Source organism: Ips typographus, linkage group LG9 (assembly GCF_016097725.1).
Source record: "Ips typographus isolate SLU linkage group LG9, UJ_Ityp_2.0, whole genome shotgun sequence".
NCBI lineage: Eukaryota > Metazoa > Arthropoda > Insecta > Coleoptera > Curculionidae > Ips > Ips typographus.
The window spans coordinates 191,806-335,984 of NC_138430.1; the positions used below are offsets into that span (position 1 = coordinate 191,806).

General features: G+C 35.2%; 4 protein-coding genes and 4 long non-coding RNA genes across 11 annotated transcripts; 3 read left to right on the forward strand and 5 right to left on the reverse strand.

The window, feature by feature from the left end:
- Positions 1 to 31,059: 31,059 nt before the first annotated feature.
- Positions 31,060 to 31,779, reverse strand: LOC145733902 (uncharacterized). The gene is given in 2 exon segments (XM_081986932.1): positions 31,060 to 31,224; positions 31,227 to 31,779. Coding segments are annotated over 2 exon segments (624 nt in total). The 5' UTR covers positions 31,686 to 31,779.
- A 13,748-nt stretch (positions 31,780 to 45,527) lies between these two features.
- Positions 45,528 to 50,758, reverse strand: LOC145733901 (uncharacterized). Its single transcript, XR_014179305.1, has 3 exons — positions 50,628 to 50,758; positions 50,035 to 50,516; positions 45,528 to 46,634 (listed from the first exon to the last, which is right to left on the reverse strand). It is a non-coding gene; the product is annotated as an uncharacterized LOC145733901 (long non-coding RNA).
- A 672-nt stretch (positions 50,759 to 51,430) lies between these two features.
- Positions 51,431 to 66,881, forward strand: LOC145733900 (uncharacterized). Its single transcript, XR_014179304.1, has 3 exons — positions 51,431 to 51,754; positions 54,599 to 54,794; positions 66,788 to 66,881. It is a non-coding gene; the product is annotated as an uncharacterized LOC145733900 (long non-coding RNA).
- LOC145733894 (52 kDa repressor of the inhibitor of the protein kinase-like) lies at positions 51,921 to 54,348 on the reverse strand. Of its 2 annotated transcripts, XM_081986929.1 has the most exons (6): positions 54,225 to 54,348; positions 53,855 to 54,111; positions 53,689 to 53,796; positions 53,506 to 53,620; positions 53,100 to 53,337; positions 51,921 to 53,041 (listed from the first exon to the last, which is right to left on the reverse strand). In XM_081986929.1, exons 1-6 carry the CDS (start codon positions 54,293 to 54,295, stop codon positions 53,000 to 53,002), a joined length of 831 nt encoding a protein of 276 aa, XP_081843055.1. In that variant the 5' UTR covers positions 54,296 to 54,348; the 3' UTR covers positions 51,921 to 52,999. The 2 variants fall into 2 exon arrangements, with proteins under 2 accessions (XP_081843055.1, XP_081843056.1); XM_081986930.1 differs by lacking the exon at positions 51,921 to 53,041 and having other exon boundaries at positions 53,313 to 53,452.
- A 22,947-nt stretch (positions 66,882 to 89,828) lies between the features above and the next one.
- On the reverse strand, positions 89,829 to 92,844 carry LOC145733643 (uncharacterized). The gene is made up of 3 exons (XM_081986562.1): positions 91,064 to 92,844; positions 90,392 to 90,643; positions 89,829 to 90,278 (listed from the first exon to the last, which is right to left on the reverse strand). The coding sequence occupies exons 1-3, from the start codon at positions 91,262 to 91,264 to the stop codon at positions 89,829 to 89,831; spliced, it is 903 nt and encodes a 300-aa protein (XP_081842688.1). The 5' UTR covers positions 91,265 to 92,844.
- A 7,474-nt stretch (positions 92,845 to 100,318) lies between these two features.
- LOC145733597 (uncharacterized) lies at positions 100,319 to 103,562 on the forward strand. Its single transcript, XR_014179235.1, has 2 exons — positions 100,319 to 101,195; positions 101,259 to 103,562. It is a non-coding gene; the product is annotated as an uncharacterized LOC145733597 (long non-coding RNA).
- A 5,523-nt stretch (positions 103,563 to 109,085) lies between these two features.
- On the reverse strand, positions 109,086 to 110,966 carry LOC145733898 (uncharacterized). Of its 3 annotated transcripts, none has more exons than XR_014179302.1 (2): positions 110,523 to 110,966; positions 109,086 to 110,437 (listed from the first exon to the last, which is right to left on the reverse strand). It is a non-coding gene; the product is annotated as an uncharacterized LOC145733898 (long non-coding RNA). The 3 variants fall into 3 exon arrangements; XR_014179303.1 differs by having other exon boundaries at positions 109,086 to 110,411; positions 110,494 to 110,966; XR_014179301.1 differs by having other exon boundaries at positions 110,494 to 110,966.
- A 20,245-nt stretch (positions 110,967 to 131,211) lies between these two features.
- Positions 131,212 to 133,898, forward strand: LOC145733895 (uncharacterized). Its single transcript, XM_081986931.1, has 2 exons — positions 131,212 to 131,351; positions 131,469 to 133,898. The coding sequence occupies exon 2, from the start codon at positions 131,469 to 131,471 to the stop codon at positions 131,892 to 131,894; it is 426 nt and encodes a 141-aa protein (XP_081843057.1). The 5' UTR covers positions 131,212 to 131,351; the 3' UTR covers positions 131,895 to 133,898.
- Positions 133,899 to 144,179: the final 10,281 nt, after the last annotated feature.

Below are 144,179 nucleotides of genomic sequence, written 5' to 3' on the forward strand. Positions count from 1 at the left end.
CGGTGCACCTAAGGAATTGTTGAGTGATAGAGGAAAGGTTTTTCAATAAGAGTTAGTTACGGAATTACTGAAAAAGATGGGGACGACAAGTCAGTTTACTACGGCGTATCATCCCGCAACTAATGGCTTAACAGAAAGATTTAATAAAACTTTAGCCAATATGTTATCTATGTATACTAGTACAAATCAATCAAATTGGGATGAATATCTACCATATGTGATATTTGCGTACAATTCTGCAACACAGGATAGTACTCAATTTTCCTTATTTATTTTGGTATACGGTCGTGAGCCAATTTTACCAACAGAGGCAAACCTGTTGCCGCCCTTAGAAAGCAGTAATAGCAACCAAATTAAAACCAAATTCGAGGATGGAAAACACTAAAATGCAAGTAGTGCATCATCGCTATTTTTGGTGGTGACAAATCCCCGCTATTGTTGCGATGCAGGCGACGAGGAATAACAAACTACGTCAGCCGGTCAAACGGGTATAAAATACCGTGAATGAAAGCGTCCACAGCCGCACTTTCAGTGTCTTTATGCCATCAAACAAACATTTTACACTTTTTGTTCGTTCGGGAGGCGAATAAATCAATATCTGGCATACCAAACTTTTGCATAATATCCAAAAAATATTCATCATTTAGTTCAAATTCATTGTCATCTTTAATTTTTCGCGACTCTTCGTCTGCTTCCTTATTCTCTGAGGACTTCACATAAGAAGCCATGACAACTAACTGTTTATTTTCGCACCATTGCCACAGTTTCCTTGTTATGTAATTTAATTTTGCAGATTGAACCCTGCCCATGCGATTTATACAAGCAATGGCAGTTATATTGTCTATTCTGCAGAGAATTGTACAGTTACTGAGGTCAGAGACAAAACATTTAAGACCGAAAAACGCAGCTTTGATTTCGAGGTAATTTATATGAAAAGAGGCTTCTGTGTGAGACCAGTGCCCATGGGTCCTTTGACCTTTGCAGAAAACACCCCACCCAGTAAGTGAAGCATCTGAAAAAATTTCTAAAACAAAGCTTCGAGCTACTAAGGGTTTTCCCAATGACAAGTGGGTTTCCCACCATTGAAAATCCTCGTCTAACCAAGAGGTCAGACTTAGATTAGCATTATAATTCCCCTTATTTAGGTGAATTGCTTTCGTTTTTAAGCTCTCGAAGTTTTTTCACGTACATCCAGCTATAAGGTAAAGCTTGTAAAGGTAGTAAATGATACTCCGGCAAGTTCCTTGTATTCAATATCTCTTTGCTGAATAAATCGCTTATATTTATCGTACTCTATTATGCCTACTCAGACAATATAATATAGGTTGCTGTGTATACATAAAATACTTATAATAGCGAACCGATTGATGCAATACGATTAATAATAATACTTAGCTATGCATGTCAATGAACTGTTACAACTTCAACTAACTATGTTACACCTCCTTTTCCTAGAGAATGACCTTTGCTATGGCCACTTGCAAAGGGCACTTTACTAAAAAAAAAGGTTACTGATGCCAAGTTAATTAAAACTGTTTTAAGTTAATTTAATTACAAATTTGCAATCTTTAGTACTTAAAGCTATACACTCTCAAAATATAGTTACTTTTACGATAAAATTTTCTCTGTACCTACTACTTTTCTGACTATAGCAATAACATAAAGTATAGTCAGTGGTACTTTAACTTAACCTAACCTAAATATATTTCTATCCCAATTTGCGTATAATTCATGTGTTTTAAACAGTAAAAACCAACAATAATACCAACGACCCATTAAGATTCTGCCCACAATAAAAAAACAGTAGGAACACTAATAACTGAACACTTCGCACGTTGAACACTACCGGCACGATGAATGCTAAGAATAGTATAATATACCTATAAATTAAATGTACGTACAGTATTTAGGGTATTTACACTGTGTACTTTCGATATTTGTAATAGTTACAATATTTACAGACAGGCCTGTTTATCTAACTTAGAACTAAACTTAATTATCAAGAGACATTATATTTCTTAATTCTATTTTTATGAACCTTAATCTGCTTGTTGTTATTGTCTTTAACAATGCAATTTGGACCTTCAATTAATATGACTTCAAACGGACCATCAAACCAAGAATCTAGTTTTTGACGATCTTCGTTGGTTATAAGCACAAAATCTCCCGGGCTTATTTGTAGTCGACTAGTTTGCTGATCATAATACAACTTACGCTTTTGTTTGGTTTTTTCAAGAAAGTCTCGAGCTTTATTTTGCGCTAACTGCAACCGAAATCGAAATTCTTGATCATACGATTCTAAATTGTATAAAGGATCTACACGAGAACCATTAAATATTTCAGGTAGGTCTGCTCTTTTACCAAATACTAGCTCGAAAGGTGTGTAGTTATGATAAGTACTAGGAGTCGTATTATAACAAAAAGTGTAATAATTTGTCCATATATCCCAATCTGTATGAGCTTGATCAATGTACATTCGCATAAATTCATTAAGAACTCTATGGTTTCTCTCGCATCCACCTATGGACTGACTGTGATACGCTGTGCTAGTTTTATGCGGCGTATTTAACATTTTTGCTAAACTTTCAAAAATTTTATTCTTGTATTCTGTTCCTAAATCAGTTCTTACTTCTTTTATAGGTCCATATACTAAGATAAATTTTTCAAAGATAGCTCGTGCTACTGTGGAAGCTTCTTTATTGGGTATTGGAAGTATTACGATGTATTTAGTTAGTTCACATTGAAGCGTCACTGCATAACAGTTATTGTGATTTGATTTTTGAAGTGGTCCTATTGTATCTATACAGACAATGTCAAAAGCTTTTTGAGGAGTTGGAGTCAAAGTTAAAGGTTCTATGTGTTTAACGGCGGCTTTATTTACCTGACACTTATGACACTGCCTAACATATTTAGCGATGTCACGTGACATATTTTTCCAGAGATAAAATGACCTTAATTTTTTCAATAATCTTTTCTGGCCACAATGTCCACCTAACATAGGATCATCATGAAATTGTTTGATTAAGTTAAATTTCTCGTCATTGTCTTTGATTAATTTTCTTTCTTTACATAAAACAATTTTAACTTTTGAAAGTATTTTATGCCCTACTTCCTTTAATTCATTTACGGTGCACCGTGTGAAAATCTTGTCATTTAAATTCAATCGCAAATGTGTAAACTTACTATCACCAGCCATGTTATTCAGCTTAGACAATAGTTTCGGTAATGAAAAATTGCCATAGTAATTGAAAGCCAACAACGAGCGCTCTTTTTGCGATAATTAATAATAATGTGAATGCATTCTTTATCAATTTCAAATCTTAAGGAAGGAAATTTCAATACATTATAATTATTAAGGGCTTCATAAGTCTGAGGTTCTTCAGTACGTGATAATTGTTTATCCCCAGTAGTAGTGTGTTTATTAAAATTTTGGTTTGTCTTAGTCATTGATCTGGTAATTGCTAATATTTGAGCCGTGTTTCTGATTTCCTGCAAATCCGAAATATTTATTCGAGATAAGGCGTCTGCGCGTACATTATCTGTTCCTTTTATATATTCTATATCAAAGTCAAAGTCTTCTAAATCCAATCGTATTCTGGTTAATTTGGACGACGGGTCTTTCATAGAGAATAAGTAAACAAGAGGTCTATGGTCTGTTTTTACTAAAAATTTTTGTCCATATAAATAACAACGAAAGTACTTTATTGCCCAGTGAATAGCTGTGAGTTCTTTAAGAATAGTTGGTTTGTGAGACTCGCCTTTTGTAAACATACGAGATGCATAAGCTATAGGTAGTTCCTGACCATTAAAATTTTGTGAAAGAACTGCACCACAAGCAAGTTGGGATGCGTCAGTAACTAAAATAAACTGTTTTGAGAAATCCGGATATTGCAAAATGCGAGGACTAATTAGTGCTTGCTTTAAACGGTTAAATGAACTTTCGCATTCGCTTGACCATACAAACTCAGCATTTTTCTTAGTTAGCGAATTTAAAGGTAATGTGATAGTTGCAAAATTTGGTATAAACCTTCGATAATAGTTACAAAAGGCAACGAACCTTTTTACCTCATCAGCAGCTCGCGGCGTCGGATATTTGTTTATAATATCGTACTTAGTTTCATTGGGCAAAATACCTTTGTCTGTTATTTTATGACCTAGAAAAGTGACCTCTTTTCTAAAAAAAATTGCATTTCTTGGGATTTAATTTCAAATTGTACTTTCTGCAAGTTTCAAAAACGCTTTTTAAATTATTCAAGTGATGTTTTTCTGAACAGCCTATTACTATTGAATCGTCCATATATAAAAAAGCTTTTTCTGGAGTTATTCCGGCAAAAGCAATAGACATCATTCTTTGAAAACTGTTGGGACTGACTGAAAGTCCAAAAGGCAATCTGGTAAATCGATATGAACCCTTATCGCTGCTAAATGAAGTCAAATCTCGCGATTCTTCATCTAAAGGTATCTGATGGAATCCTGATAACAAATCGACTACTGAGAACCACTTTGCTCTACCAAGTTGATCTAAAATATCGTCTATGCGATTAATCGGAAACTTGTCTCCTATAAGTACCTTATTTACAGCTCTAAAGTCAATACATAATCTCCACGCTTTCTGATCAGTTTGCGATTTTTTAGGAACCAATAGAACCGGACTATTGTATGCTGAGCAAGATGGTTCGATTATATTATTATGTAACAATTTTTCGACTTGTCGATTTGTTTCATCTTTAAGTGCTCTGGGAGCTCTATAATTTTTAATATAAATAGGTTTTTTGTCAATAACTTTTAATTTTTGTGTGTAAAAGTTGTTAAATGTTAATTTATCTGTTTCTAATCCAAAAACGTCTGAATAATCTTCGCAAAGTTGTAGCAGATCTTTTTTAACAAAGTCTGGGACATCTTGATTAAGTTCTTTTAAGAGTTGAACATGTCTATCTTGATTTTCTGTTTCTATGTTGTAAATGTTAAATTTATCGAGACTGATAGTTTCAAGATTAGACATGTCTACAATTACATTTTCAAATGTTGTGTTTAAGATTTTTACAAGCGGATGTTTTTGAGATACTATACTACGAGCTAAGTATACACCAGGCTTTAATTCTTTATTTAACACCACAACGTCGTGTGTCAAATGTTTCAAAACGTCAATCTCTCTAATAACTTCACATCTAGAAGGAATATGGAACACATTCTTTTCAGGACTGCTTAAAATTGGAATTGTTAACTTTTTGTGTTTTAAGTGTACCGTCATATTCCAGTTAGAATAATCTATTATTGATTGGTAAGCAACTAAAAAATCTCTACCCAATATTCCGTCACATGGTATTGGAACATTAAAATCAACTATATGAAATTTGTGAGGTAACGTACACCCTTGGATAAAAATATTTGTGTTTGCAACACCTAATGAATTAGTTAGGTCTTCTGTGATACCTTTGATGCTAGTGGCTCCAGAAAAATCAACTATTTGATCAGGATTTACTGATAAACGTTTAAAAATTGATATGTCAGCTCCGGTGTCTACTAGTAGCGTACTAACTGAACCAGTCATTTCTAACTCAACTTTCACAAAATTTGAAAATGTCAGACTAAAACTATATATGGTTACATATCGCCCAACCGAGTCGCTTCTTGGCTCGATTGGTGCTCCAATCCGTTTCCCGACTCCGAAAAGCCAACAAAATTAGGACTAGAGCCTCTATAGTACCTAGCAGATGTGTTACCACGATTAAAACCTCTATTAAATGCGCCTCTGCTTCTATTACTGCCTCTAAATTGTTCTCTATTGTTTCCAAAATTATTAGAATTTCTATTGTAACTGTTAGAATATCTATTGAAACTCCTATCGAAATGCTGGTTATAACTATTATTACGTGGACCTGTGCCCCTAAAGTGACGTCGCGCATTATGAAAATTGTTTTGCCTAAACTGAAAAATATTTGCCGAAGACGGTGCCAACGAACTAACATTAAAACGAAACGAGTAATAAGATACAGTATCACTTTGACGTCTTTAGTGATGTTGTACTCAGCTTCTTGTACTATAAAATTGGAGTTAACTACGCCATTTTCCGTTACTTCTTGCTTGGTATCTTTTGACTTGGTTTGCCCCATCTTAGCTCACATTTATACCACGCTCAGCTCCTAAGCAGATTTGTCGGCATCGGATACATTACGAAACACAACCAATGGCACTACACTTTTCTTTTAACTTTTACTTTTTACTATTTAATTAGAAGTCCACGAAAAATTAGCAGGATCGCCATGTAAAGGTAGTAAATGATACTCTGGCAAGTTCCCTGTATTCAATATCTCTTTGCTGAATAAATCGCTTATATTTATCGTACTCTATTATGCCTACTCATACAATATAATATAGGTTGCTGTGTATACATAAAATACTTATAATAGCGAACCGATTGATGCAATACGATTATTAATAATACTTAGCTATGCATGTCAATGAACTGTTACAACTTCAACTAACTATGTTACAAGGTGTATCACTTATCATTTACTACCTTTACAAGCTGGACAACAAGAAATTAGAGAACCAATGAACCTGGCAAACTCTCTGATTTTGCAACTCTTCTTTCTTCCCATAGATTTCAGTACCTGCAATATCTTGTACTGTTTCATTACCGGGAGGGAAATGGTTAATTCTCTTGAATCACAATAGAATCCCAAATAAGTAATAGTTTGTGAAGCATTAAGGCAACTCTTCTGATAATTGATTATAAATCCCAACTTTTGTAAGAGATTTACTGTTTTTATAACGTTAAACTGACAATCTTGAGCTGTATTTCCTATCAGCAACAAATCATCTAAATATATGTTTGACACAAAACCTTTCCCTCTTAATAATGCTAAAACTGGCTTCAAAATTTTTGTAAAAGTTCTAGGTGCACAGCTTAACCCAAAAGGAAGACATGTGAATTCGTAGATAGTACCTTGAAATTTGAATCTAAGTTATTTCCTATGATTTTTACGTATCGATACTAAAAAGTAAGCGTCTTTTAGATCGAGTGAAGCTAAATAACAGTCCCGATTTATCAATTTCGAGACTATTTTATAATTTTCTAGTTTGAAGTGGATGGTAAAAACAAATTCATTTAATTGTTTTAGGTTCCTTTTGGATCCATCCGGTTTGTCACGGAGAAAAATGTTAGAAATAAACTGACAACTACAAGGTAAAACCTTATTAATAGCACCCATTTTTAACAAATTTCCAAGCACTTCCCTGATATTGCAAATTTCCAGTTCTGACTCGCCTCTTTACGCCGCTGACTTGTTTTTGGATGATTTTATCCTCCCTTCCCGGTTATCTCCAAACAGCCACGCTGAGATTGACGACTGTTCTAGAGTTTCCTTTAGATCTTTATTGATTGACGTCAAAATAAGATCCCGTCTACATATTGATTGAGTATGAAATAGGTCTGTTAACAACCGTCCCGCGTCGCTGAGTTGCTTAGTACAAGTTCGATTTTCATCAGTTAGTTCACGCAATAATGCGAAGATGGATGCTCCGATGGTTGCTATTGCACCGCCCAATTGAGACTGAGAGGAAACCAATTTTGCATCCCTCTTTACTTGTAATTCATTCAAAGCTACCTTAACCAGATCGTTTAATTTTGGTGGATTTAAGTCCAGACAATTTCACGGAGTAGCTGCTTGTAACAGAAGGTTGTAACCGCCTTTACGTACCGGTCCTGGTACGGTTTTTGCCACACCTAGGGGTAGGTGCTTCGAAACTCGGGCGCCACCTTAGTTTTATTTGGAGAAGCGTAACTAAGGAACTCGCTTCGTATACCTGGGGAGCTTTTACACAGTCGAAGACAGAGTTCACGTTTATCTGTTAATGGATGAAGGGAGTGGGACAAAAATAAGGAAACACAGGGTTGTTAGCAAAACTAAACAAGTCGTGTTAACCAGGAAAAATAACAGTTAACAATCATTCATATCCTTACTTAAAAACGCTAGCACAAATGAACAAACAGAGAACAACACAGCCTCGTGTTCAAATTAATAAACGGTACAGTCGGACCTGGAGATCCCAACTAAATCAATACGGTAACTTTGAAACGGAAAACAAACGGACAACACAACCTAGTGTTCAGAACGCGGAACGGTACGGAGAACTAAGACGGTTTCGAAACGGTTTTCCCAGCCAGGGTAAACAGACGGTTACGGTATGCATGACGGTTTCGGACGGTACGAAAACTGTGCTCTGGGGGTACAGACGGGGTCAGAGAATCGGTATCAGCTTTCAAACGGTCGGCTCTCGGAGTTGACCAGTTGGGGGTTAAAACGGCCGGAGCTGACAGTCCGAAGAAATCAGTTCGGAAAGACCTGAGTGAATTCAGGTTTGGTTACAGGATTTCGGAGCCGTGGCCTTCGAAGTTAACCGGCAGTGTTATAACATCCAGTACCGGCGGTCCGAAGGAAACGATTCCGAAATACCTTCCCCTTCAAAGCTTGCCCCCAGGAACAATAAAATTTACCGTTCAGCTGGCTGAAGCGTCGGTCGGTTTCGGTGGTCCGGGAAGAACTAAACAATGTAGCGCGCGGCGCATTACCTGTTTACCAGCTCGCGAGTCGCGACGGCGCGATGTTGTTTCGTTTACGCTACCGCGGCTGCGCGCTGAACTTTTATCGATCGCGGCGGTGCGTTCACCATTCTGTCGCGAAGACGCATTGTAACTTAAGCGTGTGAGGCTGCGCATTGTTTTCTTTAATCTAATACTACATATTAACAAAAAAATTAGTAACTTCGTTACATTTCCCCCTTTCTTACCAAAAAAAAAATAAAACTTAACTTTGTTTTATTTTTTTTTAAAACCTTAAACCTACACTACTTATCCTAACACAAACACTAAACTACGATTTGTCTCTAACCTCTTCTTAGTCTTCATATCCTCCATATCCCATTGTCAGGAAACTACATCGGCATGTTTCAGATCTCTAATGTGGATTCGTCGAAGTACTTTTCCAGAAACGTCTTTCAAATTATATACAACGGGAGAAACAACTTTAGTAACGGTGTACGGTCCGGAATATTTTGGTGACAACTTGGCAGCGAAACCTTTTTCAGCAGACGATAAGACTACTTCACGACGGAAAACTTTATCTCCCACGTGACATTTCCATGGGCGACGACGCAGGTTATAGTATTTACTTTGCACGGAAAAAGCTTTATGCTAAGTGAAACCGGACAAGCTCGTGAATATCATACAGAGCTTTAGTGCGCTCATTATGAGTGGAAAAATCAGTCGGTTGTGGATCACTATGTGTCGGGGAAGAAGAAGTTGCAACGGATGACGGTTTTAAACGGTACAGAGCTTTTGGAGACTCTAACTCCCTACCAAAATTTAAGAAAGCCGGGGAAAAGCCTGTGGAATCATGTTTGGCGGTATTAATCGCAAAAAGCAAATCGGGTAAACGGACATCCCATTTTCGGTGGTCGGTTTCACAAAATTGAGCAATCATGGTTTTTAAAGTTTTATTTGTTCTTTCGACAGGATTAGCCTGGGGTGTATACGGAGGTGTAAAACGATGTGTTACCCCTAGATCTGAGAGCAAATCTTTGAAAACATGACTAGTGAACTGGGTACCATTATCAGAAATGACTATGTTTGGACAGCCAAAACGAGTGACGATTTCCTCGTAGAAAGATTGACTTACTGCTCGCGCGGTTGCTTTCCTAATGGCCCTACATTGCACCCACTTGGTAAAACGATCCTGAAAGACTACCAGGTAATTATTACCTTTGGCGGACCGCGGTAACGGACCAACTAAATCAGTACTGACAGTTTCCCAAGGGCGGTTGTTTCGGAACGGTTGCATAAATCCAGGAGCGGCTTGTTGCGAACTCTTGAAACGTTGACATGACGAACAGTTTCGTATATACTTGGCAATCTCCCTAAACATGCCGGGCCAATAATATCGCTTGGCTACTCTAACGGTTGTTTTCGCTATTCCTAAATGTCCAGCAGTCGGTGCATCATGATTCTCTTCTAAAACGGTACGGCGTGCGGCTTTCGGAACACATAACTTCCAAGAATCAGTAGAGTCGGTATCGGACATATTATTCAGGTCCCAGAAATGTCGGTATAAACGTCCTTCTTTCACGCAATAATCAGGAAAAGCAGAAGGATTTGCTTCAACGGCAGCTTTCTTAGCTTTGTACCAAGAGCATTCTTCAAAATCTTCCAGAAGGGTTACTTCTGCGCAAGATTGTTGCTCTAAATTTACTATTACCTCCGTTTTTTGTTAACTAAACTAAAACCTGAAAAATGTCGTTGACAATTCAATTGAACAAGAATAGACATTTTAAATCTTGTTCTAATTTTGTACGTTACTTACAGCAAAACATAAACTTATTAATTTGACATAATATATTTGGAAAATCCAATGTTTGACAACACCTGCATATTTGGTTTGTTGTAAGCTAGGAAAGCTTAGGAAAAGAACACAAAAATCGAAAGTAAAAATTAAAAAACATAAATCGTAAACTACAAAAGGGTATGTTATATACCCTTTTATATTAATAAATATTATTAATAAAAGTTGAAGTGTATCGTAAAACCTATCAGAAAAACGAATTATGCACAGGCTGTATAGATAAAAGTTGAAATTTTTTAAACTGAAATAATCAAAATAAATTTTAAACAATGAACGCACTGTCGGGCATCTATTGCATGTTGATTTGCACAACTAATTTTTGTCGTTCCTGTAAAGCGTTCGTACCAAACATGAGTAATCTGCTTTTAGAAACAATGGCAATGCAGTCAATAATTATATGATCCATTAGTTTTAGATATGACATTATTAACAAAAAAGAATTTTAGAATTTTATGAAGAATCAAAAAATGTTTTAAAAACGAGGTTTTGTTTTAAAAAAATCTAAAGTTTTATCTGTCACCGTCACGCCTTTATGAACCTGTATACCCGAAAGTAATTTGAAACTATAAAAAATATAAATATTCTGTAAAACTTGTATTTATCATTTTTTTGTATTTCTCAAAATAAATGAGACAATGAACTCTACTCTCTCATTGCTCCACCTATACAAAGTGATTAGTTTTATTTTGCACTCAACCTTAAATTGTTTCTACTTGATTTTACAACAACAAATAGTAAATACGAACATTGTAGGGATTTATCTAAGGGAACCACATTTAAATCAAAGTAAACTATGTGGGTAGTTAGAGGGTATCTCATAACATTGTGACAGACCAAACTTTGCTTTTTTATTAATTGGAAAACCCTGTATATTATTGAATTTTTGGGTAATCCTATTGGCTATAAGAATGATTTTGTTAGATGAATAACAGCGTTTTCGTGCACCATTTTTGAGTTTTGTTTTTTATAAGTTATGTGATATCAGTTGTTTTAATTTAAACTCGGCACTCGGCATTTTTTTGGTTTTGTTTTAAAATGATCAATTTTATTAAAAATGTTTTGTCCAAAGAAAATTGCAAGTGGCATCTTTAAATGGTTAACAGAAAAAGTACGATCAGAATGTGCACTCTATCTTTCCTTAAGTGCAATGCTGTGGGTTTCCTTAATTTTTGCAAGTAGAAACGATTTTACTTGAAAGTTGAATCGTTCCACTAACATTTTTGTTATAATCAGTAAGATTCTCCAAAAATGCAATAAATTTGCTGTGCTGTTTTTAACTGATGGGGTTTCCCAAGCGCTGCCAAATACGTGTTTTTCATAAAATCAAATTTTTTAAGAGTCGCTAATTTTCTGACATTATACGTTAATTTACGTATATGAATATTTTGGTACCGATGTGTAGGGTAAATAAATTCTTCGCAACTTTGCGTATAATTTTCATACGTTTGTAAAGTTTGGTGCTAGATTACCATTCAATATAAAATGAATTATTATACTGATTTTATGCTACAATATAAGATCAAGCTTCAGCTAACATCGGTTGAAACGCATTGACATTTCTTATATTCTTGTCGTAATATTATTTTCTTTGTTTCAGGTATTCTCCCGGGGAAGCGAGATGCATAAAAAGTCGTACAGGGGAACGCTGAAATTCTTATTTATTTTACTAATAAACTAAAGATTGGGGCGCGGGTTGTGTGTAGTTTTATTTGCTATTTCGATTTGGTGTTATATCATATGCAGCATTGTTCTATCCACAATATCTGGCCCAATTATTTTCATTTAATGTCCGACTAAATGGTGAACTATTAGAAAAATTATCATTCCTTTAAATGTCAATCTACGCATGGCGAACTGAGTAACTGTGCAGAAGTTGACATTGGGAGTGAACAAGGACCAGCAATCAGTCATTCATATCTATCAAACGTACAATTTATTTTCCAACTTGTTATTAGAACTTCAGTAAATAAAAACAATCAAGTTTTTGTTTTCACATGACTTGAGGCATGATCCGATATTGGTTGGGACTTTGAAACTCAAATGTGATGTATGTCAATTTAGGTCTGTGAGCACTCAGTCATGTCTGTCCAGTGTGAAATATTGACCCAGTAACCGGTAATAATTACATTTGTTACCTTTAACATTTCATCTGTAAATTATGTGTTTTAATAATTAGAAGCTTTTTTCAAAAGAGATATAAAGTAAATAAAATAAAGATAAACGGATATAAAGTCTTTGATATATTATAGTTAATTTTGATCGTGAAATATTATTCAGTCATTTATACTGACAGTTGGCATCAAACATTGCATTGCATCTTATCAATGACATGTTTCATTGTAAACATAGACATGATCCAAATACATCGATTTGCTCTATTATAAAAAATTGGTATAATTTCAATTAGTCGTAGAAAAAATAGGCTACAGAATTTGCATGAATTATATAAACTGCTTGTCAAAAAGATTGGGACGGCAACATTTTGAGCGGCTGTTTCTTCAAATTGATTCACTCGATTTTATTAATTATTTGTCTGTGTATTACGAGGTATTTTCTTGCTCTTTCTGATGACCTAAATAATCTTTTTAAAAGTTGTCACGGATCCGAGTATACAGGGTGTGACTGAGGTGTAATCAAAAAATGAAAAATTCGGTCTAACGCCAATTCTCACAAACATACATTTATGTTTCAAAGTAACCTTAATCGAGTTTCGTTCGTTCGAATATTTTCATTTTATTAGGATTGTTGCGCAATGGGCAGTGATTGAATTGAATAACACAACACAACTTTATAATAATACTTTAATGAAAAGAGAACGTTAAAACTTATAAAAAAAACTTACATACTTTTATTTTCCGACTACTGACATCTTCACTGTCATCTGTCCACTGGCAAAACGACTTATCATATACTAAACAATAATTTCATTGTCCACTTTAACATCGGTGTTTACCCAATGATGCGGCATTAATGGGGCTGTTCCTAGATTTGGGAACGCCATCTGTACTTTCTAACTTAGAGAGTTGAGTACAGATGTTGCACAACACTCTCATTTCTGGCATCCAGTTGACTATACTGGATTGAAGGTTTTGTTCTTTGGTAATCAAGCCCTATAGTCTCTCTGATGAGCCGTAATACGGCGAAACCGGTCAGAGGATTGGGATTGATGAACAAAAAACAAAACCTCACCATTTTCACTACTTTAGGGTGTTTCGCAAATCTCTCTATTAATTGTTGAATTGTGTGCTCTAGAAATGGGGTGAATAAATTTATTCTGTAGTACGTGCATATATCCGAAGAATATATTTTATATTTTATATTATTATTTGTCTTCCAACGATACGTGGCATTTGCAGTATACCACCTTTGCGTCTTCATACAGATGAAGGGAAAGTACTCTTCGTCAACTTTATTTCTCAAAAGTGGCAAAGCATTAATAACATCATCCACGTGGCTGAATGCTGTTATGAGGTCGATGTTAACTGCTTGTAGTTGTTTTGATAGCGACAATGTATAGTTCATGACTTTTTGGAGAAACACTAGGCACATAACAAGATTCGAAGATCGAAGTGTGTTGAGCATTTGGAGAGCTTTTGCGATGTTTCTTTATTGTGGCTAGATTGGAGTTCTTCGAGAGCATTCACAATCGCTAAACTTCCTTAAATCTCATAACAGCTTCATACTTTTGAACCCACCGTGTTTCACACATTGCAAGCAGGCTTTTTTGATGATTAGTCGGTAATAGCTCCCGAATTTTACCTTACTGTACGATCCCAACGCAATTTCTCACATCTGCCTGTGAACAAGAGTCAGCAATAGCAAGATTTAGAGAGTATGCACTACAATGTACAGGGTGATTGATTGAATTTTGACCATCCCCTTAACTTCCTTAATTTTGACTTTAGAAAAAAACGTTACATACCAAACTATAAATATTTAGGTCTACTTTACTCTTAAACTGTTTTTATACAGGGTGTTCCAAATTTGAGTAACAAACCAAACTTGTGTTTTTTTAAATACATTCACCAACTTTTTATCCGATATTTGAATTCTACGTCAAACTCTAGACCTAATTGATGTAAAATGTCTGTATCAATATTCAACTTTTTCCGCCGCAGCATCTGTTATACTGTTATGATAAAACCTCACGTTAATGAGATTCCAACATATTTCAATTAGATTGCTCAAGGTCGTGGATTAATTGCATGAGATAATCACTAGCTCTTTATAAATGAACACTCTTGGATCTACTGTAGGAAATCAAACGAACCGTTAGTTGTATATGTACACGCGTATATTACAAAAAAAACAACCACAATATTTACAATTTGCAAAAATTACAAGGTTGCCGAGAACCAAATTACTGACAAATTCATAGAAAAAATAAAAAAAAACAAAATTGAAGCTAAATTTTAAAATTAAAAAACAGGAAAAGTTTTCCCAGTGCCAAACTGTCCTTACCAGTTTTTAACTGGTGGCTCAACTCTGACGGAGGCTCTGACCTTTTAAAACTCTGTGGCTGCTGGTCGGATTTTCCAACACGTGGGTTGGTCCGGTAAACTCTGGACGGAGCAGTCCAGGTTAGGTTTATTCAATCCCCGATTGGAAAGTTCTTTGGTCGGGAAAACCCTTAGATCTCTGGTCAGAAAACCCTCAGATCTCTGGTCGGAAAGCCCTTAGATCTCTGGTCGGAAAGCCCTTAGATCTCTGGTCGAAAAGCCCTTAGATCTCTGGTCGGGAAGCCCTTAGATCCCTGGTAGGGCCGAACACAATACTGTGTTGAAAAATTGGGCCGATACAAAATAATTTAAAAGAACCAACAGTAAAACCAATTTGCCTGTGATTCGGCCAGATGATCAAGGATTTAAAAATTTTAAGTCACACACGTGCCACCACGCTCAGAACCTAGGTCAGATGTCGGCAGTTCGGGTGCTGTAGTGGTAAAAGGACCGATGTCACAAAGTGGGGTGATTAAATAGGCCACCTGACACCTGACACAAAGAAACACGACCACAAACCGACGCTTCCCCAACAAAAATCGAAAACTAATCACGTGAATACGGCACCTGATAACTTATCAGGTCACGCACCCACATTTACAACAAAATTTGCACAAAGTGCAAATGGAGCTATTAAGCGATCGGAATCGGTCTACTAGTGCAACTAGGCCCACGGACATTAAAAATACAAACTAAACGAGTTACGGACGAAAACTCTATTTCGTACGTAACACACTCCCCTAAATAACCAAAAAAAATTAAACTTGTTTAATTTTTAAGTGAAAGTGCCCCTCGAAACTGACCTGATGAAAAGCAAACCAAAGGACGGTAAACCACCAAAATCAAGAAAACAAATGTGATGGGCGTCAGCATACCATTTGAAGGTATTCTGGGTAATACGGTATCCACAGAATCTTTCAATTAAACAATTGAGTATATAAGTACCCGCCACTGTCCCTTAATAATGACTTATTGAAAAAGGTGTTAGGTAACAAATGTCATTATCACCAAAACAAGAAAACACAAACTTGTTCATTATGGATTCAATCAATTAGAAAAACATACGACCGACTCAAATCGTGTACACCTATTAAACCAACGGAATTGCATCCAAAGTTAGAGTCAATCCTAACAAAAAAAAAAACAAAAACTAAATCTCAATAATCAGGAGTCAGATGAATGAGCCTCAGAATGCTCGTCACTTAAAGTCACATCCGGTTTAATGTCAGATACATGCCAATCTCCCAAATTATTTCCATCCCTGTCAACCAAACGGTATACCAAATTAGAGAGGACATTAGAAATAGTACAAGGAATGTACCTAGGTGCCAACTTGGCAGCAAAACCGTCTACTGCTTTAGATAAAACATAATTTTTCTTCCAGACCTGATTTCCAACATGATACTTAACATCTCTCTTTCGAAAATCATAACGTTGTTTACTTTGAATGTAAGATTTATGAAGTCGTTTCCGAACTTCTTCATAGATGTTAGGTAATTCCTGAACTGTATTGGGGTTATGCACTTTATCAGAAATTTCCACTTTATTGTCAGTATTATCACTGATTAAACCATAAAATGAACCATCAACAAGTATATTCCTGCCAAAGTTTAAAAATGCAGGAGAGAAACCAGTAATTTCATGTTTAGCCAGTCTAATAGCCTGGGCAACTTGGAAAATAGATTTATCCCAATCCCTGTGATTTTCATGAATGTACGATCCTATTGCGGTGATTATCACTTGGTTGACTTTTTCAGTATGGTTCACTTGTGCATGATATTTAGCGTTATACTAAATTTTCTGGACATTATACTTAGTCATGAGATCTTTAAACTCCTTCCTAGTAAACTGACTACCATTGTCACAAGAGAGAATCTGGCAAACCCCAAACAAAATGTTGGATTTATACTTCTCGTTTGTAGTGGACTGTATGATTCGATTATTTTAATGAAACGAACTTTTTTAGCTAATTAAACGATTATATTCGGGAATTAAAATGGTAACGTGTCGGCACGGCGACGGCTTCGTACGAGAGAGAGAGATGCAGCGTTGCCAGTTATTAAAGTCCAACTTTAGGCATCTCTTGGTGGGGGTAAAATTCTAGGGCGCTACTCTCCTTAAGGGTTTGAATATTTACAATGTTTACAACATGCCGCCGGCCTTGAAATACAAAGATATTTCAACAGTTCGAACAACATGTCCTTATTTAAAATTAAGAGAACAAATTCTTAAGAAAACATTAATAGTCACTGCCATTGTCCGTTATCGGCAACGGACATATTTTCGTAATCGCGCGTGACAGAACACCTTTCTTCGTGCGCACTGACACTACACGCACTAATTTATCAGCTCCGGGGTGAACAGCCACTATGCGACCCATAGGCCAATGCAAGGGAGGTTCATTTTCTTCCTTGAGTAGTACGAGAGTTCCGATCTTGATGTTCTCTTGTCGAGTCTTCCACTTGGCTCTCTGCTGTAATGTGTTGAGGTAGTCTTTACTCCAAAGACTCCAAAATCGTTGCGCTAACTTTTGCAGTTGTTTGTACTGACGTAATCGGTTGGTTGGAATGTCACTGTCGTGGGATTGGGGTACAGCGACTAGACTCTCGCCGATTAAGAAGTGCCCAGGAGTGAGTGCATCAATATCAGTAGGGTCATTGGATAGGGGTAGGATAGGTCGAGAGTTTAGGATGGCTTCAACTTGTGTAAGAAGCGTATAAAATTGTTCAAAATTTAAATGATTATCCCCAATGACACGTTTCAAGTGATATTTAAACGAACGCACCGCAGACTCCCAAATACCTCCATGGTGAGGTGATCGCGCCGGTATAAAATGCCAATTAATTCGATGATCAGAAAAGTAGTTAGAGTATTTATTAGAGACGCAATCTCGCACAACCTGGCAAAGTCTAAGTAATTCACGGTTAGCACCCACAAAATTGGTTGCATTGTCACTAAAAATATGCTGACATAAACCGCGTCTCGAGACAAATCGTTTGAAGGCATTAAGAAATGCTTCAGAGCTTAAGTCCGTTACAAGTTCGGCATGAACAGCGCGGGTACTGAAGCAAATAAAAACGCAAATATATGCCTTAATAGTTACCCGATTCCGTGTTTTACCATCTTTCAGACAATAAGGGCCAGCATAATCAATGCCGCAATAAGAAAAGGGTCGAGATGGTACGACTCGAGGTTTTGGTAATGCTCCCATTAGTTGATTGGGGCTTGACGGTTTTATTCGGAAACAAATAACGCATTTCCTTAACACCTTTCGAACTTCGTTTCTTCCGGTAATAATCCAAAATTTGTCCCGAATTTGATTTAGAATGAATGACGGACCTGCATGTAGGAATTTCCGATGATAGTGATTGATTAACAACTGAACAAATGCATGTTTAGATGGTAAAATAATAGCATGTTTCCTTTCAAAATTAAGATTAGAATTTATTAATCGTCCGCCTACTCGTAGTAATCCTTGTTCATCAATGAACGGATTAAGAGAAAGAATTCGGCTATTTTTAGGCACAACTTGAGAATTCTGTAAGCAACGAATTTCTTCCGAAAACCTTTCAATCTGCACTAGCTTACATATTTTGTAAATAGTGCTGTCTAACTCACGGGTAGATAACGGCCCTGAAAGTTTTTCCTTATTTCGAGCATTATGAGACCATCTATAAACACGTGCAATAACTCGAATTAATGTGTTATAAGAAGACCATCTAAAAAATATCTCATTAGGATTACCGATGATTTGTTTTACGGTAGAAAAAGATAAGTTCATATTTTGTTTTCGCGCTTCGTGCAATGCTATTTTAACGTTTGGACATTTAGGCCACTGCTCACAATCTGTCAATAAAAAAGGAGGACCATGCCACCAAAGAGGTTGAGTTTGAATGGCTACAGGATCAGAACCTCTGGAGACTATGTCAGCGGGGTTGATATCAGACTCTATATTGTCACGTTTAGGGGTGCGTAGTGAGGGATGGTAGAGAAACAACTCTGGTTACAGGTAAGCCTTATTTATTATAAATAATGTAAAATAAATACTTAAAAAGGGTTATTCTTACCCCCAGAAAAGAAGGGCCAACACGGCCGTGAATGTCGTTAAGCGCATGGGGGTTCGGGAGAGACGAGTGGGGTTTTAGCCCTTCGGCTACACCGTAAAGGGGCACGCAAAGGTGTTCTTGTACGGTGTGACCAAAAGACCAAGTGAACAACTGACAGGGTTAAGGGTTCTAACGGTCACTTCAAGTTGCGAGAGAACCCTTCTCTTATCAGCCTGGGATCCTAAGAAGGTAGCGAGCCGACCCACCACTTCAAGTTAGGGAATGTTGCTCGCCGACCAACCCGGAGACCAGTAATTTTAGATGGCCAGCCTTGCTGAATAAATACTCGTCGATTGACCCAGATTCCTACTAGACTTGCTGACATATGCGATTATTCGGTGTATAGTACGTTTGTAAATGTTGGGAATCTGTGACATCTCCCTCCCCCAAAAAGTGTTCGCCCCGAACACTACTTATCCTAGTTTTATGTTGTACTGCCTTATTCTATCAGGAGGTGTGGCCACTGCCTTTATTTGTAAAATAATATAACCTAAATTGTACGCTCACTGATTCTTATATATGACGCTGCATCGTTCCTGGACAAGCGGCTTGGTGTTGAGGTTGGCCCAAGTTGGACTTTGTCTGACTGGTACCGGAGCACCTGTTACTCAGTTCGCAGGTGGTGGTACCCTGCCATCTTACGGTTCGCCTGCTCATTTGCATGAAATCACCAGCTATGCTCGGGTAGGTTGCTGTGTTGTCTCCCGGAGAGTCCTCGTTTGCCGCTATAGGCGCTGTGGTTGGTATGGTTTTTTGCTTGCCTGCTGGATGAATGTTTGTCAAAGCGTATTTCGTTAAGTTTAAACAATAATATATACAACCAAAATATGATTTCCCTTTATACTTTCTCTTTATACCATATTTGTAATAGGGGCCCTGGCTGACCTGGGCCAGTTATTGTTCTTCCACCACGTTTTCCTCATCTGAGCTATCTTCTGACGCGTCCCCCAGCGTCCATTCGTCGTAAAATGGCAAGATTCTTCCTATATGCACCACGTCTGTTTTCTTCCCTTTCTCTTGCTTCACCTCGTAATTCACCTCACTAAGTTTTTTCGTGATCTTATAGGGCCCAAACCAACGTAGTAGCAATTTCTCACTTTTACCCACTTTTCTAATTGGGATAAAAATTTTGACCCTGTCACCTACTTCAAATTCCCCTTCTCTGTGTTTGCCGTCATAAATGCCCTTGTCTTTGTCCTGTTTCTTGTGGATATTATCTACTGCTGTTGCCCTTAGAAGTAGTGCCTTTTCTCTCAGTTTATGGGAGTTCAAGTCATCATTACTGTCCAGTAAAGATGCGTCCAGCGGCAGTGTGGGATCTCTAGCAAACACCAGTTGAAATGGACTGAACTGCGTTGTTTCTTGTTTTGCTGTGTTGTAAGCAAAGGTGACGAAAGGCAAGTATGAGCACCAGTCTGTTTGATCAGAGCTGCAGTAGAGTGACAACATGTCAGCCAGTGTTTTGTTCAGCCGTTCTGTAAGGCCGTTACAGGATGGATGGTAGGCAGTTGTAAAGGTACTCCTCATCCCCATGATTTGCTGCAACTCCTGTACTACTTCCGACTGAAAAACTTTTCCCCTATCGCTGAGGATGCTCCGTGGGACCCCGTGAATCAGTATTACTTTTTCTAGCAGGAATTTTGCCACGGGACCTGCTTTTCCATTGGGTAGGGCAGCTGTAATGGCATATCTGCTTGCATAATCCGTTACTACTATAATGGTGGTTTTTCCCTGGCTGCTTTTCCTGAATGGCCCCAGTAAGTCTATGCCTATTTGATCAAAAACCCGACCAACTTTTATGGGTTGAAGAAACCCTAGTGGTTTTCTGTTTGTGGGCCCCTTTCTAGCCTGACAATCCCTGCAACCTCTAATGTATCCGCGGACATCTTTAATCATAGAGTCCCAGTAGTATTTAGGGATTAATCTGCTTAGTGTCTTCGTGACGCCCATGTGTCCACTGGTGGGTGCATTATGAGCTTCCCATAGGATTTCTTCTCTTAAAGCCCTTGGAATTACGAGTGCGTATTCCAATCCATCTTTCGTAGGGGTAGTTTTGAACAAAATGTCGTTTTCAAGTCTATAATTTTTTGCTTTTCTGCGTGTCAGTGCGTTAATACTGATTTCTTGAGGGTTGCGTATTGCAAGTTTCAAGTCCTGTAAATTCTTGTCTTGATCCTGCAAGTACCCCATATTAACTGTTGAGATGGTGAACGTTGGTACCTCGTCTAAGTCTTCTATGACGTACTCATCTGCACTACTCACTGGGTTCCGCGACAGGCAGTCTGCATCCTGGTGTTTACTCCCTTTCTTGTACACTACAGTGTAATCGAATTCTGCTAGTTTAAGAGCCCAGCGTGCCAACCTCCTTGAGTGATCCTTAATATTATGAATCCAGCATAAAGCGTGGTGATCGGTTACTATTTTTACTGGGTGTCCATAAATTAAATGCCTTAAGTAAGTCATTCCCCAAACTGCTGCTAATAACTCCAATTCGCTGATTGAATAATTTTTTTCTGCTTTTGACAGTGACCTGCTTATATAGGCTATAGGGTGTTCTTGTCCGTCGTCGCTCTCCTGTAGTAGAATTGCCCCTATTCCTTCTGTGCAGGCGTCTGTATGCATTGTGCAGCCAATGTTAGGGTTGTAATGTTTCAGGACTGGTGCTGAAGTGAGTTTTTCTTTTAGCACTTGGAATGCTTCTTCTTGTTCCTTACCCCAGCAGAATTTGTTCTTTCTTGTTGCCTCATGCAAGGGCCGAGCTAATACTGCGTAATTTTTAATAAACTTTCTATAAAAATTACATAATCCCAAAAAGCTTTGTAATTCCTTTGTTTTCTTAGGGGTGGGAAATTGCTTAATTCCCGCTAACTTATCCTCTTCGGGGCTTATTCCTTCACTGCTTACAGAGAATCCTAGAATTCTTATCTTTTGCTGTAAATATTCGCACTTGCTTGGCTTAAGGGTTAAATGTGCTTCTCTCATTTTTTGAAATACTTTTCTTAATTTTGTGATGTGGTCATCTAGGTTTTCTGAGTAGATTATAATGTCATCTAGGTATATTAGGATGTCTTTCCATTTCATGTCTTTGAATATCCTATCTGCTAATTGTTGGAAAGTTGCCGGTGCGTTGCACAGTCCGAAACTCAACACATTAAACTCGTATGACCCGTGTCCTTGTGCCGTAAATGCCGTGTATTGTTTTGACGACTCTTCAATTGGTATTTGCCAATACCCTGAAAACATATCCAAGGTGGTAAAGTACTTGGCATTTCCCAGATATGTAAGAATGTCGTCGATCTGCGGTATTGGGTAACAAGATTTTTTGGTCACTGGGTTTATCGTTCTTTTGTAGTCTACGCAGAATCTAGTGGAGCCATCTTTTTTCTTCACCAGTACAACTGGGCTTGCCCAAGGTGAATGGCACGGTCTTATTACGCCACACTCTAACATTTCTTGTATCTGTGCGTCAATGATTTCTCGCTCAGTTTGAGACACTCTGTAAGGGCGACATTTGACTGGTTTATTTTCCGTGACCTCTATTTTATGTTCTATGAGTTGTGTTTTTCCCATGTACTTAGGTGATTTACAAAAAATGTCTTCATATTCGGTTAGTAAATTTTCCAGCTTCTTTTTGAATTCTTTTTCCGTGATGTGATCTAATTTATGGTCGTCTAGTGTTACTACGTCCTCTTCAGTTTTGTACGTTGTATAGAGGTGGCTTATGTCTTCATTTGTAGATTCTAATCGTGCTATCGTTGTGCCTTTGAAAATTACTCTATTTGTGGGTCCTATGTTTGTCAGATTTACCGTGATTTCCTCTCCGGCCTGATCTAAGCTGCACAAGAGGTTGTTGCGGACCAACCACCCTTCGTTTGGCACCATGAGTTTTTTGTCGTTTCCTGGGGGCTGAGGTTCAACTTTTACTGCTTTCTTTTCCCCTGGATTAAGGACGCAATCTTCAGACATTCTTATTTTTTCAGCCATGTTTTCTTCGTCCTTTACGAAGTACGGCAGGGCGTCCCATGAGCTGCCTTTGCTCAGTTTATGGGGTTTTGGTCGCGGGTTCTTATCTTTAGAGACCCATAATGTTAGGTTTGTGTCTTTGAACTCTTCGTAGAGTGCATTTTTAATTTCTGTCCAGTCGGTTCTGTTATTTGCGGCAATCGATCTCGGGATGGCTATGTTAGAGATACCGTTCCGTACTGTCCATTCTTTTAATTTAGTGCAGCAGTTTTTGAGTGTCTGAGCGGACGTGCATTCACCATTATTTTCTATTATCGCCATCTGTAGGACGTGCCTGTTTCCTTTCTGAAAGCTGGTCGTACTGCCTAAGCTTATTTTGCCTGTTTCTTTTTCCGCTAAGTAATTTCTAATGGCTTTTCCGACTCCTCTGTCTTTGCTTGGCGTTGTGGAGCACGTAAAGGCCCATGCAACGTTGCTTGGCAAGCTGAAAATTGATCCGGGCATTTCTCGGAAAACTTCTTTCCAGCTTCGTATGCTGTTTTCCTGTCTTGGCTCTAATTTAAAATTGTGGGTGCTTCTTATATTGGCAATTGGGTGCAGCTTGTGGGTGCTTTTCGTATTATGTCTTAGTGGTATAATCATGTTTTGTGCCAAGCTGAGTGTGTTCATTATTAAACATATGGAGGCCTTCATTTCCCTTAAAAATTCCATCCCTAATATCAAAGGTTGGGGAGGGCCTGACAATACTGTTGCTTTCACTTTCAATTTTCTTACTTTATTGCCCCTAAGTTCAAGAGATGCCCATGTCTCTCCTTGACTAGCTATTCTTTGTCCTCCTGCTGTGAGTAGTAGGGTAGGGTGTTGGCCACGCTTGTACACCCCCTCTGTGAGGTGGTGGCTTATTATGTTTAACTCTGCACCTGTGTCGATAAGTCGATAATTACTGGCACATAGTAACCGTTCACCACCGCGTTGATGTGTAGAATTTTGCAGCACGTTGGGCCCTGAGTGGAGAGGGTGACAGGGCTTAGTTTTGCCACCCCCTGGCGTTTGGGTACTGCTGCCTGCTTCTGCAAACTGCAGCAAAGTGCCCTGGTTTCCCGCAGTAATAGCACGCGGGTTTATTGTCTCTAGTTCTTGTGGAGACGTAGTGCCTTTCTGGCGGGGGCGTGCGCCTTGTATCGTACGTCCTTCTGGGTGGTGGCGGGGTTCTTTCTCGATAGGGGCGGTTCACTTCGTAGCTTGACTGTTGCCTGGGAGCTGAATTGTACTCGAATTGGCGCTGGGGTCTAAATGCTGGTGGTGGGGTGGTTTCTACAGGAGCGTTATCCATTGTAATGCACAGCATTTTTATTTCATCCAAGTTTCGAGGGGCCCGGTTGGGGAAATGCGTGAGCCAGTAGTATCTTGCTCTGGATTCGTCTCTTAGGCCGTTGTGAAAAATTTCTTGGAACTCGTCAAGGTCGACCACTTGCTTGTACTCTTCGTATAGAACCCTTAGGTCGTAAAAGTAGTTTTTTGTTGGTTCCAGGGACCCTTGTTTCCTTTCCCGCACTTTTAAGAGTAGCCGTGAATTGATGTCGCCGTCACTAAACTCGATTTTAAAGGCCTGGCAGATATGGTGCCAATTACTGTCGGGGTAAGTTTCTTTATATTCCCTGTACCATATGTTTGCAGCCCCCTGTAAGAAGGAGTGAAAGTACAGTATTTTTAAGGCATCATTCCAGTTGTTAGCCACCGCTGTTCGCTCGTAGGTAGCTATAAATACTGGTGCTGAGTCTGTACAGGGGTTGAAAGTTGGGGGGCTGATGAACTGGGGTAGTGCGGGTGTTTTTTCTCCTGTCTCTACAGTGGAGATTGTAACGTCTGCCATGGCGTTGGTGCCTATTATCCCTTTCTTTCTGCTTTCTAATCTCTCTGATTGTGCTTGTGCTAGCGGGGGTGAGTTTTTCTCTCTTATTGTTACGTCGAGTTCGCTTTCTGTATCCTCGTTGTCCCCCTGTCCGCCTTCTTTCTTTTCAAGTATTGCTTTTTCTTTCTGTCTTACTACCGTGAGGGTGATGTACTCAGGTAAGCCCTCTGGCTCTTGTCTTCGTGTATCCCCCACACTCGAGCTTCTATGTCTCGGTTCAAACGGGCTGTCTGGCTTTATTGACCTCAGGTTGTATTTCCCTCTATTCATTCCTTTTTTTTCCCTTCGCCTTCAGTGGCTTGGGTTGCGAGGGTGTGTCTACCAATATGGAGATTAATAGACGGGGATTGAACGGTGCGCCTCCACCATGTCACGTTTAGGGGTGCGTAGTGAGGGATGGTAGAGAAACAACTCTGGTTACAGGTAAGCCTTATTTATTATAAATAATGTAAAATAAATACTTAAAAAGGGTTATTCTTACCCCCAGAAAAGAAGGGCCAACACGGCCGTGAATGTCGTTAAGCGCATGGGGGTTCGGGAGAGACGAGTGGGGTTTTAGCCCTTCGGCTACACCGTAAAGGGGCACGCAAAGGTGTTCTTGTACGGTGTGACCAAAAGACCAAGTGAACAACTGACAGGGTTAAGGGTTCTAACGGTCACTTCAAGTTGCGAGAGAACCCTTCTCTTATCAGCCTGGGATCCTAAGAAGGTAGCGAGCCGACCCACCACTTCAAGTTAGGGAATGTTGCTCGCCGACCAACCCGGAGACCAGTAATTTTAGATGGCCAGCCTTGCTGAATAAATACTCGTCGATTGACCCAGATTCCTACTAGACTTGCTGACATATGCGATTATTCGGTGTATAGTACGTTTGTAAATGTTGGGAATCTGTGACAATATGATACCAAGTCATATTTGCGGTAAGTCGTTGGATTTCGGCAACTCGATTTGAGACAAACACTTTCCATCGACTCGGTTCAGAATTTAGCCAATCCAGAACGATCATAGAATCGGTGAAAAGATTTACTTGAGGTATGTGAATTTCTAGAGACTTTAACACCTTGTCGACTAATCGAGCTAATAACAGTGCTCCGCACAGTTCTAAGCGTGGCAAGCTCATCGAACTTAATGGCGCTAATCTAGATTTAGAACAAATCAGATGTGAAGAGGGTTTGTTTGAATTATCGCAAGATACGAGATAAATGCAAGCTCCGTAAGCGAGGTGTGACGCGTCCGAAAAACCACAAAGTAAAACTGATCTATGACTTATTTCGGTATCTATCACGCAACGTGGAATGTGTATAGAATTGAGAGAATTGAGTTGAGGCAATTGGTTGACAAAAATTGACCATTGGTCAGCTATAATTGCAGGCACTGGAGAGTCCCAATCTAGTTGACTTTTCCAAACCTCTTGTAAGATTAATTTAGCCGTAACTATTACAGGATTAATTAAACCCAATATGTCGTAAAGCTATCCAATGGTTGCTAGAATGGTTCTTTTAGTTATTATAGAAAGATCAATTTTTAATTGAAAATTATAATGAATAGTATCAGATTTTGTATTCCAAGCGGTACCTAACGTTTTTGTTTCATCGTCTCCGAGTATATAAAATTCTGTATTCTGTGAATCGTCAGATTTTTTGATCACGCGGAGATTATTTGACACCCATTTTCTTAATTGTAATCCATGTTTAGACAATGTTTTGTCGATATTTGCTTTTAATTCAATTGCTTTGTCAAGGTCGTGGTGTCCAAAAATTAAGTCGTCCATGTATTATTGTTTAAAATTATTTTACTAACTTCGGGCTGTAAATCTTTATATTTAAGTCCAATGTCATGTAAAACACGCGTAGCTAAGAACGATGCGCTAGCTGTGCCGTACGTCACGGTATTTAATTCGTAATGAACGATGTTTCCAGTGACGTCATCTCTCCAAAGAATGCGTTGCAATTTTCGATGGGATTTGTCAATCCATATCATACGGTACATTTTTTCAATGTCCGCGACAATCAAAATTGGGTAAGTGCGCAAACGCAAAACCATATCGAATACGTCCTTTTGTACTTTGGGCCCTATCTTGAGCACGTCATTTAGACTATAGCCAGAATTAGTTTTCAAACTTGCGTTGAAAACGACGCGTAATTTTGTAGTGCTACTACTTTCCCTTATGACGGCATGATGGCTGAGATATACGCAAATTTCACCTGGTAAATCTAAATCAGGATTAATGCGGGACATATGACCCATTTTCTCGTATTCCTTTAGAAAGTCAGTGTACTGGGTTTTTAACTCGATATTCTTTTCCAAATGTCGCTCCAAAGAAAGTAAACATTTTAATGCGATCGAATAAGATTCTCCTAACTCTACATAATTTTGCTTTAACGGAAGTTTAACTGTATAACGTCCGTCTGTTTCGATTTTATGATTATTTCGAAAATCTAACTCACATTCGAGTTCTTCATTAGTTAGCTTATCTTGTTTGCTTCCTACATTTTCAATTTGCCAGAATTTTTGTATGGTGTTATGTAGGTTTTCGTAAGATTCATTGAGATTCAAAAAACAATGACTATGATATTTTTCTTTCGGTACACGGTATAAGTTTAAAGGACCAACTAAAACCCATCCGAACTTGGTATTTTGCAAGATAGGAGCGTCTTCACCTAACATAATTTTTTGGTCATTTAAACAACGGAAAAATAATTCGGTTCCGATTAAGATATCAATTTCGTTTGAGTTACAAAAATCGGAATCCGCTAATTGAATGTTTTCGGGCAAGTTAAGAAAAGTAGGATCGAAAGAAATTTGCGGCAATTTAGTGGTAATTTTATTTATAATTAAAAATTCAGCCTTTGCCTGGAATGAATCATTTAACGCTTTAATCGTTGTTTTGACTTTGACTGACACATTACAGGACGCGCCTCCTACTCCAAGAACAGGTACGTTTACTATACATCCTGGTAAGTTCAACTTTTGATACAAAGCTTCAGAGCAAAAGTTGGATTGACTTGCAGAATCCAATAACGCGCGACACTTTAAAGCTTTGCCATTTGTGTCTATAATGTTAACGATTGCTGTTGCAAGCAAAATTTGAGTTTTACCCGAGGAATTAGTGTTGTGACAACGAGCAGCTGATGACGCTGTTGCATTGCTGACCGTTTCGTTAGCACCTGTATTTATGCTAGTTAAGGTACATTGCCTCTGAAGTGAACTATCGAGTTCTTGTATCGATTGACGCGTACTGTTGTAATTTTGATCGGACATTTGCAAGATTCTGGAACCTTGTTCGCTATTTTCAAGATTAACGGTATTTTCAGAACTGACGTTTGTGGAACTAATGGCGGTAAAGGTATTATTGTTATTATAAGGAGTGTTTCGATTAAATTGGAAATTAGAATCATGTAAAATGGAGTTATGTTTACGCTTGCAAATCCTACATGTTTTACCTGTACAATTTTCATTATTGTGACCACTTCTTAAGCAATTAGTGCATATTCCTAAACGCTTCAGCTCAAGATAACGATCTTTACAGGATAACGCAAGTAATTTAGGGCACTTGTATGTATAATGATTCTTTTCTTTACAAACGTAACAATAAAAATTATTAAATTGCCCTTGATTTGCCGAATTCTGATAAAACTGTTGTGTGGAATCTCCTGTGTTTACATGAGCTACTGTACTGCGGTTTTGAGGAGCTTTTTCGTACGCGTGGTGTTGTTTATTGTCAATAGTTTCAAGTACTTGACATTTATTTTTCAATAAATTTAATAACTCATCGAGCATTGGCGAATCTTTATTGTTCAGCACTTCCCACTCTTTACGGGTGTGATTGTCTAACTTTTGTGAAATTAAATATATTATCAACGTATCCCATTGGTCTACTGGTTGACCAAGACTCGTTAATGCTCGAAGGTTTCGAACTACGCTGTCTATGAGTTTTCGTAAATTTTGATGAGATTCTCTAGATACTGAGGACATTTCAAATAAATTTCGTACATGATTGTGAATTAACATGCGCTTATTTTCATATCTTTCACGTAGTAACTTTAATGCCTCATCGTAATTAGCTTCGCAGATTTCTAGAGATTGTAATACTTGTGTTGCCTCACCGCGAAGGCACGACTGCAAGTAATAAAATTTCTGAATTTTTGTTAAGTCGCTGTTTTTATCTACTAACGCTTGAAATACTTCGTAGAATTGAATCCACCCTTCGTACGATCCACTAAACTGTGGCAGGGAAATAGATTGTAACTTTGCGTTATTATTATTGTTTATTGCTGGTTGAGACACATTTAAATTTGCTCCAGCACTCGAATGTGTGAATATGTGCTTGTTGTTCAATTAAATCAAGCTCTATCGCAACGCTACTGTAATAATTGTCTTCAAACGACTGTCTTTCAACATCCTGTTTTGAATCTAATTCTTCGATTTTTGATTGAATGTCTTGAAACTCTGCCCAAGTTGTATCGAGATCTTTTACACGCAATTTTAAGCTAGTATATCCGGGATTTGGACTGTTCAAAAAATTAGTAAAACGAGTTAGAGTTGCCTTTAATTGGCCTCTTCGAAATACCAACCTTTTAAACTCGTCTATTCTTGAATCGACACCATTATCTGTGTCATCGGGCATTGTTATAACTTGATGTAAGTTGACCGTTTAGACGTTTTTTTTTAAAAAACTAAATCTGATTATTTGCTTTAAGCTTCTCACACAAATTTTAGCATGCAGATGGATGTATCCAGGTAGGAACACTAACGGAAAATAATGGAAAGGACCTACTTTATATTTTGACATCTTGCTTCTTTCTCGCTGCTCTACGTGGCAACGCTGTGTATGGCTCGCTGTTGTTGATCTTGCACCCGTTCACGGAACGCGGCACGCGGAATTTACATCAAACCGATGCTTTTTGAGGTTACTTATCACTTATCACTTTGCAATCCGCTCGTATGGACCAAAATTTATGTTGGATTTATACTTCTCGTTTGTAGTGGACTGTATGATTCGATTATTTTAATGAAACGAACTTTTTTAGCTAATTAAACGATTATATTCGGGAATTAAAATGGTAACGTGTCGGCACGGCGACGGCTTCGTACGAGAGAGAGAGATGCAGCGTTGCCAGTTATTAAAGTCCAACTTTAGGCATCTCTTGGTGGGGGTAAAATTCTAGGGCGCTACTCTCCTTAAGGGTTTGAATATTTACAATGTTTACAACACAAAAGGAAAACTTGATTTTCGATGAACTTAACTATGGCCCTAGAAGTCGCCTTCGCCATAGTGTGCACAAGTACAAATTTAGTGAACCAATCCACCACAACAAGAACGTACTGGTTTCCCGATTTTGATCTTGGATAAGGACCAATAAGATCAGCCGACAATAACTGGAAAGGAAAATTAATATTTCGGTATTGACCCATAAGACCTGCCTGCGGAAAATGACTAGATTTACTATAGTCAAATTTTTACCCTTTGAGAATGACGTCAAGCAGGTGAAAAAACACGCATGTCTGGAATTAGATCACAAACACAAATTCTAACCTACAAATCCTTTGAAAAATTAGTGCGTTCGGAAGTGACTGATGATCAAGTGCCCTGAAAATCACATGATCATGAGAGTTTCAGTTTAATCATCATTCATTCAGTGAATAGGTGTGCTTGCACTCACTTAAAGATCTCTTCTACTCCTAATAACATAATATATTATTAATGTTCATTGATTTTGTGCTGTGTTATTCTACTTTGCATAATAAAGCGAAAATAGTAATTTGACATACCAACATTACCAATTTAATCTTACGAAAAAGAATAAAAAGAAATACATACAAAGAAATTTACTATATGCATACATATATTTAATACACAACGGCAAAATTTAACGTGCTATCGTAGTAAAATTACAAGCTAAACCATACAATTTACAAACAAGTACTAATTCTAAATGTGTTTTTTCTCGAGAACAAAAAGAAACAATATTAAGATGGCATGCCGATTGAGTACTCCAATGTGTACGATAGAGCATCACAGTCTTTAAAAGTGAGTACTGCTACCCTATGTCGAATGAAAAAGGCTGGAATTCAAGCTGACGACTTCTATTTCACCAACATTTCTAAGAAAATGTTGGTCAGTAAAACCAAAATAACCCCAAAAATAAAGAATTAAGAAGATATACATAAGTGTGTAGCTAAATGAGATTATCTTCAATCTCGGAGTCACTTAATTCCGAGCTTAATTCAGAATCTGAATCATTATTGGCTTCAGTAATAATGAGTGGTTCAATGTCTGAAACATCACAGTACTTTATGGTGTTCCAAGAATGGTTTATGAGCTTGTTGACATGTTGAATGTAGTTTTTTTTTTGCAATGTTCTGCTGGCATTTCTCTTAAAACCCTTTCCCAAGTTGTCAATACTTCTACTGCTGTCCCTTGTAAACTTATCATATGTTCATCATATTTTCTCTTGCACTCGGACCAGACCATCTCTATAGGATTGTATTGGCAATGATATGGTGGTAATCTTAAAATTTTGTGGCCAAAAGATTTTACATATTCATCCAGGTAATATTTTTTCTGTGGAATCAATTTTGAACAAAATAAAGTCCAAATTTCATCTTTCATCGCTTTTTCTTCAAAATCGTCATTTTGTTTCCTTAACCAGGTAATTAATTTTTGTTTTGTCCAAGATTTCTGGGGAATTTCTTCTAAAAGTCCAGAATGGTAACTCGCATTGTCCATTATTATAAGTGATTTTTCCGATAAATTTGGGATTAATTGATTTTTAAACCAATTTTCAAAGTTTTTTCGATTCATGTTGTCATGATAGTCGCCTTTTTTCGAACCGCTTTTAAAAACCAAACTCGCATTATTAATGAAGCCATTTTCATTTCCTGCGTGAAGTACTATTGTCACGAATGGAAAATCCGTTAATTGGAAAGTTGGACTGATTAACTTAAAAAACATAAGAGTATTCGAGGATTGCAAAATATTAAGCGCACGAGGCAAGGTCGCATCACGATGCACCGAATGTGTCATGCACCGGGTGCACCATATCAGCGATGAGTCGCCACCACCTGCTTTGCAGGAATATGAAAAATAGGCGACGAACAATAACAAACTACGTCAGCCAATCGGGTATAAAATACGCCGATTTCAGCAGTATAGGATAAGTGTGAACCGATCAACGGTAGTGCGACCAGCTGACCTGAGAAGTCGAAATGTCGACTCTCCTCGGGAAAAGATCAAGTTAAGTAGTCAGTCCTCCAAAGTTGTTCAAAACGCGAAAGTGACCAAGCCAGCCGCCAGAAAAGCTAAGTCCTTTGCTCATGAGTCTGTGTAAGTACAATTATTACATTGTCAACTTTTAGTGTTTATGACCGTATTGTGCAGACCCATTTGTGTATTCCATATTTAATAGATTTAAGTGTTTAATAGATAAACTCAGTGTTTGATTCCATCCTTAAAACTGAGATCCCGGCGCGACGTTTATAGTCGTGAGTCAGTTTAATTGGTGAACCCAAAAGGACTCATAAATTAAACGTGACATTTGGTGGAGGCGCCGGTCTGTTTTGGGATGGATAAAAAACAATAGTTGAGTTTTTTATTTCTATTTTTATTTTTTGAGGTATGATACAGATTCAAGAGAATAATGTGTGGGCTATAAAAGAAATTTTAGGTATTATTTTCTTTTGGCTAGGGATAGTGACATTGATTTATTTAGTGATTTTTTGGGGATTTCCTTTGCTATTGAAGCGCTCATTTGATAAAATTTTGGTTTAATATGGGTGGTACATCTTCAAAAGAGGAGGAAATTATTATTTCTCAAGCGGGAAACAGTGGAGGTGTATCAAATAGTTCGGAAAAAGATAATTCATGGTCAGCTAAGGAAATTTTAATTATTATTTTTCTGTGCATGGGGGTATTAATGCTTGTGTATTTTAGCGTCAAAAAAATTATTAGTTTGATGAACAAGCAAATTCGTAAAGAAATTGCTAGGAATAATCAACTTGCTTAAAAGATTTAAATTTAAATTTTTAAACGAAACGGAAAAAAAAAAAATTAAAAAAAAAATAAATATAGCACATAAATGAATTTAAACGGTCATTTAAAAATTGTCCATGAGTGAGTCGAGTGACAAAGATCGAGTAAAAACTCGCAGTAGGGCTCAAAGTTTGTCGGAAAAAGAAAAATTCGTGTTACGTGAAGCTATCGCTAGGGGTCGAAACCCAGAGAAGGTGATAAAAGAGTTAAAAGATTTTAAACCCGAGCATCACAGTTCGACTGTGAGTTCTCCTGCTCCGACACAAACGGCAACTTCTTCACACAAACAAAAGCTTGACAAACCCAGTTCAGTTTGTTTGACAAGCAGTGAGGACGAAGAAAATACTCTTGACAATACTGTCGTGGGCGTTCAAGCTCAAACTTCCCAAGCCTCGGCTTCGACTTCTAAGCCCCAATCCACGGAAGTTTATTTCAGACCAAGAGCTTCGTTAAGTAGAACTCCGCCAAAACCACGTGAAACAGAGGATCCTTGGCAAGAAAGTCCCTTAGAAGTGGTAGTGCCACCAAAATCCCGCCCCTCAGAATTATTACAAAGTTCTAATAATCCTTGCCCACCCCCTGTGATTCGGGAAAGAAACCGTGCCATACGCCCTAACGATATTTTAGTAATGGCTAACATGACATTACAGGCAGCTTTGGCTGAGCCAAAAACTCCGGCTACCCCCGTAGCTTTTAAGCGTTAAGTTTACATGCCCATCTACATTTAACCCTTCTATTGACTCTCCCAGTATTTTTATAAATAAATACGAAAAGGCAGCGATTGTGAATAGCTGGTCAGAAAATCACAAAATATCTTATTTGGCTAATTTTTTGGAAGGTCCAGCCCATACATGGTTTAGTAATTATATTAGTGAGCCAGAGAATCAGATGAAAACATGGCTAAATATTAAATCAGATTTTTTGAAAGAGTTTTCAGGAGAACAGCCACTCCGAAAGTTAAAATTTCGATTAAACACTCGCAAACAGCAAGACGTCGAGGACATAAAAAAGTACTATTATGATCTATTGGCAATCGCAAACGAGATTGACCCAGAAATGACTTTTGATTCGTTTAGGGATCATTTTGAAAATGGTTTACATCCGTCTTACTATGAGATGTATTATTTGCTTAGTTCTAGCAATAGAAATTTTGACGATTTAACGCAATTGGTGATTAAGATTAGCGATATAAAAGAAAGGACATTAGTGAATCAAATGACACAAAGTACAGCTTTATTGTCAGTATCTGCGGCAGTAAACAGTAACAATGGTAATAACCCAACAAACCGACAAAGGACCTGGAATGACACCAGGCCACGGACATTTTTTAATAGGAATTTTTCAAATACGATTCAAAATCAGACACGAAATACCTATGTTCCAAGGGTGAATCATTTTAGACCAAATCAAAATAGTCCGAGGAACAACTCATTCAATAGGGGGCGACAATTTGTAAGAAACAATTCGCAACAATCCCAGAGCCATGATACTTTTAATAGGAACAGAAATCAGTTTTCTAATCAAAACTGGAGAAATAATAATAACAATAATTATTTGCCTCGTACGAGAACGCACGACGGCCGGGTTATTTGCATTGATTGCCGTAGGCCCGGTCACGTGTCTTGTAACTTCAATAATAGGCCTTTTCAAAGGAATGCACCTCAAGGCCGAAGAAACCCAAACGACAGAGGACAGTTTCAAAATTAAGAAGCCCGAACGAAATTGTCCAATTATCATCTACGGGCACCAGTAAGCAAACATTAATAGTACATATCACGGTTAACGATAAAGATAACGTCCCTGTTTTACTTGATACAGGAGCTTGTAAAAATGTAGTCGACATAGATTATATAAGTAACATGAGACGGTTACGAGACAATATACAACTGATAACCGCAGGAGGCTATCCAGTTCAACCTCTCGGTAATTCTGAGGTAATTATAAAAGTGAATGGCACAATTATTTCCATTGAGGCACTAGTGGTGCAAAATTTATCAAAAGCCTTAATTTTGGGACATAACTTCTTGGCTAGTAAAAAATCATTAATTGACTATAATACCAATACTGTGACATTATACCATGAACTTGATCCATTGATTTTATATTTTGGCAACAATGTCAACAACAACATAGGGAAAATAGAACAAATGGAAGATACTAATAAGGTATTTGCGAACGTTGAGATTGAGTCAACCGCGCAAAGTTTGAAGGTTACACTTGAAACCGACTACATGGTCGAGGTTGGTCGCGAGATAACGGTACGACTGAACTGTGCCTTATCTCCGCACGAGTTCACGAAGTACTGCTTTATCGAGAACGATAAATACCTACGACCAAGAGGATTGATTTGTTCAAATATTTTTGTAAGAAATGGCAAATGGTACATCAAAATTAACAATATGAGGTTTGAAAAAGTGTTCATATTAAAAAATTCCACAATCGGTTATTTAGAGAAAAATATAGAAATGGATATAACAAAAATTCCAGTTCATTGTATTGATGAAACTGAAGATGATGAAGAAATGATTACCATGAATGACCATAATCTAAGCAATATAACGAACCCAGAATTGTGTAACAAATTACAGACATTACTTTCAGAATATAGTGACGTTTTTTCAAAAACACCAAAATATATGGGAAAGACCGATGTCATTGAACATGAGATTGATGTAGGGAATGCTAAACCTATAAAACAGAAACCTTACAGAGTGGCACAAAAAGAAAGAGAGATAATAGATGAGCAGATAAGAGAAATGGAACAATACGACATAATAAGGCAAAGTAACTCGCCCTGGGCAAGTCCCGTCGTATTAGTGAAGAAAAAATCTGGAGAGACACGATTTTGCGTGGATTATCGCAAGTTAAACAATGTGACAGTAAAAAATTCATGGTCAGGATCTAATATTGAGGATATTTTGACTTACTTAGGAAACGCCAAATATTTCTCATCGTTAGACATGTATTCAGGTTATTGGCAGGTCAAAGTAAAAGAAGAGAGCCACTTACTGCCTTTACAGCGCCAGGTCACGGATTATGGGAATTTAATGTGATGCCTTTTGGATTGTGCAATGCCCCGGCAACATTTCAACAGTTAGGAGATGTAGTGTTTAGAGATTTAAAATGGAAAGAAATTTTAATTTACATGGACGACATTATAATTTTTTCTAAAACGATAGATGAACATTTGGAAAAATTACGTAAAGTTTTCAATAGACTCCGGAGTGCAGGCTTAACACTAAAACCTAAAAAATGTGAATATTTAAAAGAAAAAATTAATATTCTTGGTTATACAATTTCGAAAGACGGAATTTTTCCTGATAAATCGAAATTAGTTTCAATTGAAAATTTTCCCAGGCCAAAAAATGTAAAGGGTGTACAAAGTTTTTTGGGACTTTGTAACTACTACCGGAAGTTTATAGAAAATTTTGCAAAAATTGCACGTCCTTTACATGATCTAACAAAGAAACAAAATAAATTTGATTGGCAGGACATACATGACAAAGCATTTGAAACACTAAAACAAAAACTGATTAGTGAACCAGTTTTGGCACATTTTCAACCAAATAAAGGATGTGAATTAAGGGTAGATGCATGTAAAGATGGAATCGGAGCAATATTATTGCAGGAAGATCATGAAAATGCGTTACATCCAATAGCATATGCAAGTAGAAGCCTTAGTAAAGCTGAAAAGAATTATTCAATAACAGAACTTGAAGGGTTAGCAGCTATATGGGCGCTATCCTATTTTAGACATTTTATTTATGGAAAACCTATAAAAATAGTGACTGATCATCATGCGCTATGTTGGTTAAAAACCTTGAAAGAGACTACTGGACGTTTAGCGCGTTGGGCGTTAAAGTTATCAGAATTTGACTACACAGTACATCATAAATCAGGAATTGCTCACAGAGATGCAGACTGCGTAAGCAGATATCCTGTTTTGCCAGCAAATACGAAAGTACAAGAAATTGACGAAATACCAACCTTTTTATTGGATATACGTAACATTGCGGAATTGCAAGCAAAAGATAAAAACATTTTGGAAATAATTCAGGCTATAAAACATCCTGAAGAAGCTACAATTGGTATACGCAAGCAAGCGAAAAATTTTAGGCTTGAATCAGAAGTTTTGTACCGTATAAACCCGCATGGAGTGGGCCGGACTAAACTTTTAGTGATACCGCAACAGTTAATAGGGGAAATTTTGTACTCCCACCACTCAGAACCGCTGAGTGGCCATTTGGGATTGTCAAAAACCCTAGCAAAAATAAAACAAAGATACTATTGGCAAGGGTTGCAAAAGGACGTGGAACGTTTTGTAAAAGGATGCCCGGATTGTCAGGCCAGGAAAGGCCAACAAAATCAAAAGCCTATCGGTCTGTTACATCCTATTCCAGTTGGCACCCCATTTGAAAAAGTTAGAATAGATTTGTTAGGTCCGTTTCGCAGAAGTAGCAGCGGCAAAACCATGATAGTGGTAGCGACAGATTACGCCACAAGGTGGGCGGAGACTGACGCATTACCGAGCGGCAAAGCCGGACCTGTAGCGAAATTTATACTGGAGAGAATTATTACAAAACACGGTGCACCCAAGGAATTGTTAAGCGATAGAGGGAAAGTTTTTCAATCAGAATTGGTTACGGAATTGCTAAAAAAGATGGGGACAACGAGTCAGTTTACTACTGCATATCATCCCGCAACTAATGGCTTAACAGAAAGACTTAATAAAACTTTAGCCAATATGTTATCTATGTATACTAATACTAATCAATCAAATTGGGATGAATATCTTCCACATGTGACTTTTGCGTATAATTCTGCGAAACAGGATAGCACTAAATTTTCACCATTCATGCTGGTGTACGGTCGTGAACCTATTTTACCAACGGAAGCAAACTTATTGCCACCCTTGGAAAGTAGTAATAGCGACCAAATTAGAGACATTGGTTTAGCAGTCAGAAATTTGGCAGTTGAAAATATAAAACGGCGTCAAGACCTAGATAAATTACGTTATGATTGTAAACACCGCCATGTTGAATTTGAAGTGGGGGACCAAGTAAAAGTTTTCACCCCTATTAGGAAAGTAGGAAAAAGTGAAAAATTACTGCTTAGATGGTTTGGTCCTTATTACATAAATCGAAAAATGTCTGATGTGGACTATGAAATACGAAAGGGCATTTCGCAAAAATCTAAAACTGAAGTAGTCCATGTAAGCAGAATTTTACATTACCATGACCCATGGACACCAGAAGGAACCCCGCAACTAAAATAATACAAGCATTTGGGTTAATATTTATTTATTTTTGTTTTTTTTTGTTACTCTAAAAAAAATAAAAATTAACCGTCTTGGCATTACTGCCAATGGCTTCAACAGCCAAACGCGGCGCCACCACTGTTGAGGCGTCGTTGACGCCGCCTTCCTCCTCTATTTTTTCTTCTGGGGAGTTTTGACCTCCAGGGGGAGCCTCCACCTCACCTGCCACTTGAGGGGGAGCCTCCACCTCGCTGGCCGCAGAAGGACCAGCATCAACTTCAGGCCCCAGTTTGAGGCTGGCCGCACCCACGGTTCGTCGGGCCCGCTGGGCAGCCAATAGGGCCATCAGACGAGCACCGCGGCCCCGGCCCTTTTCGATATCTCCTCCTCCATTTCCAGGTTCCATCTGAAAGGGAAAATATTGTTAACATTGGATAGCGAAACAAAGTGAATTTTTCTTTGGAAGGAAAACTATATGGAAATAATGAATAAAAAGGAAAAAAAAACACTTGTACTTACTTTCAAATATGACACGACAAAAATGCACTACAAAAGACTCGTATGACTCGACAAAAATGCACTACAAAAGTCTCGTATGGGTCAGAGGACGAACTGTGGAGAATGTGATAAGAAAACCGTATAAATACAATTCAGATCCCTCTCCACCGGAAAGCCAGGATGCTGAAATTAGCAAATTACTTCCAGACGATGAACTTGTCAAATGTTAAGGTTATCAGAGAAATGTTTTCCCAACAGTTAAATGGTGCACCATGCTTAAACCCATGGGATTCGCAAATTCACTACTACTGCGGTCGAGACCGCGTCTTTTATATTCGCAAACCACGTTCTAGAATGACCGCGAAACGCTTCGCGGGTTGCCTTGATCATTCAAGAATATTCCAGGTAGCGCTTCCTAACTGTGGCCTACTTTAATACGCGCCCGGCCAGATATTGCGGCGCATCGGTTTCATCCCGAGGCGAGAGCTCGTTAAGAAGTATCGAGCATAGTAGGCCCAGACCGTAACAGTATTAAACATAGAACAAAAACATTTTTTCTTCTTAGGTGAGTGAAATTTCCCATTTTAGGAACACGTATATCTAAAACGGGATCAGTATTGTTTCTAAAATGGGATTATGTGCATACGCACAGATCACATATGAAATAGCTGGCTTCGTTGTCTGATACACCGCAAGCTTCGTGGACCCATCTTTGACAGGAACTGCATTGAATCCACTGGTCACCAGGTTTGCTGCTTATAAAATCTACTTCACAATAAAAGCACACTGGATTTTCTTCCTCATCACTGTTTTCTTTGGTCATGTCTATTTTTTGGATATTCTTGTCTTTGGTCTTGTTTTTCCGATTCACATCTTTTTGGTATCTAGTCTTGTTTGTTGCTTTATCAGTCTTTACTTCAGCCGAACTATTTTTCCGTAGTTTGGAGATTTTTTTTACTGATTTTTCCTTCGATAGTGCCTTTCCTTTCAAAGATGGCAATTTACCGGTTGACACTTTACGTTGTTTCCCTTCTATACTGGCATTTAATTCATTCTTATAAGGTGAGCTCGTTAAGATGGCAGCTTTACCTCTATTTCCAGTTTTCGCAGGCCTTCTTAATGCTGCTTTTGGGTATGGACGAATCATTTCTGGTGAAATTTGAAAAATATTGGCCAAAGGTTTATCATCATCACTGGAGAAGCTGTCATCTGAGTCAAGAGGACGAGTTGATTCTGATTGTGGCAGTGTGTGGGTTGAATATGAAGTTGATGGCGGTGGCGTTTGATGTCTGATTGGAGAGGTTGATTTTGATTGTAGCAGTGTGTGGGTCGAATATGAAGTTGATGGAGGCGGAGTTTGGAGCCTGATTGGAAATGGTGGTTCTCCGTCTGGTGAGCCGTCTTCCGTTGAAATTAATTCATTTTCTGGCTGATCAGTGGGATCAGCAGCTATAAACTTATCGTCAGTGAAAACGTGGCGATTAACGGGAAATAAGCCAGTTTTCTCAAAACCATGAATGGCATTATTGGGTGTTGCTGCCCTTAAGTAGGCCTTTCCAAATAATTTGCCTATTTGGTAAATTGTAACGACTCTACCTGGATTGTTCCTTAGAAATGTTTCAACCTCTTGACTGTAGAATGTCGATAAAGGTGCCATAAAAGAAACGTCTAGCGGTTGCATGCGATGACTACAATGTGGTGGTATGCACAATATTGTAACACCGTGATCCCTGGCTTTCTCTATCACAATTATGTTTTGGGTATGAGTTTTATGGCCGTCCAATATAAGCAAAGAAGGGTTTTCTTTTGAGGCATTGGTAAATTTTAAAAAATGGTCGAAGCACTTTTCGAAAAGGTTTAATTGCATCCAACCAGAAGAATGGCAGGCTACTATGGATTCAGGGGGTAGCCCAATTGAAAACTCCTCCTTTACGTAAACTCGTGGGAAAATGACCATGGGTGGAACATATGTTCCTGCAGCACTTATGCATATTACCGCAGTGCATAGTGTTCCTCGTTCTGCTGAGGTTAACGTTCCTACTTGCTTCCTACCTTTCATTGCAATCACCTTAGATGGACGCCCTTGTACAGTTGTTAATCCCGTCTCATCGACGTTAAATATTCTAGATAGTGCATACGCGTATCTATCTTGCAGGGGCTCCAGCAAATCAAAAAATTTGTTTACGGCAGTTGCATTGAAACCTTTAGCGCGAGCTGCCGATGTTGCTTCTGGTCTCCTCAGGGAAAGGTGATTTTTTTTCATAAAAGATCGGAGCCAAGCCCAGCCAGCCATTTTTTTATTTTTATTAAAATAGTGTTTCAAATTGTTCCTTTCTGCTAACTGAAACGCTAACCTACGAACATCTGTACACGTTAATCCAAAAAGCATGCTCTCCATAGTTTTTACGTAGTCAACTAGAAGTTCTTCCATTTGGCGCGAAAAAGTTCGTTGTCTACTTCCCAAGCCTTTTTGATGCCCGGTAATTTGTTTATTTAAGTTTTTTACTCTTCGCTCAAGGGTGCTTTTTGGCACCGAAAAAATTTTTGATGCTTTTAAGTAACCGTATTTGCCAATTGAAACCGATCTGATTGCTTTCGCCATTTCTTCCTCGGACCAAGACTGACGAGTTGTTTTCCGAGTTGCCATATTTGCTAATAATAATGATTCTGAAATGAAAAAATACCAACAATGTTCACGGCAATCGTATTAAAATTAAAACAGGAAACGAGCATCTTGTTTCTAAAATGGGATATATCCCGTTTTAGAAGCACATGCCGCATCCCATTTTATCAACACATGTACATATAACCGAAAATGGCTGCAATTTTTCTATATAGAAATATAACCTTAAAATTTCATAAGTTAAGTGATTGTTTAAGCCCTAGCAACTAGCCCTAGAAGATTGCATTTCTTTGTTCATATTATTGAAGAACGGTAATACAAACTCCAGAAATTCTAGAAAACATTTTGTTATTGGATCTTTCAATCGAGTTAAAATTGCTTCTGCCGTAAGAAGTCGCTCGGTAAACAACGTATCTGTGAAAAATAAAATTAAAGAATCATATTGCTCTAATAATCTTACCACAGCACTTTCCAAAGATAACCATCTAGTTTGTGAAGGATGAAGTAATTTATGAATTTTTGTATTTGTGAAGTTCTGAAACTCTTTCAGAGATTCAATTCGTTTAGGACTGTTGGAGAAAAAGTTGTATGTGTCCCTAACTATATCTTCAACCCCTCTAGGTAATTTTTCACATGCAGCCGAGGCACATAGATGAAAACTATGACAGATGCAACGCATTAAGAATATGTTCGGCACTTCTTCTTTAAATCGGCTCATCACAGAATTGTACTTGCCTGTCATCACACTTGCACCATCTGAGGCAAAGCCAATTAGATTTTCTTTATATGATATTTTTTTGTTCAGAAAATAGCTAATAATATTTCCATAAATATCTTGTGCCCTAGCGTCCTTCATAGGTATTAGTGTTAGAAAGGTGTCGCAAATCCTAAAATTGTTATTACTTAAAAGTAATCTAAAAATCTGATAAAACAGTTACCTTTTACTTTCATCATCGAAATACCTACAAACTATCGCCAAATGCTTTGTACATGACCTATCTGTCGACTCATCAATGATTATTGAAAACTTTTTGGTTTGTAAAATACTCCTAACGTCCAACTCATTCTGTTTACCAATTACGTTTTTAACAATTGTTGAGCATTTGGTACGGCCACACTGAATTTGCTTGGCAATCTCTGAGTCGGGGCAAATTTCTTTTATTAACTTTGGCAAATGATCTATTGCATTATATGATATGTTATGTTCAGCAACATAGGCGGCCAAATGTATATCGGCTTTCTTAACTGCTTCTTCAAGCGAACTTGTCTTTTTAAAACTACTCATGGAAGTTAACGTGGGCTGTTTCTTGGCAGATTTTGATAATTTTAAGTGAACAGCACTTTCTTTATGTCGCAACAAGATTTGTTTGCCAGTGGAACCGATATTAATAGATTTATTGCAGACAGTGCAAAATGCCTCCGTGTTGTTTTTCCTTGTCTTAGCCAACCTGCCAATTCTACATCTTTTTCCCAATCGCGTCTGTATTTCTGATAATACTTTGCTCTTTTTGCAGGGGTTTTGCTAGTAGACGGCCCTTCCCCACCTGACAAACCATCCTCGGAACTAGAAATATTTTACAATTTAAGTAGGGACTAACATTAAAATTTACAAAAGTTAAGTACCTGCTCATCTTCGGCTGGGCTATTTCTAAAACAAATCGTTAGACGTTTTTAACAAAACCAAGCTTAGTCACTAAACGTTCGGTACGTGTAAAATGATGTAAACAGTAAAAAAATACAGGATACACAATCAACTACGGGGAACAGATTGCCTATTAACGTCATTGTTTTATCGAGTATACATCATAGATGGCAGTGGTGGTCAATGGCCTAAAAAATTTGTAAACATCGCCGCCGGTTGGTAATAATTATTATATTATTACTTATTAGCTATTCTTTGGACTTTTGATGGTAAAATCGTAGTAGAGAGGGAAGAATACCACTTTTCTCCGCATGTTGTACTCAGTAATTTTTTCAGTAGATTTTATCATGGAAACAGTAGAACAGAAGGTTGAAGATTAAAACAGTAAATCTACTGTTAAAACAGTAGGTCTGGCAACACTGGTTGCACTTGTTTGAAATTCCAATAAATGAACGGCGTAGTTGATATGCGCAGTTAGCATTAGAGAAAGAGAGGAATATAATATTTTGTAAGGAGTTCTTGTTTTTGGCTAAAATGTGGGATTTTGTTCATTTACTAGGTGAAGTTCACTGACTGGTCAGTTGACCCTATGTGTATGATGAATGTACGTTTTTCAAAAAAAAAACTTAAATTGTCGTTGCTTCGCTAAGCAAGAACATTTTATTATTTTTGTCTTTTTTGAAAAATAAAGGTCCCTACCTTGAATGGTTAATGTTTGGTGTGACATTGTGGGCGATAATATTGGTCTTTTTTATTGATGGAAATATTAACGCGACAAAATACGCTACTTCTTAAGAGAGAACGAAGAAAATAAAGAAATAAATTTAAATCGACGAATGACCATGTGTTGGTATTAACATGGCGGCTGTCCAACTCATTCTTTTTTTCTTACGGTGGATTGATAATTAAGAGAATAATAATAACGTAACATTTATTTGATTTCGTTCTCAAATAAATCTCCTGCTTTAGCCAAGCAGTAGCCTAACCTGTCATAAAATTCCTGACGCACGTTAATGAAAGTTTGATTAGAAATAGAACCTAGTATTTCAACTATTTTCAGTCGCAATTGGCCTAAATCTTCAGCCCTCATGTGACGATGACCGTAAAATTTTTGGGTTACATGCCCCCAAAGAAAGAAGTCATTTGGGGCGATCGAGGAGGCCAATTGACAGTACCATTTCTGCAAATCAGACGATTGGGAAATGTTTGGTGCAAAAATGCTTGTACGTCTCTGGCATTATGCGCTGGACAACCGTCTTGGTGGAACCAGATTTCCTGCATTAATGTTCAGATTATGTACAGCTGGTAGCACGTTCTCTCTTAAAAGGTTTAAATACTTATTGGCATTTAAGTTTCCATCAATAAAAAAAGGTCCTATAATATGATTGTTTAAAATGCCAGCCCAAACATTGACCTTTTGCGGATATTGAGTCCGAATAGGTACGCTTATATGCCTATTTTCCCTTGAATAAGCCACAGTAACGGACGGATTGTGACGACCATGCAAGGAAAAAGAGGACTCATCGGTAAATAAAATATTAGCTATGAAAGTATTGTCTTGGTTAGACCTTTCAATCATGTCTTCGCAAAACAACATTCGTTTTTCGCAGTCTTCCGGAAATATTTCTTGTGTTGTGCGTAACTTATAGCACCGGTACTTGTTCCGTTTTAAAATATTTCGCACAGTAGTTGGTGCAATGACAAGCTCCGCAGCAATAGCAGTACTATTACATGGGAAGTTGACTTCTGCCAAACTGCAAACTGCCGTTTCGCGCTGCTCTTGATTTTCATTTCGAGGATGACGGATACCTTCGGGAGGCTGCGGAAAATCGTGATCTCAACATTTGGTACAGTTTGGCGTACACCCAGTATTTTCAAATCTATGGACCATATCTTTAATTGTCGTTCTCGCTGGCAGAGGTCGATTTTCAAACATAAATATGAATCTTCCGATAATTTCCTCCACTGTACAACCAGAATAGTACCATTTAATAATTTGTACTCGTTCTTCGACGGAAAACATCTTGAAACCAAAAAATGTTGCCAAAAATGTTATTTTAAAAGCATTTTAAGCCTTACCTTTATCTGGGGCGCAAACCGTTAATTAGGTAATTTATTTCACTTATCTAATTAATAAATATTCAGTAATGTAATATGTATAATAATACTGTAATAGGTAGTGTATAACGGACGTAATAAAACAGAACAAGAAAACTTCAATTTGCAAATACAAAATGTTTATTTGAAAAACAAAGGATAAACGACATGTCATTTGAAAATAAGCCCGCGTTGATTTTTGAGTTGGGCCGAACACTTTTGGCAGGCTGCGTTCAGAATTTTTGATTATCCGTAATTGTTTTATAATGACTATGATTTCGAGTTTGCGTACTAAAGAACTAATAGAATACTATTAAGATAAGTGGTCTAAATGATAATGTATTAATAATTCAATTAATTGTACCAAACTAGCCTAGTCTAGATTTTTGAAATTTTGACAGAATCCTGCTACAAAATAATTAAATTTTATTAAATAATTTAAAATAATTAATTAACTTAAATTTTGTGGTTTTTTAAAAAAACCAACACTTTTACAAACAATTTTAATACATTTATTTACATACATACTATTTAAAAGAACAGATTTTTACTTAAAGACAGTTCAATAATGTTAAATTAAATATTTAGTAGCATTCCATAACTTTCTTACATCAGTAACATCAATAGAAGGAAATTAAGAAAAATATTAAGTAACATTTATTTTTATAAAACTGCCCTTTGATTCTCCTCTTGTATGTTATAAACATGGTGGGTTTTACATTATACTGTAGATTGTCAACACAAGTTCCTTTAGTTATACTAAACAGCATGTTTTTAAACAAAATAGAAGTGTATGTTTCCATTCATTAGAAGGTCAAAAATATTCTCGATGAAACAAATTTAATTTTTAAGGAGGTTATAACAAAAAAAAATGTTGGCATTTGTGTACATTGTCTATCTTGACTACTTTATTTTAACTTGTTCTGATATAATGAGATATGCTATGTTACTCCTACAGCTTAAAACTCAAGTTAATACTTTGACCAAAATATGCCTAAAGGTAAAACCCCTAGACCATATTATTATTTGATAACACCTATTTGCTATGTAAAATATTAACTATGTATTTTATTCATAATCATAAGGAATCAACTAAACTCTAAGAATAGAGGTGCAGACAAACATGTTCAATAAAAACACAAAAGCATGTCATTAGTATTACATACATACATTATTACTGACCAATTGCTACTTGTGTGGAGCAGCATGTGTGGACATGGTTTGCTACAAATATCATGCTCATAAAATAGCAATACGTATTTAGATTTTTTATTATACCTACTATCTGGAGCATAGGTGAAGGGGGGCATGCTTTTGGCACATCTGAAGTTCGGTTGCTTATGAGCAAGCCATAAAGTACATAGTGTCTACTTAAAGCAGGCATGCCTATTGCTAGGAAATGTGAACAGCTGAAGGGTACAATGATTCTTGGCATATGCTAAGAAGCAGGCCTTTTTATGAGCGTCTGCACCTTCACTTTGGGTACAGTGGCAGATAGATATGTTGATTGAAAACTTTTTGTTATTGTATTTCCTATGATAAAACACACTATTATACTTACAAATAACCATATTACATTATTTTATGAACTGATATAATCATAGACTTGATATAATAATTATTAAGTACAGGGTGATTGATTGAATTTTGACCACCCCCTTAACTTCCTTAAATTTGATTTTAGCAAAAAACGTTAAATACAAAACTAGTAGACATTTAGATCTACTTTATTCTTAGATAAACAGTTATTATACAGGGTGTCCTAAATTTGAGTAACAAAACAAACTTATGTTTTTTTAAATACAATGATCAACTTTTTAATCGATATTTGAATTCTACGTCAAATTCTAGGCCTAACTGATGTAAAATGTCTATATCGATATTCAACTGTTTCCGCAGCAGCGTCCTTGATTGATTGAATTCTGGACACCCCCTTAACTTCCTTATTTTTGATTTTAGTAAAAAAACTTGTTGTATCAATTTAGATGTAGATATTTAATTCTACTTTATTCTTAGATAAGCAGTTATTATACAGGGTGTCCCAAATTTGAGTAACTAAATTAACCCTTAATCACATAGTCGAGTCAACATTGTTAAAGTAACAGATGCTGCTTCGGAAACAGTTGAATATCGATACAGACATTTTACATCAGTTAGGTCTAGAATTTGACGTAGAATTCAAATATCACATAAAAAGTTGGTCATTGTATTTAAAAAAAAACATAAGTTTGGTTCGTTACTCAAATTTGGGACACCCTGTATATTAACTGTTCATCTAAGAATAAAGTAGACCTAAATATCTACTAGTTTTGTATTTAACGTTTTTTGCTAAAATCAAAATTATGGAAGTTAAGGGGGTGGTCAAAATTCAATCAATCACCCTGTACAGGGTGAATCATCAACTAGAAGATATTTAGGTCTACTTTATTTTTAGATAAACAGTTATTCTACAGGGTGTAACAAATTTGAGTAACAAACCAAACTTATGTTTTTTTAAATAGAATGACCAACTTTTTATCCGATATTTGAATTCTACGTCATATTCTAGGCCTAATTGATGTAAAATGTCTGTATCGATATTCAACTGTTCCCGCAGCAGCGTCCTTGATTGATTGAATTTTGACCACCCTCTTAGTCTTAACTTCTTTAATTTTGATTTTAGCAAAAAACGTTAAATATAAAACTAGTAGATATTTAGGTCTACTTTACTCTTAGATAAACAGTTATTATACAGGGTGTCCCAAATTTAAGTAGCAAACCAAACATGATTTTTTTAAATACAATGACCAACTTTTTAATCGATATTTTAATTCAACATCAAATTTTAAGCCTAATTGATGTAAAATGTCTGTATCGATATTCAAATGTTTCCGCAGCAGCGTCCTTGATTGATTGAATTTTAACCACCCCCTTAACTGCCGTATTTTTGATTTTAGTAAAAAAACTAGTTGTAGCAACAGTTATAGATATTTGGGTCTACTTTTACTCTTAGATAAACAGTTATTATACAGGCTGCCCCAAATTTGAGTAACTAAAACTGATGTCAACAGTCTTTTGGCGGTCAATCAGTCTGGTTTCCGTGAACGTCACTCGTGTGAGTCTGTGGTTGTGAATTTGTGTGACATTTTTAAAAAAGAAATAGATAACGGTAATTTTGTCCTTGCAGTCTTTTTGGACTTTAGAAGAGCATTTGAAACGGTTGATAGGGGGCTGTTGTTGCGCAAGCTGAGCGGCATGGGCGTGAAGGATATGGTTTTGAGTTGGTTCGAATCGTACTTGACTGGTAGACATCAAATGGTTAAATTTAAAGAATGTACATCTGATTCTCTGGAGGTTCCGCATGGTGTTCCTCAGGGGACCGTATTGGGTCCTCTATTATTTTTATTGTATGTCAATGATATTGTTAGTTGTGTAAATGAATGTAAAATTGAACTATTTGCCGATGACACCATGCTTTATTTGGCTGGGAAGAATCTGGACTTTATGCAGAACACTATAAATTGTGAACTAGGGAAGCTGTTTAAGTGGTTGTGTATCAATAAGCTTTGTGTTAATGCTTCAAAGACAAGGTTTTGTGTATTTGGCAAAAAGGCTCACTTGAGCCAAGTGAATTTTGAACATTTGAACATAACCATTAACAGCCAGAGAGTTGAGCGCGCTCACCAGATCAAGTATTTGGGTGTTTTGTTTGATTCGTGTTTGGACTTCCACGCCCATGCTGATTGCGTCACACGCAAATTTGCAAAGAAAGTTAGTTTTATTGCCAGAGTGGGGGGTCAATTGTCACTCGGTACCAGATTATTGTTATATAATAGCATAGCTGCCCCACATCTGGAATTCTGCTCTTGTCTGTTGTACAACTTGCCATCTTTTAAGATCGAACAGATTCAGGTTGTGCAAAATCGAGCAATGCGAACGATTTTAAAGTGCAATAGGTATACCCCTACTGCAACAATGCTCAATGTTTTAAACTTTTTGTCAGTCAAACAAAAAATTGTGTTTAGCGTCCATATATTTGCTTTTAAATTAAGAAACAATCTGTTGCCTTCTTACATTTGTGACAGGATTAAGGTTTTCAGCGATATTCACACCTACAGTACAAGGCATTGCTCAAATTTTGCATTAATAGAGAAGTGTCATTCTAGTCACATGCACAATTCTGTACTGTATGGAGGCTTGCTCGATTTTAATATGCTGCCTGGTACTCTTAAGGACTGCAAAGATTTGAATGTTTTTAAAAAATTGATTCGAAATTATGTATTGTCTTCAAAATTTTAATCTGTTTTACTATACCCGATTGATATTTTACTCTTTTATTTTTTATTCTATAATTTATAGTACCGTAGTTTTAAGTTTACTGATACCTGTACTTGTTTTTCCTTATAGCCTTGTGCTAAATAAAGACAATTATTATTAAATTAACTCTTAATCACATAGTCGAGGAAACATTGTTAAAGTAACAGATGCTGCGGAAACAGTTGAATATCGATACAGAAATTTTACATCAATTCCTAAAATTTGACGTAGAATGCAAATATCGGATAAAAAGTTGGTCATTGTGTTTAAAAAAACATAAGTTTGGTTCGTTACTAAAATTTAGGACACCCTGTATAATAACTGTTTATCTAAGAATAAAGTAGACCTAAATATCTACTAGTTTTGTAATTAACGTTTTTTGCTAAAATCAAAATTAAGAAAGTTAAGAGGGTGGTCAAAATTCAACCAATCAAGGACGCTGGTGGGGAAACAGTTGAATATCGATACAGACATTTTACATCAATTAGGCCTAGAATTTGACGTAGAATTCAAATATCGGATAAAAAGAGGGTCATCGTATTTAAAAAAACATAAGTTTGGTTTGTTACTCAAATTAGGGACACCCTGTGTAATAACTGTTTATCTAAAAATAAAGTAGACCTAAATATCTACTAGTTTTGTATTTAACGTTTTTTGCTAAAATCAAAATTATGGAAGTTAAGGGGGTGGTCAAAATTCAATCAATCACCCTGTACATTGTTGGTTGCATTCCTTAGCAGTACAGATAGTGGGAGAATGAATTCTGTGTTACAACCTTCTGTGTGCATGATCTGAAACTACAACTGTAAATTAAAAAGCACAGTCATTAGCCAACTTTACACTTCATTTTACAGCAACCAAGTTGGGGGATGAACTTGCTTGTCACACAAAAAATTGCTCAGCAACCATAAAATTGTTTACAATTTAATTAAAATGGAGCACTGATCTAAGTATTATATCTTTTGGCAAATTGATTGAACACAACCTGAACACTGGATCAGATGGCTTGTATATTGTCTAGTGAACTGAAGCTTTTAGATGTTTCACACCTTATTATATCATTGTCATTCAACTAAGTAACTTTGCTAATAACAACAGAATACTGTACACCCCATTTGTTAGCTGGTTCCTTAAATGTGGCTTTGTTGGTAACTGGACTCTAGACTCAATAAAAGTTGCGATGTTGTATGGCTAAGCTAGAAAATCGGCTTTACTACCTAAAAATAACTTATTAATAACACTACACTAGAGGAGTCTCTTGCTATTCTCTCACTGATGAATTTTCTGGGGGGAGTTTCCTACCTTAAATTGAGAAGGCCACCAACTAGAGGAACTCTTACTATTGTGTAAATAGTGTTATTTGTTCATGTTTTCCTAAAATCTTACAATAATAGGACTAATAGGAGTACATTCTGGTATTAATATGGCTGTCACTGTAAATGATTTCTTGTTTACTTTTAATTTGACAATTGAGGTTAGATTTTAATCGCAGATGACAGATGAAATAGGATAGAAAAAAAATATGCTAAATGAAAAATAAATAATTTCATTCAAATTGTTAAACAAATAGACAGAAATCGGACTAAATACAGCTCGCTGACCGAAGACAGATTATCCAAATGAATGGAAATAAATTAGGAACAATCCAACAACAAAATTGGTTTTGTCGACGGTATTAGATACTTAGGCGTTTGGCAACAGCGCGCTCAAATTTTGGCCTACTTGATATTTTTCCTGCACATGCATTTATCTATGTTTCTCTGTCCGTTACACGGTTTTCCTATGGTCGGTTTTGGATTTACCATACGTGTATAAGCCATAATCTACATGTTAAAAAAAAAGAAACAACTCGAAATTCGTGGATACCTAAAGTTAACAACCCCCAAACCATGGACAACGGCTGTTCCCTCTGGTTCCCCTTCAACCTTCCACCTGGGTTTTAATTGCATATTGTACACCCGAGCACCCACTGTGACGTCATGCAGCGTATCGCTTTGTCCCAAACTCGGCTGAATATCTTCGATCTGTCATTTCTGTTGTGTTGCGATTTGCGATGTCAACTAAAGGCGTGTTTTGGCTTGGCGTCAGTGTTTACTGGAGTGTTTACAATGCCTGTCTCATTTTAACTCATTCTGATAGAAAAAGACGCCCTATGCTACTACAACTTAAAACTCAGGTTAGTACTGCCGTCAAAATACGCCTTAAACTTCCGACTTGTCAGCTGTCAGCTTGTCACTATGCATTGCTAGCTTTTTGTCGTGTTGTCAAAAAAATTGCCATGCATGCAGCATGCAGCTTAAAATAATTGTAGTTTATTTTAATTTATATTACAACTATCTAATAATTGACGAAGATTATACACTAAAATCAAGGAAATGTAGAGTTTTTGATATGCATAAGCACAATGGATACAACGGCTGCTTGCCCAGGTAAGATAACACCATTGACATACTAAATATGGACCGGCCTTATAGTCGCTCTCCCACATTAAGCATGCGAGCCGGAGGGTGGAGCGAGAGAGAGAGAAACTAGTACGGGTAGCCTGCTCCTACCATGCTCGTATTTGCTCGTACTTTGGAATAATTTTGTGGGCTATTTACTTATCAATGTTTATTTATAGAGTTTTAATAGTTTTGGATATTTCTAAACTAATTTACTGATAAATTTCAACTATAAACTACAAGTTAAAGTCACATCTACATAGAATTATATTAGAAAATTATTATTTATTGACGTGTACTTTTTGTCTTAATATAAAATGATTTTAAAAGCATTTGATATTAAGACAAAAAGTGCACTCTCTCTGAGGATCTTGTATGTATACTTGTGTGAGATTGGAAGTACATAAAACCAAGCCTAGACCTAGAACACATTATCGCAATAAGTTCCTAAATAGGTATATTTAAAAGTTTTATAAAACATGAAAGTAATCAAGTTTTCAATTATAGGTATTAATTGAAATTTGAAACTGGTTGAAATAATTTATATAATGGTCTTGATTTATTCTTCATCTGCTGCATGTGAATAAACAATAAAATTCGTTTACATTTGAATATATACCTACCTATATAAAAAGAGAAAAGAAAATCTACATGTAGGTAGGTCTACAAATCCTTTTTAAGCAATAATACAAAACACTCTTACTTATGTTTTACAAATAATATGTGTAACGTGAACTAATAATCTATATCTATATCTATAAGTACCTTATAACCTATAGATACTATTAATAATAATGGTTTTCTACACAGGAGAATTTATATCCATATCTGGGGGTAGAAAATGTTTATTTTCAAATCCAATTGCATCTTAATATACTTTTTAATAATAATCCCATAAATTAATTTAAAGTTATAATGCTTTTTTTTAGTTTTATGTCATATATTACTTCTATGGTTTAATGGCTTTTTAATTCTACATATTATACAGGGTGTTTCGGGTGGAAAGGGAAATATTTTAGGAATGCGTTCAGGAGGTTAAAATAAGATAAATGAACCCATATTGTCCGATTCTTAACCGTTGCTGAAATAATCGGTCCTTAAGTTTTGTATGACTGTTTTTCATTTCAAAAGCAATACAAACAAATAATTGTGGTCTAAACAATAAAACTAAACTAATTTAGAATATTTTCGAAAATACCCCCACCAACTTCAATACAAGCTGCAGCACGCTTGCTAATCGGTCGAGTGATACGCTGAATAGCTTTGGGATTGTTTCTAATAAAATTTGCAGAATTGAAAATTAATAAAATAAGTACACCAAAATTTTACCCACCTTCAAAAAAAACGACTCATTTGAAGTTAAATGATTTTGCTTTCTAAGATGGTCAACTAGGGAGTTCATACCGGCTATTTTAGACTCTCGTCGTTTTAAACAGGCCTGCAGAATTTTAGTCTTTCTTGACAACATTTTTAGTTTATCTTGAGTTTGCATCCAATAGCGTTTTCTCTTTATAGGACACTCAAGATCCTTTTCTCTAAAATCCCCAAGGAATACTGGCTCAACTCTGATTCTAAAATAAATCAGCAAACCTTAAAAACATGGTCGAGAACATGGTGTTCAAAGAGAGAGTAGTAAAACCCTCTTTTTTCAGTTTTAAAGCCCTATTTGTTTTATTTTAACAATACCTATAAAGGGATTTAGGTACACACTGCTCAATAATATAGCCTTACTTCCATACCTTTTCCTATGACTTGATTTTTTCACTTCGAGGACAGTCTGTGTTTTTAGTAAAACCTCTTTCTCCCCTGCTGTGGTTTGAATAACTTTGTTATCTGGCTTTGATGTGGTAATGTCTAAATTATTAAAATGTTAATGAAAAAATGTTGCCAGCAATATGAATCATGTTTGTTCTTTAACTTACCAAACTGATTAGGGCTGTACTGGGTACTGGCTTGCTCGGGTTCATCATTATTTATATTAGAATTACATACCTCAGCTACTTGCTTAGCTAAAGGCAACAAACATGTATCTATAAATAAAAGTGCATAGTTGAACAACCAAGTTTGAGAACACTATTTAATGATTACCTTCCTCATCTTGTCTTTTTCGAATTAACACTCTTCTAGGTTTGGTTGTAGGGGTTGAGGTATTAATCAATTTGGCAGGAAAGTTGAATAAAGAAGGGACTGCTTCCTTTTTCAGAACCTTAGTTTCCATCACAGTTTCTTTGTAATCACTTTCAAGAAAATGTTTTTGGCAAAGCACTGAAGTTTTGCTAGGCTTGAAGTTTTTTCTCTTAGTGGCGTTTACCCATTTTCTTTGAAGCACAGGATCTTTAGGGAACCTAAGGAATGTTTATTCACTTTAATAGAGACTTATGAACTAATTGGAAGGATTGTTTGGCACAAGTTCAGTGAACTTTGCCTGATGCTAAAATGGCCTAACCTAACCCCATACCTGTGAAACTTAATATTGCACCCGCCAATACTTTTGGATGAACATCCGAACGCAGAACAACTTTGAACCATTGTTCAGTGGGTTAGGTTTAAAAAAAACCGTTTTTGAGGGTAGGGCTAAAAAACTATTAGAAAAATACACTTGAAAAAGTAACAAGGACACTGAAAACACATACAATTAAATGGGTGGGCGTGGCTTGTAATACTGTACTGTAGATCTGTCTCTCTCGTTTAATCTTGATTCGTTCTTCTCTGTCTTTCGCCGCGTCCATTTTAATAATATGTCAATGGATAACACTGATTACAGTGGCAAATTGATACATAACCTGTGTAACCAACATGGCTGCATTACTACAAATTTAACAAATATTACAGAATCTTATCCCGTATATGCTGAATACTTTCCCATTTTTCATCTGGATGAGAAAGCACAACTTCTTTGAAGAAATTGTCCTATTTGAGGCCCATATTGCCCACCAAGAAGTGCAACATATCAATAAAGTAGAAGAGCCAAATCATGTGCAATTTTTGCAACTACATTACAATGGTGGATAAAAAAGTAAGTTTTAAGGTGAGTTAACTGATTTTACTTAAATTAAAGGTGGGTTTATGCAGACGTTAAATTAAAGCAAATTAGAATTATACTAAATGAAAGTAAGGTTTGTAGTTACATTCAATTTTCAGTGCAATTTAGATGCCATCTTATTTTTAGTTCTTTTTTGATGAAATCCATGTCAGATTGTTTATTTAACTTACTTTTACCAAAATAAGGGTGGATGAATCACTTTCACACAGGAAAAACTCCTATGGCATTCTCCATACTAAACATAAATGACTTGTTTTTGATCGGTACCAGCACCACCCGCCTGATTGTTGAACATTTTGTTTGGTGCCTAACAACCCTAGCAATGTTGTCAAACAGAACTGTTTTTCTGTTCAAAATTAGTAAAGTCATTCTAAAAATTGATTTTTAATTTCTTAAAATGGAAGTTTCCATATTTTTTCTCTTTTTCAGATCTTAATAATTATTGCTACATATATGAATCGGCCACTATGGTTAGCACTAGGTTACCATGCATCTTTTTCAATACATTTACAAAAAATAAACATTGCCCCTTGTACTAATCTGACACTAAGGTTAACATTGTCAACTGTAATTATAGATAGTAAAGTGTCACTTTGCATGTAAAAACTAAAAATACTTATTTAATTTACAAATTTTCAAGTTATTTAACTATTAAACCCTTCATGTACTTGGTGTAACCTGACCACTTTCAAAGGCATTTTTTTACTATTCTTTTCCCAACAAACAGCTCCAACCACCTGTTTTTGGGTAGAACTAAGTTAAATAAACAATATGACACTAATTTCATCAAAAAAAAAAAAAAACAAAAATATGGTTGCACCTATGTCGCACCAGACCCAAAATATACAGGGTGTTACAAATTTGAGGCGTTAGCATTGGTATCTCAGAAACTATAGTTGCGAAAGCTTTGGTAAAATGGAGGCAAAGTTGCGCCAAAAAATGGTCATTACTTCGGGAGATATCTGATAAAAACCACAAAAGTAAAATTTCTATTTTATTTTTTTACTACTTTATTATTGATTATGTTGGAAAATCAATGGCACCTTCTGGAGACACTTTTTTATGCTCTTCAAGAAAACAGCTTTAGTTTTCAGCTCCGACGTTTCGTTTTTTAGATACCATCAACAACTTCATTTCTTCAAATACGGACCTGAACTTTTTATTTCATTTTTTAGGAGCTACACTTACTTACCTCCCAAAACTAATGATGTGCCACACTTGTCAAAAAATTATACCTAGTGTACTTAGGTACTTGTTTTTTTTTTTAATCCATTTGTAATTCATATGTTGTCATAATGAGTAGATAATTTAGATTGATATGATTTAAGATTTAGGTTTTGCTCTTTTTAACACTAAAAATAAAGTTTAAGCTGTTTCATCAAAATTCAACCTCAAATTCAAACATGTGAGTATTTGAAAAATAAATAATTCACCAAAAAACCAACCAGCAATGAACCTAATTATTAAATTATATCAAACTAAATTATCTACTTATTATGACAACATATCAATTTCAATTGCTTAATTTATTTAAAAAACTTTAAGTACCAAGTATGTACATAATACACTAGATATACTTTTTTGACAAGTGTGACACATCATTGGTTTCAGAAGGTCTGTAGCTACTAAAAACTAAAAAACGAAATAAAAAGTTTAGGTCGGTATTTGAAACATTGAAGTTGATGATGGTATCTAAAAAACAAAACGTCGGAGCTGAAAACGAAAGCTGTTTTCTTGAAGAGCATAAAAAAGTGCCTCCACAAGGTGCTATTGATTTTACAAAATAATCGCTAATAAAGTGGTAAAAAAAATAGAAATTTGACTTATTCGGTTTTGGTCGGATATCTCCGGAAGTAATGAAAATGTTTTGATTTTTTTTTACCAAATTATTTAGCAATAAAATGCGCAACTTTGCCTCCATTTAACCAAAGCTCTATCAACTATAGTTTCTGAGATAGCAACGCTAATGCCTCAAATTTGTAACACCCTGTAAGGATGTGCCTCACCAAGTTATTTTGTTTATCGGCATTGTCAAATTGGGTTTTTTGTACTTACATTATTAAAATAAATTGCTTCCTGTATTTGTTCAGAACAATTTCTAACAAAGGTGTCCTCCTTACTGTCTAAGATCTCATCATAATTTTTTGTTTGATGAGCTTTATATTATCTTGTAATCATATCATTTGGGAGTTGATTGATAGGTGCAGGGTGATTGATTGAATTTTGACCACCCCCTTAACTTTCATAATTTTGATTTTAGCAAAAAACGTTAAATGCAAAACTAGTAGATATTTAGGTCTACTTTATTCTTAGATAAACAGTTATTATACAGGGTGTCCCAAATTTGAGTAACAAACCAAACTTATGTTTTTTTAAATACAGTGACCAACTTTTTATATGCTATTTGAATTCTACGTCAAATTCTAGGCCTAACTGATGTAAAATGTCTGTATCGATATTCAACTGTTTCCACAGCAGCATCCTTGATTGATTCAATTTTGACCTCCTCCTTAACTTCCTTATTTTTGATTTCAGCAAAAAACGTTAAATACAAAACTAGTAGATATTTAGGTCTACTTTATTCTTAGAGAACCAGTTATTATACAGGGTGTCCCAAATTTGAGTAACGAACCAAACTTTTTTTTTTTTTAAATACAATGACCAACTTTTTATCTGATATTTGAAGTTTACGTCAAATTCTAGGCCTAACTGATGTAAAATGTCTGTATCGATATTCAACTGTTTCCGAAGCAGCATCTGTTACTTTGACAATGTTGCCTCGACTATGTGATTAAGGGTTTATTTAGTTACTCAAATTTGGGACACCCTGTATAATAACTGTTTATCTAAGAATAAAGTAGACTTAAATATCTACATCTAAATTGATACAACATGTTTTTTTACTAAAATCAAAAATAAGGACGTTAAGGGGGTGGTCAGAATTCAATCAATCAAGGACACTGCTGCGGAAACAGTTGAATATCGATACAGAGATTTTACATCAGTAAGGCCTATTTGACGCATAATTTAACTATCGTATAAAAAGTTGATCATTGTATTTAAAAAAAACATAAGTTTACTTCGTTACGCAAATTTGGGACACCCTGTATATTAACTGTTCATCTAAGAATAAAGTAGACCTAAATATCTACTAGTTTTGTATTTAACGTTTTTTGCTAAAATCAAAATTAAGGAAGTTAAGGGGGTGGTCAAAATTCAATCAATCACCCTGTACATTGGTATAAACAACTTTTGATGTACTAATTTGTTTTCACAGGTTTTTTTTTACCTTGTGCTTAATTGTTTGATTACAGTTTTTGTTTTGTGTTTTGTTATTTGCTCAATTCACTTATGTCAGTTTCCCCAACTTTGGCTAAGTAGATTATAAGGACATCTTAGATAAGTTTACTTTAGACTGTTGTTGCATAGTTGTTTTGCATCGGATCTGTCACATTCAAACTTGAACTTAGCTAGTTGTACCGGGTGACCCAATGAGACTGTTTCTCGACCATATCTCGGGAACCGTTCGTTGTATAACTTTGGTTTAAAAAAAATTATTGGGTAAATCGGCCATGAAGAATCGCTGGAAAATATTTTCAAAATCTAAAAATAACCACCAGACAGCATAACTGCCATTTCAATTTTAAAATCGCATTTTCTCTAAATTTCTCATAATAAACTAAAAAGTTTTTTCATATTTTGAAAGAGAACCAGTTTATCTATAATTTTGGTTAAATAAAATGTTCAGTTATTTCAAAAACAAAGATGGTGTGGGGTGTTTAATTGTTTTTGCAATAACCTGCTTTAACTTTTTAACGGTTTGACCGATTTTAACAAATTTGGTATCGTCGAAAAGAGCATTCTTTGGGCAATAAGAATCAACCAAAATATAGTTATTTTAGTTGAACCTTTCTCCGCCAGGGGGCTAGTTATATGACACCATGACCCAAATACTAAAAAAAAATCAGAAAAGTCAAATGAAATGATATGACTTTTTCTTTATGAAAAAGTAGCCAAATAACATCCAAATAGGCTAGGGAAAACCGTTTTTCAAAATCTCGATCCTAACCTCAAATATTGGAAAAATTAGATTAATGGATCTTTGAAGGCCAAGGATCGCGCGGTAAATGTTCTAAAACTATTAAATATTTAGCTACAAAATGAATAAGATGTTAAAGAGGCAATTGTGAGTTTAAATATAATTCATTTAGGCATTATTTAAAAAAATATATATCATCAGAACATTCATGTTGCTCCAAAGGGACTAAACGCATCCTGAACTTATTAAGTCACTTTAATATTACTCTTGAAATTCTTACTTACCTTTAGTTTAGCAAAGAAGCCTAAAAACCCAAATAAATATACTATAACCAAATTATACATATTTTGGAACCATTAACAAAGATTTTTTGTCAAATTTGATGCCCCAAATCTAACATTTTGCGTAAAATTTTAAACTGTTTTTTTGCGATTTTTTATCTCTGGGGAAGGATTAAGGATATAGTCTTTGCAACAAGGCCAACTTCCCGCGAGGATATGATTGCAAGAATTCGAAATGCCATCTTGAACATCCCAAGAGCTGAAATTGAAGCGTCTTCAGATGTGCATTCAAAATAACGGAGGCCATTTTGAACACCTGGGTCGCCATTAGATCTCTTTCTTTTTCCTCTCATGGGTTTTATTAAAAAACGAAAAAAAACAGTTTAAAATTTTACGCAAAATGATTTGGGGCATCAAATTTGACAAAAAAACTTTGTTTAATGATTCCAAAGTATGTGAAATTTGGATATAGTTATTTATTTGGGTTTTTAGGCTTCTTTTTTAAACTAAAAGTAAGTAAGAATTCCAAGAGTAATATTAAAGTGACTTAATAAGTTCAGGATGCGTTTAGTCCCTTTGGAGCAACATGAATGTTCTGATGATATATATTTTTTTAAATAATGCCTAAATAAATTCTATTTAGACTCACAACTGCCTCTTTAACATCTTATTCATTTTGTAGCTAAATATTTAATAGTTTTAGAACATTTACCATGCGATCCTTGGCTTTCAAAGATTCATTAATCTAATTTTTCCAATATTTGATGTTAGGATCGAGATTTTGAAAAACGGTTTTCCCTGGCCTATTTGGATGTTATTAGGCTATATCTATATTTGGACATATCATTTCATTTGATTGTTCTGATTTTGTTTAGTATATGGGTCATGGTGTCAAAACTAGCCCTCTGGCGGAGAAAGGTTCAACTAAAATAACTATATTTTGGTTGATTCTTATTGCCCAAAGGATGCTCTTTTCAACGATACGAGAGTTGTTAAAATCGGTCAAACCGTTAAAAAGTTAAAGCAGGTTATTGCAAAATCAATTGAACACCCCACACCATCTTTGTTTTTGAAATAACTGAAAATTTTATTTAACGAAAATTATACAGTGTGACCCATTTAGAATGGAAACACCCCTATAAAATTTTAGGTTATTAACCGATTTCAATGATTTTTTTTTTGAAATAATTAGGAATGAAATGTCTATTACGGGAGAAAATTTTAAATATTTATTTCAGTTTTCAGGTCATATTACGATACTTTTTCTTGATAGAAAATGGAGAATTTTTATTAGCGATTTTTTTATTGAAAAAATTACTACGCCACTGGATCTATAGTGCTTTCAAATAGCTGTGACCAAAATTTCATGAAAATCCATTCATTAATAACAAAGTTATGACAAATTAAAATTCAAAAATCCTCTAAGCTAACGGTCACAAAAGAACACCCTGCATCAACTGTTGCCATAGAAATGGTGTTACTATTTATTTGTTTATTATTACTTATTAATAAATTAATTTCTAAAAAAAAAAAATCAAAAAAAAAAAAATCAAAAAAAAAAAATTAAAAAAAAATCAAAAAAAAAATAAAAAAAAAAATTGGTCACAGCTATTTGAAAGCACTATAGATCCAGTGGCGTAGTAATTTTTTCAATAAAAAAATCGCTAATAAAAATTCTCCATTTTCTATCAAGAAAAAGTCTCGTAATATGACCTGAAAACTGAAATAAATATTTAAAATTTTCTCCCATAATAGACATTTCATTCCTAATTATTTCAAAAAAAAAATCATTGAAATCGGTTAATAACCTAAAATTTTATAGGGGTGTTTCCATTCTAAATGGGTCACACTGTATGAATTCCAAAGGCATATTTAAAAAAAAATAGGTACTTAAGTACAGCAGATATAATTTTTTGACAAGTGTGGCACATCATTAGTTTCAAGAGGTCTGTAGCTACTAAAAAACGAAATAAAAAGTTCAGGTTCGTATTGAAAAATTTAAGTTGATGACGGTATCTAAAAATCGAAACGTCTGAGCTGAAAACTAACTAACTATTTTCTTAAAGAGCCAAAAAAAGTGCCTCCAGAAGGTGCCATTGATTTTCCAAAATAATCAATAATAAAGTAGTAAAAAAATAAAATAGAAATTTGACTTTCGCTTTTTGTCGGATATCTCCGGAAGTAATGAAAATTTTTTTAACCAAATTATTTCGCATTAAAATGCGCAACTTTGCCTTCATTCAACTAAAGCTTTATCAACTATAGTTTCTGAGATAGCAATGTTTTTGCATCAAATTTGTAACTGTACAAACCATATTTCAAAAATGCTTTGTTATGAAATTAATGAAATACTTGAGTGTTAGTTCTGTGTTATTGTTTGGGGTTTAAGACCTCCTTTCTCCTTCCACAAACTTTTTAATGGTGCCACAATGATTTTTTTATGAAATATTTCTGTTAATTTAGAAACTTTTTTGCTTCTTTAGTTTTTTCTGTATCTGTCACAGTTTTCGAGAAAATAACAAATTTACAATTTTACAAATTTGTCAGAAAAACCATACCAATTTCTCTATCAATGTGCATTATGAAATTGAGATGTTTTTTTCTGAAAATAAAAATTAAATCTGCTTGAAAACAGTTACCGATACTGAAGAAATAAATGATTTTCTTCCAAACACCCTGTATTTCTTTAACAAAGCATTTTTGAAATATGATCTATACAGGATAATTCAAATTCGACCCTCACCATTGGGATCTCAGAACCATAAGAGATACGAGAAAGTTTAAATTTGGGTAAAGTTGCGCAATTTAAAGCTCAACGAAATACCGTTTTAAATATTTCGATTTTCCGAGTGCTTCCGAAGATATCCGAAAAAATCTGTAAATTAGATTTTTTGTTTTTATTTATTTCTAACCTTATTTGAAGAGATATCCCAAATCTAAAAGCATCTTTTCTTTGTCATTTTCCCCAGCTATTCGATGATAGATTCCAATTTGCCACACGACGTTTCGTTTTTTGGCAGTCATCATCAATTTTCTTTTTTTTATGGGCACCATATTGGATTTTTAGCCCACCCAATAGTACGTTTTATTCTGATTTTACTGATGTATAATGACTTATGATTTGCTTCACAAATGACAAAATAAAATTCAATAAAAACTAATTCTACTTTAGTCGGCTTTGAGTTAATGAGACGGTTTATGAAATGTCATTATTTGACAGTACTTGTCAAACACGATAATTCGGACGATTATTAGAGCAAGTCAAGTTAAAAATGTATCTAGAAAAGAAACCGGCGCACAAAATGTTATTATTATACAAGGATTGCTGCAGAATTTAGGTTAATCAGAAGAGATTTGTTAGCATTATCTCTAACTTAAACCGGTCATTTATGTTTCCAAGAGAAAGATCATCATTTTAGGAACTCCATTTTTTGCCAAATTGATTTTTTTTGTAATGTTGTGCAGGTTTAAATAATTTAATATGGGATTTTGAAAAACATCAAATCAAGCTATGTTTTGGTTAAGTTTTAACTAAATAAAGTTATGTGGTGCTGTTGGCTTACTGATTACAGTTGGTTTGCTCTCATATTATTAACTTAGTTCCAAATTTGTGTTGAAGCTTAAAATAATATTGCCTCATTTTTCCTCATTGTGTCTAAGTATGTTCAGGCCAATTGCGTGTGACAAGTACTACCAAGTAATCTTCATAATACCTCTCATAACCTCAAAGCCAACAAAGGTAAAATTAGTTTTTATTCAATTGTTTTGTTATTTATGAAGCAAATCAAAACTGATTATACATCACTAAAATCAGCATAAAACGTACTATTTGGTGGGTTAAAAATCCAATATGGCCCCCATAAGAAAAAAGAAAGTTGATGATGGCTGCCAAAAAACGTCGGCCGGCAAATATGAATCTATCATCGAATGGCTAGGAAAAAGTGGCAATGAAAAGATGCTTTTAGTTTTGGAATATCTCTTCAAATAAGGTTAGAAATAAATAAAATTAAAAAATAAAATTTTCAGTTTTTTTAAATATCTTCGGAAGTACTCGGAAAATCAAAATGTTTACTACTGCATTTGGTTGAGCTTTAAATGACGCAACTTTGCCCCAATTTAAACTTTCTCCCAATGGTGAGGGTCGAATTTGAATTACCTGTATAGCAAACTGGCATTATTTCTTGGTGTATAATCGATGATTAAGATTTTTTGCAATTGTTAGAAAACACCATGTATGTACTGTTGTCTAAAGACATGTTTAAAGTAATAGTAATAATGAGGTATAGTCTGATTATTATAACTTTAGTTGCATGTCATAACAGAGGTGATTGTATTGCCAACCAAATTTACACAACATGACAATAACATTGCATAGATATGGAACACCGTTTTCCTCTTTAATGAGTTGAAGTGTAAAGTAATGTTTGCATGATCTGAAGTTTAAACCACACTATTGTCTGGTTACTTACATGATTATTTCAGGCAACTACTAAGCAAGGGTCGTTTTGACATACAAAAAATTGCCCTACAAATCAATTTTTTTTTTAAGATTATTTTTTTATTAGACCTTTGTCAACTTTTCTACATAATCGCCATTTAATTTCTAGCACCTTGACATACGGACAATAAAAGGTGTCTAAACTAGAGGATTTGCTTAATTAGTATATTAAGTGAGGCGGCCATTTCCATAACGTTGCGAGTGACAAATTATAAAATTTTCAGTAGGTAAAAAATATATTTTTTAATGAAATAGGTTTAATACGTTTAAAGGTATTATATTGCCACGACTAACGTGACGTGTTGAATTGAATGCAAGTTTACTGCCTGGGATCTCGTTTCAGTGTGAAATAAAACACATAGTTACACATCATTAAATTTTATTAAATAAGTTCCTTAACCTAAACAACTCATAACTTACTAACTAATAAAATAAGCGGTTTACTAATCTTATAAAAACGTTACTAACTTCCAATAAAATCATAATTAAATAGGTGTAAGATCAATACACAAAAATAAAGTACAATAGTAATACTTACACTTCTAATGAAGATAGAATCTTGGAGAGAGGCTTGTCACTTGTAGCGCCATTTTCCGAGTTTCTGCTCGGCAAAGCAGGACTGACTGAAATTATCCCCTCTCTAGGATATAACTTCATGCCAAACACTGGTTCCACGGTAGGTTTATACTCCGGTGCATAGTTTAGCTATTGCATCATAAGTGCAGGTGCATTTTAACCGCATTCCACATTTTTTATGTTTCCGTTCAAGTGAAATAAATTTCATTTATTTCTATCGTGACAATATAATACAGACATAACGTAAAAGATCGATAAACAATGGCTAGTTAAAAAATAGTCTAAAGGCAAAACGCTGTAAGGGTCAGAGTTTTGAACTGCTGTTTCCTATGGTCGAAATTCTTTTCAAGATAAATTTGGACACCCAGGTGATCCGAATTTCTCTTAAAAAAGCTTCTTAGCTTTACCGTCCAGAACGGGGAGCATTTGTTCGATCTCATTTTTTACGAAATACTAAAGTGAGTTTTAGTTTTTTGAAGCTGCATCGTTTTAAAGCTAATGCTACTTCAGGTTTGAGTACATTGGTCTGATTCCATCCAGCGACCTCACTATGTCCTTAAGCCACCATCACAATACCAAATTTACCTTTTGTTGTTGAACTTGCGTAGCTGTTGAAATTTGTTTGTATTGAGTTTTACAGCGCCTTAAAAATAAGCATTTCCGGCGTTTTCACGACAAAGTTACATTTTCTCTATAATTAATTCGAGAAAAAGATAGTATTCGGAGTAGAATAATGAAAAATAAATTGCTAGCAATTGCTCAACTCTACGTTTCATATAATTGCATAGCGGTACATACAACGTCATGACTTGCATCTCTCTTTTTATTGCGAAACGTGCTTTACTCGTATTGTTAACAGTTACCTTCAAAGATTTATGAAAATATCTGCAGCGGTTTTGAAGAAAAATAAATTCAGATTTGTTTATCCAAATTTAAGCAGCCTGTATAATAGGTTTTTTAAGGTCTTTTAGTAATAATTAGTTGTTTTAAAGTATGTCTTTGCACCATAATTATTTAGCAATAAAATGCGCATCTTTGCCTCCATCTCTCTCTATCAACTATAGTTTCTGAGATAGCAATGCTAATGCATCGAATTCGTAACACCCTGTGTAATAATTTTTTTAAACAAAGGCGGAATTAGTTTTTGAAAATGTTTGTTGGTTGTTCCGCTTATTTGTAGGTACCACCTTTTTTGTTTAGGTGCGGTAATAGTATATTCAAAAACTACTTTGCTTAATGCACACTTTACACTTTTTGGTCGGCTGTTGTTGAATTATTATAGGGCTTAAGGCAATGTTCAGTTGGATGATTAAAATAATGTTTCCTACGATCGTGTGGAAAAGTGTACTTTGCCGTACGATTTTTCAAAGCGGAAGTAGCACTTTTCCGCTGTAGTGCGGTAATAGTATATATTATTAGTACAAAAATAAAGGTTTTTCCGTTCGCGTATAACCAATTCAGGTGTGAGGCAAAGCCGAACACCGGAAGACATGCAAACACGGAAAACCTATTTTTGGACGAATTATGAACGATATTTTTCATTATACTTCTTTAAAAACGAGGGAATAAAAACCAGACTTAAGAAAAAAATGTCGACCCGAGTGTATTTATTGTACTCTTGCTATACTGTGGTAATGATTCCATCGTTCATGTTGTTTTGGTGTATTATAATTTGAAAGTAACTAAAATTAAAGTATTTTGTAATATATTCTTATATTTGATTTCGGGAGATTTATTACTCTTTTTTAAAATAATTGTTTCAAAACCATAAAATTTTTATCCTGCATTCTAAACAAAAATTACAATTAACAAAATTTCTTATTTAAAATTAAATATAAAAAAATCTCAACTATCTCGCTTATTTTCATAGATGTAAAGTTGTATTTTTTGCGACAGTTTGCTACTTTTGTTTGAAATTACACATGGCTACAGCAGAATGCTCATAACATTTTTTTGTTAGGGAAAAATTGAAAAATATCACTTTTTTATATAATTTAAACTTTTTGAAGAAGTTAAAACGGATTTTTAAAGACATTTTCTGTAGAATCCAGTGACGTAGTAAATTTCTAGCGTCGTCGGTTTTTGAACTATGGTACAAACATTTGATTTTTTTTTAATGGGAACACTTTATGATTTAAAACCGCGAATATTTTTTGTCACTATTAAAAATTCCATTGTTGAACTGACGCTTTAACGGAATCTAGGAACTGATATGATGTGGTATAGTAAAGTTTTGTTTTTTTTTGGGACGCTATTAATACGTTCCAACTCATAGACTTGAGTACAGATGGAACCAAATATTGCATGGGTTTTGTTCTTTGGTTACCAAGCCTCTATGGCCTGATGAGCCGTAGTACGGCGAAACGCATCAGAGGATTGGGATTAATAAACAAAAAATAAAATCTTACCATTTTTGTGGTACGTTGTGAGTTAGGCGTAGGACTGTCAAACGCAGATTTTTATACAGATATGTTTTATTTATAAAATAATCACCTTTTAAAAATCGCAGAAGCAAGTGTTTGTTTTGCAAGCTTAGAAATTGGTTTCAAATACATACTAAAATTAATATATTTTTTTGTTCCAGATATTGTCCCGGTGGTGAGAAGCAAAACTAGTCGTCCAGGTGAAGAGTGGAATTCCTATTTTTTTATTAATAAATTGAAGATGTAGGCGGGGGTTGTGGGTAGTTTTATTTGCTTTATTGTTCTGCCATATGCAGCATTGAGCAATTACCGAGAACATATATTTTAGTTCCACATTAATGAAAACGTATTACTACTGTTACGTAATTTATTGATTCGACATCTTCACAATATTTGGCTCAAGAATTTTCATTTAATGTCTGAATAAAAGTATTAGGAAAAGTGTCATTCTTTTTAATGTCAATCTACGCATGGCGAACTGAGTAACTGTGCAGAAGTTGACATTGGGAGTGAACATAGACCAGCAATCAGCCATTTATATCTATCAAACGTACGATTTACTTTTCAACTGATTGACATTCTGCAGCAAAATCATTCGAGGAATAAATACGATTGCCACCTTTTTTATAAAAGAAAATCGTCTCTTGGAAAATAGGAGAGCAAAAACACAGTAAACGAAAATTTGTCGAGAGGTTAATAGGTACTTAGGTGATTTTTTCAATCGCTTTTTTATGCAAGATAATTAAAAACACACAAAACATTTATAAATCCAAATTAAAACTTTATTAAAGAACGTACTCTAAAACTTAACTAATTGCATATTATGTCAACATTTACAATAGTATTTTGTATTAAATTTTGCTGGTTCATTAAGTTGAAAATCTTTCCCATAAGCATTGCTACAAGGAACTGATATCACTATCTGAACTATTTGTTTCAAAGTTAGATCTTCCACATTTTTGACAACCACTTGTCTGCGGCAGAAATATCATCGTTTATGAAAGACGCATATGCCTTTTTCGAGCAGACAAAATTGTTCAAGCTCTCCACCTGGTTTTCATTAAACCATTCCATCAATTGGAAAATAATACACATTCCTTGTTGTAGCGTGCTGTTGAATCCAAAGGTGACAGAACCAGTTTGTTGTTACACCTAATAACCTAATATACAATGTTACTTAGAAGTTTCAAATAATGAATGTCCAATAGTATTCTTTTAAAACTTGCCAGGATGAATGGGTTTTTCTCGGACAAGTTAATTAACCCAAATGATCCCAAAACTATTTTTTTTAAAAAATAAAAAAATAAAATAGAAATTTGACTTTCGCTTTTTGTCGGATATCTCCGGAAGTAATGAAAATTTTTTTAACCAAATTATTTCGCATTAAAATGCGCAACTTTGCCTTCATTCAACTAAAGCTTTATCAACTATAGTTTCTGAGATAGCAATGTTTTTGCATCAAATTTGTAACTGTACAAACCATATTTCAAAAATGCTTTGTTATGAAATTAATGAAATACTTGAGTGTTAGTTCTGTGTTATTGTTTGGGGTTTAAGACCTCCTTTCTCCTTCCACAAACTTTTTAATGGTGCCACAATGATTTTTTTATGAAATATTTCTGTTAATTTAGAAACTTTTTTGCTTCTTTAGTTTTTTCTGTATCTGTCACAGTTTTCGAGAAAATAACAAATTTACAATTTTACAAATTTGTCAGAAAAACCATACCAATTTCTCTATCAATGTGCATTATGAAATTGAGATGTTTTTTTCTGAAAATAAAAATTAAATCTGCTTGAAAACAGTTACCGATACTGAAGAAATAAATGATTTTCTTCCAAACACCCTGTATTTCTTTAACAAAGCATTTTTGAAATATGATCTATACAGGATAATTCAAATTCGACCCTCACCATTGGGATCTCAGAACCATAAGAGATACGAGAAAGTTTAAATTTGGGTAAAGTTGCGCAATTTAAAGCTCAACGAAATACCGTTTTAAATATTTCGATTTTCCGAGTGCTTCCGAAGATATCCGAAAAAATCTGTAAATTAGATTTTTTGTTTTTATTTATTTCTAACCTTATTTGAAGAGATATCCCAAATCTAAAAGCATCTTTTCTTTGTCATTTTCCCCAGCTATTCGATGATAGATTCCAATTTGCCACACGACGTTTCGTTTTTTGGCAGTCATCATCAATTTTCTTTTTTTTATGGGCACCATATTGGATTTTTAGCCCACCCAATAGTACGTTTTATTCTGATTTTACTGATGTATAATGACTTATGATTTGCTTCACAAATGACAAAATAAAATTCAATAAAAACTAATTCTACTTTAGTCGGCTTTGAGTTAATGAGACGGTTTATGAAATGTCATTATTTGACAGTACTTGTCAAACACGATAATTCGGACGATTATTAGAGCAAGTCAAGTTAAAAATGTATCTAGAAAAGAAACCGGCGCACAAAATGTTATTATTATACAAGGATTGCTGCAGAATTTAGGTTAATCAGAAGAGATTTGTTAGCATTATCTCTAACTTAAACCGGTCATTTATGTTTCCAAGAGAAAGATCATCATTTTAGGAACTCCATTTTTTGCCAAATTGATTTTTTTTGTAATGTTGTGCAGGTTTAAATAATTTAATATGGGATTTTGAAAAACATCAAATCAAGCTATGTTTTGGTTAAGTTTTAACTAAATAAAGTTATGTGGTGCTGTTGGCTTACTGATTACAGTTGGTTTGCTCTCATATTATTAACTTAGTTCCAAATTTGTGTTGAAGCTTAAAATAATATTGCCTCATTTTTCCTCATTGTGTCTAAGTATGTTCAGGCCAATTGCGTGTGACAAGTACTACCAAGTAATCTTCATAATACCTCTCATAACCTCAAAGCCAACAAAGGTAAAATTAGTTTTTATTCAATTGTTTTGTTATTTATGAAGCAAATCAAAACTGATTATACATCACTAAAATCAGCATAAAACGTACTATTTGGTGGGTTAAAAATCCAATATGGCCCCCATAAGAAAAAAGAAAGTTGATGATGGCTGCCAAAAAACGTCGGCCGGCAAATATGAATCTATCATCGAATGGCTAGGAAAAAGTGGCAATGAAAAGATGCTTTTAGTTTTGGAATATCTCTTCAAATAAGGTTAGAAATAAATAAAATTAAAAAATAAAATTTTCAGTTTTTTTAAATATCTTCGGAAGTACTCGGAAAATCAAAATGTTTACTACTGCATTTGGTTGAGCTTTAAATGACGCAACTTTGCCCCAATTTAAACTTTCTCCCAATGGTGAGGGTCGAATTTGAATTACCTGTATAGCAAACTGGCATTATTTCTTGGTGTATAATCGATGATTAAGATTTTTTGCAATTGTTAGAAAACACCATGTATGTACTGTTGTCTAAAGACATGTTTAAAGTAATAGTAATAATGAGGTATAGTCTGATTATTATAACTTTAGTTGCATGTCATAACAGAGGTGATTGTATTGCCAACCAAATTTACACAACATGACAATAACATTGCATAGATATGGAACACCGTTTTCCTCTTTAATGAGTTGAAGTGTAAAGTAATGTTTGCATGATCTGAAGTTTAAACCACACTATTGTCTGGTTACTTACATGATTATTTCAGGCAACTACTAAGCAAGGGTCGTTTTGACATACAAAAAATTGCCCTACAAATCAATTTTTTTTTTAAGATTATTTTTTTATTAGACCTTTGTCAACTTTTCTACATAATCGCCATTTAATTTCTAGCACCTTGACATACGGACAATAAAAGGTGTCTAAACTAGAGGATTTGCTTAATTAGTATATTAAGTGAGGCGGCCATTTCCATAACGTTGCGAGTGACAAATTATAAAATTTTCAGTAGGTAAAAAATATATTTTTTAATGAAATAGGTTTAATACGTTTAAAGGTATTATATTGCCACGACTAACGTGACGTGTTGAATTGAATGCAAGTTTACTGCCTGGGATCTCGTTTCAGTGTGAAATAAAACACATAGTTACACATCATTAAATTTTATTAAATAAGTTCCTTAACCTAAACAACTCATAACTTACTAACTAATAAAATAAGCGGTTTACTAATCTTATAAAAACGTTACTAACTTCCAATAAAATCATAATTAAATAGGTGTAAGATCAATACACAAAAATAAAGTACAATAGTAATACTTACACTTCTAATGAAGATAGAATCTTGGAGAGAGGCTTGTCACTTGTAGCGCCATTTTCCGAGTTTCTGCTCGGCAAAGCAGGACTGACTGAAATTATCCCCTCTCTAGGATATAACTTCATGCCAAACACTGGTTCCACGGTAGGTTTATACTCCGGTGCATAGTTTAGCTATTGCATCATAAGTGCAGGTGCATTTTAACCGCATTCCACATTTTTTATGTTTCCGTTCAAGTGAAATAAATTTCATTTATTTCTATCGTGACAATATAATACAGACATAACGTAAAAGATCGATAAACAATGGCTAGTTAAAAAATAGTCTAAAGGCAAAACGCTGTAAGGGTCAGAGTTTTGAACTGCTGTTTCCTATGGTCGAAATTCTTTTCAAGATAAATTTGGACACCCAGGTGATCCGAATTTCTCTTAAAAAAGCTTCTTAGCTTTACCGTCCAGAACGGGGAGCATTTGTTCGATCTCATTTTTTACGAAATACTAAAGTGAGTTTTAGTTTTTTGAAGCTGCATCGTTTTAAAGCTAATGCTACTTCAGGTTTGAGTACATTGGTCTGATTCCATCCAGCGACCTCACTATGTCCTTAAGCCACCATCACAATACCAAATTTACCTTTTGTTGTTGAACTTGCGTAGCTGTTGAAATTTGTTTGTATTGAGTTTTACAGCGCCTTAAAAATAAGCATTTCCGGCGTTTTCACGACAAAGTTACATTTTCTCTATAATTAATTCGAGAAAAAGATAGTATTCGGAGTAGAATAATGAAAAATAAATTGCTAGCAATTGCTCAACTCTACGTTTCATATAATTGCATAGCGGTACATACAACGTCATGACTTGCATCTCTCTTTTTATTGCGAAACGTGCTTTACTCGTATTGTTAACAGTTACCTTCAAAGATTTATGAAAATATCTGCAGCGGTTTTGAAGAAAAATAAATTCAGATTTGTTTATCCAAATTTAAGCAGCCTGTATAATAGGTTTTTTAAGGTCTTTTAGTAATAATTAGTTGTTTTAAAGTATGTCTTTGCACCATAATTATTTAGCAATAAAATGCGCATCTTTGCCTCCATCTCTCTCTATCAACTATAGTTTCTGAGATAGCAATGCTAATGCATCGAATTCGTAACACCCTGTGTAATAATTTTTTTAAACAAAGGCGGAATTAGTTTTTGAAAATGTTTGTTGGTTGTTCCGCTTATTTGTAGGTACCACCTTTTTTGTTTAGGTGCGGTAATAGTATATTCAAAAACTACTTTGCTTAATGCACACTTTACACTTTTTGGTCGGCTGTTGTTGAATTATTATAGGGCTTAAGGCAATGTTCAGTTGGATGATTAAAATAATGTTTCCTACGATCGTGTGGAAAAGTGTACTTTGCCGTACGATTTTTCAAAGCGGAAGTAGCACTTTTCCGCTGTAGTGCGGTAATAGTATATATTATTAGTACAAAAATAAAGGTTTTTCCGTTCGCGTATAACCAATTCAGGTGTGAGGCAAAGCCGAACACCGGAAGACATGCAAACACGGAAAACCTATTTTTGGACGAATTATGAACGATATTTTTCATTATACTTCTTTAAAAACGAGGGAATAAAAACCAGACTTAAGAAAAAAATGTCGACCCGAGTGTATTTATTGTACTCTTGCTATACTGTGGTAATGATTCCATCGTTCATGTTGTTTTGGTGTATTATAATTTGAAAGTAACTAAAATTAAAGTATTTTGTAATATATTCTTATATTTGATTTCGGGAGATTTATTACTCTTTTTTAAAATAATTGTTTCAAAACCATAAAATTTTTATCCTGCATTCTAAACAAAAATTACAATTAACAAAATTTCTTATTTAAAATTAAATATAAAAAAATCTCAACTATCTCGCTTATTTTCATAGATGTAAAGTTGTATTTTTTGCGACAGTTTGCTACTTTTGTTTGAAATTACACATGGCTACAGCAGAATGCTCATAACATTTTTTTGTTAGGGAAAAATTGAAAAATATCACTTTTTTATATAATTTAAACTTTTTGAAGAAGTTAAAACGGATTTTTAAAGACATTTTCTGTAGAATCCAGTGACGTAGTAAATTTCTAGCGTCGTCGGTTTTTGAACTATGGTACAAACATTTGATTTTTTTTTAATGGGAACACTTTATGATTTAAAACCGCGAATATTTTTTGTCACTATTAAAAATTCCATTGTTGAACTGACGCTTTAACGGAATCTAGGAACTGATATGATGTGGTATAGTAAAGTTTTGTTTTTTTTTGGGACGCTATTAATACGTTCCAACTCATAGACTTGAGTACAGATGGAACCAAATATTGCATGGGTTTTGTTCTTTGGTTACCAAGCCTCTATGGCCTGATGAGCCGTAGTACGGCGAAACGCATCAGAGGATTGGGATTAATAAACAAAAAATAAAATCTTACCATTTTTGTGGTACGTTGTGAGTTAGGCGTAGGACTGTCAAACGCAGATTTTTATACAGATATGTTTTATTTATAAAATAATCACCTTTTAAAAATCGCAGAAGCAAGTGTTTGTTTTGCAAGCTTAGAAATTGGTTTCAAATACATACTAAAATTAATATATTTTTTTGTTCCAGATATTGTCCCGGTGGTGAGAAGCAAAACTAGTCGTCCAGGTGAAGAGTGGAATTCCTATTTTTTTATTAATAAATTGAAGATGTAGGCGGGGGTTGTGGGTAGTTTTATTTGCTTTATTGTTCTGCCATATGCAGCATTGAGCAATTACCGAGAACATATATTTTAGTTCCACATTAATGAAAACGTATTACTACTGTTACGTAATTTATTGATTCGACATCTTCACAATATTTGGCTCAAGAATTTTCATTTAATGTCTGAATAAAAGTATTAGGAAAAGTGTCATTCTTTTTAATGTCAATCTACGCATGGCGAACTGAGTAACTGTGCAGAAGTTGACATTGGGAGTGAACATAGACCAGCAATCAGCCATTTATATCTATCAAACGTACGATTTACTTTTCAACTGATTGACATTCTGCAGCAAAATCATTCGAGGAATAAATACGATTGCCACCTTTTTTATAAAAGAAAATCGTCTCTTGGAAAATAGGAGAGCAAAAACACAGTAAACGAAAATTTGTCGAGAGGTTAATAGGTACTTAGGTGATTTTTTCAATCGCTTTTTTATGCAAGATAATTAAAAACACACAAAACATTTATAAATCCAAATTAAAACTTTATTAAAGAACGTACTCTAAAACTTAACTAATTGCATATTATGTCAACATTTACAATAGTATTTTGTATTAAATTTTGCTGGTTCATTAAGTTGAAAATCTTTCCCATAAGCATTGCTACAAGGAACTGATATCACTATCTGAACTATTTGTTTCAAAGTTAGATCTTCCACATTTTTGACAACCACTTGTCTGCGGCAGAAATATCATCGTTTATGAAAGACGCATATGCCTTTTTCGAGCAGACAAAATTGTTCAAGCTCTCCACCTGGTTTTCATTAAACCATTCCATCAATTGGAAAATAATACACATTCCTTGTTGTAGCGTGCTGTTGAATCCAAAGGTGACAGAACCAGTTTGTTGTTACACCTAATAACCTAATATACAATGTTACTTAGAAGTTTCAAATAATGAATGTCCAATAGTATTCTTTTAAAACTTGCCAGGATGAATGGGTTTTCTCGGACAAGTTAATTAACCCAAATGATCCCAAAACTATTTTTTTTAAAAAAACCTTTTTTTTCTTCAGAGGCAGATTATTTAGGGCGTGTCTAGAATATCATTCTTATAAAGGGTGTTTCAAAAACATTTGCTTATTTTATGCAATAAAAAAAATACTAAAAATTGTTTTTCTAAATAAATTTATTACCAAAGGAAAGCCTCAATATTAAATTTTTATTTATGGAAAAGAGTATTGGATAAATGAGCACCGTTCATGTTTTCACACTCTCGTAATCTCGAACCGAAGTTTTCGATCACTCTCTGAAGCATTGCACGAGGAACAGCGTTAATTTCATCTGGTATTTTTTGCTTCAATTCTCTCAAATCCTGTGGCGGTTGGGTGTATACCTTACACTTGAGGTGTCCCCATAAAAAGAAATCTGCTGGTGTCAAATCGGGACTTCTTGGTGGCCAGTTAATGTCTCCTCTGCGACTGATGATCCTCCCTGGGAATAACTGATCAAGAGCATCCAAGGAAGCATTCGTGACATGAGAAGTCGCTCCATCTTGTTGGAAAAACGTGTTTCTATTGTAGCCACCATGGTTCTGAATTGCAGGACTTAAAAAAGTCTTAATCATGTGGCAGTAGCGCTCAGATGAAACAGTTTGAGCTTGACCATCCTTAAAAAAATACGGACCAATGATTCCTTGCCTTGACATAGCAGCCCAGACAATAACTTTAGGCGAGTGTAATGGCGTCTCATAAAGATTTTGCGGGTTCTGCTCTGCCCAATATCGGCAGTTCTGTTTGTTAACATGTCCGTTAATGTGAAAATTGGATTCATCAGAAAACCATATGTTGTTGCAACCGTTGAAGTCCTCTCTCATTATTCTACAGAACTCTGATCGATTAGCGGGATCCTGCGGTTTTAATTCTTGTGTGATAACAATCTTGTATGGATGGAAATGCATATCCTTGCGAATAATGCGATGAACAGTCGACTTATGCAAAATTAAAGACGCTGCACGCAATCTTAATGATTGCCGGGGATCCTCGTTAACGAATTGGCGTACACGTTCAATGTTTTCGTTCGATCTCGCTGACCTCGGGCGTCCAAGCGGTTTACTAGTCATCGTGTTTCCACTGTTCTCGAACTTTCTTATACAATATTTAATCAAATTTTCACTTGGGACATCTCTCATTCTTGCTATGTTAAAATGATTCCTGTACAAACGACGCACAAGGGCATAAGAATCATTGTTTTTATAAAACGCACGAACACAAAAAGCACGTTGCGGTCCCGTAAAACGCTCCATTGCAACTGAAACTTAACAATGTTGCCAAACGTTTGCCAACTATCTCCTTTCTCCGAAACATGCGTATTGCGCCATAGGACAGATCCAAAAACGAAAATATTTCTGGGACACCCTTTACTTAATTTTTGCTGGACACGAATCACCACCTAACAATAATTTTAATGTTTCTAATGCCCCTGGCTTAATATTTGGTTCATTAAATAGTCAAATTCGTCTATTTACACAATCATGTAATGGAAATGAAGTATACTTATTAAAGTTTCCAATTTGACTAAAGTTAAAAAAATTATGAATTAAACAATCTATAAAATAAGATTTCCCTGATCCAGGAGGTCCTAAAATATGTATAGTATTAACTTTTGGAAGTTTTTTATCAATAACATTAATACAATCAGTTAAAAAATTTAAAATACTTGTTTCATCATTATTATATTGAAAATGCAGAAGTTCATTTAAAACTTGTACTGAATCTTCAATAGATTAATAATAATCATCTGTATTACCATGAAAAGCTGCATACAATGGAGTTTTGTTACTTATCCACTCATAAATATCATTTATACTTTTTTCAACCAACTCAGAATTAAATAAATCCATAGCAACTTGTATTGAAGCGTGAACATTTGCAGTACCCGCTTACCCAGGAACAAACCGGAGGATGTGGACAAGGTCAGTGTGGAAGATCCACCAGAATAAACCACCGTTATATTTTGTTCCCATTGTTGCTTTAAGCATTGCTGCAGATTCGGTTCTAGTGACGTTTGGCAAAATGTCGTGAAGTAGTCGTGCTCCTTTAAGAGATCTACGAACTTCGGAAATGAAATTGTATATTCGTTGAATTTGTTGCTCCCCGCTAGTTTGATTTGCTTCTTTATTTTCTGGAGTGGTAGTAAAAAGTTCTTTAATGAGCGTTTGCCAGCTAAGTTGTTTTCGTTCTGCATGATTACTTGCGTTAATTCTAACCATTGTAATATCAGGTAAAAAGGAAGTTGCTCCACTTGAATGGGCCAAAGAAGTTCCAGCAAATTCAGAAGACAGGAAATCTCGCATGGTGCCATCATTGAATTGGTTAGTTGAGGTGGTGAAAGGTCTTCGCAATCGCTATAAAATATTTAATCTTCACGTGCGCTCCATAACTTTACAATTTCTCGACGCTTACTAATTTCTCCCCAATAACATATTAAAGAATTATCATTATTGCACGTATCTACAGCACAAATATCGCAATTTAAGTGGCCTTTAGTATGTTCGTGAACCAACATTAAACTTACATCTTTAACATTGTATGCCACTTTTTCCCAAAACGTATTACTTAATGTACGGTAACACTTTGCACAAAGAATCATTATAGTTCCATTTGATTCTATCATAGCTGAATAGTAATAATTGCAAAATGATAACATGGTATGGTGTTGTGTTGGACGATTCCACAACCACCAATTTTCTTGTGCTTCAGTAATTTTTCCAGTTCCATTTTGTACACGCATATCTTCGGGTGCTTCATAGAAATTATTTATTTCTTTGATTTTCTTTAAAATTTCATTACTGGGGTAAAATTCGCAGCAACGATATCTATCACTTACGACATCTTCACCAGTTTCTAAGTCTGCTTCTGTTTCACTATTTATCGGCACTTCTGGTGATGTAACAACGTTGCACAATTCTTCTAAAGCTTCTGCACAATCACTAACTGCTGGTGAAGTAGACATGGTTTAACGTGTTGGACCAATCTGCTTTTTAAACTGTTTGGAAGAAACTATAAACTCAAAATTATCAAAGTCGTGTAAATCATAAGGTAATTCCAAATTTGATACTAATTTTAATTTTGTCAACTCATACCTTAAGTGCGTGCCTTGGGGTAATTATGTTTGGATGCAATATATTGTTACGATTTTCCCGTGGGTTCACACAAAGTCAATTTAACTCAACAATTAATAAATTTATTACACTTCAAAACACTCCGTACAATAATTAACACAGCTACTAAAAACACTACTACAATTCCACAATTATTCCACTATTTAAACTTAACCGCGCTCCCAAATTCACTACTACTCTACACTACTAACTAACTACGCCGTCGTCAACGCCGCTTCTTTTATATTCGCAAACCACGTTCTAGAATGACCGCGAAACGCTTCGCGGGTTGCCTTGACCATTCAAGAATATTCCAGGTAGCGCTTCCTAACTGTGTGGCCTACTTTAATACGCGCCCGGCCAGATATTGCGGCGCATCGGTTTCATCCCGAAGCGAGCGCCCGTTAAGAAGTATCGAGCATAGTAGGCCCAGACCGTAACAATATTTTGCTTTGAAAATAAGATTGATGCTATCATTACATCAAATTCTTCGTTTAGTTCATTGCATAATTGACTAATTAAGCTGAGATGATCAGTAACCGTTTGACTGTAAGTTAAGGAGTTGATTCTTTTTACAGTATTTTTAGAGAAATTATTGAACTTTAACATATTTTTGTCGTTTAATTGACGCTCTTGCCCCTGTAGCGCCACTGGCGGGTCCTCCTGGGTTGCCCCAGGATTCGTCAGGTTCGATGCCCTGAGAGTATCTTCAAGCCCCAGGACATTCCAGTCTAATACGTCTGGCTCGGATATTTCCATGTCTTCATTAAAAAACAGTGAAAAAAAGTGAGAGGGATGCCAGTCAACATTAAAAAAAAGTGAGAGGGATGCCAGTCGGTTTTTCTGCTTTTTAACTTTTTAATTTTAGATACCGACAAACTAACAAAATGAAATATATATACCCAGAGCTTTCTGATTCTCCTCAAGCCTCCAAGGATTGAAAGAATAAGCCCCCAAGTTTCGAGTTTAAACGTTTAATCAGAGAAACTAAATTATTACCCTAACTAATAACCTAACTTAAACTAAAACAAGGTTGGGAAATCGTCAAACCTAACACTTAACCTAACTCAACAACCTTAGCTACTAAACTCCCGCCCTTAACAAAAGTGCCAACAGGACAGGGCTAGAAGATTTTTACATAAAAACTTAACCTAAAACTTACTAGGTAAAACTGCTTTTGGAGTCCGACGCGGTTGTTCACCAAAACGGTTTTATTTTTAAAACAACGTCCCGACCGGATCACAACTTGTCGACACCAACGAAAATTGCCAGCTCCGAAACACACGGTTAAAAGTCGTCCTTGGAAGGCTATCGGAACGAGAACGACGAAATTTAACTTTTGCTCACCCTGAACAAGCTGCAACTTGTTCAAGTTTCAGACAAGAATTACACGCTTGTCTATGGCAAAATGGAAAAATATCAATACACGGCTACAACCGTTATTGAATCCAAAAAGAAGGCGACGACCACTTTTTATTTTGCCCACCTCTTTTTCCGCTATTTTTCCTAACCCGACTGACTCGCTAAGAACCCCGCATGTCACGCCATCGCTCGGTTGCCTACCGCCGCACCGCCGCGTATCGGGCCAATCAGATTGCCGGGATTTTCTGTCTCTAGGACGTGGTGACCTCGGAGAGAGTGCGTTCCACGACAATTTTCATTAAGTCTTTGTTCGTTAATTGGAGAGTAGATGCAGTTTTATTATAATCACTAATGGCGTCAGACATTACGTGAGCTTGTTGTTTCATCAATAACTGCATGTCGTGATTTTGTTGAGCTACGGCTTTAATGGTTTCTGTGTAAAATATTGCATCATCGGCATCAGGAATTCCAAAAAGCCATTTGATGGCATATGAAACACCGTCGAATAATTCGCGTCTAAACCTTTTGACGTCATCGTGACCAGTAAGGTGGCAAATCGAATCAAATTTATCATTTAATTTATCAATATAATGTTCTATAAGTTCTAATGATTATTTACAAGCGAATTTTAGATTACTGCTTTGGTCTTTAGTTTTATTACTTCTTTTACTATCAATTTTCGAAACACACGTATACATCAGGATTCTTTTTAGGTTGATACACGTATAGAACATTGTTGATTATTGCAGTGAGAATTAAAAAAGTTGGATGTAACAGAGCCATGTTACTAGAACGAATGGGAAATGTAATTAACATCGCACTATTTATATGTTTATACACTATATTTATCAAATATTTCAGAGACACATTAGCGTTAAATTCATGTGACGATAAAAGGTTTTGTGGAAAATAAAGAACCAAAAGTATAAAAAACACATTTATTCTTCTCGTGCTCCCCATAATTTTATCATTTCTAAACGTTTATGTATATTGTTGCCCCAATTACAAGAAAAATTTAAATTATAAGCGTTTGTAGCTTTACAACACACATCGCAAATCATACGGAAAAAGTCATGTTCATGCACTAACAAAAAAGACACTCCCTTGTAGTGATAAGCAACTTTTTTGTAAAACTCATCAACAAAACCTTCATGGCATTCAATGCAAATATTGATACTTAAATTTATAGATCTTATCTCAAGAACATAATGGAAATTACAAAACACTATTGATTCATGGTGTAGTACAGCACGATTCCATAACCACCAATCCTTATCGCGTTAATTAACAACTCCAGTAATATTTTGGACACGCTTGTCAACTGGAGCTTCATAGAAATCATTCACATCCTTTATTTTTAATGTCACGTCAATATTTGGATTATAAGTGCAACAGCTATACGTCTCACTTACGACATCTTCTCCTATTTCGTCTTCTAAGGCGCTGTCGTTATTATTTTGGTTTTCTTCTCCCAATAACAAGAAAAATTTAAATTATAAGCATTTGTATCTTTACAACACACATCGCAATTCATATGAAAAAAGTCATGTTCATGCACTAGCAAAAAAGACACTCCCTTGTAGTGATAAGCAACTTTTTTGTAAAACTCATCAACAAAACCTTCATGACATTCAATGCAAATATTCATAATTAAATTTATAGATCTTATCTCAAGAACATAATGGAAATTACAAAACACTATTGATTCATGGTGTCGTACAGCACGATTCCATAACCACCAATCCTTATCGCGTTGATTAACAACTCCAGTAATATTTTGGACATGCTTGTCAACTGGAGCTTCATAGAAATCATTCACTTCCTTTATTCTTAATGTCACGTCAATATTTGGATTATAAGTGTAACAGCTATACGTCTCACTTACGACATCTTCTCTTATTTCGTCTTCTAAGGCGCTGTCGTTATTATTTTGGTTTTCTTCTCCCAATAACAAGAAAAATTTAAATTATAAGCATTTGTATCTTTACAACACACATCGCAATTCATATGAAAAAAGTCATGTTCATGCACTAGCAAAAAGACACTCCCTTGTAGTGATAAGCAACTTTTTTGTAAAACTCATCAACAAAACCTTCATGACATTCAATGCAAATATTCATAATTAAATTTATAGATCTTATCTCAAGAACATAATGGAAATTACAGAACACTATTGATTCATGGTGTCGTACAGCATGATTCCATAACCACCAATCCTTATCGCGTTGATTAACAACTCCAGTAATATTTTGGACATGCTTGTCAACTGGAGCTTCATAGAAATCATTCACTTCCTTTATTCTTAATGTCACGTCAATATTTGGATTATTAGTGCAACAGCTATACGTCTCACTTACGACATCTTGTCCTATTTCGTCTTCTAAGGCGCTGTCGTTATTATTTTGGTTTTCTTCTCCCAATAACAAGAAAAAATTATATTATAAGCGTTTGTAGCTTTACAACACACATCGCAATTCATATTTTCACGTTTAATTTATGAGCCCTTCTGGGTTCATCAATTAAACTGACTCACGACGTTAAACGTCGCGCCGGGATCTCAGTTTTAAGGATGGAATCAAACACTATCGAGTTTTCTATTAAACACTTAAGTCTATTGACCAAACATTTATAAGTGGATCCGTATAATACAGCCATAATCCAACACACTAAAAGTTAATAATTCAACTTATTAGGTATTTCTCTTACTAATTGTACTTACATGAATACATAAGCTAAGGACTTGTCGCACTACTGTCGATTGGTTCACACTCATCCAATACTGCTGAAATCGGCGTATTTTATACCCGATTGATCGGCTGACGTAGTTTGTTATTGTTCGTCGCCTGTTTTTCATATTTCTGTAAAGCAGGTGGTGGTGACTCATCGACGATACGATGCACTAGGTGCATCCTGGTGCGACCTTGCATGCCTCGTGCGCTTAATATTTCGCTAAATTTTTAACAAAAATAAAAATATATCGTTTAGCCTAATACAAATTTTAAAGTTACATGTGTACATACGAAGACATTATAATAAATGGTTAGTAGGTTTACATATGAAGACCACAGGGGAAAAAGGCGCTTTGTCAAAAAAATCGATTTCGAGAAAAACCAGTTTAAAGGTTTTAATTCCTTACAGTCTTGTTTAAATTTTAACTAGATTTTTGAACTAGGGTAGAAATGACGACTCAGCATTTGTAGTAGCACCTATTAGGTAGATTTTAATGTAGCATGTAGCGTGGTTTACAAAAACAACATTCTTTCACTTGACGTCATAAAAAAAAATGGAAAAACGCGCCATGTCCATGCGCGACATTCTAAGAAGGCGCCATGTCATTAAGTGAACACTCAAGTAATGGTGTTTTCAGCAAAATACTTGCATGCTTCATCTATTAAAAAACAGGATTTTTTATTATTTTTTTTTGTTTTTAAATAGAAAACTTACCCTGCATGATACTATAAACTAATTTCGAGTCAGAGAGGCTTCAGGTATTTTAATTTATTGAATGTGGAATATTGGAAAAATAATTCTGCGCCTCGGGCCCACAAAATTTTTTCAAATCTTGCAGATTTTTTCACTTAATGTGACTTATTGGTAAAAGCTCTAAAATTCTTAAATAAATTATGATTATACCATTGTAATATTATCAGTAGAAAACTTACGTACCATTGTATAAATAATCGGGCAGTTCAAATTCTCCGTCTCTGCACTTTTGAGTAGGTTTAAATTTTGGGTCTGTTACAGGGCTGGATTCCCACATCCCATTATATGTCGTCCTGTAGTAAATTAGGCGAGGATGCTCTAACTAACTCTCTTTAATGAAAAAATAGGTCTTGCTTATTTGTTATTCTTATTAATTACCATTAACATTATGAAAAATTTGAAAACACTGTTTTTCTTTACCTAAACAAAGTGGAACTTGACAGGTTGAGCATTGCCAGTCAGTACGGACAGGCTTGGCTTTCGAACTGCATAATCCACACCGTCTTCTGGAACTTCTGACTGGTTGATGAGCAACTGAACATAGTCGTATCTCATCCGGAACAAAGGGTTTGGACTTCTTAATTTGGATAGCAGGACCAATATTTTTTCTTCTTGAATGAAGTGACACCAAAGTATGTGCAACTAATCCATCTATAATATTCCGTCTAAAGTCTTTCGCCGAAGCTTTATTATCAAGTGGTAACATTTTATAAAGACAGTAGGCATTTACAACAGAGGCGTCCAAGAAATAGAAAAATATTCGGTGCCACCACCCATTACTCTGACGATTAATTTTATAATTTGAAAGTAGCTGATCGAATTTATCAACACCGTTCATATTGCTATTATACTCTCGCAATGCCATTGGACATTGTATTGTAATAACACTGCCATCTTTATTACGCCGGTTTACTTCAGTGCAGTCTTCTGGGTTGTGATAAGTTGACAATAAATGTACAGCTCTTTTGTCCTTTCATTTTAGAGCCAAAATGTTTTTGTTGCTTGTGTACCAGTCAAAATCGCCTCTTCGAAGCTCTTTATCACTTTTGAAAGAAGGAACATGTTTTCTATTTGGGTTTATTGTACCTACAGAATATATGTTTCTTTGTTTCAAACTGTGCATAAGCTCTACGGTTGTGAAATAATTGTCAAAAAAAAGTTTGTGGTTTTTTCCCTCGAAACCCTTTGTAAGATTGGTTACCACTCTGAAAGCTAGGCCCTTTTCTGCGGTTTGAACGCTTGACTTGCCTGTATAGATATCAAACTTTAGACAATATCCTGATTTGTCGCAAAGCATCCACACCTTATAACCTCTTTATAGGTTTTTTGGGCATGTATTGCTTGAGAGTACTTCTACCTTTAAATTTGATCATACTCTCGTCAAGAGCCAGAACCTCGCTTGGTAGTAGAGACTTTGCAAAGGCCTTTCCTAAATGATCTAAAACTGGCCGAACTTTATAAAGTCGGTCAATATCGGGAGAATTACGATTAGCCATAAGTGAGTTGTCGTTAATGTGGAAGTGTCCTAAAAGCCACCCAAATCTTTTCTGACTCATCAGCGAACTTATGTAGCTGTCATGAAGGTCTGGTGAGCTGGACCAATAGTCTTTATAACTTGGCATTCGTTTGATTCCTATTAGCAAATTTATGCCTAAGAATGCGGACATTTCGTTGAATGTGGTTTTGGAAAAGGGTTTACCGGTTTGGATTTGTTCCTGTTGTGCATATAAGTTTGTCTCAAATACCAGTTTTTCAATAAGATTTTTGTCAAAAAATAAACTAAAAAGTGACATAGGGCTCGGATTTGATGAAAGGATTTGATCTGGAATACCAGTTTTCTCATTGAACACTGCAGGACTATCAAAACGTACATGTTTTCCCCAATCTGGAGAAAATTCTTGAGAATCGCATTCAACAGTATTACCTTTTAGCCTTTGTTGTAAAATAGATAAGGGTTCGTTTTCTGAATCACTTTCACTTTCACCGTCGGACATAACAATGCTAATGTCTTGTTCACCATCTGGAATTTGTTCTCCATCAAGTTGGCCTTCAAGGTTAGCATCCTCATCAATGGACTCGTCTCCTGATGGAATTGACTCTGCATCAAAATTTTCAATCTCTCTTCTAGTTCTTGTCGGGTCATCCCAACTAAATGGAATGGAAGATATCCGTTTTCCATGATATATCGGTTTCCGCTCGCAGCTGAAATAGTCTGAATTAAATTTGGCAACTGACGCGGTGGTTCAAAATAAGAACCACCAGTTTTAACGGAAATCCGATAAAACAAAAAAGTGAATCAACAAAATATCTTGTTATACTTACTTATTTCCAAGTACTAAGTCGAATTGACATAAATATAATGAGAAAAAATACGTTATTTTATATAAACAACGTCGACCATGTGAAACACGTGCTAACAGTGCAGAAGTAAACAAAACACTGGCGCCAAAGAGAGCAAAGTGACAAAAAATTATCTCATATTCACTCTTACGCTTTACTATACCAAAGTAACGCCTGGCCGAGCGGTGGTTTAAATATTGAGCGGCTGCTCTACTTGCAAAATGAGTTTGAATAGGTGGTCCATAAATAAGACCACTAACTCGGTTGGGTTGTATTTATCGTGGTATAAATTTTAAACCACTACCTCGGTAAGAGTTAAAAAAGAACGTCCAGTTCTTAAAATTGCTTTGTTACACTTCAACCACTTCAAAGGGCATTGGTTTAACTCTAGCTGATTTGAATACTTTAATCCAATCTTCCGGTACTTACAGCTCGGCTCTTTTGATTAATCAAACCAAAGTCTTTGTCGCACTCCAAATAGGAATGCCCTCTTATTGGAAAAGTAAGTTTTATCGATTGTAGCCTCTTTTCAACGTGGACTATATAGTGAAGAAGTCGGAACACAGTATAGTTCTTATTTTGCCCCCCACACGAGTCGCAAAATATTTCTAAATGTTGAACTTCTTCGTTGAGATAGTTGAATACAAAGTGATGAAGCAAGGAACTGACCGAATCACTTCCCTTATTTCCAACAGTTTCTGGAAATGTATAAAATATTGCTTGAGAAGTCGAAAGTAGTAGCCATGTTTTCATCTGATTTTCTGGCTCACTAATATAATTACCAAACCATGTATAAATAAATAAATAAATAAAATGCCTTTATTTCAACAACAATAAGTTAACAGAAATGTGTTGAAATACGTCAAATGGTTGCGTCAAAACGTCAAAACTGACACAAAGAACATTTACAGTACAATTATTACTTAAAATAAACTTAGATAGATGCAGAATAATGAAAACAAATACATATAAAATTAACACAAGACAGACAGCATAAGCGTGCACTGCTAGACCGAAAGTACCTCTTTCATTTTTATTATTATTTTTTATTTTCTAAATTATTTTCCATCAGAGTCCAGAAACTCCTGCAGTGAATACGGTTCAACATCACATAGGTACTTCTTTAAAGAGTTTTTGAAAGCCTGAATCGAGTTAATCTCCTTTATCCTTGCAGGCAGTTTATTGTATATGCTTATCATTGAGTACATGCAGTTGGTTTCAGTCAATGTTAATCGATGTTTAGGACAATTGTACAAGCGGTATTTATTGCGAGTACCATGTTCATGTGTGATGGCTGATAAAGAAAAACATCTAGGATGCTTCTTGAGGAACATTAGGCACTCGAGCACATATATGGCTGGAACAGTCAAAAACCCGTTCTGTCGAAAAACCCCCCTACATGATTGTTTAAATGCCAGATTTAAAATTATTCTCAACGCTTTCTTTTGGATAACAAAAGGTTGCTCCAAGTTGCTGGCATTACCCCAAAACACAATTCCATATCGAAGCATCGAAATGAAATTGCCATAGTCGGGTATCGATCCCGGTACCTCTCGCACTGGTTTTTCCTGATCATTTCAGCAACAGCTAGAGCTGCCGACACATTAGACGCTGCGGACTGTTCAATCATCCAAGTAACTGGACCGGCGTCAACTCCCTTAAAGATAGTATAGTAAGTTGACAACACTTTGTACACGTAATCGGCTGTGAGATTTGTAGTCGGAAACATCTTAGCATAAGCGGTTATGATCTCAGAATTGATGTGAAGGTTAAGATTTGCAGCCTGGAATTCCGTCGCAAGCTGGTCAATTCGTCTGTCTAGGTACCAGTACCAATATGGCGTAGGCTTTTCGGAATAACTCAAGGGTGTGTACGCTGATTTCCGCTGCAGCTCGAGTACAATCTGACATCTTCGATCTTTCTGAAATGATTAAAGCATGATTAGTATTACACCTAAATATATTTTAATTATACTTACAAATTTCCGTTATTTCCACAATTGGTGTTGGTGATAAACCACTAACCACTTTCATACCTAAAAATTTTAGGCCATATTTCAGCGGTATAAACTCCGCCAAACTGTCTTTAATGGGTGTCGTCATCCGACTAGGCAAAAACACCACGCTGTCAGACAACTCGGCCCGAACCACATCACCAAATTTTGAATTGACCACTTTTAGGTTGTGCAAGGGATACAATTGGTTTAATTCAAGTTGTTGAAACTTTAGTAGAGGTTTTTCAACCAAACTGCCGGATTCGTTAATTTTGGTTAGGTTCATGATTGTTTTGTTTAAGGTAGATAGGTACGTTTGTGCGTAGACTAATGTTTTCAACTCTTGTTGACTGGTTTTATATGCATTTGGGGGAGGGGGTGGTCTACCACATTTCCGCCTCGCTTACCACATTTCCAATGCATGTGATAAAGGAATAAAATATATGAAGTCATTCCTATGCAAATGTTTATATTATTAATTTACTTGACTCGCGAGAAAGCCAAGATTTTACATATGAACTGCATTACCCACGCATGAACTGCATCACCCACGCAAGTGATTATGCATTTGTGATGAGGTTACAGTAAAAATTCTATTTTAGTTTAGACAGAGAAAAAAAAAATGACGGTGTTTGAAATGGATCAGGACGCCTATTCTTGAATGTCAGGGAGGAGAACTTTGCGAGAGAAGTGGGCGGAGTTCTCTTAAAAATAAGAATGTGGTATTCTTGAAAACAAATTGGGCGAGGGACCTACTCCCAAGAGAACTTAAAAGTTCTCCTAATAGTCACGGAGAGAAATGACAAACCTCCTAACAACCTAAGCTAAACCTAAAATTATAAATTGAGAATGGGAAGACAACGAATTTTGTGATTGTGTGTTCCTGTGTATTCATACTTAGTGTGTCCAAAATCCAAAACTAAAATGGACGATTTGAATTTACTGGTGTGGAATGAAATTATCAATGAGGATATTCAAGAAGCTGAAGAAGAATTAGCCATTGGGAGAGACGTTTTGTCTCAAAGAAATGCCTTTGCATTATCCGATCGAAAATTTGTGCAGCTATTTAGAGTGGATAAATCCCTTTGTGAAACCATTATTGACATGGTTACTCCATTTTTAATTCATCCCACAAGGTCTTCAGCTTTATCCATACAGACCAAAGTATGTAAGCAAAAAACAAGTTTATTTTATTTTGTGGTCATGAAAAAATTAAACTCTACTTTGCATTTTAGGTACTTGCTAGCTTAAGATTTTATGCTTCGGGTAGCTACCAAGAAATAACTGGTTCAAATAGTTTTGTAGCTATTAGTCAGGCTTCAATCAGCCGTGCTATCAAAGAGGTCACAAATGCCTTGAATCAACCAGATATTTTAAATTCAGTAATAAGATTTCCACAAAATATTGAGCAGATGGAAACCATTCGAACTAGGTAAATTTGGGTGATATATTACTATTTATTATAACTACACCTATTTTAGTTTATCCTATGTATTTTATATATTTTTAGATTTTATGAAATATACCAATTTCCAGGGATAATTGGATGCATTGACTGTACCCATGTTAGCATTGTGTCTCCACCAGTCAATGACCCAAATGTTCCGGAACATATATATGTAAACAGGAAAAACTATCATTCCTTGAATGTACAACTGGTAAGTTATAGACATGTTCAAGATACTTAAACCATTTATAAATATATACATTGTCTTTTTAGATTTGTGATAATAATTTGAAAATATTAAATGTGGTGTCAAGATTCCCAGGTTCCACTCATGATTCCCACATTTGGAGAGAGAGTGCAGTATCCACTTTAATGGAAGAGTTATACAGGAGGGATCCTGCAAATGTATTTTTTTTTCTTGGCGATTCAGGTGAGGCTTAGTGAAATACCAGAGGAATGGTAGTACTTCCAAAGTACCAAAAAAAAATTGTCTTATATTTATTATACAGGGTGTTAGAAAATAATCGTGTCAAAATACAATGGAATATTGAATATCAAAAAATTGTTACAGGGTATTAAAAATAAAATGTCCTTATCAGCTTTTTTATTACTAGCAGTAAGAGCTAGTAATAAAAAAAGGTAATAATAATAATTCAAAAGCATAATATGACAATACATTTTATTTTTGACACCCTGTGTATTTTAATAAAGATAACTATTAGGACACATATTGATTAAGAAAAATCTAAATTTTCTGTTACCAGTTTCATTTTATCACCATAATTTTCTAACAACCTGTGTACATAAAATATATTTACAATTTAAATAAATTATTTAGGGTATCCTACTCGGCCATGGTTACTGACTCCCCTTTTAAATCCGCAAAATAATGGTGAACAAAGATTTAATGAAAGACTATGTTCAATAAGATCAATTATTGAACGATGTAATGGTGTGTTAAAAAACAGATTTAGATGTTTGTTAAAGTATCGAAGTTTACATTACCACCCAACAACTGCTGCAAAAATTGTAAATGCCTGTTGTGTCCTGCATAATTTGTGTCTGGAAAGAAATATTCCAGACGTACAGGAACCTCATGTTGAAGACCCTGATTATGGCATGTATAACACTCCAAATGTTCTTGAAAACATACCAAACATAATGAATCCTGATTTGACAGCTGCAAGGACCTTACAGCAAAACATTATTGCCAATCATTTTAATCAGTAGCTTGCTAATTGTTTTTATTTACACCATTGTATGTATATAAAATAAAAAGAATACTACAAAATTTATTATGAAATATTTTATTTCAATAATAGATATAATATATTAACACACTGCCTACTTAGTCAAACTTAGAAACTCTCCCTAGGTATGTATAAACGAATTATAAATTCTAACAAAACAAATGAACTAAAAAACAAAGGTTAAAAAATATGTATTTTCTTATAGAGATCACCATAAGTTTTCACAGCAAACTGTCTTAGCACAGCAATCAATCTAAAATATATCTATTTTGCTGCAGCAATTTTATTTAGTGCATTAGAAATGTTACTCAATATTTCAATTTTTTTTTCATAATATTGATCCTTTTTTTGCAGTGCTTCAAGTTTTGATTTGTAATAACTTCCTTTAGTTTCATAATGTTTTTGGATCAATTCTAATTTGCTCTTCCTGTAACTGCTTGTACAAGAAATGCTATTCTGGCTTAAATCCAAGAACTTTTTATTATTTTTTATTGAATCAGTTAATCTTGCTGACTTTGTGTACTTGGTTCTCGTGTGACCTTTGCCATTCTTGTTGGAAGTACTAGGTGTTGCTGCAGATGTACTTCCTTGATCATGCAAGCAAGATTCATCAGACTGTCTATTATCCTTTGGCTTTGACGTAACTTTGTTATTTATTGTTATCACATCTTGACCCTCATTACCTTCTTGTATTGTGATAATTTCTAGAATTTCCTAAAATTGCGAAAATATCATAGTTGATTATTTCAATTGGACACTATAGCGTTGTTACACTTGTGATAAATTATTTAAAATACTTAAAAATTGTAATCAAACAACACACTTACATTGCTCAGAGTCTGTTCTGTGAGAATAGGGTTTTCAATAATACTGTCATCAAAAATAATTTTGGGTTCTGGCACATCTTGATCTCCTTGTATAGCGACTGGAGTTATTATTTCAAATATTTTCTCATAGGTACTTTTATCTGTATCCTCCATGAGAGGTGGGGGTAGTGGAGGACCTCCCCCTGTTCCTTGGCTGTATTTCTTTTCTTTGCTTATTTTAGTTTTAACATTCTTTTTTATGTCAGTCCATGTCTATTAAAAAATAGGTTAAAAATTAAAACTGACCAACAAATGCTAAAGTGTGGTTTTTAGTTTTCAAGTTATGTAGCCAGGTCCAGTTGTTCAAATACAGCTTAGGCCGGGATTACCCAACTTCATAATCATATATTTAATTTTTGTATTTTACCTGTTTTCTATGGGTTGTTAAGGACAAAAATTAAGTTTATAATTATGACTATGAAGTTAGGTAAACCGGGCCTAAAACTTTAAGTTACACTGAACTCTTTGCTACACCTCATAAGAAGAGCATTCTTGTCACCATTGGATTTTGTTTTATATGAACATAACATGACAGCAATGCTTATCTTATGTGGCCGGTTTAAGCTTTGCTCCAACAATTGGGCTTTAATATAGCAAAAAGTAACTAGAGATTTATTGAGCAAAAATACCTACCTTTCTCCATTGCCGCCAGTCTTTAATAGCCCCCCCTGGAATTGCATTTAAAATGCAAGTTACTTCTTGCCATAATACAATGCTGATTGCATTTGTGTATGTGGCTGTTAGCTTTCCCTTGTACATATCCGGGCGAGCATATATAAAATTAACCAAAACTTCTTTTTGCTTAGCACTTAACTGTCTCAATTTAGCATCCATTTCTGAATCCGGAATGTTTGGTAGGTACTTACTAATTTACAGCATCACCAAACAAACTTACTAATTCACAGTTTTCTCTCACAGTTTTGAGCATTCAAAATTCAAACCGTGATTCAAACTTTCAAACTTCAAACACAGAAGAAAACGAAAGCAAAACCAAAACTAGGGTTATATGTCATATGTTTGTCATGGGTTCTGTCTTCTGTCGGAATTTGGTGCCATTCTATTGGTTGAACGAGTCGGCAACATTGCTTCTTGATTTTGTTCCCTCCCTGATACTCCCCATCTTCGGCAATGATTCAAGAATATGTTGATTATATGTAGGGGAGACGAAGTGAGGAAATGCTCCCTGGGAAGTCCCAGGGACCACTCCCTTCTCTTGCTTTCAAGAATAGGCGTCCAGGTGTCGAGTAAAACCGTTTTGGATGCAGAAAATTGCTGTTGTTTTAAAGAATTGTTATTGCCAATACCACCCCTTCTGTTTGAAGAGCTGTTACTCGCGCCACACGAAAACGAGGAGGAGGAGGCGAAGGGGCAGGTGGACTTTCTCAATTCCCTACGATGTTTTGAAATAATGGATTTTTATTTTTGTGAGCATTGTAATCATGTAGTTAGATTACATGAAATAGGTGTGCTTTGTGGTGGCTGTAATAAACCTGCTAATTATGTACTTTATACAATGTTTTTTTATTTATTTACAACCTTTGTTATATGAGTAAGTAGTATTTTAAGTTGTTCATACAAAGACAAATTTGGACAGGGAATGTCAAAGATGCTTAAACTTAATTGATCAGATTTTTTTAAAGCATTTGAAAATTCATCATATTCAAAATAGCGCTGATTTTGGAAAAAATACAACAACCCATTGGTATAACGGAAAGCTCCATTTATAGCTGGAGGAATTCCGTTAAAGTCTTTCGAAATATACCCATAGTATTCTACAGTGAAGGAACATTCATTGATTATACAGTAATAATTATCGCTAAAAAAATATATGGTTTTCCCGCTATAGGTGTTGATTGCCCCAATCAAATCGTTTTCAAAGGGAATCTGTAGATCTGATAAATCAAGTTTTCTACTTAGCTTAAAATTTTTATCGTTTATAACATAGATTTCCTTATTTACAATTAAAACTAATTCATCATTAGGTCTTTGATAGGCAGCCGTAATTTTTTCTATTTTAGGTAAAAAAGGAAATATAGAGTAGATAGAAATACTCTTTTTAGACATTTTCTTCAACTGTAAATCCATAATCCATATTTGATCTGATTGTAGGATATATAAGTTGTAATGCATTATTAAGAAAAACAAATCACTTGGATTTACATCACATAAGTCAAGTTGCGGCTTAATTTCAGGCTTGTACGGTAAGAGCGGCTGTGTATAGGGTGTGTGCATGGTACTAGTCAGAGCAGGTTTATAGACGGTGCGAGATGGCTCAATAGTAGTAGTAGTAGTAGTAGTAGTAGTAGTAGTTTTAAATCCATATAAACTTTGAATAGCCAAAATATCGTCCGAGTGTAAGCGTGAATTATCGTTGTAGTATGCATACATGATGGCTTTGGGAACAGCTGAATGTCCTAGTCCGAGCGCATGACCAATCTCATGCGTTAAAACATCTATGAAGCTGTGCTCATTTGAAGGTGCTTTATCTGTACCTAGATAGAGAGATTTTTCAGAAGAATCTAAGTGAATCTCGAGACAAGTACTTCCATTGCGTCCATTTGGTCCAAACGCATGGCCTAATACACCACCTACCCCATCAAAATTATAAGGGCAGTTTTTCTTTAAGCATCTAACCTGGTTAGAATGGTTATAGCTAACAAATGAAATTATCAAATCCGGGTCTCTAATGTCTCTTATAAATTCTAAATTAGTAACATTGCTCCACACACTAAAAGCTTGCGAGGCTAGTTGCACTAGTTTTGCATGTGGTAACGGAGTGGTAGGGTGAGCAATATGCCAAACTAATTTCTGTTTACCCCATTTTCCCTGAAGTGAAAATGCATTGTCACTCACACCACATCTAGCTTTTTTCATAAATTCTAATGTTTGATCATCAAGAATTCCATTTACATTTAAGCTGTAGTACTCTTGAAATGCCATTAAGGCATCCGTTAGATCTGTTTGAGCGTTTTCATTTGCACTTGAAATATTAAGATAACCATATTTAGTTAAATAATCTGTAACACTAAAATTAGCATCACAACAACAACTGCTAACTAAAACCAACAACACAATTAAGCACTTCATTACTGCAAGGAAGTTGGGAGTAATATGATTAAGAAAGTGATATACAATTAATTTAAAACTGGTTTATTTGTCATAGGTTAGGGTTCCAGTGAAATACTTCAATCACGTTTTCATGGTTTTTTATTGTTTTGCAAATCTTGTATAAGCTGTTTTTTGTTATTAGCTAAACACTCCCTTATACAATATGTTTCTACATGAGAATTAATATTACAAAACACGCGTACAAGAGCTTCAATTTTATCTACAGAAACATGATGAACAGTTATATAGTCGTGAAATACATTTACAAAATTATAATAATATTTGGCAAAATCCAATATTTTAACTCACTAATTTTAGTGTCTATAAAAAACCAATCAATAATGCACAAATCGCATACATTACTTTCCGTTAAGTACAATGTGGCGTCCTGATTGGTTAACGCAAGAACTTTAGTGTTATCATTCATTAGGTGTGTCGTAATTAAGCCGTTGCAGGATGAAACTTGCATGCTGACGTCATTTTTATTCTTAAAGTAATTGTTTTGAAACCACTGAAGATTGATAATGAGGTGTTTCCACTCACTTTCGGTAAAACAAAATGTACCCTTTGCCACTGGAATCCTTATAGTTGGTTGAAAATCCATTGACATATTAAGACCAATACAAATGTCAAATCCGCTACTGGGGCATGCAAAAGTGGTGTTCAGCAGATAACACTGTTGTTCTGGTTGACTGCCCCCATTAAATGCAATGTTTTTATGCGTAGCTTTCTCATACATATTTAAAAGCTCAGTAACATCCTGATCTAATGCTTCACTACACATGTTGCTTTAATGAAAATTGAAGCACTACTAATTTTAGAGTGATAAGCTGTGTGTGTGTTATTTTATTAGTTTAACGCATGTGCATTATGATTTATTACTAATATACAACTATTGTCATAGGAGGCAGTCATTTTTTTCAATTTTGTTGGATTCTCAAAGATGCTTAAACTTAATTGATCAGATTTTTTAAGCATTTGAAAATTATAATTTATTACTAATATCTATCCAACTATTGTGAGATTTGTCGAAACCAAGCCACTTTACAAACACCTTTTGACCCTTCTTTCGCAATATTTTTTCAACCAAGAACACCTCCTGTTGTTGGGTTTTTTGTAATTCTTGACGGTAAAAAGCCCCTTTTATGGGTCTACCCTGCTGATCTTCCAATAAATAGCTTACAGGATTTGTAAGTTTAATCTGACTAATTTTAAAGAGTTCAGTAGTCCAATTAGGTAAAAATCCTTTCTCAAAAACATGTTTTGCTTTGCTAATACGTACTAAGTCGCCCACCTTAAATTTGTTTGTTAAATCAACCATTTTAATATTATTATATGCTGTAGACAACAATTTTTTTTCATTTTTCTTATTAACATCAACGGGCTTCATTTTTGTAGTTGAGTGTATGGTTTCATTGTAGTTTTTAACAATGTCTGCTAATATACCAATCCATTTCTGACTTCCGTTTAAACTAAAAAATGTATAAAGAGTTTCCTTAAGCGTTCTGATACAGCGTTCCGCTATAGCGGCCTTGGTGTGACTGAAGGTACTATAATGATTAATATTCCATTTTTGCATGAGATTTTGAAACCTGTGGTTATAGAATTCTTTTCCATGATCCGTATGAAGATTTTTCGGTCCAGTCTTAGCACGTTGTAGTATCTTAGCAAATGCGGCAGTTACTTCTTCACCCGATTTTGTCTTCAAAGGTTCAGTCCAAACGTACTTTGAGAAACAATCAATGACAACAAGGAAATATTTGAATTGTTTATTTTCTCTAACATGCATATCCATTTGAGCAAGGTCAGCTTGCCACAGATCATTCAAACCCTTAATAATAGTACGTCGTCTAGGAAACTTTTTTCGAATGGGTTTATGTAACTCGTTAATAAGCTGAATTTTTTCTTTAGACATCACCGGGGGATATCTGGGAGAACTACACAGGTTTCATTTCTATAGCACCAGAGCTTGTACTGTTTTTGAAGATCTTTTAAGATAGTTTCCTGTTGCCTAAGTAGATCATGCGCCTTATCAACATCATTTTTTATACCTCTTAATATTATATTCTTATCTATATAAATTGCAATTAAATTATTTATATATTCCTTACTCATTTCTACTTTTGTATCTTTTATAATTAACAATAAATTATCTATATATTCCTTAGTAGTTGCATCATTTTCGTCTATAGGTGGTTTTAAATTACAAATTCTCAAATTTTCTGCATCAATATCTCCTTCAGGTGTATGGGGTAACACTGATTTGGAGTAACTTGTTGCAGCTTGTTTTCTGGAGTGACGTCCGAACTTATCAAGACTCATTTTCATACTGAGACCTAATAAATAATATTTGCTTCTTTAAGTTCCTCAATTATTGATGCGATTTCATTATCATGGGAAGTATTGCCGGCCCCTTTCGATGCATATAACAGTCGTAATCGGTCAACTAGTTCATTGACATCATTCCACCATACATAGTCAACTGGATTTGTATTATAAATCATTTTCACTTCACCACCTTTTTTCTGAGGTGTGGGAGCAGGTAATAGATAATTACGAACAAGATTCTTATATTTAGCAGATGAACTCCCCTTTATTTTCACAGCAGGTATAAAGTCTGTTCTGTATAAATTAGTCAGATTTACAATTTTTTTATAATTCTCATGGTCGCTGGTTGCAAAATCACTTGGATCTTTGTAAAACAACAAATTGTAAAGCCCCCTAGTTCCTTTAAATCGTGTACCGTTTATTATTATATCACCATTATCTTTAAAACTGAGATCTGACTTTCCTAAAGTCCATTTATCGGCAGCTTTATTAAATGCAGGTCCAAATGTTATATCTATTTTTGGCGATGCCTTGAGGTATTCTGTGATGTACGTTTGTGCAATCTTAGAGTAGCACCAAATTACGAACCGAAGCCACAACTGGTTTCGCAAAAAATCTTTTCAAACTGATGAATAACGCAGTTTTTGGTAAAACAATGGAAAATATTAGAAAACACAGGATTGTCAAATTAGTTAACCGCTGGTATGGCAGGTATGGAGCTAAAAATCTGATTTCCAGTCCAAATTTTGATAGTGTTGTAAAATTTACTGAAAATTTAGTGGCTATTGAGATGAAAAAAACTAAACTTGTTTTTAACAAACCACTTTATGTAGGTATGACCATATTAGATCTTTCCAAAACCATCATGTATGATTTTCATTATAGCTACATGCTTTACAAAGTGCCTCAGAATAATCTTAAATTAATGTATATCGACACTGACAGTTTTATATATGAAATTACATGTGATAACGCCTATGCGGAAATCATCAAAACTGATTTGCAATATTTCGATACTAGCGATTACCCAAAAGACAACATCTATGGGATTCCTCAAGCTAACAAGAAAGTTTTAGGTCTTATGAAAGATGAAACTGCTGGACGAATTATTACTCATTTCGTAGGTTTACGATCTAAAATGTATTCATATAAAATTGACAATACAAAATGTGTTAAAAAATTAAAAGGTATTAAATATCAAATTGTAAAAAATAAAATCACTTTTGATGACTATGTAAAATGTTTAAAATTTGGTGAAAATTAAATTGTTAAACAAAGAACTATCCAATCAATTAAGCATAATATATTTAGTTGTAATGAAATTAAGTTAGCATTAAATTCATGTGACGATAAAAGGTTTTTATTGAATGACTGTTACAATACCCTTCCATGGGGACACTATAAAATAAAAAATAATGTTCAATAGTTATAAGAGCGTTTTTCTGTAAGGAAAAAAACAATGTTGCTGCTGTAAGAGAAAGAGAGTTTTTGTGTGGAAAAATAAAGAACCAAAAAAGTATAAAAACACACATTCGTTTTATTTTCTACCTCGCATATGTTGTACAGAAACTGCAGCCGCCAATAACAATAGAGATAAGGTAATTGTTATGGTGCACCAAAATATATCAATCCACAAACACGCTTCACCACCACCACAATCACTTGTCGCAACTAGTTGTGTCAGGTTTCGCCAGCCGCTATCGCCGTGTGTTCGATTTGGGTACCAAAGCCTCAGCTTATAGTTGGTGGCGTTAAGTGGCACTGTTGCTGACACAATTAAGTCATTTTTGCTCATCTTCACCCATCTATCAGGCCAGCTGTCATTCATCTTATCGAAACACACGTATACATCAGGATTCTTTTCAGGTTGATACACGTATAGGACATTGTTGATTATTGCAGTGAGAATTAAAAAAGTTGGATGTAACAAAGCCATGTTACTAGAACGAATGGGAAATGTAATTAACATTGCACTCTATTTATATGTTTACAACTGATTAAAACATTTCAATTTATATGTTTACAACTGATTAAAACATTTCAAAGATAAGTACATAGCGTGTGAAGCAACAGAACTTAGCAACCAAAAATCGACGATTTAAAAGCAAAAAAGTGTTTGTATTATACAGTGTGTACCAGCCAAATGGAATAAATTCGTTAATAAATAAACGGTGGCGTTTTGGGAAAAACGCTCGGACACGTCGATTTGTATCTTTAGTTGCGCTTTTTTTTCAAAAAAAACGTTTTATACAGGGTGTGTCATGCCACAGTGGCCAATATCAACTTTCTTATTTTAAATGCAACACCCTGTATATTATTTAATTTTTGGATTCCTCAGAAAATTCTAGACATATTTCATGTACAATGTCCTATACCTATCTTCAACTGTTTCGGAAATATTAAGTGTTTTCGGATTTATTGCAACAATTAACATGGAAAATAGAAAATTATTTGATTATAGAAATTCGCTGCAATACACTGAAAAACTAAAAAGTAATACCGTTTATTTCTTAATATTGTAAAAACAAACAAAAACATAAATGTCAATGTAGGAGATGTTCAAAATGCTCGCCGCGAACGTCTTGGCAACATCCTAATCTTGTGTAGAAATTTCTTCTAACGTTACTCAACATCTCAGGTGTGACCGATCTAATCGCATGCGTTATTCGTCTTCTTAAGTCAGCTAAGTCGAGGGGTTTAATTTGGTATACAATACTTTTGACATATCCCCATAAGAAGAAGTCTAATGACGTCAGATCAGGGGATCGTGCTGGCCATTCCATCGATCCTCGCCTCCCTATCCACCGATTTGGAAATATTTGGTTAAGGTACTGCCGGACATTTATTTGATAATGGGGCGGTGCTCCATCTTGCTGAAACCATATCATATTCGCAGGAACTTGTGGGTTTGCTGGATCAGAATATAAGTTTGTCAAAGTCGGCACGACATCATTTTGGAGCAGTGCTAAATAATTATCTCCATTTAAATTGCCATCAATGAAAAAGGGACCTATGATATGATCTCCAACAATTCCTGCCCAAACATTAACCTTTTCGGGATATTGTGTATGTTCTACCCTCATCCAGTGAGGATTTTGTGCAGACCAATAGCGGCAATTTTGACGATTAGCATGACCGTGAAGTGTAAACGTGCACTCATCAGAAAAAAGAACATGTTCTAACTGCATCACATTGTTATCAAGCATTGCCATCATTTGTTCACAAAAATAGAGTCGCCTATCAAAATCGTCTTCCAGGAGCTCCTGAGTTGGTATCAGTTTATAGGGATGCATTTTATTTTCTTTTAATGTTCGAAAAATTGATGAATGGCCAACATTGAACAGTGGGGCAGCTTTTCGACTAGAATTATGTGGGTTTTCTTCAAACTCAAGCATAATATCCAATTTGGTTTCATCATTTATTGTATTGGCAGCTGCTTTTTTTATCGTTCTTACATGACCAAGCTCGCGAAACTGCTTTTCTATTTTACTAATTGTCCCTTGGGATATAGGCGGCAAATCTGGAAATTTTTCATGAAATAACCGAGCAACTTCACTTTGTGTCCGTATGTTGTCTCCATAACCAATCATCTGTAGAATTGTTATTTTGTGCATTTCTGTTAAATAAACCATTTTTCTGATATTATGGAGTTAACGAAATTAAAGCGACTATAACACTGACACTAATCACTACTGTCATGCAGACAGACAACACTCTGCTAAGGCCGTGCGTTTTCAACGCAAGTAAACAAGACTTTTTATAGTTCTTTTATTTCATATCAGTAAGAAGGAACGCTAAAATGGTTTTTGCTTACTTTCTCATTATCAAAACCTAAATGGGAAATAAGTATTGAGTGTGTTGCAGCGAATTTCTGTAATCAAATAATTTTCTGTTTTCCATGTTAATTTTTGCAATAAATCCGAAAACATTTAATATTTCCGAAACAGTTGAAGATAGGTATAGGACATTGTACATGAAATATGTCTAGAATTTTCTGAGGAATCCAAAAATTGAATAATATACAGGGTGTTGCATTTAAAATAAAAAAGTTGATATTGGCCACTGTGGCATGACACACCCTGTATAAAAAGTTTTTTTTGAAAAAAAAGCGCAACTAAAGATACAAATCGACGTGTCCGAGCGTTTTTCCCAAAAAGCCACCGTTTATTTATTAACGAATTTATTCCATTTGGCTGGTACACACTGTATAATAAGTAATGTTTATTAAGTATAGGATTCATATATATTATTGTATAAAAAAATAGTGTTAGCTAGAGCACATACAGCGGGCGATTTTTTGTGAGACCCACACCTAACTTGTTGGGACTTGATATTTATCGGTACACATATTTCCCTAACAGGTGTGGGGAAGCAATAAGGTTTTAAAAATTCCAACTTTTCTAAACCTTTAACACATATAACATCGGCCTCCCTCGTAACTCTTTTGATAATCGCCGGCAGATGGTGCAGTGGGGTGAATCCTTCATCCCACTGGATATAATGATGGTTGTTCATCAGCCAATCCGCCTGCTTTTGGTATTGGACGGGAAGCATCTCGATCTTAAATGGCGGTTTGAAAATGAAATGGTTCTGCACCTCACCATCAAATGTGGCCAACTCTTTTACTATAAACTTGTTGGGTTCGTCTTTGAACCCCTGGAAATCGAGAACTATTGGCTTCATAGTGGTGGTGGTGGTGGTGGTGGTGGTGGTTGAAAAAATGCTTTTTAAATCGTCGATTTTTGGCTGCTAACTTCTGCTGCTTCACTGCCTTACTACCGATTTTGCTTATGCTTTTATACACAGTTGTGACCAAAGGAAGGACATTACCAAAACATATTTTTGTTACTTTCGAATATATTTTTGTGGTGAAATTTATGAAAAATAAACGAAAAACAACAATTATGCATTGATAGTAGGACTGATAGGACATTACAAACAAAACCCCATATTTGTTGTTTTAAATATATTTTTGTGGGTAGATACATGAAAAATAAGCGTACATCAACAACAATTATGTGTCAATAGTGGGAAAAGTGCAGCACCAAATATGGGCTGATAGGACATTAACAAAAAGCATAATTTGTTGTTTTTGAATATATTTGCAACCAAATACCTAATTACTACGTAGTGACCCTGATCAGACCATGTATGAAATTGGGAATCACTTTTTTGATTATTTTTCAATATAATGTCCGACTGTTGACCTAAAAAAGTTGAGCTCTCTCCGAAAAAGAAATGAAAGTGTTTTGCTGTTGATATTCAAGGTTTAATTACCATGGACTTCACCACGTGACGTCACCAGACTAGGGGGTGGGGGGGTGGGGGGGTGACACGCAGGCACCGGGACGCGCCCACCAAAATGGTGACAGGTGGGGTGACGTATGACAAGTGACAGGGGGCCCCACCCACCAAAATGACAAGTGACAGGTGGGGTGACGTATGACAAGTGACAGGGGGCCCCACGTCACGAGGGGGCCCCCACGGGGCGCGGGGCTACGGGGGCAACACGCTACGCCTCGCGCCTTCACCATTTCATCAAAATGGTCCAGAATCCCCCTTGCTATACTACTCCAAGACCTTTCTTTTAAAATGTAAATGTGCCAATGAAACTTCTAAAAGCTGTCCTGTTTCTTCAGAGTAAACCTTTGTTGCTCTCAAAATGCAGGCGGCCTCAAAATTTAATTCACTTATGTATGTAAGAGGCAATAAGTTTACTGAATGAGAAAGCATATTGTACTTACCACTGAGTATTGTGTTGGAGTAAAATCATTCCAGTTCAAAGCTTTCAACCACTGTTGGGTTCGAGCAGGGTCTTTTGGAAAGGAAAGGACACTTTTGGGCCTTTCTCCAAATTGCTTTTACAATTTGGCAAACAACAAGTGTGACGGCATATTGTTGAGGCAATAGAATTTAAGTTAAAAAAGCAACAACAAATTATAGAACAATGAAGGAACAATAACAATAGTGATAACACAATAAAATGAACACAAACTACACTTTCACTAGAACAACAAACATATAAACAACAATATATAATAGCAAACAAAAATTACTTTGGCAAGTAATCCCAAGTCTGGACTTTAAACTTTAAAAATTAATTTAATCATCCAAAAACTCAATTTCCACAATACAAACAAATGCAAACTGTCAATCCCATATTTCGGCCATATTGGAATTTTTGGCATGCACCTTCTTGGCTTTCTTGTACAGAGGGCGGTGCTGCAGGGCATGTTAATAACACTAGTTTTGAGTGTTTTGACAACTGCAAATATGCCGTCGCGGTTACGTTATTCAAACCAAGATTACTTAAATCTGTTTATTATTTACGGAGAATGTGATAAAGTTGTGAGTAGAACATGTGAGGTATTTGCCGCTCGTTATCCAGAAAAACCAAAGCCATCACGAAAAGCTGTCAAGCAAATAATTGAAAATTTTAAGAATACGGGATCTGTGAAGATAAAAGCTATTAAAACAAAACCAATCCTTAATAATACCAATGTAGAAATTGCAATTTTGGGCTATTTTGTTGCAAATCCAACTTTGTCAATAAGACAAGTTTCCGTAGAATCAGGCATATCCAAAAGCTCAATTCAGAGGTTCCTGAAGAAACATAAATTTCACCCTTTTTCATTTAAATTAGTGCAACACTTAAAAGAGGTTGACTTTCCGAAGAGAGTTGTTTTTAGTGAGTTTTTGCTGACTAGTCACTATGGAGATGAATTGTTTTTGAATAATATTATTTGGAGCGACGAGGCCAAATTCACTAAAAATGGAATGTTCAATAGACATAATTCACACTACTGGTGTGACATAAATCCACACGTAATTAGAGAGAGAAATTTTCAAGAAATCTGGAGTTTTAATGTTTATTGTGCTGTGAGGAATGACCAAATTGTTATGATACGTTTTTATGAAGAAAATTCGACGATGTTAAACGACAAATTGTGAAGTTCTGAAACTTAATTTAATGCTATGTTTTTATTGTAGGTGATCGATATCTAGCTATAATTCAAGATTTAGAAAGGGAATACTTGGATAATTTACCTCTAGCCGACAGAAGACGGGTAATTTATCAGCATGATGGCGCACCTCCTCATAATGGTCATATTGTCAATAATTTTCTACAAGCTACGTTTGACGACCGGTGGATTGCTAACAACGGACCGTTTCAATGGCCACCCCGCTCGCCAGACATGTCAGTTTTAGATTATTTTGTATGAGGGGCAATTAAAGATGAAGTTTACAATCTTCCTTTAACAACAAAGGAAAATTGTATTGAAAGAGTGAGAAACGCGTTTCGTGGTTTAAGCCCAAACGCAAATAAGAGCAGCAACCCATGAGCAGCTGATCCTAAGGTGCGCAAAGTGTCACGAAGCTGAAGGTCGAAATTTCGAACATTTGTTAAATTAATTATTAATATAAGTACAAAAATATGTTGAGCAATGCAACTATAACTTTTTTGGAAAAACATCAAATATTTCGAAAACGGCTAGAGATAGGAATAGGGCATTGTACACAAAAGTTGGTTAGAAATTGCAATTTCTACATTTGTATTATTAAGGATTGGTTTTGTTTTAATAGCTTTTATCTTCACAGATCCCGTATTCTTAAAATTTTCAATTATTTGCTTGACAGCTTTTCGTGATGGCTTTGGTTTTTCTGGATAACGAGCGGCAAATACCTCACATGTTCTACTCACAACTTTATCACATTCTCCGTAAATAATAAACAGATTTAAGTAATCTTGGTTTGAATAACGTAACCACGACGGCATATTTGCAGTTGTCAAAACACTCAAAACTAGTGTTATTAACATGCCCTGCAGGTCTCCAATATTACCGTGTGTCAAAAGCATGGCCAACTAGAGTACCAGCTAATTCCAACCATGCAGCCGAGCATGCAGCCTAATAAAAAAATGTTTATTCTCAAATAAAACGAAATGGGTTGGATTTAGGTATAGGCAAGTAAATTGAAACTTATAGTAATTTTTAATGCTCAAAATGATTCCGTCATAAAAAATGGGGGTTTCCATTTAAAAAACTTGAGATTTTTCATTTTTTTTAGTGGCAAGTTTATGATTTTTTTTTGACGACCCTGTATACAAATGAGTCGTTACGCACCCTCAGTTTAATAAAACGATCCTTTATTTACAATATCCCAAAGTTTCATTGCAAAATGAAATACGGTTTTAACATAGTACAAAAATATGTTGAGCGTTGCAACTGTCACTTTTTTGGAAAAACATCAAATATTTCGAAAACGGCTAGAGATAGGCATAGGGCATTCTATACAAAAGTTGGTCAGAATTTTGTGAGGAATCCCAATATGTAATAATATATAGGGTGTTCTATTTAAAATAAGAAAGTTGTGATCGACTTCCGGTATAAGCGGAAGTGCAACCATCTTGAAAATATTTTAGTTGGATTGGGCATGCCCACATCAGTATCCTACCAAATTTTCAAAACTCTCCTATTTATACTTTTTCCAATATCAATCGAGGTCTTTCGTCGTGGGACACCCTGTATTATAGCAGATAATTTACCATTTTTATCGAGGAAATGTCATAGTTATTACTCCAATAAAGACATTACTGTTTTAACATGTACTCCACATTATCATCAGAGTAATGGTCAGGAAAGTCATTTGAAGAATGTACTGACTATAGAGAATCAATTATGGAATACAATAACTGAATCTTAATATCTTTGGGTGCTTCACCAGCACAAATATTACAAAGTAGAAATTTGAAAACAGAACTTCCTATAATGGGTTCAAACTTAGAACCAAGAATAGTCAGGGACATTTTTAACAAGTTATGTGTCAAAAAACAGAATATGACATTACAATACAACAAGACAGCTCGTAAAAAAACCACCATCTTTGAAAAAGGGGATAAAGTAGTGATTAAAAGTGCAAAAGACCGAATTTGGCATAAAGGTATCGTTATTGAAAAGTGTAAAGAGCCTAGGTCATATTGGATAAAAAAAGAGAGTAATAGAAAAATTGTTAGGCGAAACTCCTTTCAAATGAAACATTCACAAACAAGTAATAAGGAATTTTCATTGGACCCTCGATTGTATCCAATTGACGAAACTCAGTTCTCCCATACTCCTACGACTAGTGACTTTAATAACTTATCATTAAATAACGAACTAAATGGTAGCACATTAAATAACGACACTGAAACAGTATATAATTCAGATGGAAATGAATTGATGTCAACTCATAACAGAGTATCGCGTTCAAGGATACCAGTTCCAGATGGATCAAATTCATTTACTTTCATTAGTGCAACACGTTCTGGTAGGGTAGTTAGACAACCCCATAGACTTAATCTTTAAGGGGAAGGTGTTCGATGTTCAGAGTGTAATCCTGAACATACTATGACAGATGTCAATAAGGTTAGGTTAGTTTTATATTATTATTAGAGATAAGACAAGTTTATGTTCACGCTCACCATATAATGTTATATTGATGATTAAATTAATATACATTAAAAATATGTACTTTCATTTGAATTCAACATAAAACAGTAACATAGACTATCTAAACTATCTTGTTTTATCAGAATGAGGTCAAATCTCGGGTAAAATGAGATAGACACTCTAAACACACCAAAATTCTTCTTATGTGTATGCATATGTAGGTACCTACTTATAATTGAAGGGTGCACGGGAAAAACAAGCTAAGTCAAATTTTGAAGTTTTTGAGTACAGCAGTTTTATCTCTAAAATCGTTGTTAACTGGTCACCTATAGGCATTAGAAACATAAATATTTTTTTATATATAAAGCAGCATGCTTTTTTATTTAATATAATAATTACAAGGTTTTAGTTGAAGAAGATACAAAAATAGGTCTTGACTTAGCCTGTTTTTCACCAGATTTTTATTATAAATATTAAATTCATCAAGCTTAAGTAGCAAACAAGGTAATTCATAAATTAAAATGTATGTCAAAAAAAAATTAGTTGAAAACTTGTTTGTTTTTTATTGATAAAAAATTATTAAACTAATTAGTTACTAGAAAGATTGAAAGGTAAGTAGGTCATTCCCGTGTACGCCTATCCTAAAATATGTTCTATTAGACGACGTAGCTCGATTTTCTTCTGACTAAGTTTGGACCCTGTATAGCATCGCTATTGTCTATCAGGTGAAGCTGTTTTCTCAATTTGGCCAAAAATTGACTTAGCTTGTTTTTCCCGTGCACCCTTCAATTGTTTTTAATTTAAGTTTAGTTTTTAGTTATACTATCTTTGCCTAAAGGAGAGTTTACACATGCATAGATTTACTTGCGCCAATAAAAACTTGTGCCCAAGTAAATTAAATTTGCACGTATAAACATCGACTTACATGCAAGTTGTATGTATGCAAAGATACAACTTGCATCAAATCTTTGTTTACACGTGAAAATTTTAGTTTACTTGTTTTTATTGGCGCAAATAAATCTATGCATGTGTAAACTCTTGTTTAATCTAATGAAATTACTTTCTGGTATTTTGTTTGCATCTTAGCCATTGTGATGTCTGTCTCAGATGTGGAAAAAACATCAGAAAGTAATCTTTCTAGATCACAGTTTCAAAGTATGGAAAACACTTCAAAATCATTATACTTACTTACTTAATTCCTACGCACTTAGCCTAAATTCTTAAAAAAATTGTATCTGTACTGTAACTACTCGTATATTATTAGGTAGCCATTTATAAACTATCACTTCCCTCACAACTTGACCACAGCTTATTTGAATTGTAAGGGATGAACCAAATAGATGCCAATGATTTGGTATGACACAGACAACAATTGAACACAGAGGGCATTGTGATTGTAGTAACTGACCAAGAGCATTGGTTCAAGAGTTTGATGGTGTCAATATAGTGCCCAATTTGTTCTTCAATTGATGCCTGTCTCAAATGTTACTGGTAATATCTGTAGAGAAACATCAATTTCAATAATAGTGTAACAACTTATTGAAATCTACTTTATCCGCGGAAAGGTGTGCGTACTTTATGTTGTCAAAAGTGAGCGAAAATGTCAGCTGTTGTAGTAGTACAAAAAAAATTAAAGTAGTTACATTCAAGTTTTAGTTTAAAATAACGAATGTCCTGTGTGTGTGTATGATAAATGTACGTTTTTCAAAAAAAAAACTTAAATTGTTGTTGCTTCGCTACGCAAGAACATTTTATTATTTTTTTCTTTTTTGAAAAAGAAAGGTCCCTACCTTGAATGGTTAATGTTTGGTGTGACATTGTGGGCGATAATATTGGTCTTTTTTATTGATGGAAATATTAACGCGACAAAATACGCTACTTCTTAAGAGAGAACGAAGAAAATAAAGAAATAAATTTAAATCGATGAATGACCATGTGTTGGTATTAACATGCCGGCTGTCCAGCTCATTATTTTTTTCTTACGGTGGATTGGCGTGATGGTACTGTTAACTGGCCAGTATGCCAGATTTGACCACCAGATTTCTTTCTTTAGGGACGCTTATAACAAATTGTTTATGCAGAAGTGGCAAGAACAGCAGAAAACTCGAAAGAAATGATAATTAAGAGAATAACAATAACGTAACATTTATTTGATTTCGTTCTCAAATAAATCTCCTGCTTTAGCCAAGCAGTAGCCTAACCTGTCATAAAATTCCTGACGCACGTTAATGAAAGTTTGATTAGAAATAGAACCTAGTATTTCAACTATTTTCAGTCGCAATTGGCCTAAATCTTCAGCCCTCATGTGACGATGACCGTAAAATTTTTGGGTTACATGCCCCCAAAGAAAGAAGTCATTTGGGGCGATCGAGGAGGCCAATTGACAGTACCATTTCTGCAAATCAGACGATTTGGAAATGTTTGGTGCAAAAATGCTTGTACGTCTCTGGCATTATGCGCTGGACAACCGTCTTGGTGGAACCAGATTTTTTTTTTTTGCATTAATGTTCAGATTATGTACAGCTGGTAGCACGTTCTCTCTTAAAAGGTTTAAATACTTATTGTCATTTAAGTTTCCATCAATAAAAAAAGGTCCTATAATATGATTGTTTAAAATGCCAGCCCAAACATTGACCTTTTGCGGATATTCAGTCCGAATAGGTACGCTTATATGCCTATTTTCCCTTGAATAAGCCACAGTAACGGACGGATTGTGACGACCATGCAAGGAAAAAGAGGACTCATCGGTAAATAAAATATTAGCTATGAAAGTGTTGTCTTGGTTAGACCTTTCAATCATGTCTTCGCAAAACAACATTCGTTTTTCGCAGTCTTCCGGAAATATTTCTTGTGTTGTGCGTAACTTATAGCACCGGTACTTGTTCCGTTTTAAAATATTTCGCACAGTAGTTGGTGCAATGACAAGCTCCACAGCAATAGGAGTACTATTACATGGGAAGTTGACTTCTGCCAAACTGCAAACTGCCGTTTCGCGCTGCTCTTGATTTTCATTTCGAGGATGACGGATACCTTCGGGAGGCTGCGGAAAATCGTGATCTCTACATTTGGTACAGTTTTGCGTACACCCAGTATTTTCAAATCTATGGACCATATCTTTAATTGTCGTACTCGCTGGCACAGGTCGATTTTCAAACATAAATATGAATCTTCCGATAATTTCCTCCACTGCACAACCAGAATAGTACCATTTAATAATTTGTACTCGTTCTTCGACGGAAAACATCTTGAAAACAAAAAATGTTGCCAAAAATGTAATTTTAAAAGCATTTTAAGCCTTACCTTTATCTGGGGCGCAAACCGTTAATTAGGTAATTTATTTCACTAATCTAACTAATAAATATTCAGTAATGTAATATGTATAATAATAGTGTAATAGGTAGTAGGTGGTAGTATAAGGACGTAATAAAACAGAACAAGAAAACTTCAATTTGCAAATACAAAATGTTTATTTGAAAAACAAAGGATAAACGACATGTCATTTGAAAATAATCCCGCGTTGATTTTTGAGTTGGGCCGAATACTTTTGACAGGCTGCGTTCAGAATTTTTGATTATCCGTAATTGTTTTATAATGACTATGATTTCGAGTTTGCGTACTAAAGAACTAATAGAATACTATTAAGATAAGTGGTCTAAATGATAATGTATTAATAATTCAATTAATTGTACCAAACTAGCCTAGTCTAGATTTTTGAAATTTTGAGAGAATCCTGCTACAAAATAAAATTTTAAATTTTGTGGCTTTTTTAATAAAACCCACACTTTTACAAACAATTTTAATACATTTATTTACATACATACTATTTAAAAGAACAGATTTTTACTTAAAGACAGTTCAATAATGTTAAATTAAATATTTAGTAGCATTCCATAACTTTCTTACATCAGTAACATCAATAGAAGGAAATTAAGAAAAATATTAAGTAACATTTATTTTTATAAAACTGCCCTTTGATTCTCCTCTTGTATGTTATAAACATGGTGGGTTTTACATTATACTGTAGATTGTCAACACAAGTTCCTTTAGTTATACTAAACAGCATGTTTTTAAACAAAATAGAAGTGTATGTTTCCATTCATTAGAAGGTCAAAAATATTCTCAGTGCAGACAAACATGTTCAATAAAAACACAAAAGCATGTCATTAGTATTACATACATACATACATTATTACTGACCAATTGCTACTTGTGTGGAGCAGCATGTATGGACATGGTTTGCTACAAATATCATGCTCATAAAATAGCAATACATATTTAGATTTTTTAGTATACCTACTATCTGGAGCATAGGTGAAAGGGGGCCTGCTTTTGGCACATCTGAAGTTCGGTTGCTTATGAGCAAGCCATAAAGTACATAGTGTCTACTTAAAGCAGGCATGCCTATTGCTAGGAAATGTGAACAGCTGAAGGGTACAATGATTCTTGGCATATGCTAAGAAGCAGGCCTTTTTATGAGCGTCTGCACCTTCACTTTGGGTACAGTGGCAGATAGATATGTTGATTGAAAACTTTTTGTTATTGTATTTCCTATGATAAAACACACTATTATACTTACAAATAACCATATTACATTATTTTATGAACTGATATAATTATAGACTTGATATAATAATTATTAAGTACATCGTTGGTTGCATTCCTTAGCAATACAGATAGTGGGAGAATGAATTCTGTGTTACAACCCTGTGTGCATGATCTGAAACTACAACTGTAAATTAAAAAGCACAGTCATTAGCCAACTTTACACTTCATTTTACAGCAACCAAGTTGGGGGATGAACTTGCTTGTCACACAAAAAATTGCTCAGCAACCATAAAATTGTTTACAATTTAATTAAAATGGAGCACTGATATAAGTATTATATCTTTTGGCAAATTGATTGAACACAACCTGAACACTGGATCAGATGGCTTGTATATTGTCTAGTGAACTGAAGCTTTTAGATGTTTCCCACCTTATTATATCATTGTCATTCAACTAAGTAACTTTGCTAATAACAACAGAATACTGTACACCCCATTTGTTAGTTGGTTCCTTAAATGTGGCTTTGTTGGTAACTGGACTCTAGACTCAATAAAAGTTGCGATGTTGTATGGCTAAGCTAGCAAATCGGCTTTACTACCTAAAAATAACTTATTAATAACACTACACTAGAGGAGTCCCTTGCTATTCTCTCACTGATGAATTGTCTGGGGGGAGTTTCCTACCTTAAATTGAGAAGGCCACCAACTAGAGGAACTCTTACTATTGTGTAAATAGTGTTATTTGTTCATGTTTTCCTAAAATCTTACAATAATAGGACTAATAGGAGTACATTCTGGTACTTATTAATATGCCTGTCACTGTAAATGATTTCTTGTTTACTTTTAATTTGACAATTGAGGTTAGATTTTAATCGCAGATGACAGATGAAATATAGAGCGCTATAGCAATTCGACTGCTAAATGAAAAATAAATAATTTCATTCAAATTGTTAAACAAATAGACAGAAATCGGACTAAATACAGCTCGCTGACCGAAGACAGATTATCCAAATGAATGGAAATAAATTAGGAACAATCCAACAACAAAATTGGTTTTGTCGACGGTATTAGATACTTAGGCGTTTGGCAACAGCGCGCTCAAATTTAGGCCTACTTGATATTTTTCCTGCACATGCATTTATCTGTTTCTCTGTCCGTTACACGGTTTTCCTATGGTCGGTTTTGGATTTACCATACGTGTATAAGCCATAATCTACATGTTAAAAAAAAAAGAAACAACTCGAAATTCGTGGATACCTAAAGTTAACAAGACCCAAACCATGGACAACGGCTGTTCCCTCTGGCTAACCTTCAACCTTCCACCTGGGTTTTAATTGCATATTGTACACCCGAGCACCCACTGTGACGTCATGCAGCGTATCGTTTTATCCCAAACTCGGCTGAACATCTTCGATCTGTCATTTCTGTTGTGTTGCGATTTGCAATGTCAACTAAAGACGTGTTTTGGCTTGGCGTCAGTGTTTACTGGAGTGTTTACAATGCCTGTCTCATTTTAACTCATTCTGATAGAAAAAGACGCCCTATGCTACTACAACTTAAAACTCAGGTTAGTACTGCCGTCAAAATACGCCTTAAACTTCCAATTTGTCAGTCAGCTTGTCACTATGCATTGCTAGCTTTTTGTCGTGTTGTCAAAAAAATTGCCATGCATTCAGCATGCAGCTTAAAATAATTGTAGTTTATTTTAATTTATATTACAATTATCTGATAATTGACGAAGATTATACACTAAAATCAAGGAAATGTAGAGTTTTTGATATGCATAAGCACAATGGATACAACGGCTGCTTGCCCAGGTAAGATAACACTGATTACAGTGGCAAATTGATACATGTGTAACCAACATGGCTGCATTACTACAAATTTAACAAATCTTACAGAATCTTATCCCGTATATGCTGAATACTTCCCCATTTTTCATCTGGATGAAAAAGCACAACTTCTTTGAAGAAATTGTCCTTTTTGAGGCCCATATTACGCACCAAGAAGTGCAACATATCAATAAAGTTGAAGAGCCAAATCATGTGCAATTTTTGCAACTACATTACAATGGTGGATAAAAAAGTAAGTTTTAAGGTGAGTTAACTGATTTTACTTAAATTAAGGGTGGGTTTATGCAGACATTAAATTAAAGCAAGTTAGAATTATACTAAATGAAAGTAAGGTTTGTAGTTACATTCAATTTTCAGCATGAAATTAACAGCTAAGAAAAAAATATGGTTCTGGTGCAATTTAGATGCCACCTTATTTTTAGTTCTTTTTTGATGAAATCCATGTCAGATTGTTTATTTAACTTACTTTTACCAAAATAAGGGTGGATGAATCACTTTCACACAGGAAAAACTCCTATGGCATTCTCCATACTAAACATAAATGACTTGTTTTTGATCGGTACCAGCACCACCAGCCTGATTGTTGAACATTTTGTTTGGTGCCTAACAACCCTAGCAATGTTGTCAAACAGAACTGTTTTTCTGTTCAAAATTAGTAAAGTCATTCTAAAAATTGATTTTTAATTTCTTAAAATGGAAGTTTCCATATTTTTTCTCTTTATGAGATCTTAATAATTATTGCTACATATATGAATCGGCCACTATGGTTAGCACTAGGTTACCATGCATCTTTTTCAATACATTTACAAAAAATAAACATTGCCCCTTGTACTAATCTGACACTAAGGTTAACATTGTCAACTGTAATTATAGATAGTAAAGTGTCACTTTGCATGTAAAAACTAAAAATACTTATTTAATTTACAAATTTTCAAGTTATTTAACTATTAAACCCTTCATGTACTTGGTGTAACCTGACCACTTTCAAAGGCATTTTTTTACTATTCTTTTCCCAACAAACAGCTCCAACCACCCATTTTTGGGTGGAACTAAGTTAAATAAACAATATGACATCAATTTCATCAACACAAACAACAAAAATATGGTTGCACCTATATCGCACCAGACCCAAAAATATACAGGGTGTTACAAATTCGAGGCGTTAGCATTGCTATCTCAGAAACTATAGTTGCTAGAGCTTTGGTTAAATGGAGGCAAAGTTGCGTAAAAAAATGTTCATTACTTCGGGAGATATCTGATAAAAACCACAAAAGTCAAATTTCTATTTTATTTTTTTACTACTTTATTTTTGATTATTTTGGAAAATCTACAGGGTAATTCAAATTCGACCCTCACCATTGGGATCTCAGAAACCATAAGAGATACGAGAAAGTTTAAATTGGGGCAAAGTTGCGCAATATAAAGCTCAACCAAATGCTGTTTTAAAAATTTTGATTTTCCGAGTACTTCCGAAGATATCCGAAAAAAACTGAAAATTTGATTTTTTGTTTTTATTTATTTCTAACCTTATTTGAAGAGATATCCCAAAACTAAAAGCATCTTTTCATTGCCACTTTTTCCTAGCTATTCGATGATGGATTCAAATTTGCCACACGACGTTTCGTTTTCTGTCAGTCATCATCAACTTTCTTTTTTCTTATGGGCGCCATATTGGATTTTTAGCCCACCAAATAGTACGTTTTATTCTGATTTTAATGATGTATAATAACTTATGATTTGCTTCATAAATAACAAAATAATTCAATAAAAACTATTTTTACTTTAGTTATTGGCTTTGAGTTAATGGACCGTTTTAAAAAATGTCATTATTTGACAGTACTTGTCAAACACGATAATTCGGACGATCATTAGAGCGTCAATCATAGTTAAAAATGTATCTAGAAAAGAAATCCCCGCAGAAAATGTTATTATTATACAAGCATTGCTGAACTATTTAGGTTAATCAGAAAAAGAGATTTGTTAGCATTATCTCTAACTTAAAAGGCTTATTTATGTTTCCAAGAGAAAGATCATCATTTTAGGAACTTAATTTTTTGCCAAGTTTCAATTTTTTATAATGTTAAGTGCAAGTTTATAGTTATTTATACAGTAAGTGACAAACCATTTTTTATTCATTCATATTTATTCGAGTGAATAAACCGGTTTAAGTCACGTGTCTTATACAGTATTTTATTAAATTTCGACTTTTTATATTAAAAAAAAAACTAAAATTACAGTTCTATTAAATTTGCACCGCGCCCCGTAGATGTAACATTGATGTTTGTTTGTTTACATCTGTAAATAGACGAATGTCATTCAGAGTGATTTAATAGTTATTTATACAGCAAGTGACTTAAACCATTTTTTATTCACGAAAAGAACAACTAGGTCCACAAGCGTAGCGAGTGGCCTAAGCTGTTCGAGTGAATAAACCGGTTTAAGTCACGTGTACACCTTTGTGACTAAGTATGTTCAGGCCAATTGCGTGTGACAAGTACTACCAAGTAATCTTCATAGTCTCATTAACTCAAAGCTAACTAAGGTAAAATCTCTAAAAGCTCTAATGATCGTCCGAATTATAGTGTTTGACAAGTACTGTCAAATAGTGACATTTTATAAAACGGCCCATTAACTCAAAGCCAATAACTAAAGTAAAAATAGTTTTTATTGAATTATTTTGTTATTTATGAAGCAAATCATAAATTATTATACATCACTAAAATCAGAATAAAACGTACTATTTGGTGGGCTAAAAATCCAATATGGCGCCCATAAGAAAAAAGAAAGTTGATGATGGCTGCCAAAAAACGAAACGTCGTGTGGCATATTTGAATCCATCATCGAATAGCTGAGAAAAAGTGGCAATGAAAAGGTGCTTTTAGTAGTGGAATATCTCTTCAAATAAGATTAGAAATAAATAAAAACAAAAAATCAAATTTTCAGTTTTTTTCGGATATCTTCGGAAGTACTCGGAAAATCAAAATTTTTAAAACTGCATTTGGTTGAGCTTTACATTGCGCAACTTTGCCCCAATTTAAACTTTCTCGTATCTCTTATAGTTTCCGAGATCCCAATGGTGAGGGTCGAATTTGAATTACCCTGTATAGCACCTTGTGGAGGCACTTTTTTATGCTCTTCAAGAAAACAGCTTTAGTTTTCAGCTCCGACGTTTCGTTTTTTAGATACCATCATCAACTTTGATTTTTCAAATACGGACCTGAACTTTTTATTTCATTTTTTAGGAACTACAGACCTCCCAAAACTAATGATGTGCCACACTTGTCAAAAAATTATACCTAGTGTACTTAGGTACTTGTTTTTTTTTTTTTTGATCCATTTGTAATTCATATGTTGTCATAATGAGTAGATAATTTAGATTGATATGATTTAAGATTTAGGTTTGGCTCTTTTTAACACTAAAAATAAAGTTTAAGCTGTTTCATCAAAATTCAACCTCAAATTCAAACATGTGAGTATTTGAAAAATAAATAATTCACCAAAAAACCAACCAGCAATGAACCTAATTATTAAATTATATCAAACTAAATTATCTACTTATTATGACAACATATCAATTTCAATTGCTTAATTTATTTAAAAAACTTTCAAGTACCAAGTATGTACATAATACACTAGATATACTTTTTTGACAAGTGTGACACATCATTGGTTTCAGAAGGTCTGTAGCTACTAAAAAACGAAATAAAAAGTTTAGGTCGGTATTTGAAAAATTGAAGTTGACGATGGTATCTAAAAAACAAAACGTCGGAGCTGAAAACGAAAGCTGTTTTCTTGAAGAGCATAAAAAAGTGCCTCCGCAAGGTGCTATTGATTTTACAAAATAAAGTGCTGAAATATAAAGTGCGCTAATAAAGTGGTAAAAAAATAAAATAGAAATTTGACTTATTCGGTTTTGGTCGGATATCTCCGGAAGTAATGAAAATGTTTTGATTTTTTTTTTACCAAATTATTTAGCAATAAAATGCGCAACTTTGCCTCCATTTAACCAAAGCTCTATCAACTATAGTTTCTGAGATAGCAACGCTAATGCCTCAAATTTGTAACACCCTGTATGCATGTGCCTCACCAAGTTATTTTGTTTATCGGCATGGTCAAATTGGGTTTTTGGTACTTACGTTATTAAAATAAATTGCTTCCTGTATTTGTTCAGAACAATTTCTAACAAAGTTGTCCTCCTTACTGTCTAAGATCTCATCATAATTTTTTGTTTGATGAGATTTATATTATCTTGTAATCATATCATTTGGGAGTTGATTGATAGGTGCAGGGTGATTGATTGAATTTTGACCACCCCCTTAACTTTCATAATTTTGATTTTAGCAAAAAACGTTAAATGCAAAACTAGTAGATATTTAGGTCTACTTTATTCTTAGATAAACAGTTATTATACAGGGTGTCCCAAATTTGAGTAACAAACCAAACAAACTTATGTTTTTTTAAATACAGTGACCAACTTTTTATACGCTATTTGAATTCTACGTCAAATTCTAGGCCTAATGGATGTAGAATGTCTGTATCCATATTCAACTGTTTCCACAGCAGCATCCTTGATTGATTCAATTTTGACCTCCTCCTTAACTTCCTTATTTTTGATTTCAGCAAAAAACGTTAAATACAAAACTAGTAGATATTTAGGTCTACTTTATTCTTAGAGAACCAGTTATTATACAGGGTGTCCCAAATTTGAGAACCAAACCAAATTTATGTTTTTTTTAAATACAATGACCAACTTTTTATCTTCTTCTTAGTTCTAGGCCTAACTGATGTAAAATGTCTGTATCTATATTCAACTGTTTCCGAAGCAGCATCTGTTACTTTAACAATGTTGCCTCGACTATGTGATTAAGGGTTTATTTAGTTACTCAAATTTGGGACACCCTGTATAATAACTGTTTATCTAAGAATAAAGTAGATCTAAATGTCTACTAGTTTCGTAATTAACGTTTTTCCCTAAAACCAAAATTAAGGAAGTAAGGGGGTGGTCAAAATTCAATCAATCAAGGATGCCGCTGCGGAAACAGTTCAATATCGATACAGACATTTTACATCAATTAGGCCTAGAACTTGATGTAGAATTTAAATATCGATTAAAAAGTCGGTCATTGCATTTAAAAAAAGACATAAGTTCGTTTGTTACTCAAATTTGGGACACCCTGTATATTAACTGTTCATCTAAGAATAAAGTAGACCTAAATATCTACTAGTTTTGTATTTAACGTTTTTTGCTAAAATCAAAATTAAGGAAGTTAAGGGGGTGGTCAAAATTCAATCAATCACCCTGTACATTGGTATAAACAACTTTTGATGTACTAATTTGTTTTCACAGGTTTTTTTTACCTTGTGCTTAATTGTTTGATTACAGTTTTTGTTTTGTGTTTTGTTATTTGCTCAATTCACTTATGTCAGTTTCCCCAACTTTGGCTAAGTAGATTATAAGGACATCTTAGATAAGTTTACTTTAGACTGTTGTTGCATAGTTATTTTGCATCGGATCTGTCACATTCAAACTTGAACTTAGCTAGTTGTACCGGGTGACCCAATGAGACTGTTTCTCGACCATATCTCGGGAACCGTTCGTTGTATAACTTTGGTGTAAAAAAAATTATTGGGTAAATCGGCCATGAAGAATCGCAGGAAAATATTTTCAAGATCTAAAAATAACCACCAGACGGCATAACTGACATTTAAATTTTAAAATCGCATTTTCTCTAAATTTCTCATAATAAACTAAAAAGTTTTTTTCACATTTTGAAAGAGAACCAGTTTATCTATAATTTTGGTTAAATAAAATGTTCAGTTATTTGAAAAACAAAGATGGTGTGGGGTGTTTAATTGTTTTTGCAATAACCTGCTTTAACTTTTTAACGGTTTGACCGATTTTAACAAATTTGGTATCGTCGAAAAGAGCATTCTTTGGGCAATCAGAATCAACTAAAATATAGTTATTTTAGTTGAACCTTTCTCCGCCAGGGGGCTAGTTATGACACCATGACCCAAATACTAAAAAAAAATCAGAAAAGTCAAATGAAATGATATGACTTTTTCTTTATGAAAAAGTAGCCAAATAACATCCAAATAGGCTAGGGAAAAGCGTTTTTCAAAATCTCGATCCTAACCTAACCTCAAATATTGGAAAAATTAGATTAATGGATCTTTGAAGGCCAAGGATCGCGCGGTAAATGTTCTAAAACTATTAAATATTTAGCTACAAAATGAATAAGATGTTAAAGAGGCAATTGTGAGTTTAAATAGAATTCATTTAGGCATTATTTAAAAAAACATATATCATCAGAACATTCATGTTGCTCCAAAGGGACTAAACGCATCCTGAACTTATTAAGTCACTTTAATATTACTCTTGAAATTCTTACTTACCTTTAGTTTAGCAAAGAAGCCTAAAAACCCAAATAAATATACTATAACCAAATTACACATATTTTGGAACCATTAACAAAGATTTTTTGTCAAATTTGATGCCCCAAATCTAACATTTTGGGTAAAATTTTAAACTGTTTTTTTTTTTTTGCGATTTTTTTATCTCTGGGGAAGGATTAAGGATATAGTCTTTGCAACAAGGCCAACTTCCCGCGAGGATATGATTGCAAGAATTAGAAATGCCATCTTGAACATCCCAAGAGCTGAAATTGAGGCGTCTTCAGATGTGCATTCAAAATAACGGAGGCCATTTTGAACACCTGAGTCGCCATTAGATCTCTTTCTTTTTCCGTCTCATGGGTTTTATTAAAAAACGAAAAAAAAAACAGTTTAAAATTTTACGCAAAATGATTTGGGCATCAAATTTGACAAAAAGACTTTGTTAATGATTCCAAAGTATGTGAAATTTGGATATAGTTATTTATTTGGGTTTTTAGGCTTCTTTTTTAAACTAAAAGTAAGTAAGAATTCCAAGAGTAATATTAAAGTGACTTAATAAGTTCAGGATGCGTTTAGTCCCTTTGGAGCAACATGAATGTTCTGATGATATATATTTTTTTAAATAATGCCTAAATAAATTCTATTTAGACTCACAACTGCCTCTTTAACATCTTATTCATTTTGTAGCTAAATATTTAATAGTTTAAAACATTTACCACGCGATCCTTGGCTTTCAAAGATTCATTAATCTAATTTTTCCAATATTTGATGTTAGGATCGAGATTTTGAAAAACGGTTTTCCCTGGCATATTTGGATGTTATTAGGCTATATCTATATTTGGACATATCATTTCATTTGATTGTTCTGATTTTGTTTAGTATATGGGTCATGGTGTCAAAACTAGCCCTCTGGCGGAGAAAGGTTCAACTAAAATAACTATATTTTGGTTGACTTATTGCCCAAAGGATTGTTACGGTCTGGGCCTACTATGCTCGATACTTTTTAACGAGCGCTCGCTTCGGGATGAAACCGATGCGCCGCAATATCTGGCCGGGCGCGTATTAAAGTAGGCCACAGTTAGGAAGCGCTACCTGGAAGATTCTTGAATGGTCAAGGCAACCCGCGAAGCGTTTCGCGGTCATTCTAGAACGTGGTTTGCGAATATAAAAGACGCGGTGTCAACCGCAATAGTAGTGAATTTGGGAACGCGGTTAAGTTTAAATAGTGGAATAATTGTGGAATTGTAGTAGTGTTTTTAGTAGCTGTGTTAATTATTGTACGGAGTGTTTTGAAGTGTAATAAATTTATTAATTGTTGAGTTAAATTGACTTTGTGTGAACCCACGGGAAAATCGTAACAAATGCTCTTTTCAACGATACGAAATTTGTTAAAATCGGTCAAACCGTTAAAAAGTTAAAGCAGGTTATTGCAAAATCAATTGAACACCCCACACCATCTTTGTTTTTCAAATAACTGAAAATTTTATTTAACGAAAATTATAGATAAACTGGTTCTCTTTCAAAATGTGAAAAAAACTTTTTAGTTCATTATGGGAAATTTAGAGAAAATGCGATTTTAAAATTTAAGATGGCAGTTACGCCCTCTGGTGGTTGTTTTTAGAACTAGAAAATATTTTCCAGCGATTCTTCATGGCCCAATAATTTTTTTTACACGAAAGTCCTACGACGAATGGCTCCCGAGATATGGCCGAGAAACAGTCTTATTGGGTCAACCGGTACATACTTAAATTTGTCTTGGAAGTGTGGGGGAAACAGGCATTAGGCCCACAGAGCCCTTTGTCGGAAAAATCTGACAAAGGAAGAAAACATTAATCAAGATAAGATGTAATTGACATTTGTCATTTGTCCAAATCCTATTCAGGCTATGTGCTATAAGCAAATAATAATAATAAGTAATATTATTTAAGAAAGTTAAAAGTTGACCAACTTCTTAATTTAACTTATCTAAACTTAATAGAAAATTCAGTTGCATAAATGCATGTTGCAATTACACATGTTGATGTTTCTTAGTACTAAATTAGTTTAGCTTAATTCTATTTTAATGTCCTGCATAAATTCACCTTTTACAGCATTGCTGTTTTCATTATTGTTTTACATTTAACACAGTAATCGTCATTATACACTTTAGTAAACCGAATTGCTCAACATTGAATTAATATGTATTATACAGGGTGTTTTTTAATGATTGCAAAAAATTATTTAAAAATCTATTCTACATCGAAAAATAATGACAGTTTATTTATACAGGGTGTTACAAATTTGATGCATTAGCATTGTTATCTCAGAAACTATAGTTGATAGAGCTTTAATTAAATTGAGGCAAAGTTGCGCATTTTATTGCTAAATAATTTGGTGAAAAAATTTAAAAATTTTTTATTACTTTGGGAGATATCCGACAAAAATCGAAAAAGTTTTGGGAAATCAATGCACCTTCTGGAGGCACTTTTTTATGCTCCTCAAGAAAATAGTTTTAGTTTTCAGCTCCGACGTTTCGTTTTTTAGATACCATCATCAACTTATTTTAATTAAATTAATTTAATTTTTCAAATACGGACCTAAACTTTTTATTTTGTTTTTTAGTAGCTACAGACCTTCCGAAACCAATGATATATCACGTCAAAAAAATATATCTAATGTATTACGTACTTGGTACTTTAAGTATTTTAAATAAATTAAGCAATTGAAATTGATATGTTGTCATAATGAGTAAATAATTTACTTTGATAAAATTCAAAATTAGGTTCATTGCTCCTTTGAAAAAAAGAGAGTTTCTTATAGTACTTTTCAATTCATTAATTTAAAAAAATATGTTTTTGGTTAATTATGTATTTTTCAGACACTCACGTGTTTGATTTCGAGGTTGAGTTTTGATGAAACAGCTTAAACTTTATTTTTAGTGTTAGAGCAAAACCTAATTCTTAAATCATGTCAAACTAAATTATCTACTCATTATGACAACATATGAATTCCAAAGGCATATTTAAAAAAAAAATAGGTACTTAAGTACAGCAGATATAATTTTTTGACAAGTGTGGCACATCATTAGTTTCAAGAGGTCTGTAGCTACTAAAAAACGAAATAAAAAGTTCAGGTCCGTATTGAAAAATTTAAGTTGATGATGGTATCTAAAAATCGAAACGTCGGAGCTGAAAACTAACTATTTTCTTAAAGAGCCTAAAAAAGTGCCTCCTGAAGGTGCCATTGATTTTCCAAAATAATCAATAATAAAGTAGTAAAAAAATAAAATAGGAATTTGACTTTCGCTTTTTGTCGAATATCTCCGGAAGTAATGAAAATTTTTTTTAACCAAATTGTTTAGCATTAAAATGCGCAACTTTGCCTTCATTTAACTAAAGCTCTATCAACTATAGTTCCTGAGATAGCAATGTTTTTGCATCAAATTTGTAACTGTACAAACCATATTTCAAAAATGCTTTGTTATGAAATTAATGAAATACTTGAGTGTTAGTTCTGTGTTATTGTTTGGGGTTTCAGGCCTTCTTTCTCCTTCCACAAACTTTTTAATGGTGCCACAATGATTTTTTTATGAAATATTTCTGTTAATTTAGAAACTTTTTTGCTTCTTTAGTTTTTTCTGTACCTGTCACAGTTTTCGAGAAAATAACAAATTTACAATTTTAAAAATCTCAATTTCATAATGCACATTGATAGAGAAATTGGTATGTTTTTTCTGAAAATAAAAATTAAATCTGCTTGAAAACAGTTACCGATACTGAAGAAATAAATAATTTTCTTCCAAACACCCTGTATTTCTTTAACAAAGCATTTTTGAAATATGATATATACAGGGTAATTCAAATTCGGCCCTCACCATTGGGATCTCAGAAACCATAAGAGATACGAGAAAGTTTAAATTTGGGTAAAGTTGCGCAATTTAAAGCTCAACCAAATACCGTTTTAAAAATTTCGATTTTCCGAGTGCTTCCGAAGATATCCGAAAAAATCTGTAAAATTGATTTTTTGTTTTTATTTATTTCTAGCCTTATTTGAAGAGATATCCCAAATCTAAAAGCATCTTTTCTTTGTCATTTTCCCCAGCTATTCGATGATAGATTCCAATTTGCCACACGACGTTTCGTTTTTTGGCAGTCATCATCAATTTTCTTTTTTTTTATGGGCACCATATTGGATTTTTAGCCCACCAAATAGTACGTTTTATTCTGATTTTAGTGATGTATAATGACTTATGATTTGCTTCATAAATGACAAAATAAAATTCAATAAAAACTAATTCTACTTTAGTTGGCTTTGAGTTAATGAGACGTTTTATGAAATGTCATTATTTGACAGTACTTGTCAAACACGATAATTCGGACGATTATTAGAGCAAGTCAAGTTAAAAATGTATCTAGAAAAGAAACCGGCGCACAAAATGTTATTATTATACAAGGATTGCTGCAAAATTTAGGTTAATCAGAAGAGATTTGGTAGCATCTCTAACTTAAACCGGTCATTTATGTTTCCAAGAGAAAGATCATTATTTTAGGAACTTCATTTTTTGCCAAATTGATTTTTTTTGTAATGTTAATTGCAAGTTTAAATGATTTAATATGGGATTTTGAAAAACATCAAATCAAGCTATGTTTTGGTTAAGTTTTAACTAAATAAAGTTATGTGGTGCTGTTGGCTTACTGATTACAGTTTGTTTGCACTTATATTATTAACTTAGTACCAAATTTGTGTTGAAGCTTAAAATAATATTGCCTCGTTTTTCCTCATTGTGTCTAAGTATGTTCAGGCCAATTGCGTGTGACAAGTACTACCAAGTAATCTTCATAAAACCTCTCATAACCTCAAAGCCAACAAAGGTAAAATTAGTTTTTATTCAATTGTTTTGTTATTTATGGAGCAAATCATAACTGATTATACATCACTAAAATCAGCATAAAACGTACTATTTGGTGGGTTAAAAATCCAATATGGCCCCCATAAGAAAAAAGAAAGTTGATGATGGCTGCCAAAAAACGTCGGCCGGCAAATATGAATCTATCATCGAATAGCTGGGAAAAAGTGGCAATGAAAAGATGCTATTAGTTTTGGAATATCTCTTCAAATAAGGTTAGAAATAAATAAAATTAAAAATTGAAATTTTCAGTTTTTTTAAATATCTTCGGAAGTACTCGGAAAATCAAAATGTTTACTACTGCATTTGGTTGAGCTTTAAATGACGCAACTTTGTCCCAATTTAAACTTTCTCCCAATGGTGAGGGTCGAATTTGAATTACCTGTATAGCAAACTGGCATTATTTCTTGATGTATAATCGATGATTAAGATTTTTTGCAATTGTTAAAAAACACCATGTATGTACTGTTGTCTAAAGACATGTTTAAAGTAATAGTAATAATGAGGTATAGTCTGATTATTATAACTTTAGTTGCATATCATAACAGAGGTGATTGTATTGCCAACCAAATTTACACAACATGACAATAACATTGCATAGATATGGAACACCGTTTTCCTCTTTAATGAGTTGAAGTGTAAAGTAATGTTTGCATGATCTGAAGTTTAAACCACACTATTGTCTGGTTACTTACATGATTATTTCAGGCAACTACTAAGCAAGGGCCGTTTTGACATACAAAAAATTTGCCCTATAAATCAATTTTTTTTTAAGATTATTTTTTTATTAGACCTTTGTTAACTTTTCCACATAATCGCCATTTAATTTCTAGCACCTTGACATACGGACAATAAAAGGTGTCTAAACTAGAGGATTTGCTTAATTAGTATATTAAGTGAGGCGGCCATTTCCGTAACGTTGCGAGTGACAAATTATAAAATTTTCAGTAGGTAAAAAATATATTTTTTAATGAAATATGTTTAATACGTTTAAAGGTATTATATTGCCAGGACTAACGTGACGTGTTGAATTGAATGCAAGTTTACTGCCTGGGATCTCGTTTCAGTGTGAAATAAAACACATAGTTACACACCATTAAATTTTATTAAATAAGTTCCTTAACCTAAACAACTCATAACTTACTAACTAATAAAATAAGCGGTTTACTAATCTTATAAAAACGTTACTAACTTCCAATAAAATCATAATTAAATAGGTGTAAGATCAATACACAAAAATAAAGTACAATAGTACTTACACTTCTAATGAAGATAGAATCTTGGAGAGAGGCTTGTCACTTGTAGCGCCATTTTCCGAGTTTCTGCTAGGCAAAGCAGGACTGACTGAAATTATCCCCTCTCTAGGATATAACTTCATGCCAAACACTGGTTCCACGGTAGGTTATACTCCGGTGCATAGTTTAGCTATTGCATCATAAGTGCAGGTGCATTTTAACCGCATTCCACATTTTTTATGTTTCCGTTCAAGTGAAATAAATTTCATTTATTTCTATCGTGACAATATAATACAGACATAACGTAAAAGATCGATAAACAATGGCTAGTTAAAAAATAGTCTAAAGGCAAAACGCTGTAAGGGTCAGAGTTTTGAACTGCTGTTTCCTATGGTCGAAATTCTTTTCAAGATAAATTTGGACACCCAGGTGATCCGAATTTCTCTTAAAAAAGCTTCTTAGCTTTACCGTCCAGAACGGGGAGCATTTGTTCGATCTCATTTTTTACGAAATACTAAAGTGAGTTTTAGTTTTTTGAAGCTGCATCGTTTTAAAGCTAATGCTACTTCAGGTTTGAGTACATTGGTCTGATTCCATCCAGCGACCTCACTATGTCCTTAAGCCACCATCACAATACCAAATTTACCTTTCGTTGTTGAAGTTGCGTAGCTGTTGAAATTTGTTTGTATTGAGTTTTACAGCGCCTTAAAAATAAGCATTTCCGGCGTTTTCACGGCAAAGTTACATTTTCTCTATTATTAATTCGAGAAAAAGATAGTATTCGGAGTAGAATAATGAAAAATAAATTGCTAGCAATTGCTCAACTCTACGTTTCATATAATTGCATAGCGGTACATACAACGTCATGACTTGCATCTCTCTTTTTATTGCGAAACGTGCTTTACTCGTATTGTTGACAGTTACCTTCAAAGATTTATGAAAATATCTGCAGCGGTTTTGAAGAAAAATAAATTCAGATTTGTTTATCCAAATTTAAGCAGCCTGTATAATAGGTTTTTTAAGGTCTTTTAGTAATAATTAGTTGTTTTAAAGTATGTCTTTGCACCATAATTATTTAGCAATAAAATGCGCATCTTTGCCTCCATCTCTCTCTATCAACTATAGTTTCTGAGATAGCAATGCTAATGCATCGAATTCGTAACACCCTGTGTAATAATTTTTTTAAACAAAGTCGGAATTAGTTTTTGAAAATGTTTGTTGGTTGTTCCGCTTATTTGTAGGTACCACCTTTTTTGTGAAGGTGCGGTAATAGTATATTCAAAAACTACTTTGCTTAATGCACACTTTACACTTTTTGGTCGGCTGTTGTTGAATTATTATAGGGGTTAAGGCAATGTTCAGTTGGATGATTAAAATAATGTTTCCTACGATCGTGTGGAAAAGTGTACTTTGCCGTACGATTTTTCAAAGCGGAAGTAGCACTTTTCCGCTGTAGTGCGGTAATAGTATATTTTATTAGTACAAAAATAAAGGTTTTTCCGTTCGCGTATAACTAATTCAGGTGTGAGGCAAAGCCGAACACCGGAAGACATGCAAACACGGAAAACCTATTTTTGGACGAATTATGAACGATATTTTTCATTATACTTCTTTAAAAACGAGGGAATAAAAACCAGACTTAAAAAAAAATGTCGACCCGAGTGTATTTATTGTACTCTTGCTATACTGTGGTAATGATTCCATCGTTCATGTTGTTTTGATGTATTATAATTTGAAAGTAACTAAAGTTAAAGTATTTTGTAATATATTCTTATATTTGATTTCGGGAGATTTATTACTCTTTTTTAAAATAATTGTTTCAAAACCATAAAATTTTTATCCTGCATTCTAAACAAAAATTACAATTAACAAAATTTCTTATTTAAAATTAAATATAAAAAAATCTCAACTATCTCGCTTATTTTCATAGATATAAAGTTGTGTTTTTTGCGACAGTTTGCTACTTTTGTTTGAAATTACACATGGCTACAGCAGAATTCTCATAACATTTTTTTGTTAGGGAAAAATTGAAAAATATCACTTTTGAGGTATCTCAGATATAATTTAAACTTTTTGAAGAAGTTAAAACGGATTTTTAAAGACATTTTCTGTAGAATCCAGTGACGTAGTAAATTTCTAGCGTCGTCGGTTTTTGAACTATGGTACAAACATTTGATTTTTTTTTAATGGAAACACTTAATGATTTAAAACCGCGAATATTTTTTGTCACTATTAAAAATTCCATTGTTGAACTGACGCTTTAACGGAATCTAGGAACTGATATGATGTGGTATAGTAATGTTTTGTTTTTTTTTGGGACGCTATTAATACGTTCCAACTCATAGACTTGAGTACAGATGGAACCAAATATTGCATGGGTTTTGTTCTTTGGTTACCAAGCCTCTATGGCCTGATGAGCCGTAGTACGGCGAAACGCATCAGAGGATTGGGATTAATAAACAAAAAATAAAATCTTACCATTTTTGTGATACGTTGTGAGTTAGGCGTAGGACTGTCAAACGCAGATTTTGATACAGATATTTTTTATTTATAAAATAATCACCTTTTAAAAATCGCAGAAGCAAGTGTTTGTTTTGCAAGCTTAGAGATTGGTTTCAAATACATACTAAAATTAATATATTTTTTTGTTCCAGATATTGTCCCGGTGGTGAGAAGCAAAACTAGTCGTCCAGGTGAAGAGTGGAATTCCTGTTTTTTTTATTAATAAATTGAAGATGGAGGCGGGGGTTGTGGGTAGTTTTATTTGCTTTATTGTTCTGCCATATGCAGCATTGAGCAATTACCGAGAACATATATTTTAGTTCCACATTAATGAAAACGTATTACTACTGTTACGTAATTTATTGATTCGACATCTTCACAATATTTGGCTCAAGAATTTTTATTTAATGTCTGAATAAAAGGCGAAGTATTAGGAAAAGTGTCATTCTTTTTAATGTCAATCTACGCATGGCGAACTGAGTAACTGTGCAGAAGTTGACATTGGGAGTGAACATAGACCAGCAATCAGCCATTTATATCTATCAAACGTACGATTTACTTTTCAACTGATTGACATTCTGCAGCAAAATCATTCGAGGAATAAATACGATTGCCACCTTTTTTATAAAAGAAAATCGTCTCTTGGAAAATAGGGGAGCAAAAACACAGTAAACGAAAATTTGTCGAGAGGTTAATAGGTACTTAGGTGATTTTTTCAATCGCTTTTTTATGCAAGATAATTAAAAACACACAAAACATTTATAAATCCAAATTAAAACTTTATTAAAGAACGAACTCTAAAACTTAACTAATTGCATATTATGTCAACATTTACAATAGTATTTTGTATTGAATTTTGCAGACTTTAAAAGTTCTGGTTTATCACTTAACGGTGAATACAATTCCGGACAGGAGGGCATAATGCTAGAACGTATGCAAAGTTCTGCTGTCACCATTTCAGTTATATAACCGGTTCATTAAGTTGAAAATCTTTCCCATAAGCATTGCTACAAGGAACTGATATCACTATCTGAACTATTTGTTTCAAAGTTAGATCTTCCACATTTTTGGCAAAGTGCACCACTTGTCTGCGGCAGAAATATCATCGTTTATGAAAGACGCAGATGCCTTTTTCGAGCAGACAAAATTTGTCAAGCTCTCCACCTGGTTTTCATTAAAACCCTTAAATGCATGACTTTTTTTTTTAATTCCGATTATCATAAATACTGTACTTTGCATTGGTCTTAATATGGGAAAAATAAGGAAAAAATCTACATTATGTTTTTTTACTTTATTTTTAGAAAAAACTGTTTGTTGCCAAATGGCAACATCATGTATTACAAGCCAAGAGACTCACATGTGAAAATTTTTAAAACAGTTGTTCTTCCGATTTAAACAAAGATCTGAACACCGCATTTTTCGCATTTGGTATGCGTAAAACCTTTACATTTTGGAAACTTGCACCTCATCTTGGCTTCTTGAAGGACTGGCCAGTGCCCCGTTTGGTCAGTACGAACTTCCATGGGCGGCAGGTGCTTCATTGGACCCCTTGTTCTTTTTTCTTTCAATTCGTTTTCCAGGCTAGTACTCGGACGACCGCGTTTGCTAGAGAGAGCTCTGACATTACACAAATTATAAGCAACTTCTGCTCTAAATTGAGCTTGGATTTTTGGCTTGAAACCAGGCTGCGTTTTCGAAAGCACTCGTTTGTAGAGTAGCCAGGCATTTACCAAACTCAAATCCAGGAGATGATAGAAAATACGCATGTACCATTTGCGGCTTTTCAGTTTTATCTTATATCTTCCCATGAAGCTGTCTAGTAAATCAACGCCCCCCATATGTCGGTTATACTCGGAAACAATGAATGGGCACTCAACTTCCACAGATTTTTTCTCTTTGCGATCGAATCGTTTCACTTTGGAGGTAGGTTTTTTTCCTGCGAAAGATGACGCTAAAGTTACATATTTATTATCTTTCCACACAACAGTAGAAATGTCATCACCGTCCACTAATGCAACCAACTCGTGGCTTGTCCCACGTTCCGCTTTCTTCATAGCAGCTTCCAGTGGCAATTTGCAATTTGGTATTCTGTTTCGCCGTATTGTGCCGAGAGAAAGAATTCCTTCTTTGGCCAAATGTACCATCAGCTGCAAAGATGTGTAGTAATTGTCGTGATACAGTCTGTAATTCTTTTGGCGAGGAATAATTCTGGCTAAGCGTAGAACCAAATTGGAAGTAACACCAAAATTGGGTTCATCATCAGGTTGATCAAATTTTTGCTCACCAGTATAAATTTCGAATTTATAAGCAAACCCCGAATGGCCTGACATCACAAAAAATTTGAAGCCCCATTTATGAGGGTTCATTGGCATATATTGCTTCGCATTATTATTATTTTTCTCCGTATGAACGTACAGGCCCATCGGGAGTTCCAACAACAATAATGGCTCATCATAGTTCGCCTCTTTCTTACATAGCCCTCAGTGTTACATGAAATATAAGACAAAAGGTTAGTATGTGTTACTTAAGGCTTAATATACAATATTATGTCTTATAACAAAATTAATTTGAGCATCATTCGTAACCTTTATTTATTTGTTAGTATGTACGATCCATTTTTCATTAAAAAATAAAAAATGGAACGTGTGAAATTCATTTTCCAAATGCTGTAAAGCAAGGAATCCCGTGTATGTATCGCGTAATCAAAATTAGTCGAACTTTTATGTTAGTAGCTCGTTATCAACCAACAAGATTGTCGGAGCGTCGTGTCAGGAATATTCGCCTCTTCAGCGAAACATTTTTTATCACACCTATTAGTTCATGGCGCTAAAAAAATAATTGGATTAATTTCATGACTAGATTATACTCGCTATTTGGGGATAATATGACATCATACATTCCAAATTTTTTTTTATTATATACTTTTTTTTTATATATATCATCCACTTGTGTATATCACGTCTGTATCAACATATGCATATATATATAGCCATTAAAATACAAAACAATAATAAGGTAACATAAATTAAATTGTAGACCTCATAGCTGCTGATAAGTAGCATATGGCCCCATGTCGTTAAACGATTCTAATTGCGCGATAAACGGCTGTGTTACCGCGTGTCTAAGAACTTCTTCAGTTTGTTGCTGAATAATGGGTCCCCCTTCTTGCACCTGCGCCAGGTTTTCCGGATTCGGGCATAGTGCCGGATTGCGGTCGACCTGACTTGTGTGTGATTCAGGAGGTCCAAATGCACCTCCAGAAGATGTGCCAGCAGAACTGATTTCTGATGTTTCATCCCTTTCTTGTGTTTGGGGCACTACTGGTACCCGAAACTGATATGTCATATCATTTACATAAGCATGCGGATATGGCGGATGACCTGGTTGACTCAAAAATTGAGTTCTCCCGTACACACATGTAGCACAAGGACATCCTTGCACAAATACATTTTCCCATGCTCGCCAAAAATCCTCAGGTCGATATTGAGGTTGTTGGGGTGATATGCAAATTGCACAATCACATGCCGAAAACGGAATACCCCCTTGACGTACTTTCTCGCTTAGTAGAAGTATGGTATACTCCGTATGAATGATTTGAGTCCACAGGCCAAGTAGAGATTTTGTAATCCCCAATAATTGTATTGGTACCACTTGATCAAACTCTCCTTGCAGTTCCCACAACTGGTACAGTGCCAATTTGTATAAATACAGTTTGGTGTTTATTTCGGTAACACACCTAATATAAAACAAGAAATTCACTATCCATTCCATTTTTGGCACTTTCGCGAAAATTATAGGTTAACTTCACCCAAATGTTACTTCACGACCGATTTCTAAAATGACACTGTAAATTGTTGTCCCATTCGGGTTTATTTAAACCAATCTAGTAATTAGTCATTATTCATAACTGCGCGTAGCGATGAATCAAATTTGTCTTATCGCTCGCGAATTAGTTGCTTTCTTTACCAAATGCATAAACAACTATATGGTCAAGGTGATTATTACACCGACAACATCATTATTTATCTTTATTCGTTTGTAGGTACCTACATCACAATAACAATATTCAATGTTTTTATTTCCATTACATGTAACCATTTTTTATCTCATAGGGAAAATTAAACTGATATCTATTCTTGAATTTTAAGAATTTGCGCAATAAAAATTCAGACGCAGATAACAGAATAAAATCCTTGGGCCCTGTAAAAATAGGTACATAGCTCAATATGTGGAGCCGTACATTATAATTGTTACTTTGTTTTAAACATTATGCTTAATTGCATTTTTGCATTTTATGCATTAATCGGTCTGCAATGAACAATGTCTGGTCTCATTAAGATATTATTCCGAACTGGCCAAATCAGCGAATCCCATGGGTTTAAGCATGGTGCACCATTTAACTGTTGGGAAAACATTTCTCTGATAACCTTAACATTTGACAAGTTCATCGTCTGGAAGCATTTTGCTAATTTCAGCATCCTGGCTTTCCGGTGGAGAGGGATCTGAATTGTATTTATACGGTTTTCTTATCACATTCTCCACAGTTCGTCCTCTGACCCACACGAAACTTTACCGTGCATTTTTGTCGTGTGTTTCGTAGTGCATTTATAGTCTTTTGTAGTGCATTGTGTCATTTTTAAAAGTAAGTATAAGTGGTTTTTTTTTTTTTCCTTTTATTCATCATTTCCATATATTTTTCCTTCCAAAGAAAAATTCTCTTTGTTTCGCTATCCAATGTTAACAATATCCTCCCTTTCAGATGGAACCTGGAAATGAAGTCGACACCGAAAAGGGCCGGGGCCGCGGTGCCCGTCTGATGGCCCTATTGGCTGCCCAGCGGGCCCGACGAACCGTGGGTGCGTCCAGCCTAAAACTGGGGCCTGGAGTGGAAGCTGGTCCTTCTGCGACCAGCGAGGTGGAGGCTCCCCCTCAGGTGGCAGGTGAGGTGGAGGCTCCTCCTGGGGTTCCAGCATCCCCAGAAGAAGAAAAAATAGAAGAGGAAGGCGGCGTCAACGACGCCTCAACAGCGGTGGCGCCGCGTTTGGCTGTCGAAGCCATAGGCAGCAATGCAACTTTCATGGACCACTTCAGTTTTAGATTTTGGCGAAATGCCCTTTCGTATTTCATAGTCCACATCAGACATTTTCCGATTTATGTAATAAGGACCAAACCATCTAAGCAGTAATTTTTCACTTTTTCCTACTTTCCTGATAGGGGTGAAAACTTTTACTTGGTCCCCCACTTCAAATTCAACATGGCGGTGTTTACAATCATAACGTAATTTATCTATGTCTTGACGCCGTTTTATATTTTCAACTGCCAAATTTCTGACTGCCAAACCAATGTCTCTAATTTGGTCGCTATTACTACTTTCTAAGGGTGGCAACAAGTTTGCTTCTGTTGGTAAAATAGGTTCACGACCGTACACCAGCATGAATGGTGAGAATTTAGTACTATCTTGTTTTGCAGAATTGTACGCAAAAGTCACATGTGGAAGATATTCATCCCAATTTGATTGATCAGTATTAGTATACATAGATAACATATTGGCTAAAGTTTTATTAAATCTTTCTGTTAAGCCATTAGTTGCGGGATGATATGCAGTAGTAAACTGACTCGTTGTCCCCATCTTTTTTAGCAATTCCGTAACCAATTCTGATTGAAAAACTTTCCCTCTATCGCTTAACAATTCCTTGGGTGCACCGTGTTTTGTAATAATTCTCTCCAGTATAAATTTCGCTACAGGTCCGGCTTTGCCGCTCGGTAATGCGTCAGTCTCCGCCCACCTTGTGGCGTAATCTGTCGCTACCACTATCATGGTTTTTCCGCTGCTACTTCTGCGAAACGGACCTAACAAATCTATCCCAACTTTTTCAAATGGGGTGCCAACTGGAATAGGATGTAACAGACCGATAGGCTTTTGATTTTGTTGGCCTTTCCTGGCCTGACAATCCGGGCATCCTTTTACAAAACGTTCCACGTCCTTTTGCAACCCTTGCCAATAGTATCTTTGTTTTATCTTTGCTAGGGTTTTTGACAATCCCAAATGGCCACTCAGCGGTTCTGAGTGGTGGGAGTACAAAATTTCCCCTATTAACTGTTGCGGTATCACTAAAAGTTTAGTCCGGCCCACTTCATGCGGGTTTATACGGTACAAAACTTCTGACTCAAGTCTAAAATTTTTCGCTTGCTTACGTATACCAATTGTAGCTTCTTCAGGATGTTTTATAGCCTGAATTATTTCCAAAATGTTTTTATCTTTTGCTTGCAATTCCGCAATGTTACGCATATCCAATAGAAAGGTTGGTATTTCGTCAATTTCTTGTACTTTCGTATTTGCTGGCAAAACAGGATATCTGCTTACGCAGTCTGCATCTCTGTGAGCAATTCCTGATTTATGATGTACTGTGTAGTCAAATTCTGATAACTTTAACGCCCAACGCGCTAAACGTCCAGTAGTCTCTTTCAAGGTTTTTAACCAACATAGCGCATGATGATCAGTCACTATTTTTATAGGTTTTCCATAAATAAAATGTCTAAAATAGGATAGCGCCCATATAGCTGCTAACCCTTCAAGTTCTGTTATCGAATAATTCTTCTCAGCTTTACTAAGGCTTCTACTTGCATATGCTATTGGGTGTAACGCATTTTCATGATCTTCCTGCAATAATATTGTCACGAATGGAAAATCCATTGATTGAAAAGATGGACTGATTAACTTAAAAAACATCGAGGATTGCGAAATGTTAAGCGCACGAGGCAAGGTCGCATCACGATGCAACCGAATGTGTCATGCACCGAGTGCACCGTATCGGTGATGAATCACCACCACCTGCTTTGCAGAAACGTGAAAAACAAGCGACAATAACAAACTGCGTCAGCCGATCAATCGGGTATAAAATACGCCGATTCTAGCAGTGTGGGATAAGTGTGAACCGATCAACGGTAGTGTGACCAGCTGACCCGAGAAGTCGTAATGTCGACTCTCCTCGGGAAAAGATTAAGTTAATTAGTCAGTTCTCCGAAATTGTTTAAACGCAAAGTGACCAAGCCATTGCCCGGAAAAGCTAAGTCCTTAGCTATGTTTATGTAAGTACAATTGTTAATTGTCAACCTTTTATTTACAACCGTATTGTGCATCCATTTGTGTATTCCGTGTTTAATAGATTTAAGTGTTATACAAGGAAAACTCAGTGTTTAATTCCATCCCTAAAACTGAGATCCCGGCGCGACGTTTATCGTCGTGAGTCAGTTTAATTGGTGAACCCAGAAGGGCTCATAAATTAAACGTGACATTTGGTGGAGGCGCCGGGTATTTGTACTGATGTGCTCATATAATGGATGGTCGTTATTCAACCTATCAGCATCAACGAACCAATGTTTGGACTCATTGAATTTGTAAGAGAGGACTATGAATGCTAAATCGCTTGCAAGAGTTTCTGCATATTCTCCATCTATATTCTTTCTCATATTAACTTGTTGGTAAACATTTTCCAATCCGTCTAAATAATTAATGTATGGATGTCCCCAATGCCTGAAAGAACCGAAAATCGCTAAAACAAGATCAGGATTGTTCAATTGTATTATTTTATCAAATATAGGTCTGATGTCGATGCCCTTTAACAATAAATCTTCTATTGTTAATTGTATGTGGTGAGGGAAATCCAAGAATCGGGGTATGAGGGGTCTATGCCTTCTGGCCAAATCAGCCAATCTCATAGATGCAATAGGCTCAATCATTTTCAATCCGTCATAGACATCATTCCCAACTAATGACATTATCTTATCACCTAACAGGTAGATCTCTTGTAGAATCTCCCAATCTTGATTTGAGAATGTTTCATCGACTCGGTTTATCATCGAAAACAGTGTTTGAAACCGAGCTATGTAAGTGTCTTTTAACATTAATAAGGTATTCCTGTCTAAGAGGACTTTCTCATCTACAAGCACTACGAATCCGTGTGTGATCAAAATCTTTCCGAAATTATCTGAACTGTAAATTAAATCTGCTGTGAAATCGGGATGAAGATATTTTATTCCCTTTAGTTTTGTCAGCTCAGATCTCTCTTTATCATCGATAGCATTGAGACACAACGCTACAATGTGCAAATCCAGAAAATAAGCTCCCCATCTCAGAATTTGGGACGGACAGCTGTTTTTCGACGGATTGACGACAGTCTTATTCAACCATCCCAGAATAAATGACTGGATGATGTCGAATGTTTGATTGGAATCTGTTTGACTGATGTCCAACAACGACTTGAATTTAGATGCATAGACTCTCCCATACAAATTCTTATTGCCCCACCATATATGTAAATCATCAGGATTCTTCAGTGATTCGCTGTTCATATTCAACTTCCTGATAGCGGATCTTCTCTTCTCCCAGACCTTCACATTCCAGGATTTTCTGTAAGACCTGCCCATTAGATACTTTTGGAACTCAATAATTTCGTCTCGGATTAGTGGAGAATTCAACGAGTAATCTACATTGGATAGGTATTCGTATCCTTTCTTGACTCCAAAAAGGACTTCAGAATCAAAATCATTAAAATCGGTTAGGGGATCTATATTAAGGTCAGAAAAACTAAAACTTTCATGGATATCCATTTTGTTATTTCTGTTAAATCAGTTTTTTTCAAGACTTTTTTAAACCCCAAATCTGTGCAATGGGAGGTCTGTCCCATTGGGATGAATTCCATTGTTTTCAAGATATTGTCTTGGTCTTTGTTGTTGGACTTTACATCTGATTAGAATATAAATTAACAACTTCCATAAAGCAACTACTAAGATTAACAGACCAAAAATGTATAAGATGATAAATAGAATTTTCTTCCACAAGCTGGTGGTATTAGATTCTAGAACCTCAAGAATATTTCCGGATTTATAATGTGGTGGATCTATTTTATCACTGATTTTGATCTCCTCTGACTCATTCAAGAATATATGTTGATCATATACTAACTGATGTTCCAAGGTGTACAGTGTTGATAATTCTCGGTCCAAGAGTCCTGAATCTGGAGTTTTAAAAGAATCATTGAGCAAGATAATCCCATTGTACCAATTACATACCTTTCTTTCATCCGGAAGAGTAGTGTAATGAAGACAGGGCATAATCAGTTCTTTCCCTATATCTTTTGAGTTAGTATACATCATTTTACAAACTTTGGCCAAATAATCACATGTCATATGATAAGAGTCGATCGGAATGTATTCTACTTTTGTCTTCATTACTCCTTGAGGAGTTGCAATAAATGCATCCCCAAATCCAGGAGACAATGGAGATAAAAAACCTAAGTCCCTTCTTGTTATGTTTTTATTTGCATTGATTTTGGTGACTGTGTCCAAACACCTCTCATATCTAGTCGAATCTTCTATTTCTAATTGACTTTCTATTCCTGTATCTGGAGATGTCATTGATACATCTCTCTCCTGACTGCAGGTTGGTATTGTACTCAGCAACTTCTTAATTTTTTCTTTGTCGGCGGGAGGAGTCAATTGAAAGGCATGTCCGTATGGGGTGAGGAGATATTCCTCTCCACAATAGTGCATGCCCTTACAAATAGTACTCATCGGGACCGATGGAATGTAATCCCCCTCTATCATTATGGTAGATAAGGTCGGGACATCTGGAGGGATGTAAATGTAAATGTCCTTTATACGGTAATCACTGCATTTGGGAAAGGATGATTCTTTGGAAATCCACATGACGTTATCATGACGCGTTTTGCAAGTGGTAGTCTTGCATTTACCCCCTGGAAACAATGCGTCAACAAATTTCATGCTGTAATGGTCAAATGATACGAAATGTTCCTTAACCAAGATATATCTAGTAGGATTATTATTCGTAGCCAACCAAGAGCACTGATAATTTGGTTTGACAGGGACTGGCAAGACTCCTTCTAGAAACGTTTATATACCATACGCCAAGTGGGCCGGACTAAACTTTTAGTGATACCGCAACAATTAATAGGGGAAATTTTGTACTCCCACCACTCAGAACCGCTGAGTGGCCATTTGGGATTGTCAAAAACCCTAGCGAAGGTAAAACAAAGATACTATTGGCAAGGGTTGCAAAAGGACGTGGAACGTTTTGTAAAAGGATGTCCGGATTGTCAGGCCAGGAAAGGCCAACAAAATCAAAAGCCTATTGGTCTGTTACATCCTATTCCAGTTGGCACCCCATTTGAAAAAGTTGGGATAGATTTGTTAGGCCCGTTTCGCAGAAGTAGCAGCGGAAAAACCATGATAGTGGTAGCGACAGATTACGCCACAAGGTGGGCGGAGACTGACGCATTACCGAGCGGCAAAGCCGGACCTGTAGCAAAATTTATACTGGAAAGAATTATTACAAAACACGGTGCACCCAAGGAATTGTTAAGCGATAGAGGGAAAGTTTTTCAATCAGAATTGGTTACGGAATTGCTAAAAAAGATGGGGACAACAAGTCAGTTTACTACTGCATATCATCCCGCAACTAATGGCTTAACAGAAAGATTTAATAAAACTTTAGCCAATATGTTATCTATGTATACTAATACTGATCAATCAAATTGGGATGAATATCTTCCACATGTGACTTTTGCGTACAATTCTGCAAAACAAGATAGTACTAAATTCTCACCATTCATGCTGGTGTACGGTCGTGAACCTATTTTACCAACGGAAGCAAACTTGTTGCCACCCTTAGAAAGTAGTAATAGCGACCAAATTAGAGACATTGGTTTAGCAGTCAGAAATTTGGCAGTTGAAAATATAAAACGGCGTCAAGACATAGATAAATTACGTTATGATTGTAAACACCGCCATGTTGAATTTGAAGTGGGGGACCAAGTAAAAGTTTTCACCCCTATTAGGAAAGTAGGAAAAAGTGAAAAATTACTGCTTAGATGGTTTGGTCCTTATTACATAAATCGGAAAATGTCTGATGTGGACTATGAGATACGAAAGGGCATTTCGCCAAAATCTAAAACTGAAGTGGTCCATGTAAGCAGAATTTTACATTACCATGACCCATGGACACCAGAAGGAACTCCGCAACGAAAATAATACAAGCATTTCGGTTAATAATTTATTTTTTTTAAAAAAAATAAAAATTGACAGTTTTTGCGTGGCTGCCAATGGCTTCGACAGCCAAACGCGGCGCCACCGCTGTTGAGGCGTCGTTGACGCCTTCCTCCTGGTCTTCTGGGGATGCAGGAACTTCAGGAGGAGCCTCCACCTCCCCTGCCACTGGAGGGGGAGCCTCCGCCTCGCTGGCCGTAGAGGGACCAGCATCGGTTGCAGCCCCCAGCTTGAGGCTGGCCACACCCACGGTGCGTTTGGCCCGCTGGGCAGCTAGGAGGGCCATCAGGGCAGCACCGCGGCCCCGGCCCCGGACCTTTTCAGGGGGAACGTCACTTCCAGGTTCCATCTGAAAGGGAAGATATTGTTAACATTGGATAGCGAAACAAAAAGAATTTTTCTTTGGAAGGAAAAATATATCGAGATGATGAATAAAAAAAAAAGAGGAAAGAAACCACTTATACTTACTTTCAAAAAACACGACACTACAAAAAGATACACTGTAAAGTCCCGTGGTGGTCAGAGGACGAACTGTGGAGAATGTGATAAGAAAACCGTATAAATACAATTCAGATCCCTCTCTACCGAAAAGACAGGATGCTGAAATTAGCAAAATACTTCCAGACGATGAACTTGTCAAATGTTAAGGTTATCAGAGAAATGTTTTCCCAACGAACCAAATGGTGCACCATGCTTAAACCCATGGGATTCGCTGATTTGGCTAGTTCGGAATAATATCTTAATGAGACCAGACATTGTTCAGTGCAGACCGATTAATGCATAAAATGCAAAAATGCAATTAAGCATAATGTTGAAACAAAGTAACAATTATAATGTACGGCTCCACATATTGAGCTATGTACCTATTTTTACAGGGCCCAAGGATTTTATTCTGTTATCTGCGTCTGAATTTTTATTGCGCAAATTTTTAAAATTCAAGAACAGATATCACTTTAATTTTCCCTATGAGATAAAAAATGGTTACATGTAATATTGTTATTGTAATGTAGGTACCTACAAACAAATGAAGATAAGTAATGATGTTGTCGGTGTAATAATCACCTTGACCATTTAGTTGTTTATGCATTTGGTAAAGAAAGCAACTAATTCGCGAGCGATAAGACAAATTTGATTCATCGCTACGCGCAGTTATGAATAATGACTAATTACTGGATTAGTTTAAATAAACCCGAATGGGTCAACAATTTACAGTGTCATTTTAGAAATCGGTCGTGAAGTAACACTTAGGTAAAGTCAACCTATAAGTTTCGCGGAAGTGCCAAAAATGGAATGGATCGTGAATTTCTTGTTTTACATTAGGTGTGTTACCGAAATAAACACCAAACTGTATTTATACAAGTTGGCACTGTACCACTTGTGGGAACTGCAAGGAGAGTTTGATCAAGTGGTACCAATACAATTATTGGGGGTTACAAAATCTCTACTTGGCCTGTGGACTCAGATCATTCACACGGAGTATACCATACTGCTACTTAGCGAGAAAATACGTCAAGGGGGCACTCCGTTTTCGATATGTGATTGTGCAATTTGCATATCACCCCAACAGCCTCAATATCGACCTGAGGATTTTTGGCGAGCATGGGAAAATGTATTTTTGCAAGGATGTCCTTGTGCTACATGTGTGTACGGAAGAACTCAATTTTTGAATCAACCAGGTCATCCGCCATATCCACATGCTTATGTAGCGCATGATATGACATATCAGTTTCGGGTACCAGTAGTGCCCCAAACGCAGGAAAGGGATAAAATATCAGAAGTCAATTCTGCTGGCACATCTTTTGGGGGTGCATTTGGATCTCCTGAATCGCACGCAAGTCAGGTCGACCGCAATCCGGCACTAGGCCCGAATCCGGAAAACCTGGCGCAGGTGCCAGAAGGGAGGTCCATTAATCAGCAACAGACTGAAGAAGTTTTTAGACACGCGGTAACACAGCCGTTTATCGCGCAATTAGAACCATTCGACAACACGGGGCCATATACGTATCAGCAGCTATGAGATCTGCAATTTAATCTATGTTACCCTATTATTGTTTGTTTATTATGTATTGTTTTGTATTTTAATGGCTATATATATATGCATATGCAGACGTGATATACACAAGTGGATGATATATAAAAAAAAAAAATATATATATACAATAAGAATTTTTTTAGAATGTATGGTGTCATATTATCCCCAAATAGCGAGTATAATCTAGTCACATTGTCATGAAATTAATCCAATTATTTTTTAGCGCCATGAACTAATAGGTGTGATAAAAAATGTTTCGCTGAAGAGGCGAGTATTCCTGAGACGACGCTCCGACAATCTTGTTGGTTGATAACGAGCCACTAACATAAAAAGTCGACGTTGTTTACATGACTAATTGTGATTACGCGGTGCATACACGGGATTCCTTGCTTTACAGCATTCGGAAATGAATTTCACACGTTCCATTTTTTATTTTTTAATGGAAAATGGATCGTATATACTAACAAATAAATAAAGGTTACAAATGATGCTCAAATTAATTTTGTTATCAGACATAATATTGTATATTAAGCCTTAAGTAACACATACTAACCTTTTGTCTTATATTTCATGTAACACTGAGGGCTATGTAAGAAAGAGGCAAACTATGATGAGCCATTATTGTTGTTGGAACTCCCGATGGGCCTGTACATTAATACGAAGGTCCAAGCAAGCCGAATCATCGATTCATTGATCGATCCACACCACAAATATTTATGGAACAGTGATCACAATGGTGTTCAGTGATGTGAAATGCGAAGTGTGGCTCATAGGACTAAGCCTCTATTGAACTTTTCTCAGTGTTGCGATATTTTTTTTTTTTTTTTTTTTTGTTCTGCCATTGCCGGAACCGAATATTAGGTTTCTTGTTAGAATAAGTACTAACTTATTATTAGGACATGATTGTAAACTTAACTGAGTACCATGAAATACTCATATATGTAAACCTACTAACCATTTATCATAATACCTTGGTATGTACGCATGTACATTTTTGAATTTATGTTAACGATATGTTTTTTTTTTTCTACTGTTTAAAGTTTTTATTGTTATTCATATAAAACTGGGGACCAGTTTTTCTGGGGCGGAGGCATATGTCACGAATGGAAAATCCATTGATTGAAAAGATGGACTGATTAACTTAAAAAACATCGAGGATTGCGAAATGTTAAGCGCACGAGGCAAGGTCGCATCACGATGCAACCGAATGTGTCATGCACCGAGTGCACCGTATCGGTGATGAATCACCACCACCTGCTTTGCAGAAACGTGAAAAACAAGCGACAATAACAAACTGCGTCAGCCGATCAATCGGGTATAAAATACGCCGATTCTAGCAGTGTGGGATAAGTGTGAACCGATCAACGGTAGTGTGACCAGCTGACCCGAGAAGTCGTAATGTCGACTCTCCTCGGGAAAAGATTAAGTTAATTAGTCAGTTCTCCGAAATTGTTTAAACGCAAAGTGACCAAGCCATTGCCCGGAAAAGCTAAGTCCTTAGCTATGTTTATGTAAGTACAATTGTTAATTGTCAACCTTTTATTTACAACCGTATTGTGCATCCATTTGTGTATTCCGTGTTTAATAGATTTAAGTGTTATACAAGGAAAACTCAGTGTTTAATTCCATCCCTAAAACTGAGATCCCGGCGCGACGTTTATCGTCGTGAGTCAGTTTAATTGGTGAACCCAGAAGGGCTCATAAATTAAACGTGACATTTGGTGGAGGCGCCGGGTATTTGTACTGATGTGCTCATATAATGGATGGTCGTTATTCAACCTATCAGCATCAACGAACCAATGTTTGGACTCATTGAATTTGTAAGAGAGGACTATGAATGCTAAATCGCTTGCAAGAGTTTCTGCATATTCTCCATCTATATTCTTTCTCATATTAACTTGTTGGTAAACATTTTCCAATCCGTCTAAATAATTAATGTATGGATGTCCCCAATGCCTGAAAGAACCGAAAATCGCTAAAACAAGATCAGGATTGTTCAATTGTATTATTTTATCAAATATAGGTCTGATGTCGATGCCCTTTAACAATAAATCTTCTATTGTTAATTGTATGTGGTGAGGGAAATCCAAGAATCGGGGTATGAGGGGTCTATGCCTTCTGGCCAAATCAGCCAATCTCATAGATGCAATAGGCTCAATCATTTTCAATCCGTCATAGACATCATTCCCAACTAATGACATTATCTTATCACCTAACAGGTAGATCTCTTGTAGAATCTCCCAATCTTGATTTGAGAATGTTTCATCGACTCGGTTTATCATCGAAAACAGTGTTTGAAACCGAGCTATGTAAGTGTCTTTTAACATTAATAAGGTATTCCTGTCTAAGAGGACTTTCTCATCTACAAGCACTACGAATCCGTGTGTGATCAAAATCTTTCCGAAATTATCTGAACTGTAAATTAAATCTGCTGTGAAATCGGGATGAAGATATTTTATTCCCTTTAGTTTTGTCAGCTCAGATCTCTCTTTATCATCGATAGCATTGAGACACAACGCTACAATGTGCAAATCCAGAAAATAAGCTCCCCATCTCAGAATTTGGGACGGACAGCTGTTTTTCGACGGATTGACGACAGTCTTATTCAACCATCCCAGAATAAATGACTGGATGATGTCGAATGTTTGATTGGAATCTGTTTGACTGATGTCCAACAACGACTTGAATTTAGATGCATAGACTCTCCCATACAAATTCTTATTGCCCCACCATATATGTAAATCATCAGGATTCTTCAGTGATTCGCTGTTCATATTCAACTTCCTGATAGCGGATCTTCTCTTCTCCCAGACCTTCACATTCCAGGATTTTCTGTAAGACCTGCCCATTAGATACTTTTGGAACTCAATAATTTCGTCTCGGATTAGTGGAGAATTCAACGAGTAATCTACATTGGATAGGTATTCGTATCCTTTCTTGACTCCAAAAAGGACTTCAGAATCAAAATCATTAAAATCGGTTAGGGGATCTATATTAAGGTCAGAAAAACTAAAACTTTCATGGATATCCATTTTGTTATTTCTGTTAAATCAGTTTTTTTCAAGACTTTTTTAAACCCCAAATCTGTGCAATGGGAGGTCTGTCCCATTGGGATGAATTCCATTGTTTTCAAGATATTGTCTTGGTCTTTGTTGTTGGACTTTACATCTGATTAGAATATAAATTAACAACTTCCATAAAGCAACTACTAAGATTAACAGACCAAAAATGTATAAGATGATAAATAGAATTTTCTTCCACAAGCTGGTGGTATTAGATTCTAGAACCTCAAGAATATTTCCGGATTTATAATGTGGTGGATCTATTTTATCACTGATTTTGATCTCCTCTGACTCATTCAAGAATATATGTTGATCATATACTAACTGATGTTCCAAGGTGTACAGTGTTGATAATTCTCGGTCCAAGAGTCCTGAATCTGGAGTTTTAAAAGAATCATTGAGCAAGATAATCCCATTGTACCAATTACATACCTTTCTTTCATCCGGAAGAGTAGTGTAATGAAGACAGGGCATAATCAGTTCTTTCCCTATATCTTTTGAGTTAGTATACATCATTTTACAAACTTTGGCCAAATAATCACATGTCATATGATAAGAGTCGATCGGAATGTATTCTACTTTTGTCTTCATTACTCCTTGAGGAGTTGCAATAAATGCATCCCCAAATCCAGGAGACAATGGAGATAAAAAACCTAAGTCCCTTCTTGTTATGTTTTTATTTGCATTGATTTTGGTGACTGTGTCCAAACACCTCTCATATCTAGTCGAATCTTCTATTTCTAATTGACTTTCTATTCCTGTATCTGGAGATGTCATTGATACATCTCTCTCCTGACTGCAGGTTGGTATTGTACTCAGCAACTTCTTAATTTTTTCTTTGTCGGCGGGAGGAGTCAATTGAAAGGCATGTCCGTATGGGGTGAGGAGATATTCCTCTCCACAATAGTGCATGCCCTTACAAATAGTACTCATCGGGACCGATGGAATGTAATCCCCCTCTATCATTATGGTAGATAAGGTCGGGACATCTGGAGGGATGTAAATGTAAATGTCCTTTATACGGTAATCACTGCATTTGGGAAAGGATGATTCTTTGGAAATCCACATGACGTTATCATGACGCGTTTTGCAAGTGGTAGTCTTGCATTTACCCCCTGGAAACAATGCGTCAACAAATTTCATGCTGTAATGGTCAAATGATACGAAATGTTCCTTAACCAAGATATATCTAGTAGGATTATTATTCGTAGCCAACCAAGAGCACTGATAATTTGGTTTGACAGGGACTGGCAAGACTCCTTCTAGAAACGTTTATATACCATACGCCAAGTGGGCCGGACTAAACTTTTAG

Bases quoted from the DNA above. Each gene is read 5' to 3' on its own strand.
- LOC145733643 (XM_081986562.1), bottom strand. From the start codon at position 91,264: ATGGATGCTAAATTGAGACAGTTAAGTGCTAAGCAAAAAGAAGTTTTG. The intron at 90,644-91,063 runs GTAGGTATTTTT...ATTTTTTAATAG, and splicing joins ACTGGCGGCAATGGAGAAAG to ACATGGACTGACATAAAAAA. The intron at 90,279-90,391 runs GTAAGTGTGTTG...TCGCAATTTTAG, and splicing joins CAGAACAGACTCTGAGCAAT to GAAATTCTAGAAATTATCAC.
- LOC145733894 (XM_081986929.1), bottom strand. From the start codon at position 54,295: ATGGTTCAAAGTTGTTCTGCGTTCGGATGTTCATCCAAAAGTATTGGC. The intron at 53,797-53,854 runs GTAATCATTAAA...TTTTATTTATAG, and splicing joins AAAAAGACAAGATGAGGAAG to ATACATGTTTGTTGCCTTTA. The intron at 53,042-53,099 runs GTGGGTAAAATT...AAATTTTATTAG, and splicing joins ATGAGTCGTTTTTTTTGAAG to AAACAATCCCAAAGCTATTC.
- LOC145733895 (XM_081986931.1), top strand. From the start codon at position 131,469: ATGGAACCTGGAAATGAAGTCGACACCGAAAAGGGCCGGGGCCGCGGT.